Source organism: Carcharodon carcharias, chromosome 12, assembly GCF_017639515.1.
Source record: "Carcharodon carcharias isolate sCarCar2 chromosome 12, sCarCar2.pri, whole genome shotgun sequence".
NCBI classification, from domain to species: domain Eukaryota; kingdom Metazoa; phylum Chordata; class Chondrichthyes; order Lamniformes; family Lamnidae; genus Carcharodon; species Carcharodon carcharias.
This window is the reverse complement of record NC_054478.1, coordinates 136,945,638-137,089,816: the sequence shown is the minus strand read 5'-3', so window position 1 is coordinate 137,089,816 and position 144,179 is coordinate 136,945,638. Positions and strand designations below refer to the sequence as shown.

At 39.4% G+C, this 144,179-nt stretch overlaps 1 protein-coding gene across 4 annotated transcripts; it reads right to left on the bottom strand.

Annotated features, from left to right (window-relative positions):
• Positions 1-64,740: 64,740 nt before the first annotated feature.
• On the bottom strand, positions 64,741-138,383 carry trak2 (trafficking protein, kinesin binding 2). 4 transcript variants are annotated; one of them, XM_041200933.1, is made up of 17 exons: positions 138,253-138,383; positions 110,800-111,140; positions 104,659-104,853; positions 97,622-97,669; positions 94,357-94,433; positions 92,967-93,083; positions 91,891-92,100; positions 88,320-88,398; positions 86,191-86,321; positions 85,971-86,045; positions 83,834-83,968; positions 80,657-80,733; positions 79,914-80,114; positions 76,144-76,448; positions 74,925-75,212; positions 73,666-73,765; positions 64,741-70,024 (listed from the first exon to the last, which is right to left on the bottom strand). In XM_041200933.1, the coding sequence occupies exons 2-17, from the start codon at positions 110,852-110,854 to the stop codon at positions 69,334-69,336; spliced, it is 2,784 nt and encodes a 927-aa protein (XP_041056867.1). In that variant the 5' UTR covers positions 110,855-111,140; positions 138,253-138,383; the 3' UTR covers positions 64,741-69,333. The 4 variants fall into 4 exon arrangements, with proteins under 4 accessions (XP_041056867.1, XP_041056868.1, XP_041056869.1 ...); XM_041200934.1 differs by lacking the exon at positions 97,622-97,669; XM_041200935.1 differs by lacking the exons at positions 97,622-97,669; positions 104,659-104,853.
• Positions 138,384-144,179: the final 5,796 nt, after the last annotated feature.

The window sequence follows — 144,179 nt, the reverse complement described above, 5'->3', positions numbered from 1 at the left end:
GCATTCAAAATTGGCCTAGTGACAGGAGGCAGAGGGTGATGGTCAAAGGTTGCTTTTGCGATTGGAAGCCTGCGACAAGTGGTGCTTGGACCCTTGCTCTTTGTAGTGTTTATTAATGATTTAGATGTGAATATAGGAGGTATGATCAGTAAGTTTGAAGATGACATGAAAATGTTGGTGTCATAAATAGTGAGGAGGAGAGCCTTAGATTACAGGATGATATAGATACGCTGGTAAGAAGGGCAGAGCAGTGGCAAATAGAATTTAATCCTGAGAAGTGTGAGGTGATGCATTTTGGGTGGACTAACACGGCAAGGGAATACACAATGAATGATAGGACGTAGTAAGTACAGAGGATCAGAGGGACCTTGGTGTACATGTCCATTGATCCCTGAAGGCAGCAGCACAAGTAGATAAGGTGGTTAAGAAGGCATATGGGATACTTGCCTTTATTAACCGAGGCATAGAATATAAGAGCAGGGAGGTTATCTTGGAGCTGTATAAAATGCTAGCTAGGCCTCAGCTGGAGTACTGTTTGCAGTTCTGATAGCCACACTATAGGAAGGATATGATTCCACTGGAGAAGGTGCAGAGGAGATTCACCAGGATGTTGCCTGGGCTGGAGAGTTTCAGCTGTGAAGAGAGACTGGATAGGCTAGGGTTGTTTTCCTTTGAGCAGAGAAGGCTGAGGGCAGACCTGATAGAGGTATACAAAATTATGAAGGGCATAGATAGGGTAGATAGGAAGGAACTTTTCCCCTTAGCGGGGGTGTCAAAAACCAGGGGCATAGATTCAAACTAAGGGGCAGAAGGTTTAGAGGGGATTTGAGGATTTTTTTTCACCCAGAGGGTGGTTGGAATCTGGAACACACTGCCTGAGGGGGTGGTAGAGGCAGGAACCTTCTTTGTATTTAGATGAGCACTTAAAAAGCCAGGGCTACAGGTCAAGTGCTGGAAAATGGGATTAGGATAGATAGGTGATTGATGGCTGGCACAGACCCAATGGGCTGAAGGGCCTGTTTCTGTGTTGTATAACTTTAACACTGGAGTGTCAGCCTTGATTTTTGTTCTCAAGCAGGACATGAATCAGGAACCTTGTGACTCAAAGACAAGAACACTTCCAACTGAGCCGCAGTTGACACTGTTAGCCAGATTGAGACTCCGGCAGTCTATAACAAAGGCAGCCAGCCTGATTTCCTGGCAAACGCGGCAGAGACTGCCTTGCCAGAGTGGGGCTCCTGGGGCACACCAGGCCATGTTTAATGCAGAGTTGACCATCACGGCGAAAACCTGAAAAGTTAACTCTGTTTCTCTCTCTCCACAGAGGTTGCCTGGCCTGCTGAGTTATTATTAGCATATTTTGTTTTTTTATTTATAAAGAAGAATCTCTCTTTTGACAGTTCTTAATGCCTGTTTTGTGTGTTAAAGTTAGAGTCATAGCAACACATGCTCAGAGATTCCCCTAATCTGATGTTTGGAGTAAATGAATGCAGTGGCCACTGTCCAGAACTGCTCTGCAATCTGAACAATAAAGACTAATTTCCTGGATTAATCTCCAGGCTGCTTGCCTTTCATTTTTATACTTTTAGCTGAATAATTTAGAATGGTTTCCAATAAGACACAGACCAAACTCCTCCACTTCACAGGAATACAACCATGGTGAAATCTGGCACTCTTCCAAACGTTGTAAAATTTACATTCTGTGCTTCTGATCTTCCAGGTAAAGGAACATCCACCTTCTCCAAGAAATAAGAAATAAGGACAGGAATAGGCTTTATACCTATTATAGCCTGCTCTGTCATTCAGTAAGATCATGGCTGAACTTTTGTATAATCTCCACTTTTCTGTACTATCCTCATGTCGCATGATTCCCTCAGTATCCAAAAATCTATCGATCTCAGTCCTGAATATACTCAATGACTGAGCATTCACAACTCTTTGGGTTAGATAATTCCAAAGAGTCACATACTTCTGAGTGAAGAAATTCCTCCTCATCGCATTCCTTAAATCACTATTCCCTAACCTTGAGATTGCCTTTAACAAGACCCTCCAAAAAATGCAACACGGCCGGGTTAAAATGTCTCCATACAGGTTACGACCAGATCTTCCCATCTTACCCAGTCTGAGGTGATGGAGGAACACTCTGCAAGTTCATAATATCACATCCAGATACTCTGAAAAATTAATGGTTAGAAAGCAATTAGAACCTCATCCTTTAAATAAGAACACCAGTCATTTTCATGTGGTGTGGTGGGGGTGGGAGAAGGGCGGTGAGCAGGATCATCATACCTGTTTCATCACACAACGCATTGGAGGATGGTAGAAATCAACTTTAACGCGCTTTAGAATGTATGGCCGACCATGAAATCTCCTATTAGCTTCTCACTAATCCCCATTCACTACCAGGATTTTTGTGTCCTGATAAATGCTACGCAACCAGTCTACGTAACTTAAGTTTTCCCCCTCTTTATTTATGTTTATTCTTTGGCAGTCACTCCAGATTTGAGCCCATCAATCCCATTTCTACTTTATTATTTTCCTCCTCCTTTTTGCTTCTTGTCTCTCTGCCCCTCCTAGCTTCCACTTGCCTGTTGTTATGCCTCTTTTCATTTTCTCCCCCCCAGGCCGTCCGCCTTCCCAAATCTCTACCCCAATCCTTCAGTACTCCTCGACCTTCCTGCTCTCCAGCCTCCACCCCAGACTTGACTCCCTCTTGGATAAGTCCACAGCTTCCCTCTGTGCCTCTCTTGGCAATCAGCGACCAGTCCATCAAGTCACATGACACTGCCTCCTTACAAGCAGCAAAGCCAAATTCCCCACTCCCCCACTCACCTTCCCGCCAAGCTTAAGGGGAGCGACTTTGGCAATCTCCTCCCTTGCCAGTGCTGATCATGTGGACTCTACCATCATGGCCCCCTCTCCACATCTTCCTCCAGAATGTCCATTCACTTGTGAACAAGATTGAGAGGACCGGGCCTGTACACCATGGAGTTCAGAAGAATGAGAGATGATCTCATTCAAACATACAAAATTCTTACAGGGCTCGACAGGGCAGATGCAGAAAGGATGTTTCCCCTGACTGGTTGGGAGAGTCTAGAACCAGGGGACACAGTCTCAGAATAAGGGGTAGGCCATTTAGGACTGAGATAAGGAATTTCTTCACTCAGAGGGTGGTGCATCTTTGGAATTCTCTGCCTCAGCAGGCTGTGGAGGCTCAGTTAATGGGTATGTTCAAGACAGACATGGGTAGATTTCTAGATATTAAAGTCATCAAGGGATATTGGGATAGTGCAGGAAAATGGTGTTGAGGTAGTCAAACAGCCATGATCTGGTTGAATGGCAGAGGAAGCTTGATGGGTCAGATGGTCTACTCCTGCTCTTGTTTCCTAACAATCTTGCCAACCACAAGCTTATTGTGAATGATTCAATCGACATTATAGCCTTGAAGAAAAACTGACTTGCCTCACATAGACTGTGGAACGGACAGTGAGTCTCTTCTAACCAAATCTCACCTTGACCTGTCCCCCTACACCTCTGGTACTTTCTCCTCCTTTCAGAACTTTTCTCTTCCATTTCTGCTTCCTCATCTCTTATTTAAAATCCTGGCTCCCTACCAATCCTCACCCCTGACCCAACCCCCATCCCACCCCCCCCCAAGTACCATGCCAATTTTCTCAATGAGATACCTCCACTGCTTTCCTCCCTCAGCCTCTGCACTGAACAAGTTCTCATTCTCGGTGATTTCAACACCCAACACAATTCATTATGTTTTCTCTTCTCTGAGTTCATGGCCCTACTATCCTCCCTTAATCTCACCCTCCATGTAAACTCCCCAACCCATATTCACAACCGCCTCTTTGACCTTGCCATCTCACATGGTCTCACTATGCCAACAGTATCAATCACAGTTAAGACCATCTCTCATCATTTCCCTGTAATGCTCTCTACCCACATCCTGTTGCCCTCTCCAAACCCTACCTCCTCCTATATTCACCCTGGAAAATTATCTCTCCCAATTCACTTTCAACTCCACTCTCAAAATCCCAGCTGTTTCACCTTCAGCCCTCTGCTCAAACACAACTCCACCTTCATCTTCACTCCTAGTCCCCAATAAACCATTATTCTCTCTCACCCTAGCTGTTTCCCCTGGTACAGCCCTCATCTCTGCTCTCTTATGTCTAAGGGACACAGATTTGAATGAGTTATGATGGACAACTGGTTTAGTCATTCACTGCCATACCTGGCTGGACCTTACACAACACTAACGGGTTTACACCTCGTTGGCTGAAATTGCTCACTATTCCAGAATCATCCTGGAATGCAAAGGTAACCCCCAACTTCTTTTCTGTACTCAAGACCATCTTCTTAAATCCCTCGCCCCGTCCCTTTCCTCCTTCACCTCCAACAACAAGGAGCTCATGGACTTCTTTGTTACCAAGATTGAGACCATTCAACCAGCTGCTTCTTCCAATTCCCTCCCTTTCCATAGCCCGCTGACTGGAATTTCCTCTAAGGCTCCCCCCTTGGCCTAGCTCTGCACTTTTATCTTTCTCTAGTTTCTCTCCTATCTTTCTTCATATCCTCTCTGATCTCATCTTGTCCATGAGACCTACCTCCAGCACCCTCGATCCTACTCTGGCCAAAAAACTGACTGGCTTCCCAACTCCTTCCTGGTTGCCATGCGGGCTGACATTGTTAACACCTCCGTCTCTTCACGTTCTGTCCCTCTCTCCTTCAAATCTTCCATTGCCATCCCTTCCTTTAATCCTTGACCCCTCTGCCCTTGAAAATGACTACCCCATCTCCAACTTCCTTTTCATCTCCAAACACGAACGTGTTGTCACCTCCCAAATTCATTCCTATCTTTCCTGGAATTCCATGTTTGAATCCCTCCAATTAAGTTTCCGTCCCTATCACAATACTGAAACAGTCAATGTTACAAGTGACATCCTTTGTGACAGTGACAAAAGTAAAACAATCCCTCCTCATCCTTCTCGACCTGTCTGCAGCCATTGACACAGTTGATCACACGTTTCTCCCCAAAGCCGCTCCACCATAAACCACGTGGGTGGGACTGCACTCTCCTGGTTCCATTCTTATCTATCTGATCATAGCCAGAGAATCGCCATCATTGGCTTCTCTTCTCATTACCTCTGCTGTCCCCAAAGGGTCGATCCTTGGCCCATTCTATTTCTCATTTACATGTTTTACCTCAATAGCATCATTTGTAAACACACTCCCCCACTTCTTCTGGTATCTGGATCTTTGGAGATTTAACATAAGTTGAGAGACACGCAGCAGGACCCTGTGGAAGTCCTGATACACAAATGCACATGCACACGTGCACACACACGCACATGCACACATGCACACAAACACATGCATACACATGCACACACACGCATACGCACATACACACTTGCCCGGGAAGTTTAAATCTCTGATGGGCTGATTTGCTCTGCCCAGGATCCTCGGTGAAAGTCTCTGACGTTGAGCTCACTGTCAGAGTCGTGAGCCAGCTACGCGGGACTGACCTGGATACTTACCCAGGAAATGTTGCACTGGTTAATAGCTGGTCTAACTCAGAGATTAGCCAACGTAATTGAACTGAGCACCACAACCAATGTCCCTCAAATCAACCCCTGACCTAAATCGAGCATCCCCTTACCTGACCACACTACCCCCCCACCCCCAATCTAACCTAACTATTCCTCCACCTGACCCACCTCCCAGCGGACGTGCTTACCTCCCTCACCCGGCTAACCCCCGACCCCTCTTGACCACCCCAACTACCCCCTGACCATTTGATAACCCCTCCGACCTGACTACCCACTTCAATCACCCATCCACTAACCAACTTACTCACTGAATGACTTGAGGCCTTTAAAAACTTATCTGAAATGTTAACTATGTTTCTCTCCAGATACTGCCTGGCCTGATGAGTATATTCAGCATTTTTTGTTTATATTTCTGGGACGGGCCACCGCTGGATTAAAAACATAGAAACAGAAAATGTATCATGCAGAAGGCCATTTAGCCCATCGTGTCCATGCTGGTAAGGATCAAAAGATTCCTGAAGCATTTATTGGCCCTGTTTTTTGTTGGATAGACCTGGGGCTCTTCCTTTGTCCGTCATTGTTCATATATAAACTCCAAACATATAGAACCAGTTTGGTTCCACACTATGAGCAATACTCCAGGGTTACATTGTGAATCCTCTTCCTTCTGGATACAAACCAGAATAAAAATCTGAATGGATGACAATACTGACCTTCCCAGATGGAGAAAACTACAGCGATTTGCTTGGGTTTCACATGGGCATGGAATATGTAGGTTCTCTGTTCAGCACCTTAATCCCAACCAGTCGAATGCAGGTTCTCAACTCAAATGTGGCCAGAAGGGAGAAATAGACTGGAATCCACAACCAAAAAGCAAACGGTCACCATGGCGACCACTGAATCTTTCCCATTCTTCGTAACCAGTGACGATGAAACAAACATATACACTTTGACCAAAGTTCATCAAGGTGTTCATTGTTCTCAGCATGAGTCACAATGGAATGTCTCGCTGTTCCAAAAGAGAGAGAGAGAGAGAGATTGTTAAAGTCTTTCCTTCGCTTTGATTGTTGAGCAGAATTGAGGGACATTCAAAGCCGGGAGGTTTGTAGCCTAGGGCCTGGTCACGTTATAGGGGAAAGCTCAAATCCCTGGGCATTGCATGCAGTTCAGCATTTGTGCTTCATTATCTGGTGTCATGAAAAGTTGATTACAGCCATGAATTACTTATGGACATATTGAAATTTTTAAGGAAGGTGTGTGTTTTTAAAGGAATACAAGCAAGGACACTGAACAAAAGATGGCTGATAATGTAAAGTGACTACATTCCGTAAAAATTCTTGTGTGTCTCATGCTGACGGAGCTGTCCTGGGAGAACATGGAATGTTGCACCTGAAAAGGTGGCATCACCTTCCTCAAGCAGAGACACTTGAAAGGGAGATAGGAAAGATGCGAAAGACTGAACTTTAATCTCCTGCAGTTGCAGAAATAAAGACTGGTGACTATATCTCAGCAGTCATCTAAAATCCATCTCCTATTGATTCATATCTTAGACTGTGTAAAATGGTCAAAGATCAAAGAAAATAGACTCTGGGTACATGACATGCTATTTTTTCCCTTATAGGAATACAATTGGAAAAATAGGTTAAAAAGCTAGCTGCAGAGCAGTGCAGTGTGTGCTAGTGTGCTGTGAGAATGACAGCACAAGAAGACCAACTAGTCACCCCTGCAGGTGTGGGAGAAGCTTCACTCTCTCTCTCTTTATCTGGCTCTGTTGATGGAGGCGAGGCTCAAAAAAGCCACCATCAAAAAGGAGAAGCTGTTGTTGTATTTGTTGCTGTTTTTCCTTTTTGAAGTCATTGCTCTGTTTGATGGTGCTTTTCAATGTTGAGATTGTTGTTGAATTTTTGGTGTTTTTCAATGTTTAAGTTGTTGAATTTGTTGTTGGTCTTTAAGGTTGAGGTCGTTGTTGATTTTGTTGGTGTTTTTCATCGACTAAGTTGCTGAATTTTTTGGTGCTATGTAATGTTGAAGTTGTTGTTGAATTTGTTGGTGCTCTTCAATGTTGTGGTTGTTGTTGAATTTGGTGGTGTTTTTCAGTGTTGAAGTTGCTGGTGCTTTTCAATGTTAAAGTTGTTGTTGAAGTTGTTGGTGTGTTCATTGTTTAAGCTGTTGGTGCTGTTCAATGTTAAAGTTGTTGTTTAAGTTGTTGGTGCTGTTCAATGTTGAAGTTGTTGTTGAATTTGTTGGTGCTTTTCAATGTTAAAGCTGTTATTGAATTTTTTGGTGTTTTCACTGTTTAAGTTGTTGTTGATTTTCTTCCCATGCTTCAATGTTGAGGTTTAGTTGAATTTGTTGGTGTTGTTCAATGTTGAAATTCTTGTTGAATTTATTTGTTTTTCACTGTTAAGTCATTGTTCCTTTTGTTGGCATTCTTCAACGTTGAAATTGTTGTTTAATTTCTTGATGTTTCTCAGTGTTAAAGTTGTTAGTTATTTCACTGTTAGAGCTGTTGAATTTGTTTTTTTCATTGTTGAAGTCATTCCTATGTCAGTGCTCTTCAATGTTGAGGTTGCTGTTGAATTTATTGGTGTTCTTCAATGTTAAAGTTGTTAAAGTTGTTGGTGTCATGAAATACTTAACTTGTTGGTAAATATGTTGTTGCCAATCAATGTTAAAGTTGTTGTTGAATTTGTTGGTGTTCTTCAATGTTGAGGTTGTTGTTGAATTTGCTGGTGCTCTTCAATGTTGCTGTTTCATTTGTTAATGTTGAAGCTGTTGGTGCTTTTCAGTGTTAATGTTGTTGAATTTGTTGGTGCTTTTCACCGTTGAAGTCATTGTTTCATTGTTTAAGTTGTTGTTCAATTTGTTGATGTTCTTCAATGTCGAGGTTGGTGCTGAAGTTGTTGGTGTTTTTCATTGTTGAGGTCGTTGTTCCATTGCTGGTGTTCTTCAGTGTTGAGGTTGTTGAGCTTGTTGGTGCTCTTTAATGTTGGGGTTGGTGTTGAAATTGTTGATGTTTTACAGTGTTGAATTTGATGGTGCTTTTCAATGTTAAAGTCATTGTTGAAGTTGTGTATGCTTTAATTTCTGACATCATTGTTTCATTTGTTGGTATTCTTCAAAGTTGATGTTGTTGTTGAATTTGTTGTTCTTCTTCAATGTTAAGGTTGTTCAATTTGTTGGTGTTTGTCACCATTGAAGTCATTGCTCCATTATTGGTGTTCTTCAATGTTGAAATTGTTGTTGAATTTGTTGGTGCTCCTCAATGTTGAGGTTGTTGTTGAACTTGGTGGTGTTTTCAGTGTTGAAGTTGCTCGTGCTTTTCAATGTTAAAGTTGTTGTTGAAGTTGTTGGTGTGTTCATGGATTAAGTTTTTGGTGCTTTTCAATGTTAAAGTTGTTGTTGAATTTGTTGGTGCTGTTCAATGTTGAGGTTGTTGTTGAATTTGTTGGTGCTTTTCAATGTTAAAGCTGTTATTGAATTTTCTGGTGTTTTCACTGTTTAAGTTGTTGTTGATTTTCTTCCCATGCTTCAATGTTGAGGTTTAGTTGAATTTGTTGTTGCTCTTCAATGTTGAGGTTGTTGTTCAATTTGTTGGTGTTTGTCATTGTTGAAGTCATTGCTCCATTATTGGTGTTCTTCAATGTTGAATTTGTTGTTGAATTTGTTGGTGCTCTTCAATGTTTAAGTTGTTGTTGAATTTGTTGGTGTTCTTCAATGCCGAGGTTGGTGTTGAAGTTGTTGGTGTTTGCATTGTTTAAGTTGTTGAATTTGATGATGTTCTTCGATGTTGAGGTTGAAGTTTAAGTTGTTGTTGAATTTGTTGATGGTCTTCAACAACAAATTCAACAACAACCACAATACTGAGGAACACCAGCAAATTCAACAACTTCAACATGAGAAACACCAACAAATTCAACAAGGGTAATGCAGTTGTTGGAGTTTTTCGTTGCCTGAGCTTTGTTGAATTTGTTGGTGTTCCTCATGTTGAAGTTGTTTAATTTGATGGTGTTCTTCAGTATTGTGATTGTTGTTGAATTTGTTGGTGCTTTTCAATGTTGATGTTGTTGTTGAATTTGTTGGCGTTTTCTCAACGTAAGAGTTTTTGGTGCTTTTCAAAATTAAGGTTTTTGTTCAATTTGTTGGTTTTTTTCACTATTAAAGCTGTTAAATTTGTTGTTGCTTTTCCGTGTTGAAGCTGTTGGTTTTATCATTGTTAATGTTGTTTTGAAATTGTTGGTATTTTTCAGAGTTAAAACTGTAGTGAAACTTAGTGGTAATTCTCATGGTTGAGATTGTTGGTGCCTTTCAATGTTGAGGTAGTTGTTGAATTTGTTGGTGTTTTCTCAACGTAAAAGTTTTTGGTGCTTTTCAAAATTAAGGTTTTTGTTCAATTTGTTGGTGTTTTTCAATGTTGAAGTTTATGTTGAATTTATTAGCATTTTTCAATGTTTAAGTTGTTGTTGAATTGTTGTTGTTCTTCGATGTTGTGGTTGCTGTTGAACTTGTTGATGTTTTACAGTGTTGAATTTGATGGTGCTTTTTAATGTTAAAGTCGTTGTTGAAGTTGTGTATGCTTTAATTTCTGACATCATTGTTTCATTTGTTGGTATTCTTCAATGTTGATGTTGTTGTTGAATTTGTTGTTCTTCTTCAATGTTAAGGTTGTTCAATTTGTTGGTGTTTGTCACCATTGAAGTCATTGCTCCATTATTGGTGTTCTTCAATGTTGAAATTGTTGTTGAATTTGTTGGTGCTCCTCAATGTTAAGGTTGTTGTTGAACTTGGTGGTGTTTTCAGTGTTGAGGTTGCTCGTGCTTTTCAATGTTAAAGTTGTTGTTGAAGTTGTTGGTGTGTTCATGGATTAAGTTGTTGGTGTTTTTCAATGTTAAAGTTGTTGTTGAATTTGTTGGTACTGTTCAATGTTGAGGTTGTTGTTGAATTTGTTGGTGCTTTTCAATGTTAAAGCTGTTATTGAATTTTCTGGTGTTTTCACTGTTTAAGTTGTTGTTCATTTTCTTCCCATGCTTCAATGTTGAGCTTTAGTTGAATTTGTTGTTGCTCTTCAATGTTGAGGTTTAGTTGAATTTGTTGTTGCTCTTCAATGTTGAGGTTGTTGTTCAATTTGTTGGTGTTTGTCATTGTTGAAGTCATTGCTCCATTATTGGTGTTCTTCAATGTTGAATTTGTTGTTGAATTTGTTGGTGCTCTTCAATGTTTAAGTTGTTGTTGAATTTGTTGGTGTTCTTCAATGCCGAGGTTGGTGTTGAAGTTGTTGGTGTTTGCATTGTTTAAGTTGTTGAATTTGATGATGTTCTTCGATGTTGAGGTTGAAGTTTAAGTTGTTGTTGAATTTGTTGATGGTCTTCAACAACAAATTCAACAACAACCACAATACTGAGGAACACCAGCAAATTCAACAACTTCAACATGAGAAACACCAACAAATTCAACAAAGGTGTTGCAGTTGCTGGAGTTTTTCGTTGCCTGAGCTTTGATGAATTTGTTGATGTTTCTCATGTTGAAGTTGTTTAATTTGATGGTGTTCTTCAGTATTGTGATTGTTGTTGAATTTGTTGGTGCTTTTCAATGTTGAGGTTGTTGTTGAATTTGTTGGTGTTTTCTCAACATCAAAGTTTTTGGTGCTTTTCAAAATTAAGGTATTTGTTCAATTTGTTGGTGTTTTTCAATGTTGAGGTTTATGTTGAATTTGTTGGCATTTTTCAATGTTTAAGTTGTTGTTGAATTGTTGTTGTTCTTCGATGTTGTGGTTGCTGTTGAACTTGTTGATGTTTTACAGTGTTGAATTTGATGGTGCTTTTCAATGTAAAAGTAGTTGTTGAATTTGTTTGTGCTTTAATTTCTAACGTCATTGTTCCATTTGTTGTTATTCTTCAATGTTGGTGTTGTTGTTGAATTTGTTAGTGTTCTCCAATGTTGATGTTTATGTTGAATTTATTGGCGTTTTTCAATGCTTAAGTTGTAGTTGAATTTGTTGTTGTTCTTCAATGTTGAGGTTGTTGTTCAATTTGTTGGTGTTTGTCACCATAGAAGTCATTGCTCCATTACTGGTGTTCTTCAATGTTGAGGTTGGTGCTTAAGTTGTTGTTGAATTTGTTGATGGTCTTCAACAACAAATTCAACAACAACCACAATACTGAAGAACACCAGCAAATTCAACAACTTCAACATGAGAAACACCAACAAATTCAACATAGGTGTTGCAGTTGTTGGAGTTTTTCATTGCCTAAGCTTTGTTGAATTTGTTGGTGTTTCTCATGTTGAAGTTGTTTAGTTTGATGGTGTTCTTCAGTATTGTGGTTGTTGTTGAATTTGTTGGTGCTTTTCAATGTTGATGTTGTTGTTGAATTTGTTGGCGCTTTCTCAACGTAAGAGTTTTTGATGCTTTTCAAAATTAAGGTTTTTGTTCAATTTGTTGGTTGTTTTCACTGTTAAAGCTGTTAAATTTGTTGTTGCTTTTCAGTGTTGAAGCTGTTGGTTTTATCATTGTTAATGTTGTTTTGAATTTGTTGGTATTTTTCAGTGTTAAAGCTGTAGTGAAATTGATTGGTAATTCTCATGGTTGAGATTGTTGGTGCCTTTCAATGTTGAGGTAGTTGTTGAATTTGTTGGTGTTTTCTCAACGTAAAAGTTTTTGGTGCTTTTCAAAATTAAGGTTTTTGTTCAATTTGTTGGTGTTTTTCAATGTTGAAGTTTATGTTGAATTTATAAGCATTTTTCAATGTTTAAGTTGTTGTTGAATTGTTGTTGTTCTTCGATGTTGTGGTTGCTGTTGAACTTGTTGATGTTTTACAGTGTTGAATTTGATGGTGCTTTTTAATGTTAAAGTCGTTGTTGAAGTTGTGTATGCTTTAATTTCTGACATCATTGTTTCATTTGTTGGTATTCTTCAATGTTGATGTTGTTGTTGAATTTGTTGTTCTTCTTCAATGTTAAGGTTGTTCAATTTGTTGGTGTTTGTCACCATTGAGGTCATTGCTCCATTATTGGTGTTCTTCAATGTTGAAATTGTTGTTGAATTTGTTGGTGCTCCTGAATGTTGAGGTTGTTGTTGAACTTGGCGGTGTTTTCAGTGTTGAAGTTGCTCGTGCTTTTCAATGTTAAAGTTGTTGTTGAAGTTGTTGGTGTGTTCATGGATTAAGTTGTTGGTGCTTTTCAATGTTAAAGTTGTTGTTGAATTTGTTGGTGCTGTTCAATGTTGAGGTTGTTGTTGAATTTGTTGGTGCTTTTCAATGTTAAAGCTGTTATTGAATTTTTTGGTGTTTTCACTGTTTAAGTTGTTGTTGATTTTCTTCCCATGCTTCAATGTTGAAGTTTAGTTGAATTTGTTGTTGCTCTTCAATGTTGAGGTTGTTGTTCAATTTGTTGGTGTTTGTCATTGTTGAAGTCATTGCTCCATTATTGGTGTTCTTCAAAGTTGAATTTGTTGTTGAATTTGTTGGTGATCTTCAATGTTTAAGTTGTTGTTGAATTTGTTGGTGTTCTTCAATGTCGAGGTTGGTGTTGAAGTTGTTGGTGTTTGCATTGTTTAAGTTGTTGAATTTGATGATGTTCTTCGATGTTGAGGTTGAAGTTTAAGTTGTTGTTGAATTTGTTGATGGTCTTCAACAACAAATTCAACAACAACCACAATACTGAGGAACACCAGCAAATTCAACAACATCAACATGAGAAACACCAACAAATTCAACAAGGTGTTGCAGTTGCTGGAGCTTTTCGTTGCCTGAGCTTTGTTGAATTTGTTGGTGTTTCTCATGTTGAAGTTGTTTAATTTGATGGTGTTCTTCAGTATTGTGATTGTTGTTGAATTTGTTGGTGCTTTTCAATGTTGAGGTTGTTGTTGAATTTGTTGGTGTTTTCTCAACGTCAAAGTTTTTGGTGCTTTTCAAAATTAAGGTATTTGTTCAATTTGTTGGTGTTTTTCAATGTTGAGGTTTATGTTGAATTTGTTGGCATTTTTCAATGTTTAAGTTGTTGTTGAATTGTTGTTGTTCTTCGATGTTGTGGTTGCTGTTGAACTTGTTGATGTTTTACAGTGTTGAATTTGATGGTGCTTTTCAATGTAAAAGTAGTTGTTGAATTTGTTTGTGCTTTAATTTCTAACGTCATTGTTCCATTTGTTGTTATTCTTCAATGTTGGTGTTGTTGTTGAATTTGTTAGTGTTCTCCAATGTTGATGTTTATGTTGAATTTATTGGCGTTTTTCAATGCTTAAGTTGTAGTTGAATTTGTTGTTGTTCTTCAATGTTGAGGTTGTTGTTCAATTTGTTGGTGTTTGTCACCATAGAAGTCATTGCTCCATTACTGGTGTTCTTCAATGTTGAGGTTGGTGCTTAAGTTGTTGTTGAATTTGTTGATGGTCTTCAACAACAAATTCAACAACAACCACAATACTGAAGAACACCAGCAAATTCAACAACTTCAACATGAGAAACACCAACAAATTCAACATAGGTGTTGCAGTTGTTGGAGTTTTTCATTGCCTAAGCTTTGTTGAATTTGTTGGTGTTTCTCATGTTGAAGTTGTTTAGTTTGATGGTGTTCTTCAGTATTGTGGTTGTTGTTGAATTTGTTGGTGCTTTTCAATGTTGATGTTGTTGTTGAATTTGTTGGCGCTTTCTCAACGTAAGAGTTTTTGATGCTTTTCAAAATTAAGGTTTTTGTTCAATTTGTTGGTTGTTTTCACTGTTAAAGCTGTTAAATTTGTTGTTGCTTTTCAGTGTTGAAGCTGTTGGTTTTATCATTGTTAATGTTGTTTTGAATTTGTTGGTATTTTTCAGTGTTAAAGCTGTAGTGAAATTGATTGGTAATTCTCATGGTTGAGATTGTTGGTGCCTTTCAATGTTGAGGTAGTTGTTGAATTTGTTGGTGTTTTCTCAACGTAAAAGTTTTTGCTGCTTTTCAAAATTAAGGTTTTTGTTCAATTTGTTGGTGTTTTTCAATGTTGAAGTTTATGTTGAATTTATAAGCATTTTTCAATGTTTAAGTTGTTGTTGAATTGTTGTTGTTCTTCGATGTTGTGGTTGCTGTTGAACTTGTTGATGTTTTACAGTGTTGAATTTGATGGTGCTTTTTAATGTTAAAGTCGTTGTTGAAGTTGTGTATGCTTTAATTTCTGACATCATTGTTTCATTTGTTGGTATTCTTCAATGTTGATGTTGTTGTTGAATTTGTTGTTCTTCTTCAATGTTAAGGTTGTTCAATTTGTTGGTGTTTGTCACCATTGAGGTCATTGCTCCATTATTGGTGTTCTTCAATGTTGAAATTGTTGTTGAATTTGTTGGTGCTCCTGAATGTTGAGGTTGTTGTTGAACTTGGCGGTGTTTTCAGTGTTGAAGTTGCTCGTGCTTTTCAATGTTAAAGTTGTTGTTGAAGTTGTTGGTGTGTTCATGGATTAAGTTGTTGGTGCTTTTCAATGTTAAAGTTGTTGTTGAATTTGTTGGTGCTGTTCAATGTTGAGGTTGTTGTTGAATTTGTTGGTGCTTTTCAATGTTAAAGCTGTTATTGAATTTTTTGGTGTTTTCACTGTTTAAGTTGTTGTTGATTTTCTTCCCATGCTTCAATGTTGAAGTTTAGTTGAATTTGTTGTTGCTCTTCAATGTTGAGGTTGTTGTTCAATTTGTTGGTGTTTGTCATTGTTGAAGTCATTGCTCCATTATTGGTGTTCTTCAAAGTTGAATTTGTTGTTGAATTTGTTGGTGCTCTTCAATGTTTAAGTTGTTGTTGAATTTGTTGGTGTTCTTCAATGTCGAGGTTGGTGTTGAAGTTGTTGGTGTTTGCATTGTTTAAGTTGTTGAATTTGATGATGTTCTTCGATGTTGAGGTTGAAGTTTAAGTTGTTGTTGAATTTGTTGATGGTCTTCAACAACAAATTCAACAACAACCACAATACTGAGGAACACCAGCAAATTCAACAACATCAACATGAGAAACACCAACAAATTCAACAAGGGTGTTGCAGTTGTTGGAGCTTTTCGTTGCCTGAGCTTTGTTGAATTTGTTGGTGTTTCTCATGTTGAAGTTGTTTAATTTGATGGTGTTCTTCAGTATTGTGATTGTTGTTGAATTTGTTGGTGCTTTTCAATGTTGAGGTTGTTGTTGAATTTGTTGGTGTTTTCTCAACGTCAAAGTTTTTGGTGCTTTTCAAAATTAAGGTATTTGTTCAATTTGTTGGTGTTTTTCAATGTTGAGGTTTATGTTGAATTTGTTGGCATTTTTCAATGTTTAAGTTGTTGTTGAATTGTTGTTGTTCTTCGATGTTGTGGTTGCTGTTGAACTTGTTGATGTTTTACAGTGTTGAATTTGATGGTGCTTTTCAATGTAAAAGTAGTTGTTGAATTTGTTTGTGCTTTAATTTCTAACGTCATTGTTCCATTTGTTGTTATTCTTCAATGTTGGTGTTGTTGTTGAATTTGTTAGTGTTCTCCAATGTTGATGTTTATGTTGAATTTATTGGCGTTTTTCAATGCTTAAGTTGTAGTTGAATTTGTTGTTGTTCTTCAATGTTGAGGTTGTTGTTCAATTTGTTGGTGTTTGTCACCATAGAAGTCATTGCTCCATTACTGGTGTTCTTCAATGTTGAGGTTGGTGCTTAAGTTGTTGTTGAATTTGTTGATGGTCTTCAACAACAAATTCAACAACAACCACAATACTGAAGAACACCAGCAAATTCAACAACTTCAACATGAGAAACACCAACAAATTCAACATAGGTGTTGCAGTTGTTGGAGTTTTTCATTGCCTAAGCTTTGTTGAATTTGTTGGTGTTTCTCATGTTGAAGTTGTTTAGTTTGATGGTGTTCTTCAGTATTGTGGTTGTTGTTGAATTTGTTGGTGCTTTTCAATGTTGATGTTGTTGTTGAATTTGTTGGCGCTTTCTCAACGTAAGAGTTTTTGATGCTTTTCAAAATTAAGGTTTTTGTTCAATTTGTTGGTTGTTTTCACTGTTAAAGCTGTTAAATTTGTTGTTGCTTTTCAGTGTTGAAGCTGTTGGTTTTATCATTGTTAATGTTGTTTTGAATTTGTTGGTATTTTTCAGTGTTAAAGCTGTAGTGAAATTGATTGGTAATTCTCATGGTTGAGATTGTTGGTGCCTTTCAATGTTGAGGTAGTTGTTGAATTTGTTGGTGTTTTCTCAACGTAAAAGTTTTTGCTGCTTTTCAAAATTAAGGTTTTTGTTCAATTTGTTGGTGTTTTTCAATGTTGAAGTTTATGTTGAATTTATAAGCATTTTTCAATGTTTAAGTTGTTGTTGAATTGTTGTTGTTCTTCGATGTTGTGGTTGCTGTTGAACTTGTTGATGTTTTACAGTGTTGAATTTGATGGTGCTTTTCAATGTTAAAGTCGTTGTTGAAGTTGTGTATGCTTTAATTTCTGACATCATTGTTTCATTTGTTGGTATTCTTCAATGTTGATGTTGTTGTTGAATTTGTTGTTCTTCTTCAATGTTAAGGTTGTTCAATTTGTTGGTGTTTGTCACCATTGAGGTCATTGCTCCATTATTGGTGTTCTTCAATGTTGAAATTGTTGTTGAATTTGTTGGTGCTCCTGAATGTTGAGGTTGTTGTTGAACTTGGCGGTGTTTTCAGTGTTGAAGTTGCTCGTGCTTTTCAATGTTAAAGTTGTTGTTGAAGTTGTTGGTGTGTTCATGGATTAAGTTGTTGGTGCTTTTCAATGTTAAAGTTGTTGTTGAATTTGTTGGTGCTGTTCAATGTTGAGGTTGTTGTTGAATTTGTTGGTGCTTTTCAATGTTAAAGCTGTTATTGAATTTTTTGGTGTTTTCACTGTTTAAGTTGTTGTTGATTTTCTTCCCATGCTTCAATGTTGAGTTTAGTTGAATTTGTTGTTGCTCTTCAATGTTGAGGTTGTTGTTCAATTTGTTGGTGTTTGTCATTGTTGAAGTCATTGCTCCATTATTGGTGTTCTTCAAAGTTGAATTTGTTGTTGAATTTGTTGGTGCTCTTCAATGTTTAAGTTGTTGTTGAATTTGTTGGTGTTCTTCAATGTCGAGGTTGGTGTTGAAGTTGTTGGTGTTTGCATTGTTTAAGTTGTTGAATTTGATGATGTTCTTCGATGTTGAGGTTGAAGTTTAAGTTGTTGTTGAATTTGTTGATGGTCTTCAACAACAAATTCAACAACAACCACAATACTGAGGAACACCAGCAAATTCAACAACATCAACATGAGAAACACCAACAAATTCAACAAGGGTGTTGCAGTTGTTGGAGCTTTTCGTTGCCTGAGCTTTGTTGAATTTGTTGGTGTTTCTCATGTTGAAGTTGTTTAATTTGATGGTGTTCTTCAGTATTGTGATTGTTGTTGAATTTGTTGGTGCTTTTCAATGTTGAGGTTGTTGTTGAATTTGTTGGTGTTTTCTCAACGTCAAAGTTTTTGGTGCTTTTCAAAATTAAGGTATTTGTTCAATTTGTTGGTGTTTTTCAATGTTGAGGTTTATGTTGAATTTGTTGGCATTTTTCAATGTTTAAGTTGTTGTTGAATTGTTGTTGTTCTTCGATGTTGTGGTTGCTGTTGAACTTGTTGATGTTTTACAGTGTTGAATTTGATGGTGCTTTTCAATGTAAAAGTAGTTGTTGAATTTGTTTGTGCTTTAATTTCTAACGTCATTGTTCCATTTGTTGTTATTCTTCAATGTTGGTGTTGTTGTTGAATTTGTTAGTGTTCTCCAATGTTGATGTTTATGTTGAATTTATTGGCGTTTTTCAATGCTTAAGTTGTAGTTGAATTTGTTGTTGTTCTTCAATGTTGAGGTTGTTGTTCAATTTGTTGGTGTTTGTCACCATAGAAGTCATTGCTCCATTACTGGTGTTCTTCAATGTTGAGGTTGGTGCTTAAGTTGTTGTTGAATTTGTTGATGGTCTTCAACAACAAATTCAACAACAACCACAATACTGAAGAACACCAGCAAATTCAACAACTTCAACATGAGAAACACCAACAAATTCAACATAGGTGTTGCAGTTGTTGGAGTTTTTCATTGCCTAAGCTTTGTTGAATTTGTTGGTGTTTCTCATGTTGAAGTTGTTTAGTTTGATGGTGTTCTTCAGTATTGTGGTTGTTGTTGAATTTGTTGGTGCTTTTCAATGTTGATGTTGTTGTTGAATTTGTTGGCGCTTTCTCAACGTAAGAGTTTTTGATGCTTTTCAAAATTAAGGTTTTTGTTCAATTTGTTGGTTGTTTTCACTGTTAAAGCTGTTAAATTTGTTGTTGCTTTTCAGTGTTGAAGCTGTTGGTTTTATCATTGTTAATGTTGTTTTGAATTTGTTGGTATTTTTCAGTGTTAAAGCTGTAGTGAAATTGATTGGTAATTCTCATGGTTGAGATTGTTGGTGCCTTTCAATGTTGAGGTAGTTGTTGAATTTGTTGGTGTTTTCTCAACGTAAAAGTTTTTGCTGCTTTTCAAAATTAAGGTTTTTGTTCAATTTGTTGGTGTTTTTCAATGTTGAAGTTTATGTTGAATTTATAAGCATTTTTCAATGTTTAAGTTGTTGTTGAATTGTTGTTGTTCTTCGATGTTGTGGTTGCTGTTGAACTTGTTGATGTTTTACAGTGTTGAATTTGATGGTGCTTTTCAATGTTAAAGTCGTTGTTGAAGTTGTGTATGCTTTAATTTCTGACATCATTGTTTCATTTGTTGGTATTCTTCAATGTTGATGTTGTTGTTGAATTTGTTGTTCTTCTTCAATGTTAAGGTTGTTCAATTTGTTGGTGTTTGTCACCATTGAGGTCATTGCTCCATTATTGGTGTTCTTCAATGTTGAAATTGTTGTTGAATTTGTTGGTGCTCCTGAATGTTGAGGTTGTTGTTGAACTTGGCGGTGTTTTCAGTGTTGAAGTTGCTCGTGCTTTTCAATGTTAAAGTTGTTGTTGAAGTTGTTGGTGTGTTCATGGATTAAGTTGTTGGTGCTTTTCAATGTTAAAGTTGTTGTTGAATTTGTTGGTGCTGTTCAATGTTGAGGTTGTTGTTGAATTTGTTGGTGCTTTTCAATGTTAAAGCTGTTATTGAATTTTTTGGTGTTTTCACTGTTTAAGTTGTTGTTGATTTTCTTCCCATGCTTCAATGTTGAAGTTTAGTTGAATTTGTTGTTGCTCTTCAATGTTGAGGTTGTTGTTCAATTTGTTGGTGTTTGTCATTGTTGAAGTCATTGCTCCATTATTGGTGTTCTTCAAAGTTGAATTTGTTGTTGAATTTGTTGGTGCTCTTCAATGTTTAAGTTGTTGTTGAATTTGTTGGTGTTCTTCAATGTCGAGGTTGGTGTTGAAGTTGTTGGTGTTTGCATTGTTTAAGTTGTTGAATTTGATGATGTTCTTCGATGTTGAGGTTGAAGTTTAAGTTGTTGTTGAATTTGTTGATGGTCTTCAACAACAAATTCAACAACAACCACAATACTGAGGAACACCAGCAAATTCAACAACATCAACATGAGAAACACCAACAAATTCAACAAGGGTGTTGCAGTTGTTGGAGCTTTTCGTTGCCTGAGCTTTGTTGAATTTGTTGGTGTTTCTCATGTTGAAGTTGTTTAATTTGATGGTGTTCTTCAGTATTGTGATTGTTGTTGAATTTGTTGGTGCTTTTCAATGTTGAGGTTGTTGTTGAATTTGTTGGTGTTTTCTCAACGTCAAAGTTTTTGGTGCTTTTCAAAATTAAGGTATTTGTTCAATTTGTTGGTGTTTTTCAATGTTGAGGTTTATGTTGAATTTGTTGGCATTTTTCAATGTTTAAGTTGTTGTTGAATTGTTGTTGTTCTTCGATGTTGTGGTTGCTGTTGAACTTGTTGATGTTTTACAGTGTTGAATTTGATGGTGCTTTTCAATGTAAAAGTAGTTGTTGAATTTGTTTGTGCTTTAATTTCTAACGTCATTGTTCCATTTGTTGGTATTCTTCAATGTTGGTGTTGTTGTTGAATTTGTTAGTGTTCTCCAACGTTGATGTTTATGTTGAATTTATTGGCGTTTTTCAATGCTTAAGTTGTAGTTGAATTTGTTGTTGTTCTTCAATGTTGAGGTTGTTGTTCAATTTGTTGGTGTTTGTCACCATAGAAGTCATTGCTCCATTACTGGTGTTCTTCAATGTTGAAGTTGTTGTTGAATTTGTTGGTGCTCTTCAATGTTTAAGTTGTTGTTGAATTTGTTGGTGTTCTTCAATGTTGAGGTTGGTGTTTAAGTTGTTGTTGAATTTGTTGATGGTCTTCAACAACAAATTCAACAACAACCACAATACTGAAGAACACCAGCAAATTCAACAACTTCAACATGAGAAACACCAACAAATTCAACAAAGGTGTGGAAGTTGTTGGAGTTTTTCATTGCCTAAGCTTGAATTTGTTGGTGTTTCTCATGTTGAAGTTGTTTAATTTGATGGTGTTCTTCAGTATTGTGGTTGTTGTTGAATTTGTTGGTGTTTTCTCAACGTAAAAGTTTTTGGTGCTTTTCAAAATTAAGGTTTTTGTTCAATTTGTTGGTTTTTTTCACTGTTAAAGCTGTAGTGAAATTGATTGGTATTTCTCATGGTTGAGATTGTTTGTGCCTTTCAATGTTGAGGTAGTTGTTGAATTTGTTGGTGTTTTCTCAACGTAAAGGTTTTTGGTGCTTTTCAAAATTAAGGTTTTTGTTCAATTTGTTGGTGTTTTTCAATGTTGAAGTTTATGTTGAATTTATTAGCATTTTTCAATGTTTAGGTTGTTGTTGAATTGTTGTTGTTCTTCGATGTTGTGGTTGCTGTTGAACTTGTTGATGTTTTACAGTGTTGAATTTGATGGTGCTTTTCAATGTTAAAGTCGTTGTTGAAGTTGTGTATGCTTTAATTTCTGACATCATTGTTTCATTTGTTGGTATTCTTCAATGTTGATGTTGTTGTTCAATTTGTTGTTCTTCTTCAATGTTAAGGTTGTTCAATTTGTTGGTGTTTGTCACCATTGAGGTCATTGCTCCATTATTGGTGTTCTTCAATGTTGAAACTGTTGTTGAATTTGTTGGTGCTCCTCAATGTTGAGGTTGTTGTTGAACTTGGTGGTGTTTTCAGTGTTGAAGTTGCTCGTGCTTTTCAATGTTAAAGTTGTTGTTGAAGTTGTTGGTGTGTTCATGGATTAAGTTGTTGGTGCTTTTCAATGTTAAAGTTGTGGTTGAATTTGTTGGTGCTGTTCAATGTTGAGGTTGTTGTTGAATTTGTTGGTGCTTTTCAATGTTAAAGCTGTTATTGAATTTTTTGGTGTTTTCACTGTTTAAGTTGTTGTTGATTTTCTTCCCATGCTTCAATGTTGAGGTTTAGTTGAATTTGTTGTTGCTCTTCAATGTTGAGGTTGTTGTTCAATTTGTTGGTGTTTGTCATTGTTGAAGTCATTGCTCCATTATTGGTGTTCTTCAATGTTGAATTTGTTGTTGAATTTGTTGGTGCTCTTCAATGTTTAAGTTGTTGTTGAATTTGTTGGTGTTCTTCAATGTCGAGGTTGGTGTTGAAGTTGTTGGTGTTTGCATTGTTTAAGTTGTTGAATTTGATGATGTTCTTCGATGTTGAGGTTGAAGTTTAAGTTGTTGTTGAATTTGTTGATGGTCTTCAACAACAAATTCAACAACAACCACAATACTGAGGAACACCAGCAAATTCAACAACTTCAACATGAGAAACACCAGCAATTTCAACAAGGGCGTTGCAGTTGTTGGAGTTTTTCATTGCCTGAGCTTTGTTGAATTTGTTGGTGTTTCTCATGTTGAAGTTGTTTAATTTGATGGTGTTCTTCAGTATTGTGATTGTTGTTGAATTTGTTGGTGCTTTTCAATGTTGAGGTTGTTGTTGAATTTGTTGGTGTTTTCTCAACGTCAAAGTTTTTGGTGCTTTTCAAAATTAAGGTATTTGTTCAATTTGTTGGTGTTTTTCAATGTTGAGGTTTATGTTGAATTTGTTGGCATTTTTCAATGTATCAGTTGTTGTTGAATTGTTGTTGTTCTTCGATGTTGTGGTTGCTGTTGAACTTGTTGATGTTTTACAGTGTTGAATTTGATGGTGCTTTTCAATGTAAAAGTAGTTGTTGAATTTGTTTGTGCTTTAATTTCTAACGTCATTGTTCCATTTGTTGGTATTCTTCAATGTTGGTGTTGTTGTTGAATTTGTTAGTGTTCTCCAATGTTGATGTTTATGTTGAATTTATTGGCGTTTTTCAATGCTTAAGTTGTAGTTGAATTTGTTGTTGTTCTTCAATGTTGAGGTTGTTGTTCAATTTGTTGGTGTTTGTCACCATAGAAGTCATTGCTCCATTATTGGTGTTCTTCAATGTTGAAGTTGTTGTTGAATTTGTTGGTGCTCTTCAATGTTTAAGTTGTTGTTGAATTTGTTGGTGTTCTTCAATGTTGAGGTTGGTGTTTAAGTTGTTGTTGAATTTGTTGATGGTCTTCAACAACAAATTCAACAACAACCACAATACTGAAGAACACCAGCAAATTCAACAACTTCAACATGAGAAACACCAACAAATTCAACATAGGTGTTGCAGTTGTTGGAGTTTTTCGTTGCCTAAGCTTTGATGAATTTGTTGGTGTTTCTCATGTTGAAGTTGTTTAATTTGATGATGTTCTTCAGTATTGTGGCTGTTGTTGAATTTGTTGGTGTTTTTCAATGTTGATGTTGTTGTTGAAGTTGTTGGCATTTTCTCAACGTAAGAGTTTTTGGTGCTTTTCAAAATTAAGGTTTTTGTTCAATTTGTTGGTTTTTTTCACTGTTAAAGCTGTTAAATTTGTTGTTGCTTTTCATTGTTGAAGCTGTTGGTTTTATCATTGTTAATGTTGTTTTGAATTTGTTGGTATTTTTCAGTGTTAAAGCTGTAGTGAAATTCATTGGTAATTCTCATGGTTGAGATTGTTGGTGCCTTTCAATGTTGAGGTAGTTGTTGAATTTGTTGGTGTTTTCTCAACGTAAAAGTTTTTGGTGCTTTTCAAAATTAAGGTTTTTGTTCAATTTGTTGGTGGTTTTCAATGTTGAAGTTTATGTTGAATTTATTAGCATTTTTCAATGTTTAAGTTGTTGTTGAATTGTTGTTGTTCTTCGATGTTGTGGTTGCTGTTGAACTTGTTGATGTTTTACAGTGTTGAATTTGATGGTGCTTTTCAATGTTAAAGTCGTTGTTGAAGTTGTGTATGCTTTAATTTCTGACATCATTGTTTCATTTGTTGGTATTCTTCAATGTTGATGTTGTTGTTGAATTTGTTGTTCTTCTTCAATGTTAAGGTTGTTCAATTTGTTGGTGTTTGTCACCATTGAGGTCATTGCTCCATTATTGGTGTTCTTCAATGTTGAAATTGTTGTTGAATTTGTTGGTGCTCCTCAATGTTGAGGTTGTTGTTGAACTTGGTGGTGTTTTCAGTGTTGAAGTTGCTCGTGCTTTTCAATGTTAAAGTTGTTGTTGAAGTTGTTGGTGTGTTCATGGATTAAGTTGTTGGTGCTTTTCAATGTTAAATTTGTTGTTGAATTTGTTGGTGCTGTTCAATGTTGAGGTTGTTGTTGAATTTGTTGGTGCTTTTCAATGTTAAAGCTGTTATTGAATTTTTTGGTGTTTTCACTGTTTAAGTTGTTGTTGATTTTCTTCCCATGCTTCAATGTTGAGGTTTAGTTGAATTTGTTGTTGCTCTTCAATGTTGAGGTTGTTATTCAATTTGTTGGTGTTTGTCATTGTTGAAGTCATTGCTCCATTATTGGTGTTCTTCAATGTTGAATTTGTTGTTGAATTTGTTGGTGCTCTTCAATGTTTAAGTTGTTGTTGAATTTGTTGGTGTTCTTCAATGTCGAGGTTGGTGTTGAAGTTGTTGGTGTTTGCATTGTTTAAGTTGTTGAATTTGATGATGTTCTTCGATGTTGAGGTTGAAGTTTAAGTTGTTGTTGAATTTGTTGATGGTCTTCAACAACAAATTCAACAACAACCACAATACTGAGGAACACCAGCAAATTCAACAACTTCAACATGAGAAACACCAACAAATTCAACAAGGGCGTTGCAGTTGTTGGAGTTTTTCATTGCCTGAGCTTTGTTGAATTTGTTGGTGTTTCTCATGTTGAAGTTGTTTAATTTGATGGTGTTCTTCAGTATTGTGATTGTTGTTGAATTTGTTGGTGCTTTTCAATGTTGAGGTTGTTGTTGAATTTGTTGGTGTTTTCTCAACGTCAAAGTTTTTGGTGCTTTTCAAAATTAAGGTATTTGTTCAATTTGTTGGTGTTTTTCAATGTTGAGGTTTATGTTGAATTTGTTGGCATTTTTCAATGTTTAAGTTGTTGTTGAATTGTTGTTGTTCTTCGATGTTGTGGTTGCTGTTGAATTTGTTGTTGCTTTTCAATGTTAAAGCTGTTGTTGAATTTGTTTGTGTTTTAATTTCTAAAGTCATTGTTTCATTTGTTGGCATTCTTCAATGTTGATGTTGTTGTTGAATTTGTTGGTGTTCTTCACTGCTGAAGTTTATGTTGAATTTATTGGCGTTTTTCAATGTTTAAGTTGTTGTTGAATTTGTTGTTGCTCTTCAATGTTGAGGTTGTTGTTCAATTTGTTGGTGTTTGTCATTGTTGCAATCATGGCTCCATTATTGTTGTTCTTCAATTTTGAAGTTGTTGTTGAATTTGTTGTTGCTCTTCAATGTTGAGGTTGTTGTTCAATTTGTTGGTGTCTGTCATTGTTGACGTCATTGCTCCATTATTGGTGTTCTTCAATGTTGAAGGTGTTGTTGAATTTGTTGGTGTTCTTCAATGTCGAGGTTGGTGTTGAAGTTGTTGGTGTTTTCTCAACGTAAAAGTTTTTGTTGCTTTTCAAAATTAAGGTATTTGTTCAATTTGTTGGTGCTTTTCAATGTTGAGGTTTATGTTGAATTTGTTGGCATTTTTCAATGTTTAAGTTGTTGTTGAATTGTTGTTGTTCTTCGATGTTGTGGTTGCCGTTGAACTTGTTGATGTTTTACAGTGTTAAATTTGATGGTGCTTTTCAATGTAAAAGTAATTGTTGAAATTGTTTGTGCTTTAATTCCTGACGTAATTGTTCCATTTGTTGGTATTCTTCAATGTTGATGTTGTTGTTGAATTTGTTGGTGTTCTCCAATGTTGATGTTTATGTTGAATTTATTGGTGTTTTTCAATGTTTAAGTTGTAGTTGAATTTGTTTATGTTCTTCAATGTTGAGGTTGTTGTTCAATTTGTTGGTGTTTGTCACCATAGAAGTCATTGCTCCGTTACTGGTGTTCTTCAATGTTGAAGTTGTTGTTGAATTTGTTGGTGCTCTTCAATGTTTAAGTTGTTGTTGAATTTGTTGGTGTTCTTCAATGTTGAGGTTGGTGTTTAAGTTGTTGTTGAATTTGTTGATGGTCTTCAACAACAAATTCAACAACAACCACAATACTGAAGAACACCAGCAAATTCAACAACTTCAACATGAGAAACACCAACAAATTCAACATAGGTGTTGCAGTTGTTGGAGTTTTTCGTTGCCTAAGCTTTGATGAATTTGTTGGTGTTTCTCATGTTGAAGTTGTTTAATTTGATGATGTTCTTCAGTATTGTGGCTGTTGTTGAATTTGTTGGTGTTTTTCAATGTTGATGTTGTTGTTGAACTTGTTGGCATTTTCTCAACGTAAGAGTTTTTGGTGCTTTTCAAAATTAAGGTTTTTGTTCAATTTGTTGGTTTTTTTCACTGTTAAAGCTGTTAAATTTGTTGTTGCTTTTCATTGTTGAAGCTGTTGGTTTTATCATTGTTAATGTTGTTTTGAATTTGTTGGTATTTTTCAGTGTTAAAGCTGTAGTGAAATTGATTGGTAATTCTCATGGTTGAGATTGTTGGTGCCTTTCAATGTTGAGGTAGTTGTTGAATTTGTTGGTGTTTTCTCAACGTAAAAGTTTTTGGTGCTTTTCAAAATTAAGGTTTTTGTTCAATTTGTTGGTGGTTTTCAATGTTGAAGTTTATGTTGAATTTATTAGCATTTTTCAATGTTTAAGTTGTTGTTGAATTTTTGTTGTTCTTCGATGTTGTGGTTGCTGTTGAACTTGTTGATGTTTTACAGTGTTGAATTTGATGGTGCTTTTCAATGTTAAAGTCGTTGTTGAAGTTGTGTATGCTTTAATTTCTGACATCATTGTTTCATTTGTTGGTATTCTTCAATGTTGATGTTGTTGTTGAATTTGTTGTTCTTCTTCAATGTTAAGGTTGTTCAATTTGTTGGTGTTTGTCACCATTGAGGTCATTGCTCCATTATTGGTGTTCTTCAATGTTGAAATTGTTGTTGAATTTGTTGGTGCTCCTCAATGTTGAGGTTGTTGTTGAATTTGGTGGTGTTTTCAGTGTTGAAGTTGCTCGTGCTTTTCAATGTTAAAGTTGTTGTTGAAGTTGTTGGTGTGTTCATGGATTAAGTTGTTGGTGCTTTTCAATGTTAAATTTGTTGTTGAATTTGTTGGTGCTGTTCAATGTTGAGGTTGTTGTTGAATTTGTTGGTGCTTTTCAATGTTAAAGCTGTTATTGAATTTTTTGGTGTTTTCACTGTTTAAGTTGTTGTTGATTTTCTTCCCATGCTTCAATGTTGAGGTTTAGTTGAATTTGTTGTTGCTCTTCAATGTTGAGGTTGTTATTCAATTTGTTGGTGTTTGTCATTGTTGAAGTCATTGCTCCATTATTGGTGTTCTTCAATGTTGAATTTGTTGTTGAATTTGTTGGTGCTCTTCAATGTTTAAGTTGTTGTTGAATTTGTTGGTGTTCTTCAATGTCGAGGTTGGTGTTGAAGTTGTTGGTGTTTGCATTGTTTAAGTTGTTGAATTTGATGATGTTCTTCGATGTTGAGGTTGAAGTTTAAGTTGTTGTTGAATTTGTTGATGGTCTTCAACAACAAATTCAACAACAACCACAATACTGAGGAACACCAGCAAATTCAACAACTTCAACATGAGAAACACCAACAAATTCAACAAGGGCGTTGCAGTTGTTGGAGTTTTTCATTGCCTGAGCTTTGTTGAATTTGTTGGTGTTTCTCATGTTGAAGTTGTTTAATTTGATGGTGTTCTTCAGTATTGTGATTGTTGTTGAATTTGTTGGTGCTTTTCAATGTTGAGGTTGTTGTTGAATTTGTTGGTGTTTTCTCAACGTCAAAGTTTTTGGTGCTTTTCAAAATTAAGGTATTTGTTCAATTTGTTGGTGTTTTTCAATGTTGAGGTTTATGTTGAATTTGTTGGCATTTTTCAATGTTTAAGTTGTTGTTGAATTGTTGTTGTTCTTCGATGTTGTGGTTGCTGTTGAATTTGTTGTTGCTTTTCAATGTTAAAGCTGTTGTTGAATTTGTTTGTGTTTTAATTTCTAAAGTCATTGTTTCATTTGTTGGCATTCTTCAATGTTGATGTTGTTGTTGAATTTGTTGGTGTTCTTCACTGCTGAAGTTTATGTTGAATTTATTGGCGTTTTTCAATGTTTAAGTTGTTGTTGAATTTGTTGTTGCTCTTCAATGTTGAGGTTGTTGTTCAATTTGTTGGTGTTTGTCATTGTTGCAATCATGGCTCCATTATTGTTGTTCTTCAATTTTGAAGTTGTTGTTGAATTTGTTGTTGCTCTTCAATGTTGAGGTTGTTGTTCAATTTGTTGGTGTCTGTCATTGTTGACGTCATTGCTCCATTATTGGTGTTCTTCAATGTTGAAGGTGTTGTTGAATTTGTTGGTGTTCTTCAATGTCGAGGTTGGTGTTGAAGTTGTTGGTGTTTTCTCAACGTAAAAGTTTTTGTTGCTTTTCAAAATTAAGGTATTTGTTCAATTTGTTGGTGCTTTTCAATGTTGAGGTTTATGTTGAATTTGTTGGCATTTTTCAATGTTTAAGTTGTTGTTGAATTGTTGTTGTTCTTCGATGTTGTGGTTGCCGTTGAACTTGTTGATGTTTTACAGTGTTAAATTTGATGGTGCTTTTCAATGTAAAAGTAATTGTTGAAATTGTTTGTGCTTTAATTCCTGACGTAATTGTTCCATTTGTTGGTATTCTTCAATGTTGATGTTGTTGTTGAATTTGTTGGTGTTCTCCAATGTTGATGTTTATGTTGAATTTATTGGTGTTTTTCAATGTTTAAGTTGTAGTTGAATTTGTTTATGTTCTTCAATGTTGAGGTTGTTGTTCAATTTGTTGGTGTTTGTCACCATAGAAGTCATTGCTCCGTTACTGGTGTTCTTCAATGTTGAAGTTGTTGTTGAATTTGTTGGTGCTCTTCAATGTTTAAGTTGTTGTTGAATTTGTTGGTGTTCTTCAATGTTGAGGTTGGTGTTTAAGTTGTTGTTGAATTTGTTGATGGTCTTCAACAACAAATTCAACAACAACCACAATACTGAAGAACACCAGCAAATTCAACAACTTCAACATGAGAAACACCAACAAATTCAACAAAGGTGTTGCAGTTGTTGGAGTTTTCATTGCCTAAGCTTTGTTGAATTTGTTGGTGTTTCTCATGTTGAAGTTTTTAAATTTGACGGTGTTCTTCAGTATTGTGGTTGTTGTTGAATTTGTTGGTGCTTTTCAATGTTGATGTTGTTGTTGAACTTGTTGGCATTTTCTCAACGTAAGAGTTTTTGGTGCTTTTCAAAATTAAGGTTTTTGTTCAATTTGTTGGTTTTTTTCACTGTTAAAGCTGTTAAATTTGTTGTTGCTTTTCATTGTTGAAGCTGTTGGTTTTATCATTGTTAATGTTGTTTTGAATTTGTTGGTATTTTTCAGTGTTAAAGCTGTAGTGAAATTGATTGGTAATTCTCATGATTCAGATTGTTGGTGTCTTTCAATGTTGAGGTAGTTGTTGAATTTGTTGGTGTTTTCTCAACGTAAAAGTTTTTGGTGCTTTTCAAAATTAAGGTTTTTGTTCAATTTGTTGGTGTTTTTCAATGTTGAAGTTTATGTTGAATTTATTAGCATTTTTCAATGTTTAAGTTGTTGTTGAATTGTTGTTGTTCTTCGATGTTGTGGTTGCTGTTGAACTTGTTGATGTTTTACAGTGTTGAATTTGATGGTGCTTTTCAATGTTAAAGTCCTTGTTGAAGTTGTTTGTGCTTTAATTTCTGAAGTCATTGTTTCATTTGTTGGTATTCTTCAATGTTGATGTTGTTGTTGAATTTGTTGTTCTTCAATGTTAAGGTTGTTCAATTTGTTGGTGTTTGTCACCATTGAAGTCATTGCTCCATTATTGGTGTTCTTCAATGTTGAAATTGTTGTTGAATTTGTTGGTGCTGTTCAATGTTGAGGTTGTTGTTGAATTTGGTGGTGTTTTCAGTGTTGAAGTTGCTGGTTTTATCATTGTTAATGTTGTTTTGAATTTATTGGTATTTCTCAGTTTTAAAACTGTAGTGAAATTTATTGGTAATTCTCATGGTTGAGATTGTTGGTGTCTTTCAATGTTGAGGTAGTTGTTGAATTTGTTGGTGTTTTCTCAATGTAAAAGTTTTTGGTGCTTTTCAAAATTAAGGTTTTTGTTCAATTTGTTGGTGTTTTTCAATGTTGAAGTTTATGTTGAATTTATTGGCATTTTTCAATGTTTAAGTTGTTGTTGAATTGTTGTTGTTCTTCGATGTTGTGGCTACTGTTGAACTTGTTGATGTTTTACAGTGTCGAATTTGATGGTGCTTTTCAATGTTAAAGTCCTTGTTGAAGTTGTTTGTGCTTTAATTTCTGAAGTCATTGTTTCATTTGTTGGCATTCTTCAATGTTGATGTTGTTGTTGAATCTGTTGGTGTTCTTCAATGCTGAAGTTTATGTTGAATTTATTGGCGTTTTTCAATGTTTAAGTTGTTGTTGAATTTGTTGTTGCTCTTCAATGTTGAGGTTCTTGTTCAATTTGTTGGTGTTTGGCATTGTTGAAGTCATTGCTCCATTATTGGTGTTCTTCAATGTTGAAGTTGTTGTTGAATTTGTTGTTGCTCTTCAATGTTGAAGTTGTTGTTCAATTTGTTGGTGTCTGTCATTGTTGAAGTCATTGCTCCATTATCGGTGTTCTTCAATGTTGAAGTTGTTGTTGAATTTGTTGGTGTTCCTCAATGTCGAGGTTGGTGTTGAAGTTGTTGGTGTTTTCTCAATGTAAAAGTTTTTGGTGCTTTTCAAAATTAAGGTATTTGTTCAATTTGTTGGTGTTTTTCAATGTTGAGGTTTATGTTGAATTTATTGGCATTTTTCAATGTTTAAGTTGTTGTTGAATTGTTGTTGTTCTTCGATGTTGTGGTTGCCGTTGACCACGTTGATGTTTTACAGTGTTACATTTGATGGTGCTTTTCAATGTTAATGTTGTTGTTGAATTTGTTCGTGTGTTCATGGATTACTTGTTGTTGCTTTTCAATGTTAAAGTTGTTGTTGAATTTGTTGGTGCTGTTCAATGTTGAGGTTGTTGTTGAATTTGTTGGTGCTTTTCAATGTTAAAGCTGTTATTGAATTTTTTGGTGGTTTCACTTTTTAAGTTGTTGTTGATTTTCTTCCCATGCTTCAATGTTGAGGTTTAGTTGAATTTGTTGTTGCTCTTCAATGTTGAGGTTGTTGTTCAATTTGTTGGTGTTTGTCATTGTTGAAGTCATTGCTCCATTATTGGTGTTCTTCAATGTTGAATTTGTTGTTGAATTTGTTGGTGCTCTTCAATGTTTAAGTTGTTGTTGAATTTGTTGAATTTGTTGGTGTTCTTCAATGTCGAGGTTGGTGTTGAAGTTGTTGGTGTTTGCGTTGTTTAAGTTGTTGAATTTGATGATGTTCTTCGATGTTGAGGTTGAAGTTTAAGTTGTTGTTGAATTTGTTGATGGTCTTCAACAACAAATTCAACAACAACCACAATACTGAGGAACACCAGCAAATTCAACAACTTCAACATGAGAAACACCAACAAATTCAACAAGGGCGTTGCAGTTGTTGGAGTTTTTCATTGCCTGAGCTTTGTTGAATTTGTTGGTGTTTCTCATGTTGAAGTTGTTTAATTTGATGGTGTTCTTCAGTATTGTGATTGTTGTTGAATTTGTTGGTGCTTTTCAATGTTGAGGTTGTTGTTGAATTTGTTGGTGTTTTCTCAACGTCAAAGTTTTTGGTGCTTTTCAAAATTAAGGTATTTGTTCAATTTGTTGGTGTTTTTCAATGTTGAGGTTTATGTTGAATTTGTTGGCATTTTTCAATGTTTAAGTTGTTGTTGAATTGTTGTTGTTCTTCGATGTTGTGGTTGCTGTTGAATTTGTTGTTGCTTTTCAATGTTAAAGCTGTTGTTGAATTTGTTTGTGTTTTAATTTCTAAAGTCATTGTTTCATTTGTTGGCATTCTTCAATGTTGATGTTGTTGTTGAATTTGTTGGTGTTCTTCACTGCTGAAGTTTATGTTGAATTTATTGGCGTTTTTCAATGTTTAAGTTGTTGTTGAATTTGTTGTTGCTCTTCAATGTTGAGGTTGTTGTTCAATTTGTTGGTGTTTGTCATTGTTGCAATCATGGCTCCATTATTGTTGTTCTTCAATTTTGAAGTTGTTGTTGAATTTGTTGTTGCTCTTCAATGTTGAGGTTGTTGTTCAATTTGTTGGTGTCTGTCATTGTTGACGTCATTGCTCCATTATTGGTGTTCTTCAATGTTGAAGGTGTTGTTGAATTTGTTGGTGTTCTTCAATGTCGAGGTTGGTGTTGAAGTTGTTGGTGTTTTCTCAACGTAAAAGTTTTTGTTGCTTTTCAAAATTAAGGTATTTGTTCAATTTGTTGGTGCTTTTCAATGTTGAGGTTTATGTTGAATTTGTTGGCATTTTTCAATGTTTAAGTTGTTGTTGAATTGTTGTTGTTCTTCGATGTTGTGGTTGCCGTTGAACTTGTTGATGTTTTACAGTGTTAAATTTGATGGTGCTTTTCAATGTAAAAGTAATTGTTGAAATTGTTTGTGCTTTAATTCCTGACGTAATTGTTCCATTTGTTGGTATTCTTCAATGTTGATGTTGTTGTTGAATTTGTTGGTGTTCTCCAATGTTGATGTTTATGTTGAATTTATTGGTGTTTTTCAATGTTTAAGTTGTAGTTGAATTTGTTTATGTTCTTCAATGTTGAGGTTGTTGTTCAATTTGTTGGTGTTTGTCACCATAGAAGTCATTGCTCCGTTACTGGTGTTCTTCAATGTTGAAGTTGTTGTTGAATTTGTTGGTGCTCTTCAATGTTTAAGTTGTTGTTGAATTTGTTGGTGTTCTTCAATGTTGAGGTTGGTGTTTAAGTTGTTGTTGAATTTGTTGATGGTCTTCAACAACAAATTCAACAACAACCACAATACTGAAGAACACCAGCAAATTCAACAACTTCAACATGAGAAACACCAACAAATTCAACAAAGGTGTTGCAGTTGTTGGAGTTTTCATTGCCTAAGCTTTGTTGAATTTGTTGGTGTTTCTCATGTTGAAGTTTTTAAATTTGACGGTGTTCTTCAGTATTGTGGTTGTTGTTGAATTTGTTGGTGCTTTTCAATGTTGATGTTGTTGTTGAACTTGTTGGCATTTTCTCAACGTAAGAGTTTTTGGTGCTTTTCAAAATTAAGGTTTTTGTTCAATTTGTTGGTTTTTTTCACTGTTAAAGCTGTTAAATTTGTTGTTGCTTTTCATTGTTGAAGCTGTTGGTTTTATCATTGTTAATGTTGTTTTGAATTTGTTGGTATTTTTCAGTGTTAAAGCTGTAGTGAAATTGATTGGTAATTCTCATGATTCAGATTGTTGGTGTCTTTCAATGTTGAGGTAGTTGTTGAATTTGTTGGTGTTTTCTCAACGTAAAAGTTTTTGGTGCTTTTCAAAATTAAGGTTTTTGTTCAATTTGTTGGTGTTTTTCAATGTTGAAGTTTATGTTGAATTTATTAGCATTTTTCAATGTTTAAGTTGTTGTTGAATTGTTGTTGTTCTTCGATGTTGTGGTTGCTGTTGAACTTGTTGATGTTTTACAGTGTTGAATTTGATGGTGCTTTTCAATGTTAAAGTCCTTGTTGAAGTTGTTTGTGCTTTAATTTCTGAAGTCATTGTTTCATTTGTTGGTATTCTTCAATGTTGATGTTGTTGTTGAATTTGTTGTTCTTCAATGTTAAGGTTGTTCAATTTGTTGGTGTTTGTCACCATTGAAGTCATTGCTCCATTATTGGTGTTCTTCAATGTTGAAATTGTTGTTGAATTTGTTGGTGCTGTTCAATGTTGAGGTTGTTGTTGAATTTGGTGGTGTTTTCAGTGTTGAAGTTGCTGGTTTTATCATTGTTAATGTTGTTTTGAATTTATTGGTATTTCTCAGTTTTAAAACTGTAGTGAAATTTATTGGTAATTCTCATGGTTGAGATTGTTGGTGTCTTTCAATGTTGAGGTAGTTGTTGAATTTGTTGGTGTTTTCTCAATGTAAAAGTTTTTGGTGCTTTTCAAAATTAAGGCTTTTGTTCAATTTGTTGGTGTTTTTCAATGTTGAAGTTTATGTTGAATTTATTGGCATTTTTCAATGTTTAAGTTGTTGTTGAATTGTTGTTGTTCTTCGATGTTGTGGCTACTGTTGAACTTGTTGATGTTTTACAGTGTTGAATTTGATGGTGCTTTTCAATGTTAAAGTCCTTGTTGAAGTTGTTTGTGCTTTAATTTCTGAAGTCATTGTTTCATTTGTTGGCATTCTTCAATGTTGATGTTGTTGTTGAATCTGTTGGTGTTCTTCAATGCTGAAGTTTATGTTGAATTTATTGGCGTTTTTCAATGTTTAAGTTGTTGTTGAATTTGTTGTTGCTCTTCAATGTTGAGGTTCTTGTTCAATTTGTTGGTGTTTGGCATTGTTGAAGTCATTGCTCCATTATTGGTGTTCTTCAATGTTGAAGTTGTTGTTGAATTTGTTGTTGCTCTTCAATGTTGAAGTTGTTGTTCAATTTGTTGGTGTCTGTCATTGTTGAAGTCATTGCTCCATTATCGGTGTTCTTCAATGTTGAAGTTGTTGTTGAATTTGTTGGTGTTCCTCAATGTCGAGGTTGGTGTTGAAGTTGTTGGTGTTTTCTCAATGTAAAAGTTTTTGGTGCTTTTCAAAATTAAGGTATTTGTTCAATTTGTTGGTGTTTTTCAATGTTGAGGTTTATGTTGAATTTATTGGCATTTTTCAATGTTTAAGTTGTTGTTGAATTGTTGTTGTTCTTCGATGTTGTGGTTGCCGTTGACCACGTTGATGTTTTACAGTGTTACATTTGATGGTGCTTTTCAATGTTAATGTTGTTGTTGAATTTGTTCGTGTGTTCATGGATTACTTGTTGTTGCTTTTCAATGTTAAAGTTGTTGTTGAATTTGTTGGTGCTGTTCAATGTTGAGGTTGTTGTTGAATTTGTTGGTGCTTTTCAATGTTAAAGCTGTTATTGAATTTTTTGGTGGTTTCACTTTTTAAGTTGTTGTTGATTTTCTTCCCATGCTTCAATGTTGAGGTTTAGTTGAATTTGTTGTTGCTCTTCAATGTTGAGGTTGTTGTTCAATTTGTTGGTGTTTGTCATTGTTGAAGTCATTGCTCCATTATTGGTGTTCTTCAATGTTGAATTTGTTGTTGAATTTGTTGGTGCTCTTCAATGTTTAAGTTGTTGTTGAATTTGTTGAATTTGTTGATGTTCTTCAATGTCGAGGTTGTTGTTGAACTTGTTGGTGTTTGCATTGTTTAAGTTGTTGAATTTGATGATGATGTTCTTCGATGTTGAGGTTGAAGTTTAAGTTGTTGTTGAATTTGTTGATGGTCTTCAACAACAAATTCAACAACAACCACAATACTGAGGAACACCAGCAAATTCAATAACTTCAACATGAGAAACACCAACAAATTCAACAAAGGTGTTGCAGTTGTTGGAGTTTTTCGTTGCCTGAGCTTTGTTGAATTTGTTGGCCTTTCTCATGTTGAAGTTTTTTAATTTGATGGTGTTCTTCAGTATTGTGATTGTTGTTGAATTTGTTGGTGTTTTCTCAACGTCAAAGTTTTTGGTGCTTTTCAAAATTAAGGTATTTGTTCAATTTGTTGGTGTTTTTCAATGTTGAGGTTTATGTTGAATTTGTTGGCATTTTTCAATGTTTAAGTTGTTGTTGAATTGTTGTTGTTCTTCGATGTTGTGGTTGCTGTTGAACTTGTTGATGTTTTACAGTGTTGAATTTGATGGTGCTTTTCAATGTAAAAGTAGTTGTTGAATTTGTTTGTGCTTTAATTTCTAACGTCATTGTTCCATTTGTTGTTATTCTTCAATGTTGGTGTTGTTGTTGAATTTGTTAGTGTTCTCCAATGTTGATGTTTATGTTGAATTTATTGGCGTTTTTCAATGCTTAAGTTGTAGTTGAATTTGTTGTTGTTCTTCAATGTTGAGGTTGTTGTTCAATTTGCTGGTGTTTGTCACCATAGAAGTCATTGCTCCATTACTGGTGTTCTTCAATGTTGAGGTTGGTGCTTAAGTTGTTGTTGAATTTGTTGATGGTCTTCAACAACAAATTCAACAACAACCACAATACTGAGGAACACCAGCAAATTCAATAACTTCAACATGAGAAACACCAACAAATTCAACAAAGGTGTTGCAGTTGTTGGAGTTTTTCGTTGCCTGAGCTTTGTTGAATTTGTTGGCCTTTCTCATGTTGAAGTTTTTTAATTTGATGGTGTTCTTCAGTATTGTGATTGTTGTTGAATTTGTTGGTGTTTTCTCAACGTCAAAGTTTTTGGTGCTTTTCAAAATTAAGGTATTTGTTCAATTTGTTGGTGTTTTTCAATGTTGAGGTTTATGTTGAATTTGTTGGCATTTTTCAATGTTTAAGTTGTTGTTGAATTGTTGTTGTTCTTCGATGTTGTGGTTGCTGTTGAACTTGTTGATGTTTTACAGTGTTGAATTTGATGGTGCTTTTCAATGTAAAAGTAGTTGTTGAATTTGTTTGTGCTTTAATTTCTAACGTCATTGTTCCATTTGTTGTTATTCTTCAATGTTGGTGTTGTTGTTGAATTTGTTAGTGTTCTCCAATGTTGATGTTTATGTTGAATTTATTGGCGTTTTTCAATGCTTAAGTTGTAGTTGAATTTGTTGTTGTTCTTCAATGTTGAGGTTGTTGTTCAATTTGCTGGTGTTTGTCACCATAGAAGTCATTGCTCCATTACTGGTGTTCTTCAATGTTGAGGTTGGTGCTTAAGTTGTTGTTGAATTTGTTGATGGTCTTCAACAACAAATTCAACAACAACCACAATACTGAAGAACACCAGCAAATTCAACAACTTCAACATGAGAAACACCAACAAATTCAACATAGGTGTTGCAGTTGTTGGAGTTTTTCATTGCCTAAGCTTTGTTGAATTTGTTGGTGTTTCTCATGTTGAAGTTGTTTAGTTTGATGGTGTTCTTCAGTATTGTGGTTGTTGTTGAATTTGTTGGTGCTTTTCAATGTTGATGTTGTTGTTGAATTTGTTGGCGCTTTCTCAACGTAAGAGTTTTTGATGCTTTTCAAAATTAAGGTTTTTGTTCAATTTGTTGGTTGTTTTCACTGTTAAAGCTGTTAAATTTGTTGTTGCTTTTCAGTGTTGAAGCTGTTGGTTTTATCATTGTTAATGTTGTTTTGAATTTGTTGGTATTTTTCAGTGTTAAAGCTGTAGTGAAATTGATTGGTAATTCTCATGGTTGAGATTGTTGGTGCCTTTCAATGTTGAGGTAGTTGTTGAATTTGTTGGTGTTTTCTCAACGTAAAAGTTTTTGCTGCTTTTCAAAATTAAGGTTTTTGTTCAATTTGTTGGTGTTTTTCAATGTTGAAGTTTATGTTGAATTTATAAGCATTTTTCAATGTTTAAGTTGTTGTTGAATTGTTGTTGTTCTTCGATGTTGTGGTTGCTGTTGAACTTGTTGATGTTTTACAGTGTTGAATTTGATGGTGCTTTTCAATGTTAAAGTCGTTGTTGAAGTTGTGTATGCTTTAATTTCTGACATCATTGTTTCATTTGTTGGTATTCTTCAATGTTGATGTTGTTGTTGAATTTGTTGTTCTTCTTCAATGTTAAGGTTGTTCAATTTGTTGGTGTTTGTCACCATTGAGGTCATTGCTCCATTATTGGTGTTCTTCAATGTTGAAATTGTTGTTGAATTTGTTGGTGCTCCTCAATGTTGAGGTTGTTGTTGAACTTGGTGGTGTTTTCAGTGTTGAAGTTGCTCGTGCTTTTCAATGTTAAAGTTGTTGTTGAAGTTGTTGGTGTGTTCATGGATTAAGTTGTTGGTGCTTTTCAATGTTAAAGTTGTTGTTGAATTTGTTGGTGCTGTTCAATGTTGAGGTTGTTGTTGAATTTGTTGGTGCTTTTCAATGTTAAAGCTGTTATTGAATTTTTTGGTGTTTTCACTGTTTAAGTTGTTGTTGATTTTCTTCCCATGCTTCAATGTTGAGGTTTAGTTGAATTTGTTGTTGCTCTTCAATGTTGAGGTTGTTGTTCAATTTGTTGGTGTTTGTCATTGTTGAAGTCATTGCTCCATTATTGGTGTTCTTCAAAGTTGAATTTGTTGTTGAATTTGTTGGTGCTCTTCAATGTTTAAGTTGTTGTTGAATTTGTTGGTGTTCTTCAATGTCGAGGTTGGTGTTGAAGTTGTTGGTGTTTGCATTGTTTAAGTTGTTGAATTTGATGATGTTCTTCGATGTTGAGGTTGAAGTTTAAATTGTTGTTGAATTTGTTGATGGTCTTCAACAACAAATTCAACAACAACCACAATACTGAGGAACACCAGCAAATTCAACAACTTCAACTTGAGAAACACCAACAAATTCAACAAGGGTGTTGCAGTTGTTGGAGTTTTTCGTTGCCTGAGCTTTGTTGAATTTGTTGGTGTTTCTCATGTTGAAGTTGTTTAATTTGATGGTGTTCTTCAGTATTGTGATTGTTGTTGAATTTGTTGGTGCTTTTCAATGTTGAGGTTGTTGTTGAATTTGTTGGTGTTTTCTCAACGTCAAAGTTTTTGGTGCTTTTCAAAATTAAGGTATTTGTTCAATTTGTTGGTGTTTTTCAATGTTGAGGTTTATGTTGAATTTGTTGGCATTTTTCAATGTATCAGTTGTTGTTGAATTGTTGTTGTTCTTCGATGTTGTGGTTGCTGTTGAACTTGTTGATGTTTTACAGTGTTGAATTTGATGGTGCTTTTCAATGTAAAAGTAGTTGTTGAATTTGTTTGTGCTTTAATTTCTAACGTCATTGTTCCATTTGTTGGTATTCTTCAATGTTGGTGTTGTTGTTGAATTTGTTAGTGTTCTCCAATGTTGATGTTTATGTTGAATTTATTGGCGTTTTTCAATGCTTAAGTTGTAGTTGAATTTGTTGTTGTTCTTCAATGTTGAGGTTGTTGTTCAATTTGTTGGTGTTTGTCACCATAGAAGTCATTGCTCCATTACTGGTGTTCTTCAATGTTGAAGTTGTTGTTGAATTTGTTGGTGCTCTTCAATGTTTAAGTTGTTGTTGAATTTGTTGGTGTTCTTCAATGTTGAGGTTGGTGTTTAAGTTGTTGTTGAATTTGTTGATGGTCTTCAACAACAAATTCAACAACAACCACAATACTGAAGAACACCAGCAAATTCAACAACTTCAACATGAGAAACACCAACAAATTCAACAAAGGTGTGGAAGTTGTTGGAGTTTTTCATTGCCTAAGCTTGAATTTGTTGGTGTTTCTCATGTTGAAGTTGTTTAATTTGATGGTGTTCTTCAGTATTGTGGTTGTTGTTGAATTTGTTGGTGTTTTCTCAACGTAAAAGTTTTTGGTGCTTTTCAAAATTAAGGTTTTTGTTCAATTTGTTGGTTTTTTTCACTGTTAAAGCTGTAGTGAAATTGATTGGTATTTCTCATGGTTGAGATTGTTGGTGCCTTTCAATGTTGAGGTAGTTGTTGAATTTGTTGGTGTTTTCTCAACGTAAAAGTTTTTGGTGCTTTTCAAAATTAAGGTTTTTGTTCAATTTGTTGGTGTTTTTCAATGTTGAAGTTTATGTTGAATTTATTAGCATTTTTCAATGTTTAGGTTGTTGTTGAATTGTTGTTGTTCTTCGATGTTGTGGTTGCTGTTGAACTTGTTGATGTTTTACAGTGTTGAATTTGATGGTGCTTTTCAATGTTAAAGTCGTTGTTGAAGTTGTGTATGCTTTAATTTCTGACATCATTGTTTCATTTGTTGGTATTCTTCAATGTTGATGTTGTTGTTGAATTTGTTGTTCTTCTTCAATGTTAAGGTTGTTCAATTTGTTGGTGTTTGTCACCATTGAGGTCATTGCTCCATTATTGGTGTTCTTCAATGTTGAAATTGTTGTTGAATTTGTTGGTGCTCCTCAATGTTGAGGTTGTTGTTGAACTTGGTGGTGTTTTCAGTGTTGAAGTTGCTCGTGCTTTTCAATGTTAAAGTTGTTGTTGAAGTTGTTGGTGTGTTCATGGATTAAGTTGTTGGTGCTTTTCAATGTTAAAGTTGTTGTTGAATTTGTTGGTGCTGTTCAATGTTGAGGTTGTTGTTGAATTTGTTGGTGCTTTTCAATGTTAAAGCTGTTATTGAATTTTTTGGTGTTTTCACTGTTTAAGTTGTTGTTGATTTTCTTCCCATGCTTCAATGTTGAGGTTTAGTTGAATTTGTTGTTGCTCTTCAATGTTGAGGTTGTTGTTCAATTTGTTGGTGTTTGTCATTGTTGAAGTCATTGCTCCATTATTGGTGTTCTTCAATGTTGAATTTGTTGTTGAATTTGTTGGTGCTCTTCAATGTTTAAGTTGTTGTTGAATTTGTTGGTGTTCTTCAATGCCGAGGTTGGTGTTGAAGTTGTTGGTGTTTGCATTGTTTAAGTTGTTGAATTTGATGATGTTCTTCGATGTTGAGGTTGAAGTTTAAGTTGTTGTTGAATTTGTTGATGGTCTTCAACAACAAATTCAACAACAACCACAATACTGAGGAACACCAGCAAATTCAACAACTTCAACATGAGAAACACCAGCAAATTCAACAAGGGCGTTGCAGTTGTTGGAGTTTTTCATTGCCTGAGCTTTGTTGAATTTGTTGGTGTTTCTCATGTTGAAGTTGTTTAATTTGATGGTGTTCTTCAGTATTGTGATTGTTGTTGAATTTGTTGGTGCTTTTCAATGTTGAGGTTGTTGTTGAATTTGTTGGTGTTTTCTCAACGTCAAAGTTTTTGGTGCTTTTCAAAATTAAGGTATTTGTTCAATTTGTTGGTGTTTTTCAATGTTGAGGTTTATGTTGAATTTGTTGGCATTTTTCAATGTATCAGTTGTTGTTGAATTGTTGTTGTTCTTCGATGTTGTGGTTGCTGTTGAACTTGTTGATGTTTTACAGTGTTGAATTTGATGGTGCTTTTCAATGTAAAAGTAGTTGTTGAATTTGTTTGTGCTTTAATTTCTAACGTCATTGTTCCATTTGTTGGTATTCTTCAATGTTGGTGTTGTTGTTGAATTTGTTAGTGTTCTCCAATGTTGATGTTTATGTTGAATTTATTGGCGTTTTTCAATGCTTAAGTTGTAGTTGAATTTGTTGTTGTTCTTCAATGTTGAGGTTGTTGTTCAATTTGTTGGTGTTTGTCACCATAGAAGTCATTGCTCCATTACTGGTGTTCTTCAATGTTGAAGTTGTTGTTGAATTTGTTGGTGCTCTTCAATGTTTAAGTTGTTGTTGAATTTGTTGGTGTTCTTCAATGTTGAGGTTGGTGTTTAAGTTGTTGTTGAATTTGTTGATGGTCTTCAACAACAAATTCAACAACAACCACAATACTGAAGAACACCAGCAAATTCAACAACTTCAACATGAGAAACACCAACAAATTCAACAAAGGTGTGGAAGTTGTTGGAGTTTTTCATTGCCTAAGCTTGAATTTGTTGGTGTTTCTCATGTTGAAGTTGTTTAATTTGATGGTGTTCTTCAGTATTGTGGTTGTTGTTGAATTTGTTGGTGTTTTCTCAACGTAAAAGTTTTTGGTGCTTTTCAAAATTAAGGTTTTTGTTCAATTTGTTGGTTTTTTTCACTGTTAAAGCTGTAGTGAAATTGATTGGTATTTCTCATGGTTGAGATTGTTGGTGCCTTTCAATGTTGAGGTAGTTGTTGAATTTGTTGGTGTTTTCTCAACGTAAAAGTTTTTGGTGCTTTTCAAAATTAAGGTTTTTGTTCAATTTGTTGGTGTTTTTCAATGTTGAAGTTTATGTTGAATTTATTAGCATTTTTCAATGTTTAGGTTGTTGTTGAATTGTTGTTGTTCTTCGATGTTGTGGTTGCTGTTGAACTTGTTGATGTTTTACAGTGTTGAATTTGATGGTGCTTTTCAATGTTAAAGTCGTTGTTGAAGTTGTGTATGCTTTAATTTCTGACATCATTGTTTCATTTGTTGGTATTCTTCAATGTTGATGTTGTTGTTCAATTTGTTGTTCTTCTTCAATGTTAAGGTTGTTCAATTTGTTGGTGTTTGTCACCATTGAGGTCATTGCTCCATTATTGGTGTTCTTCAATGTTGAAATTGTTGTTGAATTTGTTGGTGCTCCTCAATGTTGAGGTTGTTGTTGAACTTGGTGGTGTTTTCAGTGTTGAAGTTGCTCGTGCTTTTCAATGTTAAAGTTGTTGTTGAAGTTGTTGGTGTGTTCATGGATTAAGTTGTTGGTGCTTTTCAATGTTAAAGTTGTTGTTGAATTTGTTGGTGCTGTTCAATGTTGAGGTTGTTGTTGAATTTGTTGGTGATTTTCAATGTTAAAGCTGTTATTGAATTTTTTGGTGTTTTCACTGTTTAAGTTGTTGTTGATTTTCTTCCCATGCTTCAATGTTGAGGTTTAGTTGAATTTGTTGTTGCTCTTCAATGTTGAGGTTGTTGTTCAATTTGTTGGTGTTTGTCATTGTTGAAGTCATTGCTCCATTATTGGTGTTCTTCAATGTTGAATTTGTTGTTGAATTTGTTGGTGCTCTTCAATGTTTAAGTTGTTGTTGAATTTGTTGGTGCTCTTCAATGTTTAAGTTGTTGTTGAATTTGTTGGTGCTCCTCAATGTTGAGGTTGTTGTTGAACTTGGTGGTGTTTTCAGTGTTGAAGTTGCTCGTGCTTTTCAATGTTAAAGTTGTTGTTGAAGTTGTTGGTGTGTTCATGGATTAAGTTGTTGGTGCTTTTCAATGTTAAAGTTGTTGTTGAATTTGTTGGTGCTGTTCAATGTTGAGGTTGTTGTTGAATTTGTTGGTGCTTTTCAATGTTAAAGCTGTTATTGAATTTTTTGGTGTTTTCACTGTTTAAGTTGTTGTTGATTTTCTTCCCATGCTTCAATGTTGAGGTTTAGTTGAATTTGTTGTTGCTCTTCAATGTTGAGGTTGTTGTTCAATTTGTTGGTGTTTGTCATTGTTGAAGTCATTGCTCCATTATTGGTGTTCTTCAATGTTGAATTTGTTGTTGAATTTGTTGGTGCTCTTCAATGTTTAAGTTGTTGTTGAATTTGTTGGTGTTCTTCAATGTCGAGGTTGGTGTTGAAGTTGTTGGTGTTTGCATTGTTTAAGTTGTTGAATTTGATGATGTTCTTCGATGTTGAGGTTGAAGTTTAAGTTGTTGTTGAATTTGTTGATGGTCTTCAACAACAAATTCAACAACAACCACAATACTGAGGAACACCAGCAAATTCAACAACTTCAACATGAGAAACACCAGCAAATTCAACAAGGGCGTTGCAGTTGTTGGAGTTTTTCATTGCCTGAGCTTTGTTGAATTTGTTGGTGTTCCTCATGTTGAAGTTGTTTAATTTGATGGTGTTCTTCAGTATTGTGATTGTTGTTGAATTTGTTGGTGCTTTTCAATGTTGAGGTTGTTGTTGAATTTGTTGGTGTTTTCTCAACGTCAAAGTTTTTGGTGCTTTTCAAAATTAAGGTATTTGTTCAATTTGTTGGTGTTTTTCAATGTTGAGGTTTATGTTGAATTTGTTGGCATTTTTCAATGTATCAGTTGTTGTTGAATTGTTGTTGTTCTTCGATGTTGTGGTTGCTGTTGAACTTGTTGATGTTTTACAGTGTTGAATTTGATGGTGCTTTTCAATGTAAAAGTAGTTGTTGAATTTGTTTGTGCTTTAATTTCTAACGTCATTGTTCCATTTGTTGGTATTCTTCAATGTTGGTGTTGTTGTTGAATTTGTTAGTGTTCTCCAATGTTGATGTTTATGTTGAATTTATTGGCGTTTTTCAATGCTTAAGTTGTAGTTGAATTTGTTGTTGTTCTTCAATGTTGAGGTTGTTGTTCAATTTGTTGGTGTTTGTCACCATAGAAGTCATTGCTCCATTACTGGTGTTCTTCAATGTTGAAGTTGTTGTTGAATTTGTTGGTGCTCTTCAATGTTTAAGTTGTTGTTGAATTTGTTGGTGTTCTTCAATGTTGAGGTTGGTGTTTAAGTTGTTGTTGAATTTGTTGATGGTCTTCAACAACAAATTCAACAACAACCACAATACTGAAGAACACCAGCAAATTCAACAACTTCAACATGAGAAACACCAACAAATTCAACAAAGGTGTGGAAGTTGTTGGAGTTTTTCATTGCCTAAGCTTGAATTTGTTGGTGTTTCTCATGTTGAAGTTGTTTAATTTGATGGTGTTCTTCAGTATTGTGGTTGTTGTTGAATTTGTTGGTGTTTTCTCAACGTAAAAGTTTTTGGTGCTTTTCAAAATTAAGGTTTTTGTTCAATTTGTTGGTTTTTTTCACTGTTAAAGCTGTAGTGAAATTGATTGGTATTTCTCATGGTTGAGATTGTTGGTGCCTTTCAATGTTGAGGTAGTTGTTGAATTTGTTGGTGTTTTCTCAACGTAAAAGTTTTTGGTGCTTTTCAAAATTAAGGTTTTTGTTCAATTTGTTGGTGGTTTTCAATGTTGAAGTTTATGTTGAATTTATTAGCATTTTTCAATGTTTAAGTTGTTGTTGAATTGTTGTTGTTCTTCGATGTTGTGGTTGCTGTTGAACTTGTTGATGTTTTACAGTGTTGAATTTGATGGTGCTTTTCAATGTTAAAGTCGTTGTTGAAGTTGTGTATGCTTTAATTTCTGACATCATTGTTTCATTTGTTGGTATTCTTCAATGTTGATGTTGTTGTTGAATTTGTTGTTCTTCTTCAATGTTAAGGTTGTTCAATTTGTTGGTGTTTGTCACCATTGAGGTCATTGCTCCATTATTGGTGTTCTTCAATGTTGAAATTGTTGTTGAATTTGTTGGTGCTCCTCAATGTTGAGGTTGTTGTTGAACTTGGTGGTGTTTTCAGTGTTGAATTTGATGGTGCTTTTCAATGTAAAAGTAGTTGTTGAATTTGTTTGTGCTTTAATTTCTAACGTCATTGTTCCATTTGTTGGTATTCTTCAATGTTGGTGTTGTTGTTGAATTTGTTAGTGTTCTCCAATGTTGATGTTTATGTTGAATTTATTGGCGTTTTTCAATGCTTAAGTTGTAGTTGAATTTGTTGTTGTTCTTCAATGTTGAGGTTGTTGTTCAATTTGTTGGTGTTTGTCACCATAGAAGTCATTGCTCCATTACTGGTGTTCTTCAATGTTGAAGTTGTTGTTGAATTTGTTGGTGCTCTTCAATGTTTAAGTTGTTGTTGAATTTGTTGGTGTTCTTCAATGTTGAGGTTGGTGTTTAAGTTGTTGTTGAATTTGTTGATGGTCTTCAACAACAAATTCAACAACAACCACAATACTGAAGAACACCAGCAAATTCAACAACTTCAACATGAGAAACACCAACAAATTCAACATAGGTGTTGCAGTTGTTGGAGTTTTTCGTTGCCTAAGCTTTGATGAATTTGTTGGTGTTTCTCATGTTGAAGTTGTTTAATTTGATGATGTTCTTCAGTATTGTGGCTGTTGTTGAATTTGTTGGTGTTTTTCAATGTTGATGTTGTTGTTGAACTTGTTGGCATTTTCTCAACGTAAGAGTTTTTGGTGCTTTTCAAAATTAAGGTTTTTGTTCAATTTGTTGGTTTTTTTCACTGTTAAAGCTGTTAAATTTGTTGTTGCTTTTCATTGTTGAAGCTGTTGGTTTTATCATTGTTAATGTTGTTTTGAATTTGTTGGTATTTTTCAGTGTTAAAGCTGTAGTGAAATTGATTGGTAATTCTCATGGTTGAGATTGTTGGTGCCTTTCAATGTTGAGGTAGTTGTTGAATTTGTTGGTGTTTTCTCAACGTAAAAGTTTTTGGTGCTTTTCAAAATTAAGGTTTTTGTTCAATTTGTTGGTGGTTTTCAATGTTGAAGTTTATGTTGAATTTATTAGCATTTTTCAATGTTTAAGTTGTTGTTGAATTGTTGTTGTTCTTCGATGTTGTGGTTGCTGTTGAACTTGTTGATGTTTTACAGTGTTGAATTTGATGGTGCTTTTCAATGTTAAAGTCGTTGTTGAAGTTGTGTATGCTTTAATTTCTGACATCATTGTTTCATTTGTTGGTATTCTTCAATGTTGATGTTGTTGTTGAATTTGTTGTTCTTCTTCAATGTTAAGGTTGTTCAATTTGTTGGTGTTTGTCACCATTGAGGTCATTGCTCCATTATTGGTGTTCTTCAATGTTGAAATTGTTGTTGAATTTGTTGGTGCTCCTCAATGTTGAGGTTGTTGTTGAACTTGGTGGTGTTTTCAGTGTTGAAGTTGCTCGTGCTTTTCAATGTTAAAGTTGTTGTTGAAGTTGTTGGTGTGTTCATGGATTAAGTTGTTGGTGCTTTTCAATGTTAAATTTGTTGTTGAATTTGTTGGTGCTGTTCAATGTTGAGGTTGTTGTTGAATTTGTTGGTGCTTTTCAATGTTAAAGCTGTTATTGAATTTTTTGGTGTTTTCACTGTTTAAGTTGTTGTTGATTTTCTTCCCATGCTTCAATGTTGAGGTTTAGTTGAATTTGTTGTTGCTCTTCAATGTTGAGGTTGTTATTCAATTTGTTGGTGTTTGTCATTGTTGAAGTCATTGCTCCATTATTGGTGTTCTTCAATGTTGAATTTGTTGTTGAATTTGTTGGTGCTCTTCAATGTTTAAGTTGTTGTTGAATTTGTTGGTGTTCTTCAATGTCGAGGTTGGTGTTGAAGTTGTTGGTGTTTGCATTGTTTAAGTTGTTGAATTTGATGATGTTCTTCGATGTTGAGGTTGAAGTTTAAGTTGTTGTTGAATTTGTTGATGGTCTTCAACAACAAATTCAACAACAACCACAATACTGAGGAACACCAGCAAATTCAACAACTTCAACATGAGAAACACCAACAAATTCAACAAGGGCATTGCAGTTGTTGGAGTTTTTCATTGCCTGAGCTTTGTTGAATTTGTTGGTGTTTCTCATGTTGAAGTTGTTTAATTTGATGGTGTTCTTCAGTATTGTGATTGTTGTTGAATTTGTTGGTGCTTTTCAATGTTGAGGTTGTTGTTGAATTTGTTGGTGTTTTCTCAACGTCAAAGTTTTTGGTGCTTTTCAAAATTAAGGTATTTGTTCAATTTGATGGTGTTTTTCAATGTTGAGGTTTATGTTGAATTTGTTGGCATTTTTCAATGTTTAAGTTGTTGTTGAATTGTTGTTGTTCTTCGATGTTGTGGTTGCTGTTGAATTTGTTGTTGCTTTTCAATGTTAAAGCTGTTGTTGAATTTGTTTGTGTTTTAATTTCTAAAGTCATTGTTTCATTTGTTGGCATTCTTCAATGTTGATGTTGTTGTTGAATTTGTTGGTGTTCTTCACTGCTGAAGTTTATGTTGAATTTATTGGCGTTTTTCAATGTTTAAGTTGTTGTTGAATTTGTTGTTGCTCTTCAATGTTGAGGTTGTTGTTCAATTTGTTGGTGTTTGTCATTGTTGCAATCATGGCTCCATTATTGTTGTTCTTCAATTTTGAAGTTGTTGTTGAATTTGTTGTTGCTCTTCAATGTTGAGGTTGTTGTTCAATTTGTTGGTGTCTGTCATTGTTGACGTCATTGCTCCATTATTGGTGTTCTTCAATGTTGAAGGTGTTGTTGAATTTGTTGGTGTTCTTCAATGTCGAGGTTGGTGTTGAAGTTGTTGGTGTTTTCTCAACGTAAAAGTTTTTGTTGCTTTTCAAAATTAAGGTATTTGTTCAATTTGTTGGTGCTTTTCAATGTTGAGGTTTATGTTGAATTTGTTGGCATTTTTCAATGTTTAAGTTGTTGTTGAATTGTTGTTGTTCTTCGATGTTGTGGTTGCCGTTGAACTTGTTGATGTTTTACAGTGTTAAATTTGATGGTGCTTTTCAATGTAAAAGTAATTGTTGAAATTGTTTGTGCTTTAATTCCTGACGTAATTGTTCCATTTGTTGGTATTCTTCAATGTTGATGTTGTTGTTGAATTTGTTGGTGTTCTCCAATGTTGATGTTTATGTTGAATTTATTGGTGTTTTTCAATGTTTAAGTTGTAGTTGAATTTGTTTATGTTCTTCAATGTTGAGGTTGTTGTTCAATTTGTTGGTGTTTGTCACCATAGAAGTCATTGCTCCGTTACTGGTGTTCTTCAATGTTGAAGTTGTTGTTGAATTTGTTGGTGCTCTTCAATGTTTAAGTTGTTGTTGAATTTGTTGGTGTTCTTCAATGTTGAGGTTGGTGTTTAAGTTGTTGTTGAATTTGTTGATGGTCTTCAACAACAAATTCAACAACAACCACAATACTGAAGAACACCAGCAAATTCAACAACTTCAACATGAGAAACACCAACAAATTCAACAAAGGTGTTGCAGTTGTTGGAGTTTTCATTGCCTAAGCTTTGTTGAATTTGTTGGTGTTTCTCATGTTGAAGTTTTTAAATTTGACGGTGTTCTTCAGTATTGTGGTTGTTGTTGAATTTGTTGGTGCTTTTCAATGTTGATGTTGTTGTTGAACTTGTTGGCATTTTCTCAACGTAAGAGTTTTTGGTGCTTTTCAAAATTAAGGTTTTTGTTCAATTTGTTGGTTTTTTTCACTGTTAAAGCTGTTAAATTTGTTGTTGCTTTTCATTGTTGAAGCTGTTGGTTTTATCATTGTTAATGTTGTTTTGAATTTGTTGGTATTTTTCAGTGTTAAAGCTGTAGTGAAATTGATTGGTAATTCTCATGATTCAGATTGTTGGTGTCTTTCAATGTTGAGGTAGTTGTTGAATTTGTTGGTGTTTTCTCAACGTAAAAGTTTTTGGTGCTTTTCAAAATTAAGGTTTTTGTTCAATTTGTTGGTGTTTTTCAATGTTGAAGTTTATGTTGAATTTATTAGCATTTTTCAATGTTTAAGTTGTTGTTGAATTGTTGTTGTTCTTCGATGTTGTGGTTGCTGTTGAACTTGTTGATGTTTTACAGTGTTGAATTTGATGGTGCTTTTCAATGTTAAAGTCCTTGTTGAAGTTGTTTGTGCTTTAATTTCTGAAGTCATTGTTTCATTTGTTGGTATTCTTCAATGTTGATGTTGTTGTTGAATTTGTTGTTCTTCAATGTTAAGGTTGTTCAATTTGTTGGTGTTTGTCACCATTGAAGTCATTGCTCCATTATTGGTGTTCTTCAATGTTGAAATTGTTGTTGAATTTGTTGGTGCTGTTCAATGTTGAGGTTGTTGTTGAATTTGGTGGTGTTTTCAGTGTTGAAGTTGCTGGTTTTATCATTGTTAATGTTGTTTTGAATTTGTTGGTATTTCTCAGTTTTAAAACTGTAGTGAAATTTATTGGCAATTCTCATGGTTGAGATTGTTGGTGTCTTTCAATGTTGAGGTAGTTGTTGAATTTGTTGGTGTTTTCTCAATGTAAAAGTTTTTGGTGCTTTTCAAAATTAAGGTTTTTGTTCAATTTGTTGGTTTTTTTCACTGTTAAAGCTGTTAAATTTGTTGTTGCTTTTCATTGTTGAAGCTGTTGGTTTTATCATTGTTAATGTTGTTTTGAATTTGTTGGTATTTTTCAGTGTTAAAGCTGTAGTGAAATTGATTGGTAATTCTCATGATTCAGATTGTTGGTGTCTTTCAATGTTGAGGTAGTTGTTGAATTTGTTGGTGTTTTCTCAACGTAAAAGTTTTTGGTGCTTTTCAAAATTAAGGTTTTTGTTCAATTTGTTGGTGTTTTTCAATGTTGAAGTTTATGTTGAATTTATTAGCATTTTTCAATGCTTAAGTTGTTGTTGAATTGTTGTTGTTCTTCGATGTTGTGGTTGCTGTTGAACTTGTTGATGTTTTACAGTGTTGAATTTGATGGTGCTTTTCAATGTTAAAGTCCTTGTTGAAGTTGTTTGTGCTTTAATTTCTGAAGTCATTGTTTCATTTGTTGGTATTCTACAATGTTGATGTTGTTGTTGAATTTGTTGTTCTTCAATGTTAAGGTTGTTCAATTTGTTGGTGTTTGTCGCCATTGAAGTCATTGCTCCATTATTGGTGTTCTTCAATGTTGAAATTGTTGTTGAATTTGTTGGTGCTGTTCAATGTTGAGGTTGTTGTTGAATTTGGTGGTGTTTTCAGTGTTGAAGTTGCTGGTTTTATCATTGTTAATGTTGTTTTGAATTTATTGGTATTTCTCAGTTTTAAAACTGTAGTGAAATTTATTGGTAATTCTCATGGTTGAGATTGTTGGTGTCTTTCAATGTTGAGGTAGTTGTTGAATTTGTTGGTGTTTTCTCAATGTAAAAGTTTTTGGTGCTTTTCAAAATTAAGGCTTTTGTTCAATTTGTTGGTGTTTTTCAATGTTGAAGTTTATGTTGAATTTATTGGCATTTTTCAATGTTTAAGTTGTTGTTGAATTGTTGTTGTTCTTCGATGTTGTGGCTACTGTTGAACTTGTTGATGTTTTACAGTGTTGAATTTGATGGTGCTTTTCAATGTTAAAGTCCTTGTTGAAGTTGTTTGTGCTTTAATTTCTGAAGTCATTGTTTCATTTGTTGGCATTCTTCAATGTTGATGTTGTTGTTGAATCTGTTGGTGTTCTTCAATGCTGAAGTTTATGTTGAATTTATTGGCGTTTTTCAATGTTTAAGTTGTTGTTGAATTTGTTGTTGCTCTTCAATGTTGAGGTTCTTGTTCAATTTGTTGGTGTTTGGCATTGTTGAAGTCATTGCTCCATTATTGGTGTTCTTCAATGTTGAAGTTGTTGTTGAATTTGTTGTTGCTCTTCAATGTTGAAGTTGTTGTTCAATTTGTTGGTGTCTGTCATTGTTGAAGTCATTGCTCCATTATCGGTGTTCTTCAATGTTGAAGTTGTTGTTGAATTTGTTGGTGTTCCTCAATGTCGAGGTTGGTGTTGAAGTTGTTGGTGTTTTCTCAATGTAAAAGTTTTTGGTGCTTTTCAAAATTAAGGTATTTGTTCAATTTGTTGGTGTTTTTCAATGTTGAGGTTTATGTTGAATTTATTGGCATTTTTCAATGTTTAAGTTGTTGTTGAATTGTTGTTGTTCTTCGATGTTGTGGTTGCCGTTGACCACGTTGATGTTTTACAGTGTTAAATTTGATGGTGCTTTTCAATGTTAATGTTGTTGTTGAATTTGTTCGTGTGTTCATGGATTACTTGTTGTTGCTTTTCAATGTTAAAGTTGTTGTTGAATTTGTTGGTGCTGTTCAATGTTGAGGTTGTTGTTGAATTTGTTGGTGCTTTTCAATGTTAAAGCTGTTATTGAATTTTTTGGTGGTTTCACTTTTTAAGTTGTTGTTGATTTTCTTCCCATGCTTCAATGTTGAGGTTTAGTTGAATTTGTTGTTGCTCTTCAATGTTGAGGTTGTTGTTCAATTTGTTGGTGTTTGTCATTGTTGAAGTCATTGCTCCATTATTGGTGTTCTTCAATGTTGAATTTGTTGTTGAATTTGTTGGTGCTCTTCAATGTTTAAGTTGTTGTTGAATTTGTTGAATTTGTTGATGTTCTTCAATGTCGAGGTTGTTGTTGAACTTGTTGGTGTTTGCATTGTTTAAGTTGTTGAATTTGATGATGTTCTTCGATGTTGAGGTTGAAGTTTAAGTTGTTGTTGAATTTGTTGATGGTCTTCAACAACAAATTCAACAACAACCACAATACTGAGGAACACCAGCAAATTCAATAACTTCAACATGAGAAACACCAACAAATTCAACAAAGGTGTTGCAGTTGTTGGAGTTTTTCGTTGCCTGAGCTTTGTTGAATTTGTTGGCCTTTCTCATGTTGAAGTTTTTTAATTTGATGGTGTTCTTCAGTATTGTGATTGTTGTTGAATTTGTTGGTGTTTTTCAATGTTGAGGTTTTTGTTGAACTTGTCGGTGTTTTCTCAACGTAAAGGTTTTTGTGCTTTTCATAATTAAGGTATTTGTTCAATTTGTCGGTGTTTTTCAATGTTGAGGTTTATGTTGAAATTGTTGGCATTTTTCAATGTTTAAGTTGTTGTTGAATTGTTGTTGTTCTTCGATGTTGTGGTTGCTGTTGAACTTTTTGATGTTTTACAGTGTTGAATTTGATGGTGCTTTTCAATGTAAGAGTACTTGTTGAATTTGTTTGTGCTTTTATTTCTGACATCATTGTTCCATTTGTTGGTATTCTTCAATGTTGGTGTTGTTGAATTTGTTGGTGTTCTCCAATGTTGATGTTTATGTTGAATTTATTGGCGTTTTTCAATGTTTTAGTTGTGGTTGAATTTCTTGTTGTTCTTCAATGTTGAGGTTGTTGTTCAATTTTTTGGTGTTGGTCACCATAGAAGTCATTGCTCCATTACTGGTGTTCTTCAATGTTGAAGTTGTTGTTGAATTTGTTGGTGCTCTTCAATGTTTAAGTTGTTGTTGAATTTGTTGGTGTTCTTCGATGTTGAGTTTGGTGTTTAAGTTGTTGTTGAATTTGTTGATGGTCTTCAACAACAAATTCAGCAACAACCACAATACTGAAGAACACCAGCAAATTCAACAACTTCAACATGAGAAACACCAACAAATTCAACAAAGGTGTTGCAGTTGTTGGAGTTTTTCATTGCCTAAGCTTTGTTGAATTTGTTGGTGTTTCTCATGTTGATGTTGTTTAATTTGATGGTGTTCTTCAGTATTGTGGTTGTTGTTGAATTTGTTGGTGATTTTCAATGTTGAGGTTGTTGTTGAATTTGTTGGTGTTTTAATTTCTGAAGTCATTTTTTCATTTGTTGACATTCTTCAATGTTGATGTTGTTGTTGAATTTGTTGGTGTTCTTCAATGTTGATGTTTATGTTGAATTTATTGGCGTTTTTCAATATTTAATTTGTTGTTGAATTTGTTGTTGCTCTTCAATGTTGAGTTTGTTGTTGAATTTGTTGGTGTTTGTCATTGTTGAAGTCATTGCTCCATTATTGGTGTTCTTCACTGTTGAAGTTGTTGTTGAATTTGTTGGTGCTTTTCAATGTCGAGGTTGGTGTTGAAGTTGTTGGTGTTTTCTCAACGTAAAAGTTTTTGGTGCTTTTCAAAATTAAGGTATTTGTTCAATTTGTTGGTGTTTTTCAATGTTGAGGTTTATGTTGAATTTGTTGACATTTTTCAATGTTTAAGTTGTTGTTGAATTGTTGTTGTTCGTCGATGTTGTGGTTGCCGTTGAACTTGTTGATGTTTTACAGTGCTGAATTTTTTGGTGCTTTTCAATGTAAAAGTACTTGTTGAATTTGTTTGTGCTTTAATTTCTGACGTCATTGTTCCATTTGTTGGTATTCTTCTATGCTGATGTTGTTGTTGAATTTGTTGGTGTTTTCCAATGTTGATGTTTATGTTGAAGTTATTGGCGTTTTTCAATGCTTAAGTTGTAGTTGAATTTGCTGTTGTTCTTCAATGTCGAGGTTGGTTTTGAAGTTGTTGGTGTTTGCGTTGTTTAAGTTGTTGAATTTGATGATGTTCTTCAATGTTGAGGTTGGAGTTTAAGTTGTTGCTGAATTTGTTGATGGTCTTCAACACCAAATTCAACAACAACCACAATACTGAGGAACACCAGCAAATTCAATAACTTCAACAGGAGAAACACCAACAAATTCAACAAAGGTGTTGCAGTTGTTGGAGTTTTTCGTTGCCTGAGCTTTGTTGAATTTGTTGGTGTTTCTCATGTTGAAGTTGTTTAATTTGATGGTGTTCTTCAGTATTGTGATTGTTGTTGAATTTGTTGGTGCTTTTCAATGTTGAGGTTGTTGTTGAATTTGTTGGTGTTTTCTCAACGTAAAAGTTTTTGGTGCTTTTCAAAATTAAGGTATTTGTTCAATTTGTTGGTGTTTTTCAATGTTGAGGTTTATGTTGAATTTGTTGGCATTTTTCAATGTTTAAGTTGTTGTTGAATTGTTGTTATTCTTCGATGTTGTGGTTACTGTTGAACTTGTTGATGTTTTACAATGTTGAATTTGATGGTGCTTTTCAATGTAAGTGTACTTGTTGAATTTGTTGATGTTCTTCAATGTCGAGGTTGGTGTTGAAGTTGTTGGTGTTTTTCATTGGTGAGGTCGCTGTTCCATCGTTGGTGCTCTTCAGTGTTGAGGTTGTTGTTGAGCTTGTTGATGCTCTTTAATGTTGGGGTTGTTGTTCAATTTGTTGGTGTCTTTCAGTGTTGAAGTTGTTGGTGCTTTTCAATGTTAAAGTTATTGTTCAATTTGTTGGTGTTTTTCACTGTTGCAGTGATTGTTGAATTTGTTGTTTTTCTTTGCCGAAGCTGTTGTTAAATTTGTTGGTATTCTTCAATGTTGAAGTTGTTGAATTTGTTGGTGTTCTTCAGTGTTGAGGTTGATGTTGAGCTTGTTGGTGCACTTTAATGTTGGGGTTGTTGTTGAATTTGTTTGTGTCATTCAGTGTTGACGTTGTTGGTGCTTTTCAATGCTGAAGTTTTTGTTGGATTTGTTGGTGCTTTTCACTTAATGCTGTTGAATTTGTTGGTGTTGTTCAGTCTTGAAGTTGTTGATGCTTTTCAATGTTAAAGTTGTTAAATTTGTTGTTGTTTTCAATGTTTAAGTTGTTGTTGAATTTGCTGATGTTCTTCAGTGTTGGGGTTGTTGTTGAGTATGTTCGGTTTTTTTCATTGCCTAAGTTGTTGTTGAATTTGTTGGTGTTTTTCAGTGTTGAAATTGTTACGTTTATTGGTGTTCTTCAATGTTGTGTTTGCTGTTGTACTTGTTAGTGTTTTTCATTGTCTAAGTTATTGTTGAATTTGTTAGTGTTCTTCAATGTTGAGGTTGTTGTTGAATTTGTTGATGTTTTTCTAAAAAATTTTTAAAAACCCGAACCTGAACTCTACTCTACCCCCTCCACTTTAATAATCCCCATTTCCCCCCTACCTGCTCCACTCTGTCTCCAAGGGAGGTTTCACGTGCTGTTGGGGCAAGGTAATGAGTGAGGGGAGATCTCTTTACAAGCGAAGGCACGGTGGGCTTTTTATAAACTGTTCTTTACTTTGCATGTCTTTTCAAAAACTATTCATTTGACTTTCCTCCGCCCTTTAAGCCATATATTTACATGGTTTTGAAAGTGTTCAGGACTATCAAAGTGTTTTCAAGTTGTTCCAAGAGGTCCATGAAACACTGCTCACCTCTCTATTTCCACACTGAACTTGTGACTGTGTTGATGTTCCTGTTAGTTTTGCTCAATGCTGTGTGATGCTGCCCTCCTATCGAGTCCCTGATGATTTCCCCTCCATGTTTGTAGTGAGGTACATGTGCCAGCAGGGGGTGGTGCTGTATCAATTTAATCACCAGATCGAGAAACAGGTTTGAGATGACCTTAAAAACAAAAAACTGCGGATGCTGGAAATCCAAAACAAAAACAGAATTACCTGGAAAAACTCAGCAGGTCTAGCAGCATCGGTGGGGAAGAAAAGAGTTGACGTTTTCGAGTCCTCATGACCCTTCAGCAGAACTGGGTGAATCCAAGGAGAGGGGTGAAATATAAGCTGGTTTAAGGCATGTGTGTGTGTGGGGGGGGGGGGGGGGGGGGGGCGGTGTTTGGTGGGGGGAGAGAAGTTGGGGGGGGGGGTGGTTGTAGGGACAAGCAAGCAGTGATAGGAGCAGATCATCAAAAGATGTCACAGACAAAAGAACAAAAGAACACAGAGGTGTTGAAGTTGGTGATATTATCTAAACGAATGTGCTAATTAAGAATGGATGGTAGGGCACTCAAGGTTTAGCTCTAGTTGGGGTGAGGGGGCATAAAAGATTTAAAAATAATGGAAATAGGTGGGAAAAGAAAAATCTATATAAATTATTGGAAAAAACAAAAGGAATGGGGAAGAAACAGAAAGGGGGTGGGGATGGAGGAGGGAGTTCAAGATCTAAAGTTGTTGAATTCAATATTCAGCCCGGAAGGCTGTAAAGTGCCTAGTCGGAAGATGAGGTGTTGTTCCTCCAGTTTGCATTGGGCTTCACTGGAACAATGCAGCTAGCCAAGGACAGACATGTGGGCAAGAGAGCAAGGTGGAGTGTTAAAATGGCAAGCGACATGGAGGTTTGGATCATTCTTGCGGACAGACCGCAGGTGTTCTGCAAAGTGGTCGCCCAATTTACGTTTGGTCTCTCCAATGTAGAGGAGACCACATTGGGAGCAACGAATGCAGTAGACTAAGTTGGGGGAAATGCAAGTGAAATGCTGCTTCACTTGAAAGGAGTGTTTGGGCCCTTGGATGGTGAGGAGAGAGGAAGTGAAGGGGCAGGTGTTGCATCTTTTGCGTGGGCATGGGGTAGTGCCATAGGAGGAGGTTGAGGAGTAGGGGGTGATGGAGGAGTGGACCAGGGTGTCCCGGAGGGAACGATCCATACGGAATGCTGCCATGGGGGATGAAGGGAAGATGTGTTTGGTGGTGGCATCATGCTGGAGTTGGCGGAAATGGCGGAGGATGATCCTTTGAATGCGGAGGCTGGTGGGGTTATAAGTGAGGACAAGGGGGACCCTATGAAGTTTCTGGGAGGGAAGAAAAGGCATGAGGGCGGATGCACGGGAGATGGGCCAGACACGGTTGAGGGCCCTGTCAATGACCGTGGGTGGAAAACCTCGGTTAAGGAAGAAGGAGGACATGTCAGAGGAACTGTTTTTGAAAGTAGCATCATCAGAACAGATGCGACGGAGGTGAAGGAACTGAGAGAATGGGATGGAGTCCTTACTGGAAGCGGGGTGTGAGGAGCTGTAGTCAAGGTAGCTGTGGGAGTCGGTAGGCTTGTAATGGATATTGGTGGACAGTCTATCATCAGAGATTGAGACAGAGAGGTCAAGGAAGGGAAGGGAAGTGTCAGAGATGGACCACGTGAAAATGATGGAGGGGTGGAGATTGGAAGCAAATTTAATAAATTTTTCCAAGTCCCGACAAGAGCATGAAGCAGCACCGAAGTAATCATCGATGTACCGGAGAAAGAGTTGTGGAAGGGGGCCAGAGTAGGACTGGAACAAGGAATGTTCCACATACCCCATAAAGAGACAGGCATAGCTGGGGTCCATGCGGGTACCCATAGCCACACCTTTTATTTGGAGGAAGTGAGAGGAGTTGAAGGAGGAATTGTTCAGTGTGAGAACAAGTTCAGCCAGACGGAGGAGAGTAGTGGTGGATGGGGATTGTTCGGGCCTCTGTTCGAGGAAGAAGCTATGGGCCCTCAGACCATCCTGGTGGGGGATGGAGGTGTAGAGGGATTGGACGTCCATGGTGAAGAGAAAGCGGTTGGGGCCAGGGAACTGGAAATTGTTGATGTGACGTAAGGTGTCAGAGGAATCACGGATGTAGGTGGGAAGGGACTGGACAAGGGGAGAGAGAAGGGAGTCAAGATAACGAGAAATGAGTTCCGTGGGGCAGGAGCAAGCTGAGACGATCGGTCTACCGGGACAGTTCTGTTTGTGGATTTTGGGTAGGAGATAGAAGCGGGCTGTCCGAGGTTGGGCGACTATCAGGTTGGAAGCTGTGGGAGGAAGATCTCCAGAGGAGATGAGGTCAGTGACAGCCCTGGAAACAATGGCTTGATGTTAAATGGTGGGTCATGATCCAGGGAGAGTTAGGAGGAATTGTCTGTGAGTTGGCACTCAGCGTCCACGAGGTAGAGGTCAGTGTGCCAGACAACAACAGCACCACCCTTGTCAGCGGGTTTGATGACAATGTTGGGGTTGGACCTGAGAGAACGGAGTGCAGTAAGTTCAGAGAGAGACAGATTAGAATGGGTGAGAGGAGCAGAGAAATTGAGACGACTAATGTCGCGCCAACAGTTCTCAATGAAAAGATCAAGAGAAGGTAAGAATCCAGAGGGAGGGGTCCAGGTGGAGGGAGAATATTGGAGGTGGGTAAAAGGATCCGTTGAATGGGGAGAAGACTCCTGCCCAAAGAAGTGAGCCCCGAGACGAAGACAGCAGAAGAGTTCAGAATCATGCCGATGTTCCCGTCACATTCTGAGATCCACACTCAGTGCCATGAGCCGCCACATGAACACACTCAACCTCTCCCTCCAGCAGCACCGCCGTACCCTCTTTCAAAGCTGCGTGTGTCCCCAGTTTCATTTTATTCTTCGTCTCATCTGATGCCTCAACAAGAAACTTTTTCTCTTTCTCTCATGTGCTAATGACCGCAAGCTCCAACAACTCATCGACACCAACACCCATCTAGGACCCTCCACCCCTGCCTGTCCCTCCGTCCCCACCCCATCTTCCAATCCCAGCCCAGCCATGTATTCACTATACCCCCTGACCTTCCCCTTTCCGACGCTGAACGTTAAGTGCTCAGCAAAGGACTTAGTTTCATACCCTTACGCCCTCATCTCAATGAATTTCGGGCTCAGCACGATGCTGAACTCTTCTTCCGTCGTCTTTGTCTCCGGGCTCACTTCTTTGGGCAGGAGTCCTCTCCCCGTTCAACGGATCCTTTTACCACCTCCAATATTCTCCCTCCACCTGGACACCTCCCTCTGGATTCTTACCTTCTCTTGATCTTGAGAACTGTCGGCGCGACATTAGTCGTCTCAATTTCTCTGCTCCTCTCACCCATTCTAATCTGTCTCTCTCTGAATTTACTGCACTCCATTCTCTCAGGTCCAACCCTAACATTGTTATCAAACCCGCTGACAAGGGTGGTGCTGTTGTCTGGGCCACTGACCTCTACCTCGCGGAGGCTGAGTGCCAACTCGCAGACACTTCCTCCTAACTCTCCCTGGACCATGACCCCACCATTTAACATCAAGCCATTGTTTCCAGGATTGTCACTGACCTCATCTCCTCTGGAGATCTTCCTCCCACAGCTTCCAACCTGATAGTCGCCCAACCTCGGACGGCCCGCTTCTACCTCCTACCCAAAATCCACAAACAGAACTGTCCCGGTAGACCGATCGTCTCAGCTTGCTCCTGCCCCATGGAACTCATTCTCGTTATCTTGACTCCCTTCTCTCTCCCCTTGTCCAGTCCCTTCCCACCTACATCCGTGATTCCTCTGACACCTTACGTCACATCAACAATTTCCAGTTCCCTGGCCCCAACCGCTTCCTCTTCACCATGGACGTCCAATCCCTCTACACCTCCATCCCCCACCAGGATGGTCTGAGGGCCAATAGCATCTTCCTCGAACAGAGGCCCGAACAATCCCCATCCACCACTACTCTCCTCCGTCTGGCTGAACTTGTTCTCACACTGAACAATTCCTCCTTCAACTCCTCTCACTTCCTCCAAATAAAAGGTGTGGCTATGGGTACCTGCATGGACCCCGGCTATGCCTGTCTCTTTATGGGGTATGTGGAACATTCCTTGTTCCAGTCCTACTCTGGCCCCCTTCCACAAATCTTTCTCCGGTACATCGATGATTACTTCGGTGCTGCTTCATGCTCTTGTCGGGACTTGGAAAAATTTATTAATTTTGCTTCCAATCTCCACCCCTCCATCATTTTCACGTGGTCAATCTCTGACACTTCCCTTCCCTTCCTTGACCTCTCTGTCTCAATCTCTGGTGATAGACTGTCCACCAATATTCATTACAAGCCTACTGACTCCCACAGCTACCTTGACTACAGCACCTCACACCCCGCTTCCTGTAAGGACTCCATCCCATTCTCTCAGTTCCTTCACCTCCGTCGCATCTGTTCTGATGATGCTACTTTCAAAAACAGTTCCTCTGACATGTCCTCCTTCTTCCTTAACCGAGGTTTTCCACCCACGGTCGTTGTGTCTCAACCGTGTCCGGCCCATCTCCCGTGCATCCGCCCTCATGCCTTTTCCTCCCTCCCAGAAACTTAATAGGGTCCCCCTTGTCCTCACTTATAACCCCACCAGCCTCCGCATTCAAAGGATCATCATCCGCCATTTCCGCCAACTCCAGCATGATGCCACCACCAAACACATCTTCCCTTCATCCCCCGGCGGCATTCCGTAGCGATCTTCCCTCTGGGACCCCCTGGTCCACTCCTCCATCACCCCCTACTCCTCAACCCCCACCTATGGCACCTCCCCATGCCCACGCAAAAGATGCAACACCTGCCCCTTCACTTCCTCTCTCCTCACCATCCAAGGGCCCAAACACTCCTTTCAAGTGAAGCAGCATTTCACTTGCATTTCCCCCAACTTAGTCTACTGCATTCGTTGCTCCCAATGTGGTCTCCTCTACATTGGAGAGACCAAACATAAACTGGGCGACCGCTTTGCAGAACTCCTGTGGTCTGTCCGCAAGAATGACCCAAACCTCTCTGTCGCTTGCCATTTTAACACTCCACCCTGCTCTCTTGCCCACATGTCTGTCCTTGGCTTGCTGCATTTTTCCAGTGAAGCCCAACGCAAACTGGAGGAACAACACCTCATCTTCCGACTAGGGACTTTACAGCCTTCCGGACTGAATATTGAATTCAACAACTTTAGATCTGGACCTCCCACCTCCATCCCCACCCCCTTTCCGTTTCTTCCCCCTCCCTTTTGTTTTTTCTAATAATTTATATAGATTTTTCTTTTCCCACCTATTTCCATTATTTTTAAATCTTTTATGCCCCCCCACCCCCACTAGAGCTATACCTTGAATGCCCTACCATCCATTTTTAATTAGCACATTCGTTTAGATAATATCACCACCATCAACACCTCTGTGTTCTTTTGTTCTTTTGTCTGACATCTTTTGATTATCTGCTCCTATCACTGCTTGCTTGTCCCTACAACCACACCACCCCCCTCCACTTTTCCACCCCCCCTCCACTTCTCTCCCCCCCCCCCCTTAAACCAGCTTATATTTCACCCCTATCCTTGGATTCACCCAGTTCTGCTGAAGGGTCATGAGGACTCGAAATGTCAACTCTTTTCTTCTCTGCCAATGCTGCCAGACCTGCTGAGTTTTTCCAGGTAATTGTTTTTGTTTGAGCTGACCTTATCTTTTTTAATTCATTTGTCCCAAGACAAAGGATCTGCTGTTGAAACAGGTGACGTTTTATTTCAACTGAAACTCCTCCTTGCCAGAACAAGGTGCTTAGTCAGGACTTCTGACACAATCTGTGTTAATTAGTTTCCCTGAGGGGAATGCCCTGAATGAGATCATTGCTTGTTCAGGAAAGCTTCCAAGTTTTCCAGTGAAGTTAAGTGACCTGGCAGCAGTGTAAAGTATTATTGGCATACGCTGACACAGGTAGGTCCCATAGCCAGCATTAGTATACACAATAAAAACAGAATTACCTGGAAAAACTCAGCAGGTCTGGCAGCATCGGCGGAGAAGAAAAGAGTTGACGTTTCGAGTCCTCATGACCAGAAATACAGAAATACACACACACGAAACAAAGGACATGACAAATAAAATCTCTGCAGAGGTTGGTGCAAGGGAACACTTTATGAAAAAGCATGAAGTTCCTAAAGGTCAATTTGGTGTTCCTGCATGCAAAGGTGGAGTGTTGGGCACAGTAGTTGTCTGGAAGTCCTTTCCAAAGTATCTTTGGTGAATGAGGACTCGAAACGTCAACTCTTTTCTTCTCCGCCGATGCTGCCAGACCTGCTGAGTTTTTCCAGGTAATTCTGTTTTTGTTTTGGATTTCCAGCATCCGCAGTTTTTTTGTTTTTATATTAGTATACACAATGTTGTGACCGGATGGGAGGCGTGCACAGTTTCTACTCCACAGGTCACACCATATGTGTAAATGTTTAATTCACTCACCCAAAATGGCCAATTGTTTACCTTCGCTATTGCTAGACCCAGAATGAAAGAGACTTTAAACATATTATATAACTGATTTATTATGAAACAAAACTTTTTTAAGACAAGCTGTAAAACTGATTAACATACAATTTGTAATCCTGAAATATAATGAATTACCCCTTTGAAAATCCCAGCAGAAATACACACACACAAAACAAAGGACATGACAAATAAAATCTCTGCAGAGGTTGGTGCAAGGGAACACTTTATGAAAAAGCATGAAGTTCCTAAAGGTCAATTTGGTGTTCCTGCATGCAAAGGTGGAGTGCTGGGCACAGTAGTTGTCTGGAAGTCCTTTCCAAAGTATCTTTGGTGAAACACTGTCTTTGTTTACTCTCACTTGTTGCAGGCTTTCAAATAGAGACCAGTTATACTGAGATGAAGATTTTCTGGCTGAAGTTGAACACCCACTCTTGACTGTAGGGAAAATGAGAGAGAGGACCAGTCTTCCTTCACAGTTTGCTCCTGAGACACGCACACACAGTTTAAAAATCATGTTCAGACAGAACTTCTCCCAGGTAGGTGTTTTTCAGCAGGAGCCCACAGACCCGCAACAGAAGTTTTTTTTAATTTTAACTCAGATAAACAAATTATCTCCCCAGGTGTCTTGCTGGTCACTAAGCTAAAGTCATCTTAAATCTTGGAAAAAGCAACTTGCTCACAGACCAAAGTGAAAAAATGTAGAAAACATATTTAGATAATTCAATGTACTTCCATTTTTTTAAAAAAAAAGCATATAGTTCTTGGAGATACGGATTCCTAACAACAGTTACAGATAGGTCGCATACCCAGGATTCACTGATGAGCCAAGTTCCTGACCTCGCTCAGGCCATCAGAGGATCTGCCTGCTAGAAATGTCATTTCTCAAGATGGGGAATTGGGAACATCCACCTGGACTACTAGAGCATGTCCTGAACTAGTCAGGAAAAAAGATAAGAACTTGGGAGAAAACACATGCAAAATGGACTGTTTTCCCATTCCAGCAAGCCTATGTAAATTCTGCGCCAGCGTGAATATTAACACCAAGGCTTTCATCCAAACCTAACATAGTGATTGATTGTGGGAACCTGTCCCAGACATCTAGCTCTGCGTGGAACTCTATGCTCCTGTTTCACTATTCACATCAACACAGCTGCTCTCATTCACTTTTCTCTCTCTCTCTCCGCCCCCCCACCCCACCCCACACCACACACACCTTAAACCAGCTTATATTTCAACTCTTTCTTGGACTCAAACTCAAGTTCTGTTGAAGGGTCATGAGGACTCCAAACATTAACTCTTTTCTTCTCCGCCGATGCTGCCAGACCTGCTGAGTTTTTCCAGGTAATTCTGTTTTTGTTTTGCTCTCATCACGTTCCTGCTCTTCCACATTATGGAATATCAATCTGTAAACAAACCCTCCTGTCCTCTCCATCAGAGTGAGAAATAGCACTTTATTCATGGAGAGATTGAGAACTCAAGACCCCTCCCAGGACTGACTTTAACCTTCGATGTCAAGGCTGAGGTCTGATCTTCCTTCCAATTACCAGGGGTTAATGGTCAAATCCATTAAATCTCAAGTGTCGTAAACCTCTTCCCGTCAGGCAGACTTGAAGTCGTTACTGCTTGAAATGTTCTGTAAGAGTTTTGAAAGCGGCTTGGTGTATAGACGGACAGTGAAGGGAAAGGCTAGGTAGGAAAACCCAGTGATAATGTTGCTGAAAGAGCAATGGCATTGATGTAATATTAAGTGGTTACCTGGTTTCTCCAGATTCTACAGCACACAGGCCATTTGGCTCAACTGGTTTCTGCTCTTTATTACCTGTAATCTAACAATCGCAGGGTTAGCTTTCTGAATTTGCACCCAATTCTCACCATCTCACAAGGGGAAAAGTGTGTGTTTCCTCTATTACAATCGATGTAAAAGCTCCCTTCTTTCTGTCTCCATTCAGTGTTCCCAGGATGACGATGATACAAGCAGTCCCAGTGTGACAGGTCATGTGACTTGTGGCAATTTGACTGTGCGTCTTTCACCTTGAGAATGCAGATTGTCATGATGATGTGTCTTGTGTAATGTGGAATATTAATCTTTAATTTCATCAGCTGGTCAGATGTACATTGACCATCTCTAAAAGGGCTTTTGCTAAGTGAAGATACTGGCTTTTTAAAAAAAATGACTACTAATTTACATCACTGTGTAGCCACATTCCATTCCATGGAAATGGAGGATAAAGACCAACACGAACAATGGAAATTTGGAGAGGCGGTGATGAATTCCTCCTTATCTTATCAAAGATCCCATCTTGGGGGAGACACTCATTCAAGGGTTGAGTAACTGAGGCATTAATATTCGATCACTGTGACTGTCCCAATGGCTAAACGGGATGAAGGATACTGATCGCCTGTCCTGTGGGTGACATCGCTTGACATTTAGAACTTAGTCAAAATCTGAGGGTAAACCCTATTATCTTTCTCTTTGGGTCTTGACTTAGCAGAGAAGATCAGTCACATGGCACAGCAGCCAACTTGCCCGTGACAGAGAAATGGAAAAAGCAGGATTCTGCAGAAAGCAACAGCAGCAGCACTGCAGAATGTAACATCTTTCTTTCTCTCCCTCCCTGCTATTTTCTAAGCTCAGGGTCCGATCTCTGTTACATTTGGAATACATCGGAGACAGAGCGCTTTAATCGAAAAGGGACTTCAAGTGTCATTGCATCCGCTTTGGAAAAAGACAGATTACATTTTAAAAGAGGCTGTCTGCAGAAAATAACCATCTTACATCAGCTGCAACCCCGCTGACATTTCAAGACCACCAAAGGAATGTCGGAAAGTATTTTCTTCTTACGGACTTTAACCCATTAATTCCGCCTCCTCCAGCCTGTAACTTGTTCTGTTGCATGCTTGTGTGCGCTCACCATGGGACTCAGGACGTGTTGTTACCTCTTTAATAAGTCTTATATTTTCACCTGAGTTTTTAAACAAGTGAACTCCTTACTTGTTAATTCAAGAAATCTGGCTGGCTTATTTCTTCATATAGCTTTACATATGGTCAAGTGCTTGTGAATTGAAAAATAAAAGTCACAGCTTTTCCAAAATTCAAATTCCGTTTTTGCCAACCTCGGGATTGAGAAAGAATGTATTCACCCCTTTATACTTGGTTGTAACAAGGTCAGCAAAAGGCTGGTGCTCACATTGTGAAATAAAGCCAAGTAAGCAAAACCAAAAAAGGAAGAAGTTACAAAACATTTTTATTTGGGAATTGCGAGTGACTCAGAAATCCCATGTAGCTTTGTAGTTACATCAATTATTACAATAAATATCAAATAATGCATAACAAATAGTTGTATTTGTTCTTTTTAAGAGTAGGTTCCAGGAGATAAACCACGAACTGATACATCAAACTAATTCCAGCCAGCTGTCAACATTGGTGCGAAATGTTTAATTTCTTATCTACTGCCGCTAGTACACAAGGGAGGAACACAGAGTACAACAATTGTGAAGAAGCAAGTAAAGCTATTCACCTACTGGGGTAAAATAAATGGCCCATGCCCAAAACAAAATTTTAGTGCAAGGTTTTCCCCAGAGACTGTCAATGGAAATGCAACGATGCAGGAGGCTGGGGAACAGGTTCAGTAAAGACTAACCGATCACATTGCACACTGCCCAGGACCCGAACAAATCAGGAAAAAATACCCTTCTCTCTACATTCTGTCTGCTTCTGGGCAGTCTGGTCCAGGGACTGAACCCCCAAAGTACAGGCTAGGTGTTAGGACACACTCTTCCCCTCACACACAGTTATAGCATAACTTTAATCTTTGGTCAGTCTACAATCTCAATCCTGCTTTATATACATTTTCAATTACATATAAATGAAGCGAGCAAGGCAAGCAGAACAATAGAGGCGTCAGAATACGGACTTAACTGTGCCCCGTACAAATTAATGTTTGCTTCCCGCTCAGTTCTTCCTAAACCAGTGGGGACTGACTGGCATCAATGGCCAGTGTGTATTTAAGGCAGTATCGTTGAGGTTGAACGAGACGCCACCTCTGTGGAGCACAGATTGAATTCGAGACCAGCTCCTCAAACAGCATCTGAACAAAAGGCCCCTCGTACTTGTACTTGTGTTTCCCCCTAGCAGGAGCAATCTCCTTACAAATATGCGAACGCAAATTGTCACCAATTCCCTTATTGTTGGCGTGTTTTGTTTAAATATATACATATACAAACCTTGAGAGGCTGAAACAGTAGAGTTTTCAATATCTGGTATTTTAGAGTTTAACAGGTATTTATTTTACCTTTCACTTTGGATAAACCTTTCTTTTAACACACTTGGTGTCAGTCAGTTAACTGGGATCTGAGGAGCCCCAGCATGGCCAGTCTGCCTATAAAGAGATAAAAACCAAAACACTGCAGATGCTGGAAATGTGAAATAACAGAAAATGCTGGAACTCAGCAGGTCTGCCAACATCTGTGGAGAGAAAGAAAGAGTTAATGTTTTGAGTCCATATGACTCTTTAGAGCTCTGACTAGAGACGCCAACTCTGTCTCTCTCTCTCCACAGATGCTGCCAGACCTGCTGAGTTTTTCCAGCATTTTCTGTTTTTATTATTTGTGGTCTGGGACAACTGCATGGCACCATCAATCACAAGCTTCATAGTAAATCTAGTAGAAACTAGACAATGTACAATGGAAACTGAGCACAGGGACACTGTTCCAAGTCTGATCTTACACAGCCACAAGGGCCAACAGTTCAGTGTGGAGGTGACCCACTGCATCTGCAGATACAGAGGCAGTTGGCAGACACCACGACAGTGTGAACACAAAGGTTATATCTGAAGGAATTCCCCATTCTGCACTGAGATCAGCTTGGTGCCAAGTCCACTGTCATGCATTATCACGTGCCCTCTCCTTCCATCAAACAACCTTTCCTGTCCAATCCACTTTACTCTCAGAATTCTGTAGCAACAATACTAACTGCACAACTGGCTTCAGGGTTCCCTGGTTGAGGGAGATGCTCATATCCAGCTCATCATCATCTGCAGATGCAGGCAGATGAAAACAAGTCCAGGCTCCTAATCTAACCACTTCATGGACGGAAATGGGTTGCAAGTTGTAAAGAGATATGAATCTCTTGAAGCACAGTAAGACATGGGGCCAATAGCCTGATGCTTTTCCAAACTAGCAATGACCAACAAATTAAAAAGTGTTGGTATCTCCTATCTAACAATTCCCATGTTCTAATGCAGTCTTCTTCTGCATCTTGAGAGCAGGTAGTCTTGGGTTCCCAAAGAGATCTTCTGTTTATTGTAACCACCTGATTTCAAACAGCAATTACAGCGTCCTTCCCTAATACATAATCGCAGGTGATGCACAGAATGCAGTCCAAATTGGAGTTTTGTGGATAATACTAAATATTAAGCTAATAAATCAGTGAACTCTACATTTACAAGCCACCAGCAGAAAGTAAACCTCAAATCTTTGAGAACCGGAGGAATGTCAATGGGCAAAAAAACATTTAAGGTTATTTCGCAAATTTTAAATTGCATATTTCCACAGATTTCTCTATCTTAATATTATTCAAGCTTACAAACCAAAAAATTAATTTTAAAAAGTGCAATTTTTAAAATTTTGTTTTAAAAAGTGCAAAACTATATCTTAAGTCAAAAGGATTAGTGCGATTTACTTATTTCATTGGTATGGTTGACAAAAAACAGAGCCCGTACATACTGAAGCCATTACTGGATACACCATTGATCTGTCTTTAGGAAAACAGTATTGCTTAGCCTCATTATTTTTAAATTGCGGCTTTGCAGATTATAGGTAAACACTGTGAACATACATAAAACATAATTTAATTGAAAACATGAACTCAAAACGGGTGTGGGGTTGCCAAACTGTCCCGGAGTTTCCAAGAATTAAGGATTAATTTCCAGGGCACCGCAGTAAGCAATAAAGCACAGAGACACAGAGGGGAGGGTGAGGGGGGGGTGGGTGGGGTTCCTGATTACAGCAAAGCAACTAAAACCCAATGATATTTTCTTTAAAATAAATCAGAACGTGTGTATGTATAAAATAAAATATAATCAATCTGCACCATTGCAGTAATAATGCCAAGAATTCTGGTAAAGTGTCATCATTCAAAGCCACGACACCAGGCACCATAATTGAGTTGATAAATTAGCTTGGACTAGCTAAAACTTTCCCCACACCCCGTTCACTCTGCCATGTGGGTTTATTTTGTTTTTGGAAACTACATAAAATTGAATGAAAGCACATAACTTTTTGGTTGCGGTGAATTCTCCTCAATTTCATATCGTTTTGTAGATTTCCAAAGTACCTTTTGTTCTTACATTCTACACCTCAAAGGCCCAACAGATGGAATCCATCGCTCCATCATTCAGTCCCGTGTTTTTCCACGCAGACTGTCCCCCAACTGCACTCAAAACCGAGGGGCCAAACACACACACTACGCATGGCAGGGGTGGGGGGGGGGGAAATTCCGGCAAAGCAAAGTATAACCAGCTTGGATTTTACTTGCATTGCTAGCGATTCCTCCTGAGGTTTCGCTGGCTTTGGCAGATTTTGAACTAAATTCAGCTACAATAGGGTAGTATACATTGCAAAAAATGGGCACCTTAGGAATTTATATAAAGCAATGAATTAACTGAAACAGCTCACGTATACTTCGAGAGTAAAGTTCAGCAACCTGCTCCCCTCCCCCACTACCCCGAAACTGCTCCCACTATATAGTCCCGCAAGTTACTCCTAGATAACACATTATTTAATGCACGTGGTTTTAACCTGAATGGCCTTCAGTCCCATGTTGCCAAGGCTGTGCAATGTGCAGTCTGGTGCTCACGCTGCAGCAATGCTTGGAGCCCCTAATTTCCAGCCAACACTACATGATGTATTTGATTAGCACAGCTCCTCAAATCTGACATATTACGATGGCTATAGAATTGATTACAGTACTGTCAAAAGAGATGCATGCAATACCTTGAGGTTGCAAGCGTTCCTATTTCCAAGCCAAAGAAAAGGTCAAGTGTCTTGTTAAACAGGGTTCCAGAAAACCTAACCTCATAGCTCTTATTAAATGCCCTGGGTGGTTTATGTTACAAACAGACAGTATTATATGGAAGAAAAATGCAGAAGAAAAAGGATTATATCGCGTGTGGTGACTGTGATTTAAAAATGCTTGTCAGCTCAAAAGGTAGTGGTGCAGTGCAAGGTTCAGACAACAAAAACATACAGCAGGATTCTTTCTACATTGAGGCTGTCAGGGATTCTCAATTGGCGTACTCATTCATAACCATTTGACAGATTGCAATTGGCTGCTAAAACTGTGCTTCTCTCAAATAAAGTTTTCTGGACTGTGCTTTAATGCTATGGAATGTCTGAAGCAAACAGCAAGGTAATTCCCTGGGGAAAGAGAACGAGTGTTCAGCAATTGTGCTTTGAGTTACTTCCGTCAATTAGTGTTGAGCTGCCGCTTCAAGCACACGTGCCAGTGCCTCATTTTCATCATTCCTTTTGCAAACCCACAAAGCTTCCACTGCCTTTTCATTTTACCTCTCCTCTGCCCTTATCTCATAATTGATCATTTCCCTTCATTTACTCTCTCACCTGGAAACCATCACCATTTCCTTCTCCAACTCAATCTCCCTCTCTGCTCACTCACTTACTCTCACCATCTTCAGACTTTCAGGGGCCTCAACAAAAAAAGACACAACACCCTTTCTTCCAGTTAGTATTCCTTGGGGATAAAGATGGGGCAGGGTTGGGAGGAAACTAACACTCATGCCAGTGATACCACATTGGGTATCACTATGCCGATAAATCCAGCTTGGTTTCAGTCTTCTCTTCATTTAAGCTGCCCATTTTTGGTACTGGCACACCAAGTCCACCAATCACACTGGGGAGGCTCTGGTTCCGCCTCAGACCCCCCAAAAGGCCGCTGCCAGTCCCCATGAACACTGCTGATTCCAGCCTGCGCTGCTTGCTCCTGCACTCGGGGTTTTCGTCATGCTCTGGAACATTCCGGGGGTTGACCACTTGGGCAATTCCCATTCTTTGCAGCTTCTTGACCAAGTTCAGATTGACGGGAGCAGAATCTGCACGGCTTCGCCCCGGCTTCAGACAGTAAACCTCCTGGAGAAGCGTCTCAGCAGGCCGTGAAGCCAGGAAGTTGTCCATGGCTCCCCGCGTGTCAAAGGGCAAGGGTGATGGGCATGGGGAGCTGGAGGGAGAGTTTGGTGGGGTGCAGGGTATGGCTAATGTCTTGGGGCGAACCACAGATGGGCATTTCAACAGCGGACAGCGATAAATACCAGCGGAGATCCCTCGATCGAGCAGGAGTTTTGTCAGACTGCTGGTACTGCTCAGAGTGGTAGTCGACTCCCTCCTGTTCATGAAGGATTCACCAATGCTTGGGCGGCAAGAAGCTATTTGAGTGTTTGAATTGGCGATCATGTTGACGGATGAGCCCCCTGAACTTGGCACTGGAGCATACGTTAAGCTAAAACGAAGAACAGAGAGGTTTAAATTAAACAACCTTTCACTGTCAAATACCCTGCAGAAATATCTCAGAGCAGGATTTCATCTCCTTGAGCATAAATGACCAGGTGAACAAAAATCTGTGGATTTGTCCATTGCACAGCAATACCAGCAACAAAACTATCCAAGTTAAGTTTGGACAATATGTGACATTGCTATCCGTGTATATTTGGAAGGATCCTGGTCATCCAAATTCTAGGATTAATATATTCTATAATCCATAAGCCTATTTGGATATTAGAGTGCATTTAAGTTTACATGTGCTGGCACTTAAATTGGGTGTAGTCACACTGCGCAATAAAAAAAGAATGTTGAGGACATGAGAGAGGGAGAAAGGATAGAGAGAAAGAGATTGAAAAATGGGTGAAAAAGACTTGCATTTTCACACCCTCAAGGCGCCTAAAGTTCTCTGCAGTGTAGTCACTGTTGTTATGTAGGAAACCTCAGCAGCCAATTTGCACACAGCAAGCTCCTACAAACAATAAAATGATAATCTGTATTGTTTTTTTAATAAAAAATGATGTTGGGATAAATTCTGACCAGGGAAAGTCTCCTGCATTTCTTTGAAATAGTGCCATGGAATTTTCTTCTCCCACAGAAGGTCAGGCAGGACCTTGGTTTAACATGTCATCCAAAAGACTGCACCTCTGACAGTGCAGCATCCCCTCAGTACTACAGTGGAGTGTTTTAGCCTGGATTATGTACTCATGTTTCTGGAGTGGGACTTGAACCCATGACCTCTGACTTAGAGAGGAGAGTGCTACCACCAAGTCAGGGCTGACACCTATTAGCGTACAATAAGATATTCCTACAAATTTCCTTTGTCCATTAATTTAACAGGTTAACTGCTGTTAAATTATAAATGTCACACAGAAGATTCACAAGTCTGCTAAGATGTTTGAATGCTATTATTGTTTAGCTTGATTCAATGCATAAAACTGACTGAAAGTTCTCAGACATTTGAAATATTGAGTTAACTGTTATCTTCCAGTAATTACCTCATGTACTTACCTATATTACACAGAATTACACAACACAACAGGCCATTCAGCCCAACAAGTTTACGCTGGTGTAATGCTCCACATAAACCACCTCCCATACTCCTTCACTTCCGCCCTATTAGCATATCCTTCAATTCCTTTCTCTGTCATGTATTTATTTAGCTTCCCTTAAATACTTCAACTCTCAAACAGCCAGTGTGGAACACTGGGAAGGACAAAGAAAATGCTTCAAAGACACTCCGAAGCTTTTTTTGAAGTGCAGCAACATTGACCATTAATGACTGGGAGGAACTTGCTACCAATCATTCACAACAGTGACAACTTGCCCATCAAGCCCCATCGTGCTTTAAGTCACAGCCTCTTAATGATGGGGCAGTGTGGTGGCAGAGAAGGAAGGGAAAGCAAATCCTGCACTCTGGATCCCACTACCTTGTGTGATATGCCCCAAGATCAGTGGGTGGAGAATTGGCCTGTTCGGTTGCCTGAAGACCTATGACAGAAACTCGCAAGTAGACATCACCCTCGAAGCAAGGGACAGCTGCCGCTGATCAAATTCTACGCTATTCACCTCAACTTCTCCTCTAGGACGAGTTCTGTATCGTCGCCATGTTCTGAGTAAAGATGGTTATTAAGGATACAAAAGAATACAGATACAACATTTTTAGGGGACGGGCTGGCAGTGAGTTAGTCTACTGCCCTGTTCACACATGAAGGGTGGGTTAAATTCAGCATGGCTGATGGAATGCAAGTCTACAAGGTGAAGAGTTCATGCAATCACGGCAAAACCCAATAACCTGAGAGTGCAGCATAGATATACTGAACAAAACCAGGACTCTAAAGGTTAAATTACAAAGAGAACGTACACAGGCCACAGCAGTATTCCCTGGAATTAAACAGGTTAAGGGGTGATTTGATCTAAGTTAAGATGATAAGGGAGGAAGACAGGGTAGAGAGAGAGAAACTATTTCCACTGAGGTGTTTAAGACAAGGGCGATGTCTAAAGATTAGAGACAGGCTTTTCAGGAGTGAAATTAGGAAGCACTTCTTCACACAAAGGGTGGTAGAAGCTTGGAACTCTTTTCCACTGACAGCAATTGATACGAGATCAATTGTTAATTTTACATCCAAGATTAATAGAGATGCTTGTAAAGGTATTAAGGGATTTGGGGCAAATATAGGTATATGGAGTTAGGCCATAGGTCAACCATGATCTCAATGGATGGCAAAACAGGTTCAAGAGGCTAAATGGACTACTTCCATTTCTATATTCAAAGCTGTCAGATACTGGAGTTAAAAAGATTTAATCAGACTACACGTGGACGTTCATAGACTCTAGTCCCTTGATTTTAGAAAACCTTAGAAATGTACAGCATGGAAGGATGCCATTTGGTCCATCGTGTCAGTACTGGCCAACAAGTAGTCATTTAGTCTTACCCCACCAACCAACTTGTCAGTAGTCTTGTAGGCTACAGTACTTCAAGTGTATATCCAAGTACTTTTTAATTGTGATGAGAGTTTATACCTCTACCATCATTTCAGGCAGTGAGTTCCAAATCCTCTGGGTGAAAAGATTTCCCCTTGAATCCCCTCTAAGCCTCCCACCTCTTACCTTAAAATCTATGCTCCTGGTTATGGACCTTTCAACCATGGGGAATAGGGCCTTTGTATCCACTCTTATGCAGACCTTTCATAATTTTATACACTTCAATCAAGTCTCCCCTCAGCCTCCTCTGTTCCATAGAAAACATCCCTAGCCTATCCAACCTTTCCTTGTAACAAAGATTCTCCAGTCCAGGTAATAATCCTTGTTCTGTATCCTATCTGGTGCAATCACATCTTTCCTATAGGTCACTGACCTGAAAAATTAACTGTTTCTCTCTCCACAGACGCTGCCAGGTCTGCTGAGTATTTCCAGCATTTTCCGGTTTTATTTCAGGTTTCTAAAATCAGTGGTATTTTGTATAATTTCCTTCTACCTTCCTTTAAAAATGTAGGCCATGCCATAATTAAGCTTCAAAACATATTGGCTTGTCACATTGCATTAGGATACCTCAGAAAAGAAGTTAAAAACAAAATCATTTGACAAGGAAAGTTGGGATTGTTCTCCTTAGAGCAGAGATGATCAAGGATAAACATTCAAAGTTATGAAGAAATTTGATAGAGTAAATGAGGAGGAAATGCTTTCAAAGGCAGGAGGGTTGGTGGCCAGATTGAAAGTAACTGCAAAGAAACAGCAAGAAGGTGAGTTTTTTTTTAAATGTAGAGAGTTACGATGATCTGGAATGCAAGATTCAATAGTAACTTTCAAAAAGCAATTGAATATATACATATGAAGCAAACATTTACAGGGGTATGGGGGAAAAGAGCAGGGAAGTGGTGCTAATTGGATAGCTCTTTCAAAGGACTGGCATGGGCATAATAGGCTGAATGGTCTCTTTTGCTGACAAATGATTCTATGATCCTATTATAGCAATGCCGGCAAATTTTCTCCTTTCATTCAATGTTCACCAAGTGTCAGAAATACAACGTATGAAACAGGACAGCTGATTAATGTAGGTGACAGTTCCATAGGAAAACAAAACGGTGCGGGCTAACATCTCACCTTGCTGTAACTTGAGCAACATCTGTGGGATGCAGGATCCGGCAGGTGGTGAAGGTGAAAGTAGAATTAGTCTGCGACAGACATTTCCCTGGATTCCGCACTAAGAACAGAGATAAAATTTGTATGCGCAATGGTGCTGATTTCAAACACAAATAACTCAGTCTGAATATTTCAAAATGCATTCTTTCTTGATCTCCCATCTGTGCTATGTGCCACTTGTAACGCAGAATCTGCCAATACCATGAATGGACAGACATGAGGAGGGACTAAAATGGCCCAGGCCAAATGACCGCAGATTTGTCTTTTTGTCAGAATCGTCTCACCATGTTTAATAAATCCTTCTGCAATCCCAGAGTGCAATCAGGAACAAAGACAGCAGAATCGTTGGTTCAATCCTGCATTTCATCTCTCCTAGCACAACAGGGTATTATTTTGTTGGAATGCTGGATGGGACACGAGCACATCTGAGTCTCGAGCTATGGTCCTTATACATAACATATCCAGAGCTGGATTCCAAGAGCCACCTCATCCTCTTGTAAGGAAAGGGTTACTCTTCATATTGTAATAATGGCAGTTTTTTTGCCTTTGTTTGTTAAATAGGGAAGTATGATTCTTAAGGCAGAAAAGCTCCCTTTGTTCCTCCATTAGAAGGGAGGATTTGAAGCTAAGCACCTGCACTAGGAAGATCATAGTCTAGATCTGGAAAGTTAGGGGCTGTGCTCAAGTTAAGAGAACATGCTGCAAGGACAGAACATAGTTAAATAAGTGCTGAATGATACATAATATGATGCATGTCATTTATCCCATTAAAGGGTTAAAATAAACCATAAAAGTAGGAACAAAATTTAGAATCAGTTAAGATCTGATCTGCCTGCATACTGAGCTTGGAACTGTAATGCATTTGAATTCTTTGTAAAGGTAGTTGCTGCTAAGTGCACATTTATGAGTTGAATGCTTAATAAATTGTTGACTCTGACATAAATATGCAAGGATAGCTGAACATGCATGCTAAATGGCAGAGTACACACTTACAACATGAATTAATAGCTTTAGTACTAGTTCAATTTTGTAAAGTACTGTAGTGAGGTCCGGAGGCTGGAGAAACGATTTGTATAAATCCCTCCTTTTCAAAAATAAGGAAAATCCTTGAAATGGTCACATCCATTACTGTCAAATTCAACTCTAAAGACAATTTGCTCACTGGCTCTTATTGTACAAGGTTCCAGTTTATTAGCCCACTATTCTGCAGCGTAACTCACCAGCCGTCATGTCATGAGTGGAGAAGCTCGTTATTGGCAGAAAAATATCTGGCGGTGGCTCCTGCCCCTTTGGTGGCTGCTTCTGGTTCTCCTTACCCTCAGGAGTCGAGGTGCGCTGGGCTTTGAAGGTGATGCCCTCCTCGATGTCCTCCTCTAGATCAGACAAGTGATAAGTGCCATCTTCTGGCAGCAATTCAAAGCCTTTAGTAAGGACCCCGGGTCGTGGGTCTAAAATCGTGCCCAGGTTGGGCTGTGCTAATTGTTGCCACTGATGCAAAGTCATGGAACCTACCAAGTGGCAGCAAAAGACACAAACAGAAAAACTATTCAGGAATCTACAGGATTGACTAGTTAAATGCATCATCAACACAAACATCAAGTCTCAGGTGGTGAGAATACAGACATGTTTTTATATCTTTTTATATAAAGATTGAACAGTTAATGTAGCGATTAAGTTGAAGCCACGTGTGTAGGCAGAATTGGTTCAGAGGGTACGCTGACAAATCCTGTGTTTTGATCGCAATAACACTAACATCATTGATAACATTAGAGCAGAAAAAAATCTTTAGACAATAGAAAAGGATATTGACCAGAATATGCACCAAGTCATAAAACATTCAAAGTTAAACTCAGCAATAATTAGACAAAGGATGCTTTTTTAAAAAAAGTACAAAAGGGAGGTACAAAGCAAATTTTAATTAGAACCTCTGGTTACCTTCAAGGAGAAGTACCATGAACTGCATGAAAGGCATCACTGCTGATTCCAAAGGAGTTCTTTATATGGGAATTTCTAGGTGTAGGACCATGCGAACTGCTGTGTGCAGTTTTAAGATGAATGTTTTGAATCAATGAGTTGATTATCAGACCTTTTAATGTCTCTAACTTTAAGAATCAGTTATTAAAAGGATAAGGACTACCTCAACTCATGTCATTTTCCATTTGGCAGATTTCTTGATCAAAGCTGTATAGCCAATACAATAAATCTTATTTATTTTTACAGTGAAGGTTTGATTATGGCATGATTGGGCCATTAATACCACAGAAAATAATGAAATAGTGTTTCTGTAAAGGGTTGGCCAAGGACCAACTTTCACCAAATCCCCCTCCACCTCCTGTGCACCTAGTGGCTGCTAATATGCTAAAAGGTACTAGTGTTGGACTCTGTGTTTAAGCTAATTACAATCATTAGGGACAGACTGCCCTAAGGCCCCCTCCTTACCTTCTAGTGGCTTAACTATCTGTAGCTTCTCAGGCAAGAATGTGCGGAAATAGCTGGATGCCCCAGACAAGCAGGACATCTCTGTTAGATCTGTGAGGTTGGTCCCCGTGGACAGGACACTCTCTGTCGGTGTATTACAGCTGCTCTCCTCCTCTGTTGCCAGGGCCAACAGCTTCCGATCTCGCTCATCTTCGAAGAACATTTTCTCACTCAGGTAGTTCTCCTGCCGTAGGGAGAGCCGGCGCAGGGCAGTGGCCAAGTCTTTTCCCCCAGGAGTACCAGGTTTCCCAATCCTAGAGAGGTTGCTGAGAGTGAAAACAAGAGTGTGAGCAACATCTGAAATATTTTCCAAGTTAAGGTAGCCCAGACTGAACTAACCAGCAATGAGCAGCTAGCGACCAGGTTAATGTGCAATCATAAACCAGTAGTTCCAACTCAATTCTAAGTATATGGAAGCTAGGTTACAGTGAATGCACAACTTTTATTCAACTGAAACATATTTCACAGGCTATCAGCAGATGAAAAACTGCATCTTGGTTAAATAAACCCAGTGTGATGTCCTATGGATATAGACATGGACTGTCAGTTAAGAATTAGAAGACTTGTTAATAGACTGATTCTGTTTTGAAATTCTATCCAAAAAAAACTTACCTACAATAAAAAAGGAAAAGCCTTAGAAGAAATAAAGTTACTAACCATCTGAAAGGCTCTATTTCATCCTGAAAGTTGGCATGTACAAAGCAAACATGTCATTCTACCCACTATGAGGCTCTCTATTCCCACTGACAAATTAATACTGGGCTTTGCACCACTGTCGGCTACTTAGCTACAACGTCAGAATTATGGTCTTCTCAACTCACTGCCAATTATTATGCACCTTTGTGATCTCAAAAGATTATGGAAAGGTTGGATAGGGTAGGCAGAGAGAAAATATTACCACTTGTGGAGAAGGCCAAGACTAAAGGCCATAAATATAAGATAGTTACTCATATCAAAGAGAACTTGGGAGAAACTCTGTTTCCTAGAGACAGGTTAGAATGTAGAACTCCCTACCACATGGAGCAGTTCAGTGAAGACCACAGATATACTTTAGAGGAAGAAAGGAGTAGAAGTGTAGGAAATAGAGATATTTTAAGTTATATTTGTATCTGTGGGTGTTAAGAATGAGTTTTAGCTTTAGTATTTAAGTTTGATTTCTATTTCTGTATCTGTGTGTTAAGAAAGGTCAAATTGAGTTTTAGTTACACTTGAAAAGGTGCCTGCATTTCTAGCAAGTTTTACGACTGTTGCAGCCAAATTAAACAAACAAGGGTAGAGAAACTGGGCTTTTGCCTAGCAACAGGGGTCCAGAGAGGCAGGTCCCTCCCACAGACACACACGCGAGAAACTAGAAATAGCAGTTTGATTTGGAAGCTGTTTCAGTTCAGATAGTTTTGAAAACAGTCAAGTTCCAATAGCTGTTTAGAAGTGAAGACCAAAACCAAGGCAGACTCCTTCAGCAGAGTTCAACTGCTCATCATAAAACTCTCCACAGACAGAACTAGTCTCAGCTGCTATCCCTTTTACACAACCAAATGGGTACTTAGTTAAACAACCTAATAATTAGCAATTGAACTTCTTTAACTATTTCCTTCCCTAACAGCTGCCAGGAGAGACTGGAGCAAAGGGGACAGATAGCCAGTCCCAAGCTAAAGAAAAGACCCCAGAATCTAGGGGAGTGGAACACGAGAAAGTCCCAAGTTGATCTTCTAATCAAAGGGAAGGACAGGAGCTTGGTATAGGTTAAGTAATGTTAAGAGTGAGGGGCAGAGGGAAAGGCTCCAAGTTCCAGATTTAAAGGGACAAAAGCTGCAGAAAGCTTACAAGAGGCCAGAAGGCTCAAAGAGACAACTAAAGTCTGTAACTCTTTGCTATGGGCATGTAAAATAGTGTTGTACTGTTGACAGCTGAGTTGGTGAGAGAGATGCGTGGAAGAAAGCTTGAATGCACGTGATGACCTGAGGAGAGGAACATCGCAAGGAGAGTTCATAATGCTGGAGGTGAACCTGCAGAAGGCGTCTAAGACAAAGCTTCAGCTTGGGAGAAGGTTCAAAGGCAAGTCCTTTGAGAGTGGAGATTGGAAACCTTCATGTGAAAGACGGAATTCAGTGTGACTGGTTGGCTCATGGTGTGACAAGTGTCTGGGGGGGGAGTTGAGGAGAGATCCATAGCATCTGGTTGAGGTGGCATCTGTCACTTGGTTTCAGAGTGTGGTGTGCCTGACTACAGGTTGCCAATTGGTTTACATGAACTTTGTACTTACTGTGAACATTAAAGTATAAAATAGCTTTTGTAATGTGTGTTATCCTTACAAATCTGTACATATCTGTAAATGTATAGTTGTGGGTGAAGTTGTATTGTAATATAGTTCATCTTTTCTTGTTTAACAAATGTTTTATGCTTTTGTTAAAAGTTCATTAGCTGACTCTGGTGACTCTGTTCAATAGCCCCTTTCCACGTATCTAGATAAACAAATAAAAGTTAGGATCTATCAAGCTGGGTTCCACCCTGGGATCAGGCTTGTCTAAGGATAAGCTCAGCTGGGGTTCATAACAGGAGAATGTGCTGATAGGGCGAGATGAAGTAGGATGGATGGAGGCTCGTGTAGAGAATAAACACTGGCTAGATCAATTCGGCCAAATGGCCTGTTTCTGTGCTGTACATTCCACGTAAAAGACTTGCATTCAAATGACATATTTCAAGCCAGAAGCCATTTTGCATATTAATCCACTAACAGACCTCAGGCGGTGCATGTGTATATTGTTTTTTGTTTAAGTGAGCGAGTGATTATTTTATATGCATCCTGTACAGGAGTTCACCCTTCCCTGTTGATTACATCTGTCATATAGATGCCATTACTTTATTAATGTGGATTCATTTCTATCTGCCACACAGAGCCAGTTGGGTCAGATTGGTGCCAGCAGTACAGGGTTCAATTCCTGTTCTGGCTGGGGTAGATTCAGGATCTGCCTCCTTGCCGTACCCATGGTGGAGATTGCGGCGTGGTGGGTTGGACCTGCCTTCAGGCAGGGAACTGAAGAAGGAAAAAAAAGAGTCTGCTTACATTATCTTTGGAAATGGAATGTTGGGGTTTATTGCGAGGGGAATGGAATATAAAAGTAGGGAAGTTTTACTGCAACTGTACAGGGCCTTGGTGAGACCACATCTGGAATACTGTGTACAGCTTTGGTCTCCTTATTTGAAAAAAAGATAATTGTGTTAGCAGTTCAGGGAAGGTTCACTCGACTCATTCCTGGGATGAGGGGCTTATCTTATGAAGAAAGGAAGAACAGGTTGGGCCTATACCCATTGGAGTTTAGAAGAACGAGGGGTGATATTATTGAAACATACAAGTTTCTGAGGGGACTTGATAAAGTAGATACCAGGAGGATGTTTCCCTTTGCTGGGGAGACTAGAACTAGGGGACAGTTTAAGATTAAGAGATCTGCTTTTTAAAATGGAGGGGAAGCTAATTTCTTTCTCCGAGGGTCATTAATATGTGGAATTCTCTTCCCCAGAAAGCAGTGGAGGTTGGGTCATTGAATTTGTGCACAGCAGAGGAGATTTTTGATAGATATGGGATTCAAGGGTTGGGGTGGTGGGGGGAGGTGGCAGCAGACAGGAAGATGCTGAAACACAAAAACATAGAAAAGCCATCCATGTATGTTTCCCCTTTTTCCATCCTGCCCCTTAATTTTGGCCGTTGGCCAAAAGTGCTATCGGCTACTTACCAGTGGGCATCACGTTCACTTGCAGAGTTATTCGACACTTTCGTATCAGTTGGTCCCATAACAGATTGGTGGGGTTTCACTGTCATGACAACCGATGAGTAACCAGATCCCGGGATAGATCCTGGGGGGGATGCCAGCTTGTGGGATTGTATGGTTTCATTGATGCTTCTGACGGTATGGAAAACCCGTTTGTGTTGATTCCTGAGGTAAAAACACAATAAAAGGGAACATATTAGTGCATTGGGACACTTGCCCTTGCTTGGTGCATGATGAGGAGGAAGTGGGTGTAGGAGGGAGAGAAGAGAAGGAAAGTTAATTAGTTAATTTTACTTAATGTTAAAATTAGAGCTTGACATACAGGGGTGATGCCAGGAAGCACTTCTGACAAAAGGAAGTGAAAATTTGGAACTCTTTCCCTCAAAAAGTTATTGAGGAAGTCAACTGAATATTTAAAAACTGAGATTGGTATACTTTTGTTATGTGAGGACATTAAAAAAAATATGGAAACAAGGATGGAGTTAAGATAAGATCAGTATTATCTAACTGAATGGTGGAACAGATTTGAGGGGCCGAATGACCTACTCTTGTTCCTAAGTTTCGGGGACAAGGAGCGGTGGGGAAGAAGAATCATTCTCTTTGATTTCTGAAGCTGACATGTTCCAGTCAGACAGAACTTTTGCTTTTCAAAACACAGCAGGAACAAAAATGAAAGTGTCAAGAGGAGATGAGCCATTTCCGTTTACCTTTGGTCTTGAATGGTAGATTCTTCCAGATTTAGTTCCCTGCGCATGCTTCCCTCAATCTCAGCTGCCAAGGAATCCTGCAAAGATATCACATTTTATTGTCAGTTTCCAAAACTATAAAATTTAAAAAGCTATATTAGCTGCAGGAACAGTAAATATGTAAGTAGATCCATCACTAATATCAAAATCCTATAATTTTGTATGGTCTGACTTTAGACAAGTTACCAAGTCATCACAATGATAGGGGATTGTGGTCAACTTGCTATGAAGTTGATGACTTGATAATTCAATGACAAAAGTATAATAGAACAACTTCAACCAAAGCAATTGGGTTTGCATTTTCCCTTTAGAGTGAAGGAACTGAGAACCGTTCTATCATCACAGCAAGACCCTTTGCCAATACTCTCATATCTAAATCCCCTGTGCCACATTTGTTAAATTATCCTCTTCCATGCATCACTGTACTCAATCCCACAACGCTTCAATTTTAAAATTCTCATTTTAAAATCCCTCTATGACCTGCCCCCTTTCTATCTCTAAGCTTTTCCAACACTACAAGTCTCAGGTCTTTGCACTGCTAAACATCCCCAATTTTCTTTGCTCCACCTTTGGCAGCCATGTCTTCAAGCTGTTTAGATCCCAAACTCTGGAATTTCCTCCCAATACCTCTCTCTCTCCTGCTGTAAGGGGCTTCTTAAAACTGAACTCTCTGACCAGGTTCTTGTCCTAACTGCTCATCAAATTTTATGCTGATATGGTTTTATTTTGTTAAAAATTTTACAACTCAGGTAGCCAGGCAGTGAAGGACAGGACTGGAACCTTGTCTTCATACACTCATAAGCTTTTATTCAGAGACACACATTACATAGTATGTACCTCCAATCTATCAATCACAGTTTCAGCCTCTTCCTATGTTTCTGAGAACAGGTCAACCCGAGGTAAGGCTGATCACCGGAATACAAGTAAACACCCAATTGACATACAATTAACAAAAAATGCTAAAAAAAACAGGTTGTTGCTGTTTCTTCTTCCAATTACCAGAGCAGAGCAGGTAGCCTCTCCCAGGTTGTACACAATGCCAGTGTTATACGAATGGTGCCAATTGACACACATGCTATTTTTGTCTGCTTGATGCTTTCTTCTGTCTGCTTAGCTCACTGAACTTACCATATTGGTGAATCACAAAAGTTATTGCCGTAGCAAGCTCCTGAGTATGCCTGGATCCAAGTTCACCTAATAATGTATTAACATTACTGAGGAACAACATCGTATTGCAGTTAGCACACTTCACCCAGACACTGAGAGGATGTTTCCCTTGGCTGGAGAGTTTAAAACTAGAGGTCTTATTCTTAGAAGGGGTCTGCCATTTAGCATTGAGATGATGGAAAATGTCTTCACTCAGCAGGTTGTGAATTTTTGGAATTTATCTCCCCAGAGGACTGTTGATGTATATTCAAAACTGAAATTGAGAGATTCTCGGATATATAGGAATCGAGGGATGTAGGGAAACGGCTGGAAAATGGAGCTGATTTAGAAGATCAGTCACGATCTTACTGAACAGTAGAGCAGGCTCAATGGGATAGACGACTTATTCGTATTCCTATTTCTTATGCTCCAGTGAATCTGAATCTAGCTTGGATTGATTAGATGACAGCCTCCACTATGTACCGGTTGTAAGGTACCTGGATGAAATTAGTTTGGGAGAGCCTCAGTCCATTTCCCACCAATTTAAAATTCCAGTGAATTGAAGTAACCTAAACAGGAATACACTACAACAACGCCATTAATTCTTTTGAGTAAATGTAGAGCTGGCAGAAGTATCCAAATATTTGTTTTGCATGCAATATTGTAAAAAGAGGTTCAAAAATAATTAGGAAAAAAAAGGTGTTGAAAGTTGAGGTACCACACATTAAGGTAGAGGTTTAATATAGCTGTGTTGGAGCAATAACAGTCAGCACCAAGTTACAAGGGCACAAGTTCAATCAATCCTTGAATCCTGGCTGTAGCCACTTTGCTTTGGAAATATGGCAAGAGGGGAATCATACAGCATAGGAAGTCGTCAATTGGCTTATAGTGCCTATGCTGGCCCTCAGTTATCCATTTGCCTCATCCTTTACCCATAACCAGGCAAATCTTTCCTTTTCAAGTACATTTCCAATTCTCTTTTGAAAGTTGCTATTAAACTTACTTCCACAACCCTTTCAGGCACTGCAATCCATATAACAATCACTACATAAAAATATTGCTTCTTGTTTTCCCCCAGGATTTTTTTTTTGCTAATTATCTTAAATCTCTGTGCTCGCTAACCTGTACTGGCTCCAGGTCCAGCAATGCTTCCATTTTAAAATTCAAAGCCTTCTTTTCAATCCTCCACGGCCTAGTCCCACCCTCAGATGCAGATCTGACTCTAGGTGCAGAGGTCTCCGAATTCTCTGCACTCCTTCAATTCTGACCTCTTTCACATTCCTGATTTTAATCACTCTGCTCTTGGCAGCAGTTCCTTCATATGTCTAGACTCTCAAGCTCTGCAACTTCCTTCCTGAAATGCATATCTCTAACTTTCTATTCTCTTTCAAGATGCTCCTCTTTGTCTAAGCTATTGGTCAGTTGTCTTAATAACGTGAGTTGTGTGTCAATTTTTGTTTGATAATGCTCTTGTGAAGTGCCTTGGAATGTTTCACTGTGATGAAGGTAACATAAGGCAAGTTGTTGTTGTTATCCATGTCCTCTGGTTATTAAACCTCCTGCCAGTGGAAGCAGTGACCTCCTACCTACTCTATCAAAACCACTCATGGATTTGAACGCCTCTTATTAAATTTCCTCTTTACCCTCTCTGTTCTAAGGAGAGCAATTCCAGCTTCTCCAGTCTCTCCAAAACTGAAGTTCCTCATCTTAGATACCATTTTATCAAATCTCCTTTGCATCCACTCCAAGGCAGATGCTTCATTTTTTCTGATGGGAAGGATGAAAGAGAATGGAGATGGAGTAAAAGGGGAAGAGGAGGAGAGAAAACACAAATGGAGAATCAATCTGAGATAATTGCTATACACCTAGGGCTGGTGCGTAAGCCATTAGTGGCAAGCTGGAAAGCTTGCCCAACCCTCTTGCTCTGCTGAACAGTGCAATTTTAATATGGGACAGTAAAAAAAAATTGGATTGGATATCACTTCTTCATACCATTGGGAACATGCTGTAGGACTGGGGCCGTTGAAGTGAGGATGTTGTTGATTTGTTCCGTAATTCTTTTACTTCCTCCTGGGATTCATGCAACATTCCCAAACACTCAGCATTCCGATCTTGTACTTCTAGCAGCTGCAGTGAAGAGGAAAAAGATTAAAAATGGTCAGAAACGCACAGACCATCCCTCCCACCAAACTGGGGAATCAACATATTCTGCCACATCAATCAACACCACCCACCTTCCTTTCCCAGCACATGCATGCATGTACGGTTGCAACTGATAGGGTACAATACTTGTTTTATGACATTATAGATGGGGACCACCCTCCACAGCCCACATTTAGGTAAAATCCTGAAGAATTTATTGATCAGGGACCTGTATCCTGCCAGCTATAGTGTCAGCTGTGACTGAGTGGACAGCACTCTTGCCACTGAGTCAGAAGCTTGTGTGGCTAAAGCCCACTCCAGAGACTGGAACACAAAAATTGAGGCTGAAGCTCAAGTGCAGTGCTGAGGGAGTGCTGCACAGTTGGGAGCTGCCATCTTTCGGGTGAGCTATTATACAAAAGGCCCAGGATGTCCTGTCAGATGGATGGTATAGATCCCATGGCACTATTTTGAAGAAAAACACAGGAGTATGGGCCAATATTTATCTCAAATAACATCATAAAAAAATTAACTGGTCATTATTGTATTGCTGTTTGTGGGAGATTGTTGTGTGCAAATTGGCCAAAAAGTGTTTAATTGGCTGCAAAGAGCTTTGGGAAGCCCTAAGGTTATGAAAGGTGTTACAAGAATGCAAATTTTTCTTACAATGAGGTCCAGAGGTCTCCTTTACGTACTACACTGGAAGGTTCTCAATTAAGGCAGTGCAATCAAAGTCGCCACTACATTAATTTAATGAGACATGATACAGGAGTGTGTATGTGGTTTATATTATTGATTAAGATAGAATAATGTACCCTGAAAGAGCCACAGTACATTAGGCTATTGCAGTGAGATATGTGTTTTCTATTTGATGGTTATGTCCCTCTATTTTAAATATTTATGCTGCACTTGAGGTTAGTTGCTGAGCCCTATGCCAATGCTGCTTTGAATTTGTAGCTCAGTGATGGACAACAGCTAGCTGGAAATGGTATTCCTTCCCTTTGGAGAATCAGGTATCCACTGTGCTCTCTTCCATGAGCAACAGACAGCAAAGGAAACCTGCGTCCCACCACTCTACACAAGCTGAGGCTGTTACACTTCGCGAGGTAATCATTTTGTAGACATATAACTAACTAGCTGATGAGCTACAAGATCAAGAGACAACCCTTTTAGTTACTACACAAAAACAGGCCATTTGGCCCAACTAGTCTGTCCTGATGTTTGTGCTCCACTCAAACCTCTGGTCAACCTACTTCACCTAACCCAAGCAGTAAGTATTTTCTTCTATTCCTTTGCCTCCCCTTAAATGCATCTATGCTATTTACTTCAACTACTCCCTAAGGTAGAAAGTTCCATATTCTAACCACTGACAACTTTCTCCTGAATTCTTTGTTGGATTTATTGGTGACCATCTTATATTGATGCCCCATAGTTCTGGACTCCCCAACAAATTGTAACATCTTTTTTACATCTATCCTATCAACACTTTCATAGTTTTAAGGACTTCTAATACTCCTCAACCTTCTCTTTAGAAAAGAGCCTCAGCCTCTTCAGTCTTTCCTGATGCACCTTCTTAGTTCTGGTCTCATCCATGTGAATCATTTTCACACATCTGGCACTGCTTGTATATCCATTCAGTAATATGAAGTTATAAAATTTATCTTTACCTGGATAGAACTGGAGATATCATTAATTATACCCATTAAATGCCTGATAGAGGATTAGTTGGCTTGGTTGGATAGCAATAGTTATTTTCCTACCTTAACCAAATCCTAGTGTACACAAGAGCGTAAGTAAAATCTGCCCATAATGGTGCACCAAATGGACCCTGCTGCTAAGATAGATGTGGGAAATGGAAAGGTCTCACTGCCGCACAGGAATTGCTCATGAGGTTAGAGCTGAGAGTATGCACAGACCTTAACCAACACAAGAAACACATTATCATAAGAATGAAAGCTAACATATGGTTAAAAAGTAGAATACTCACCTCTGCCGTAAGCTGTCTTTGGGCATCTTTGGAGGCTTGCAGATGTTGTTTAAGTTCTTCTTTTTCAATAGCACACTAGGAAAAGAAATACCAAAGCCCATGACAGGTTTGGAAGAAAAGTAAAACCTAAGGAGCTGACAGGTGAGGCTTCCATGTCAGCCTTGGTTATATATTTTGACAGGAATTCTGTGCCACAGATCACCCCCCTTTCTACACTTACCTCTTTGACTTTAAGCTGAAGCTCCACAATTTGACTGAGCAAGTTAGTAATCTCCTCCTGGTGACGTACAATGTCTTCGTTCTTTCTGGAGAGTTCATCTGCCAGGTTGGAAATCTGTATATTTGTTTCTTCTTCAAAGAAGAGAGAAATGGGAGGGTCAGGTGAGTTAAGAGGAGAAAGAAATAGTGAATGCATGGACATGGTAGGTCATCTGAATCAACAGGAATTCTGCGGGCATACGGCACATATTATCATAGTGGCTTCTTCCGACAGCACTTCCCAAATCTATAACTCCTACCACCTAGAAGGACAAGTGTAGCAGGTGCATAGGAACATCGCCTCCTCCAAATCTCACATAATCCTGACTTGGACATATATCACTGTTGTTGGGTCAAATTAATGAAGCTCGCAACCTAACAGCACTGTCAGAGTGCCTTCACCATGCAGACAGCTGTAGTTCAAGGCAGCCCATCACCACCTTCAAGGGGCAATTAGGGATGAGCAATAAATGATGGCCTTGTTAGCAACGCCACATCAAAAAACTGAATAAGAAAAATTAATATCATACAATTTCAAGTTTTCATGACTGGGGAAAACGAATGGCACAACCTTCGCACCTCTGGCACTATGGTCCAAGTGGATCAGTGTTAATTGATATCATCTCCGACACAGAGCCAATGCAGCTCAGAACAAAACCTTATTTATAATGCCACACTGTGGTCACACATGCTCCACTAGTACCATGTTCTGAATTTGGAATATATTTCACTTTGGGTACACAGGATTCACAACTGAACTTGCCACCTTGCCTTCATGAATTACCATATTCTCAGTGCATAAAATAGCAGGGAACGCACAGCACAAGTAATTGGATAAACTCCATTGCATTGCACTGGATTGCAGCACTGGGGCTTAGCAGAAACAGGCTTGAAATGCTTGCTCCAAAACGTCATTTGGCACAAATAGCTCCTATTTTCAAACTTAATGCAAGTGCAAAATCATATCTCTCACTTTGACACAAATGAAATCTGCCTTTTGTGGGACTGGTGTTTGTATTTTCTTGCGACCTCCACTTTTGAAGACTCTTGCTGAAACATGGTTCAAGAGCAACAGTCCCCTAAAACTTAAGCCATTTGATAAATATTGGCAAGCTTTTTATTTTACTGTTCATCCTTAGGATAGGGGTGTCACTAGCAACGCCAGCACTCATTGACCAACCCAGGTTCCCATCAAGAAGGTTATGGGGCTTTCTTGTTGAGCTTTAGTCCATGTGGTAAAGGTGCTCCTCAATGCTAGGTAGAGGAGCTCCTCAATTTTCAACCAGTGATGAAGGAGCGGGTGATACATGTCCAAGTTGGGATACGTTTGACTTGAAAGTGAACTTGGATGTGATGGTATCCCATGCGCCGGCTGCCCTTGTCCTTCTAGGTGGGAGTATTAGTGGGTTTGGGAGGACGTGAGCACAAAATCCTGGCTGGCACTCCAGTGCAGTACTGAGTGTGCGCTGCCCTGTTAGAGGCACTGTCAAATGAGATGTTAAACCAAAGCCTCATCTGCTTCCTCAGGTGGGCCCAAAAGATCTCATAGTATTATTTCAAAGAACAGCAGGGAGTATAACAGTGACTATCCTGCTAAAGTACTTAACAAAAATAAAAATACCTGGAAAAACTCAGCAGGTCTGGCACCATCTGCGGAGAGGAACACAGTTAATGTTTTGAGTCCATATGACTCTTTAACAGAACTAAGTAAAAATAGAAGAGACGTGAAATATAAACTGGTTTAAGTGGGGGGTGGGGGGGGGTGGGGGAACACATGTAGAGCTGGATAGAGGGCCAGTCCCACCCCCTCTTAAACCAGCTTATATTTCACCTCTCTTCTATTTTTACTTAATTCTGTTGAAGAGTCATACGGACTCGAAACGTTAACTGTGTTCCTCTCTGCAGATGCTGCCAGACCTGCTGAGTTTTTCCAGGTATTTTTATTTTTATTTTTGTTTTGGATTTCCAGCATCCACAGTTTTTTGCTTTTATCTTACTGCTAAAGTACATCATTGACTGACATTGGGTGTACTGAGGTTGCGAAAGACATTATAGAAATGCAAGTATTTCTTCTCCTTTATCTATACTTACTTAACTCCTTCACACAGTCTTGGACCAACTGCTGTTCCTTCTCTTCATAGTTGATAGTTTCTGTCTTCAGGTGACAAGCCTTTGCAATGAAGGAACATAGAGAGGCAATCAGACTAAGTAAGGTCATTTACAGATTCTTTCTACACGTCACCACACTGCATTCATTCCTTCTCAGCATCAGGTGCTTTGCCAGCTCACACTGTATTTAAGTGAGAGGTGGCACATGCAGGACTACAATTCAGTGGCTGGTAACTTGCAATCTGGATGTTGAAAAACCACCACAGAATGGAACAAATACAAATGTCACGCTATAAGCAGAAATTATATTTACTTGTATGAAACTGAGAACAGGGCTAACACCAGGCACACAGCCGCAGGTAAAGCTCCTACTTTATCCCAATGATGCGCCTTTACACCGTCTACCTTGCAAAAGCCTGCTGGTGTGGATTTTCCCATTTCTCTCCCTAACCAGATTAGCAGCCTGGGCGGTAGGTAGCGCCACCTAGATTAGCAGCCTGGGCACCAGGTTGCGCAACCTAGATTGGCAGCGGGGGCACCAGATAGTGCGGCCTAGATTAGCAGCCTGGGCACCAGTACTTCATTGGCTGACATCGGGACACCCAATTTGTAGCAGTTTTTCCCCTTGGACTCACACCTGCTTGAAAAGCAGGCAGGACTTTATGTACATTTCACAGCAGACACATTATGAAAGAGGGGATTTTTACTGCATCGAATTAGACGGAATTTAAACCTGCTGAGTTTTTCCAGGTAATTCTGTTTTTGTTTTGGCTTTCCAGCATCCGCAGTTTTTTGTTTTTATCTCGGAATTTAAACCCAGGTCAATACATTAATCTGTGTGGCCTTTCATCCCAGTCTGATCCTCAACCCTACCATTTAAGAGGTGTACTATTAATTACAAGTGACAAGCTTTGCATTTGGTACAGTCATCTAATAAGTTAAAGAGATAAGCCTAAATGTTTATTAGCAGCATAGCTAATCAAACAATGGGTTTATGATGTGCTTTAAATTTTAGTTCCAGGAAAACAAGTTCAAAATTATTGATGCAATATGGAACAGTCATTAACTTTGACCAGAACTTTAGTCGCTATCAGGACTGTTAAAAATTACATCAAGGGTCCCACAGACTGGCACCAAATAAAATCTCAAAAAGAGCAGTGAGATGAATATCATGAGAAATGATTGATGTGACCAGATGGAAAATTTGTCCTAGTTTCACAAATAAAGTCTTGTGAATCATGAGGTCACATGACCTAGCACCCATGCTGCTAATCTAAATCAGGCTATCTGGCGCCCAGGCTGCTAACCTAGGTCACGCTACCTAGTGCCTACACTGTTATGAAAGGTCACGCTATCTGCCACCCAGGCTTTTAATCTAACTAATTCATCATGGCATGGAATAAGCAATAATTTGACTTCACTATTTAGATAACATTACATCACAACATTGAATGAAACCATAACCTCAATAATAGAAGACAGAAATAAAATACTGCGGATGTTGAAATCTGAAAATAAACACAGATGGGACTGGAAATACTCAGCAGGCATGTGCGGAGAGGGAAGCAGAGTCAACATTGCAGATTAATGGCCCTTCAGCAGAACTCCAATACTAGAAGTGGAATAGGAAGAGAGAAACCAAAATCACTAGCAAGTAAAATTGTTGTTGCATTTTCAAGGCTACCAAGATTTATTGGTTTACAATTGGTTGTGCAACCACTTCAGATTCACTTAATGTTAAAGCTCTCCAAACCTCATAACCATAGCCTTATGACACACCCGTAAAACTGTTTATCCTCTAATAGTATATGTTATTTAGTTCACAGGCAGGAATCCAAGAATTGAATGAGTCATGGGTATTTTCACTGAGGCACTAAACCAGTTGGCACTGCCCAATTGTTAGTGGGATTCAACCAGTCTTACCTTCCTATTCCAACTTTGCAATGGGGATGTTGTACATTTATCCAAACATTATGGGGTGTGGTTGCACCAATCACACTGTGAAAAAAAACAAAACTGTACCTTGTGCAAAAAAAAGTGAACTGGTTACTTTTACCTGACGGTGCAGCTGGGACTGAACAGGTAGGACACAAGGTCAAGTCCCAAAATCTGCTTTGAGTTCCCAGTTTGTGTTGTAATGACAAAGAGGTGCTGAGCGGAAGCCAAGCCCCTCGTCAGAATAAATTAGAGCAGGAATAGGTCATTCAGCCCTTTGCGCCAGTTCTACAGTTCAATACAATTATAACTTATCTTCTATCTCAGCTCCTCCTCCTTGCATTATCCCCATTCCTCAATTCCCCTAGTATCCAAAAAATATCCACCTCTGTCTTGAATACACTCAACAACTCAGCATCTACAGCCCTGTGGGGCAGGAATTTCCAAAGATTCACCACCTTTTGAGTGAAGAAATTTCTCCCATTTGTCCTAAAAGGTGACTCCTTACTCTGAGACTATGACCCCCAAGTTCTATGCTCCTTAGGCAGGGGAAACAGCCTCTCAGCATCTACCATTTTGAGTTCACTTCTCATTTTTCTAAACTGTAGGGAACATAGGCCTAGTCTATGACTATATTTCAAGAAGTACTCCATTGGCTTTGAAGCGCTTTGGAATTTCCTTAGGTCATGAAAGGTGCTATAGAAATGCAAATCTTTCTCCATAAAATTTTCTAAGCAAATGACCAGTGAAACCTGCTTGGAATTGTTGGATTATCGTGTTTTCCATCACTCTACCCAGGAGAAAAAAACATTGCAGCTAAGGTGGGGCTCATCTGATGCTGCAACTCCACCTTGTTGGCAAAACACAATCTTGCACAAGAGGCGTGACTAGAAATGCAACATGAAAGTAGAAGTCTGAACCTTGTGCGTCAACAGAAAGCCTTCCGCCAAAGCCAGGGTACATTTGGTAATTTCACTCACACCAGCTGATTCCTCCTCAGCTGTCCACGTCTCTGGGATTTGAATGCAGCATCTACCTCATGTACACCACTGCAGCTTTTAAGATACTCTACAATGTGGCAATAGAAATGTAAGGCGTCTAGTCTATCCCTGTCACTTCCAATAGAACACTGCTGTGGACAAGTACTTGCATTTCCCCATGGCCCTTCTCTGATGATCAGATTGAAAATGGTTATTAAACTCATCAACAACGCAAGAAAGAGAGAAGGAAGCCATCCATCTCCTTCATCTAAAGCCATCAGAAAATGGCCTTCTCATTACTACACCCATTCTATGATCCTACTCCAGTAGCAAAATCTGAACTTTATTGGTAGCTTGTGATTTAAAAAGAAAAAATTGCCCAAGGTCACCTGTATGACTGCAGAACAGAATTACATTGAATGTAAAGCATAGGAAGAGACTATTCAGGCTAACTGGTCTATGTCACACGAGCTTCCTCCCAACCCTACCAGCAAATCCTTCTAATGTGATCAATAGTATGTCAAAAGTCCTACACAAGCAAGACATCAACACGTACAACTAAGCCAGTGACCTGTTTCATGTACGTGGTGCACCTATATATTCATTATTCTAAGCGGGGTCCTGCCACCATGACCTACCTCAGAACGGAGGGAGAGGTTTTCATCCTCCAGTTCTCGCAATTTAATCTGCAAAGCATCCAACTGCATCAAGCTGTGTGACAGATGAAAGGACTCATTATGACGGAGTGGTGTGGAGCAGCTGGAGTCAGATTCGCTCTCCTCTGAAGCATTGGCTACCACTCGCAGGAGGTCATCCTTTTTGGACAGCTCATGCTGTAGTTGGTTAACCTAATGGAAAGAACATGGTTTGAATAATGGGCAATTGGAAGAGAATACAAGTGAACCCAAAAAGCAATGTGCAGGGGCAAAGCAAAAAGAGCAGAGAGAGTCCTTCCCACTATTCTGATTTATAGTTATCCTCAACCTGTATCACAAACAGATTACCCGGTCATTATCCCAGTACCACTGTGGGACCTTGCTAAGCGAAAACTGGCTGCTAGGTTGCTTTAACAGCTTTAAAAAAAAAACGATGCAAACAGCACATGTAATCAGACTATGCTTTACATGAATCAAACCACTGATTGGTGGATGTGAATGACTTTTTGCTCCGTGAACTGCTACATGCTGTGAATTTAACTATGTCCTCCATGCAGCAAAATCTTCCAGTATTACTAGCGGAACAAGATGGTTAGGCAAGGGGGCAGTGCATTGGAGTATCCATCAGCTGGGAGTTGCGAATTCCCCACAGGTTGTACATTTAATAATGTAGCATCCATCGCAAAGACCTTTGAGCAGATATCCAGATCAACCTATATAGGAGCTACCACCACTTTCTGCCATTCCAATAGGGCATGGATTTCAAAGGTACAGGTTTAGATTAACACCAGGTTATAAACTCTACGCATCCATTTGATTCGGGTTGGTTTGTGACAGAAGATTCTTATTCTTATCTATTCATTCTTGGGATGACTGACATTTATTACATGTTTTGACTGAGGGGCTTTCTATACCACTTCGCAGGACATTGGCATGCGTTTGGAGACACTTAAAGGCTAGACTGGAAAAGGACAACACATTTCCTTCCTAACAGAGATGAATTGGTTCGGTTTGATTTGATAGTTCAGCATCTTTTTACTTTGGAAGTGACTGCTCACTTGATCGTAAGCCTGAGCCAGCTGTTCTTCTAAGAGCTCATTCCTCTCAGTCAGTACCCGGTTCCGTTGCAATAACGACTGTCCTATCCGGGCAGCCAACTCCAAATCGTGATCTCTCTGTCAAACAGGTAAAAAAAAACATAAGTAACCCAAGTTCTGTCGCCACAGTAATCAATACTTTTAGGTATAATGAGTTTATATCTTGAAGCATTGTGATCTTAAAGTTGCACGTGCAATTCATTTCTTCAACTCCACAAATCTACCATCTGCGCAAACGGATATATCAGTTCCAGGTCAGATAATTCTGTGCAAACCATTTTTGTTCCCTTAACCCTCACTGTGGGTAAGGAACAGCAACTGACCATGCCGTTTACAGCGGCATCAAAACTGATGAAATTCACAAAAAAAAATCAGGTAATATTTGTTTCGACAATCCAGGATGGAAATATGCAAATCAGAGCAACGTTCCCCTTAAACTGCACTAGTGTGCAGCTACACAGCAGTCCAATACAGGGGACAAACAGGCCCCACATAAGAAATGGTCCCTTGAAGATGTGCGCATACACGACCGTACAGCAAGCTAAAAGGGACCACACAGAGCAAGGCAAAAGGAAATCAGGGGGAACATTGAGTTGGATTGCTCATCTTTGTGGGCTTTTTATACAACATATTTTCAAGTTTATCATGCACTAGCCCAAGGAGACCAAGGGAGACCACTAGCCCAAGAGGTCAACTACCCATAACTGAGAACACAACGTTTTGAGAGGCACAGGCACCTTGTCGACTTGGAAGAACTCCACGTTCAGGGAATAAATTAAGAGCACATCTGTAAAAAGAAGTTTTTTAAAAAAATAGGGAGGCACTGTTTCTCCTGGCAGGAGGGTCAATAACCAGAGGACACAGTTTTAACATAACTGGCAAAAAAACCAAAGGAGAGAACAGGAAAATTATTTTTTACTCAGCAAATTATGATAGCCAGGAAAGTGCTGCCTGAAAGGCAGTGGAAGCAGATTTAATACTAACTGTTAAAAAGGGAATTAGACAAATACTTGAAGGTGAAAAATTTGCAGGGTGATGGAGAAAGAGCAGAGGAGTGGGACTATTTGGTATGCTCTTTGAAAGAGCCAGCATAGCCACTATGGGCTGAATCACCTCTTTGCTGAGTGATTTGGAGTGTTACTGTGAACATTTCAACTACTGACTGCAGAAAACGTGAAGTGTTAAATGTGCATCAGTCCCCATTTCAGTTTCACAGCTGCGTACCAACACAACATCAAAACTGCAGAACCTACTGGTCTGCCAGATGTTGCTAATCCTTTCTGATTTCTAAACGAAACTGGTTTTGATGGCAGACACAAAGTAAAGCAAATGCAGCTTAATCGAAGCTCACCTCAGCCAGCAGGTGCGTGACCATATCGGTGTCATTGTACGTCCTGGTCATCTGATCCACCCTGTCGGAACTGAGAACTGGGGGAGAGAGTGGGAAAGCAGAAAGAAAGACTTTTTTTAAAAAATTTGCCTGGGTGAAAACATACAAGAAATAAAAGAATCAACATAACACAATTCTATTTCATTTGCGACAGCTTCCAATTAGCAGACAGAGCTGTTATATTATATTATATGTTATATTAGAATCAAAAACATGTGTCAGCTGAAAGTAATAACCAACCAAGTTCTTAAATCTGTGTCATCCTTTGCTAATCGACCCTCCTGCCAGTGGAAATATTTACGTCCTATTTATTCTCTCTAATTGCCCTTGCGACCCTCCTGCTGTGTTTACACAACCATTAGGAACTTGTCACACTAAGAAAATGTTACTATGGCCTTGAGTTCTCTTTTCCTAACCTGCATTTCTGCACCACTACTACATTTACACACTGGGGGAGTGATTACGTAGACATTTCTAGCCTCTAGCTGAGCCCTGATGTGTGTTGGACTGGGTAGTGCTTGAACTGTACAGGACGGGTGTGATGGGAATCAGCAGCACCACTACAAAGTGGAAACAAGTTTATTTCAAAATGTTCATCTCAAAGGCCTTCACTGCCCCGCCCACAAGGCAAATAAGAAATACAAGTAGAGATTGACCTGGTGCACTGGATGCTGCTGTTTGAGGTAAAAATAAAAGTAATAAAGTATACACGGAACAGGTATCCTACAGCTTAACGATAAGGTCAACAGTAATTCACTCATGAAAAAAGCAGCCTCAGCATGAAAATTATTCTGAAGTGAACAAGAAGCTTGTGAATGGAGTCGGGAAGAACCAGAAGAGGACAGAAAGGCAGAGTGAGGTAGAGGTTTAAAATTAAAATGTGCTGCAATTAAGTAAAATCACCTCAACTTTGTACTTTTGACTTTCAACAGTGCTTAGCTTCCAAATGCTGAAAATGAGTGCAGAGATAATCCCACTGATGTTGCTTGTAAGCTGCTTTTGGTTTGATTCGCCATTCAGCAATGCTGGCATCAATCCAACAGAAATTTAACAGCCCTGTTTCAAACACACAGTTACAATCTACTTTGAGAGGCAGAATATTGGCCAAGACACCAGGGAGAATTCCCCTGTTCTTCAAAATAATGCCATGGATTCTTTCACATCCACCTGAGAGTGGTTGCCTCAGCTTAATACTTCATCTGAAAAACGGCACCTCCGATCACACAGCACCCCTTCAGTACTGGACTGAGTGTCATCCTGGACAAGGTACTCTAGTGTCTGGAGTGGGGCTTCAACCCACAGCATTCTGATTCCGAGGTGAGACTGCTACCAGCTATGCTGGGCCAATGCCCTAACTCAGTGTCAAATGACGTGCACATTTCAAACCACACCATTCGACTTTCATGTCTACAGCATTGCCCTTTGTGCTGATTGTTGTTGACTGGCCAGGTTCCAGAGCATTGTTTTTTGATCAGCTTCATTTCAGCGAGCCCTTGAAATAGACTACTATTGTGCGCATTTAAAGTAGGGCTGGCGATCCCCTTTTTGATCCTTAATTGGGCCCGATCTGCTTTTGACTATCCTTTACATTACTCCTAGCTGGTCAATAACACTAAACTTGCCAATACCAGTGTAGGGTGCAAGGTTTTAGCTGGCTGAATTCAGGCAGTGTCTCTGTTTAAAATGTTGCAAGAGGAGGTGGGATTGTGAGCGCACAGCGGAGGGGGTTCATTAATTCATGGCTTTGCTAGTTTGCATGCTTGCTCTGAGTTGACAAGTGGATGCATCCTCAAGGGATGAAAGCATGCAGCCCATAGCAGGTAAACAGACATTTATAGATTTCTCAGTAGCTTTGCTTGGAGGATGTTAAATATGGTAATGGTCAGCCACAGCTCAACCAGTAGCACTTTCCCCTGCGAGTCAGAAGATTGCAGGTTCAAAGCCCACTCCACAGCTTAAGCACAAAATCTAGGCTCACAGTTCCACTGCACTACTGAGAGAGTACTGCACTGTTAGGCAAGCTGCATTTTGAATGAAACATCAGGCGGACCTAAAAGATTCCATGATACCATTTTTCAAAGAGGAACAGGGGTGCTCTCCCCAGTGTCTTAGCCACCACTCAGCAGATAATATCACAAAAAAAAACTATTTTATCTATACTCATTTATCACATTTTTGGGATCTTGCTGCATGCAAAATTGGCCGCAGCATTTTGTAAAGCACTATCAGACATCCTGAGATCATGAAAATCGCTTTATACATGCAATTCTCTGTTTGTTTGCTTGGGTCATTACCAGCTGAATAAAAAGAAGAGGTGATCCTGAACATTTTGTCCGCTTGAATTTACAAGGAATAGGTTTTGAATTTTCTGATGCAAGCCTTGATTTTCTAAACATAGAAAATAGGGCTCAGGACTCAAACGGGATTAGATGGGCCATAGTAAATGCTGGGCCTTAGGCTTTCTGAAGCAATTCAGTCTCCAAATTTAAACCAATCAGTAATAATCTCAATTGCTTCTTTAGAAAGAGACCAACAATAACTCGCATTTTCATACCACCTTCAACACAGAAATATAGTGCAATATTGACTCAGAGCAACTGAAACTTGTACACCAAGCCAAAGGGGTACATATCAGATGGGATGAGCAGAATAAAGCAGTGGGTTTTAAGGAGAGGACAGAAGGGGAGAGATGGAGCTGTGCATGGCTCAAGGAAGGCATGGATTCCAATGGTGCGGATGCACAAGGTCAGAATCAGAGGTAACAGAGAATTCAGATGGGGCTGAAGTTGTGCAGGGGATTACAGAAATAGGGAAGGATGGGATCAAGAAGGGATTTAAACACAAGGATGGGAATTTGAAATTGGAAGAATTAGGTTAGAACTGATGGATCAGCATGACTTGGTGCATAATATGTACAATCTCAAACATTATGGTTGAACCAAGCGAGGGGGAAAGAGGAGATCAGGAGGAAGAACGAAGACACTGTCTATTGAACCATCTGGGATCCAAAACTGAAAGGGCCAGAGTGGCAATTGCCTGATAAAATGGTTTATCTAGTACTTGAAAATTATGGCATTATGAAACAAGGTACTTTACATGGTCTCTGACCTTGCCTGGTAAACAAATTCCACTCTATCACATTTATTCACACACTTGTTCTTGCCAAACCTGTAGGACTCTGAACAGAAAGCTTAAACACTAAACAAACATTAGGTGTACTATGTACCTGTATCAATGCCTACATTGATTGCATGTTGAAAAATGCTTGATGATCCTAAATTAAAATACAATTTTTAAAGTCACTGGATAATTCGAAACACCTCAAAACTATACCAAACACAGATTAACCAAAAAATAAGACATATATACCAATGCATTATTAGGGCATAGCACTGCACTTTTATGGGTACACTGCAATTCTAATTATTCCCAACCATGTTGGTAATTTAATAAAAGACTACACAACTTCACTTTAAATGTATGTATGTCAATTACGTCAAGATGAATACATTTGGGGAGTCTCAGTTACTTGGAATGACCAGAACATCAATTGAAGATGCTTACTGAAAAACTATCAGGTTTTGTGAAATGTCTGGACAGTCATTCTGTGCACAGCAAAGTCCAAAAATTTGTAGGAGTCTATCTAGTACACTATTAGTTCTGTCCAATGTGTTAGTGATTTTGATTATGGAAGAAATATTTGCCAGGACATCAGGGAGAATTCATACATTGCATCATGACCAGAAAGGTATCTTAACATGTGCTGTTGGGGTTGTTTGCTTCAGGTTGAGTGCCAATGTGGTCTGGAGTTTATTATTCAGCTTCTAAACTTTAGATGATTTACAGGACATTGTCAACTTTCTCTGATCTACTTTATACACATTAATAAATGGTTTTTATGGGCTTTGGTCTTCACATCATTAATTTTTAATTCATCAAGTCCCAGGGCAATGTAAAAGTATCTATTAGATGCACAAACAAGACCAGGTTATTTTGTACACAACACAATCATTGAAATGATATGGTCACTTACATTCAGTACTTTCCCCATCTTTAATGCCAGGAAATGCTAATTATCTGCTGCCCATGTCTTAACTCGCACCAAGTCCCATTTCCCCCTGCGCTTGTCAACCTACAGTGCCCACTGATCAAGCAACATATTGATTTCAAAATTCTCATCCTTGCTTACAAATCTCTCCATATCCCCAACCCTCTCTAACTCTAATCTCCTCCAACCTCTCAACTCTCAGAGATATCTGTGGTACTCTAATTCTGGTTTCTTGAGCATCCACAATTTTAATTGCTCCACCATTGGCGCTTTTAGCTGCCTAGGCCTCAAGCTCTGGAATACCCTCCCTACACCTTTCCCAACTCCCTGCCTCACTTACCTCTTTTAAGATACTCCTTTCAACCTACATCTTTGACCAAGATTTTAAAGTTAATACTTGAAATAAAAGCAGGAACTTCAGTCACATGCAGCTTCCTTCAGGGTCAGATGATGCCAGGAGTCTGCATCGGTCAAGGAGACTGAGCTGCGTTGAGCAGTCACCGGCGCAGAGCGTTTCCCCACCCGCTGCACGTTCCTGGGGTTTGACAGTGGCACTGGAGGAACAGCAATATAGTTCCAAGTCGGGTTGGTGTATGACTTGGAGGGGAACTTGCAAGCATTCTTCTAGATGGTAGAGGTCACAGGTTTGGAAGGTGCTGCCGAAGGGGCCTTGGAATGTTTTACCATGCTCATCGCACAAGAAAATGCAGCTTCTAGTTGTTCTTGGGGGTCTGGGAGGGGATGGAAGAGCAATCTTATTGAACAAGAATGGCTCTGATCAGGAGAATACATTCCCAAAATCTGGTTCTAAAACTTGTTGTACGGCAATAAATTCTTTAGCTGATTAACAGTAACCTTCAAAGCAATGCACCATGAAGCTAAGTTTCAAAACAAGATCCAACCAAACACAATATTACCCTGCTGGGCTAGACAGGCTGAAAGCCGCCAAGCAAGGTCACTTGGAACATCAGAGTACAGTGCAGAAGCTGAAGGATTTAAAGCTGGAGAGTTGCAACAACTTTCTCATAAATTGTACATTCAGTTAAGATGGAAGATCGTTCTGAATCTAGCATGCTGCCCAGGTAAAGTATCAAAATGTTAACCACTCATCCCCTTGGCTGCTAGTTACTTAGCCACAATTGGAAAAGGCATACAGGCATAGAAATTGTATTAGTTAGCTACATCTAGGACAGAGCTAAGTGTTTAGCCTTACCTTCCTTTACCAACATTTCCAGATATTCTTCATTGCAATTATCATCTACATCAATTTGATCTTGCTGGCATTCCATGATAACAAAATCCCTTATGTCACAAACCTTTTACAGACCATCGCTAGCTAACTTTGTCCCATGTGTCTCAATTTTTCACAGACCCATCAGTAATAGGCACTGTGCTGCTAAATATTGTAACACTAAAGGACAAGAAGCATCTTAAAATCATAACACGACTTGAAGCCATTTGAACTGTTGTGTATTTTACATATAACACAAGTGTATTTATAGTATGCTTCCAGATGCGGGGGGACAAGAAGCAGCACATAATCTAAGAGATTGAATTGGGAGTTAAAAATTGACTAACTGGTTACTGTTCAACTTTAAAACCTTAAAAATATATATCCCTCTGCATTGGATGTGAGCACAATTGCAGCAGTTGTTACAATTGTTAGACAGGAGATCCCATGTTGCTTTCTCTCTGCCCTATCCCCAACTACGAAAACTTTTTTTTAAAAAAAAGTGCCACACCTGAGAGGAAGATCAAAAATTAGTTACATGGTTCCGTTTAAAGAATTATTAACACAACAGATTAAATAATGTGCTTAACCACTGTTGAGAAATCTTAAAGTACAATTTTCAAGGACCAAGACAATTTTATTGTTATGGCAGCACAATGATAGGGCAGAGCTACAGATAGTATCCTGAATGTGCAACACCCAAATCGTCAAGCAGAATGTCCCCAGCCCAGTGAAGGCTGGTTCCAGAAGGTGCAGGGTGGGAGAGTCCCAGAAAATAACGTTGGGTCGGGATCCCAAAGTGATCTTGCCCGCTCTGATTTCCCTGGGGCAAGATGCAAATCCAGTGGGGAATCATTGTGGGTCTGACAGAAAAGCAATTGAGCTGGTTAAAAATGCAAATGAGCCTTCAAAAATCCCTTCTTTCTCACAGCTCAAGTTCCACACTGTCTGCACCTCGCTAGGGTTACTGAGGTGAGTGCATACCAAAAAGAGCTTCTTCAGTGAGACTGACCAGGTAGGAAAGCTTTGATCAGTTACACTGAACAGTTCCAGCCATGGCCATTGAGAGACTGCTTCTCTCAGAGTGCACTTGCACTGCTTGTCTGGTGATTGCCAATGTCTTCGAAGGGACTTCACTTGCCCTCAGCTGCACTTCCCTTGGTTCAGGCTTCACAATGGCATGGGAGCAGCTTATGCAGTTCCAGCTTTCACCCCTGCCAAAGGGTGAAGAGCAGAGACTATGCCACCATCAACAGCAGCAAGAACAGCACCAGCACGTTGCCTTCTCAGCCACATGCCCCTCTTGGGGGATGGACACCAACATCCAGCTGAGATCCTCAATACAGGTTCTAGGGGGCAGAGGATCAGCTCTCTAGACGTGCTAAACACCAAGACCTCCGAAGAGATCATGGCTGCCGATGTCAGTAGCAACGATCTTCTCGAACAAAACCTCCTTTCCCAGTGGAGCAGGTGGAAATGCATTGCCAGTGGCTGCCAAGGTGCCTGTCACTGGAGGATGACTTGAGGCATGTGCACGAGAGGGCAATAGGCTGAGGATGAGACAGAATGTTGATTGTTCAAATGGGAATGGGGTTACAAGGTGCCAGCAGAGAGAGGAAGGGGTGCCGCTGTAAGGTGTGTTGACCCACAGAGTGTTGTGGAGAATGCTGTGCCAGTCAGTGTAGGCTCAGCACCTGAAAGTGAGATGCCACTCACCTGTCATGCCCTCCGGAGGTCCTGGATCCCCTCGGTGCACAGCCTCCAAGTGGTAGTGACTAATTCCTGCTGTTGACTTCCTCAGCTTCCATCCTGTCCTGTTCCTCCCACCCTTTAGAGAGTTCACCTCACTGCAGCCCCTTAGGTCCCACAGGCAAGAGCAAGGCCCAGTGGTGGAGAGTGGCTAGCTGTCCCAGGTTTCCTCTCCATTCCTATGGTTGCTGCTGCCTCAAAAATCCAATTGCTAGTAAAGCCTTGTAACCTATGCAGTGGTCCCTTTAATGCTAAGTATTTCCTCTGACAGGAAATAGTTTGGTCAGGGCAAGAACAGCTGCCAGGCGTGCAAATCAGTGAATCAGGTTCACAACCAGGAAATGATCCGGCTATTCTGGCATGAAATGAGGTGAAAAGATTCCGCCCATCGCTTCCTCACCACCACCACCCCCCTCAACACCCACAAGGACAGACTGCCTGAAAGCAGATTGTTCTTTTGAGAATAATTCCCAGAGCGTGTTATGGAGAGCATGGGTGAGAAACACCAAAGGTAGGAACAATGTTTCATCACATAACGAAGAGGGGCGTCTGTGAGAAAGCTCTTCCATTCCAAAGTCTTGCACAGGACCACCGGGTATTCGACAGCTTTCATGAATTATCAATTACCCATGTAGTAGCACGAGCACATAAATATGGGAGATTGGATGAGTGAAAGCCAGTCAGTCACAATAAGGCTGCAGCCAGAGGTGGAAAAATCTCCAGAAATCTGCAAAAAGGGCTTGTTGCGCATTTACTTACCACTTGAGGTCACTAGACACAATGTGATTGCAGAATTCTGCTACCAGCAGCTAAATACTTTAAAAATTCAACCAGTCGTCGGTAAATATCAGTAGTTGAAGATGTTTTGCTCCAATGAGAACGCAGCTTGGTACAAAAAATGTCACCAGCATGGCAAAACAAAATTCTAGGTTAAAAGACTATGTAGCAAACAGAGGAGGCGACAAAAGAGAACGTGGTGGAGATGGAGACGGTGGCATAGGAGTAATATCACTGAACTAGTAATCCGGAGGCCCAGGCTAATGTTTTAGCGGACATGGGTTCAAATCCGACAGCAGCTGGTGGAATTTAAATTCAATTAATAAAATCTGGAATTCAAAAAGCTAATGTCAGTAACAATGACCAAGAGATTATCATCATTTGTTGTAAAAACCCAGCTGGTTCACGAATGTCCTTTAGGGAAGGAAATCTGCCATTGTTACCTGGTCTGGCCTACATGCAACTCCAAAGACATGGTTGACTCAAAATTCCCTCTGAAATGGCCTAGCAAGCCACTCAGTTCAAGGGAAATTGGGGATGGGCAACAAATGCTGACCTTGTCAGCGACACCCCACATCCCATGAAAGAATAAAGAAAAAAAATGGAAGCGAGGATCTTGAAAGTGGTGAGAAAGACTTTACCCAAATCTTCTGTCAAAGAATTTATGATTAAAAGTTCAGGCTTACCAGAAATATTGAAAATTCTAAGTGCATGCACAGACAAGTTATGTGCCAATAAATGGCATTTACCCCAAACACATTCCATGACCTTCACAACCCTGAAAACCTACCTTCTGACATTTTAATGCAATCACATTCATGCAGCCAGTCTAGAGGAACTAAGACCATCTTTTAATTTCATGCAACAGCCAAGTGCTCAATGAGCTGTTTAACATGTTAATGTATTTACATTTGAGTCACATGTCAATTCTGCACCAGCTCAGTTGTTTCTTGATGAAACAAATGATGTGGTAAAGTGTTGGGCCCAATGCATGAAGAGCAGGCCCAAGTTGGTCCAAAGAAAGTGTCAAGACACTTGAATTGGTTGCAAAGCAACTTCCCTTCAGCTACCAAGTGTCAATGCTTATCCTGAATACGTGCAAAAAATCTAAGCAAAAAAACTCCAAGAAGGTGCTGCACTGTCGAAAATGCTGTCTTTCAAATGAAACATTAAAATGAGGCACCCTCTGCCCTCTCAGGTGGGCATAAAGATCCATGGCACCACATTTATCCCTCAACATCACTGGAAGAGATTACCTGTTCCTTATCACACTGCTGTTTGCGAGAGCTTGTTGCTGTGCTGCTTACATTACAGTGATTACAACACTTACCTTTTATCGACATATTAGTCGACCTTTGAAGCTTCAAAAAATCCTTCCAAAAACTGGAGCTGACTTATACGCCGAGCATAAAAGTGAACCGCTGGCATGGGTGGTCGCCACCTTTGTAGTTCACTGGGCGTCTGCTTTGTGTGGGTGTCTTAAACATCTTTGCGACGCAACCCATATCGCCAGCTTGAACCCTTGCACCCACCAAGTCATAAGGTACCAACCATTTGTGGAGTGAAAAATTGAGGCTGACTACTAGTGTGAGTATAACATGCCATAGTTGAAAAGGTGCAGGGTGGGGGCAGGGAGGTCAGCTTATAAGCAAAAACATGATATTTGGGGTGGATAATTGGATCGTTTGCCTTTTGAACTGAGACAATAGACCAGATTTTTTAGGGGGTGGGAGAAAGGGGTCAACAATGAACAGTCAGCGGTTACCAACATTATCCTCCTGAAACTGGCACAACTTCAGGATGTTGGGCATGTTTAGATTAGTGTGGGAAGCCTGAAGTGCGGTTTTTCACAGGTTGTGCTGTGGACACACCCAGGGCCAGCAATCACCAAATTCAGAGATAAGCTCAGCTTTCATGTCCCACATCATCATTTAAAACCCCTTAAAAAGTTACATCTTGTTCAATTAGATGTAACTGGCTTTTAACTGAGATGTGATTAATAAAATTTGATGAACAATGGAACCGGCCCTGGAATGCTGTTAATTGATCAACTAGTGGATCTTTTTTAGCTAATTTTATTTTTTTTTAAAGTTTTCCAAATATGTTAGTTTCTACCTTCATCCTATGTGTATGTTCCAATTTTTAATGTGTTCGATGTACAAGTGATTTTATTTCATTGCTTTTTACTTATTGTTTCTGTCTGTTAAAATCCTCTAATGTGATCGGCTGCTTGGACAGCCTGAACATCACTGCTGCTCCACGCTGGGAATCCCCAGTAAAGAACGCTATAATCAGCTGCTGTATCTCTACATGCCGATAAAGGTGAAATTCTCAGCAGAGAGATCTCTCAACAAGCGTCCTTCAAGGTCAGCTGTGAGTGCCCTTGCTTCACGGCGAACCAAAAACTCCAGGACAATAAATTATTCAAATGAAAGGTTTCAATGACTGGATCACTTACTCATGTAGCGGAAGGTCTCCTCGGCCTGGGTGGGAGATAGCTCACTGGATGCATGGCCAGGGTACTCGGGCACCTGCTCCCAGTCCCTGTTCTGATATAAGTAAAGCGAGTCTGCCCGCAGGTGGTACTGGGTCAGCTGGTCTTCTATCAGGCTCACGAGTTCCACTTCAGGCAAATCCTCACTGCTGCACACATCTGGTAACAGGAACAGGGACGCCTTGTCACGTTTATCAGACCAGTTTCATAATTGTGCTGCACACGTTAAAGTACCCCCCCACCCACCCCCGATGTGGTCTCACTAAAGCTCTGAATAACTGCAGTCAGTCCTCCTTACTCTTGTAATCCAAACCCCTTATAATGGAGGCTAACATGCCATTTGCAGGTACAGCAAGCAGCTAAGGAGGGATATGGTATGAGAAATGTAATAGATTTGCCAACACAATTTCCTTTTCATAAAACCGTGCTGACTCTGCCTAATCATATGATTTTCTAAGCAGCCTGTTACCATTTCCTTAGGAATGAATTCCAGTATTTTCCCAATAAATGATGTTTCTGTTTTCTCTCATCCTCTTTTCCTGAATAGCAGTATTGCATTTGCTACTTTCCAATCTACTGGGACTGTTCCAGAATCTAAGAATCTAATTCTGGAAGATCACTATTAATGTATACGTCAACTCTTTAGCTATTCATTTAGAACCCTAGGTGCAGGCCATCAAATTCAGGGGATTTGTCAGCTTTTAGTCCCATCAATTTCTCCAGCACTTCTTCCTTTACTGATATTAATGTTAAGTTCCTCACTCTCATCAAAACCTTGGTTCCCTATTACTTCTGGTCTGTCTTTCTGCTTTCTACTGTGAAGATAGAAAATATCTGCCATTTCCTTATTTGCCATATAATTTATTTTATCTCCACCTCTAAGGGACCCACATTTACTTTTGCTACTCTTCCTTTTTACATACTTACAGAAGCTTTTACTTTTTTTATATTTCTGACTAGATTATTCTCATTCAATTTTCTCCCACTTTATCAATGTACATGGCAAGCAGTACTGACAGCATGTGTGAACATTTGAAGAAAACTATCCAAGGGAAACACTGATAAAATGAATTTACACATTATGTTAAGTAACAGAGAACATTTAAAATAAAACAAGTTTTAAGGGATCTTATACCTCTTAACAACCGGACTTTCTACATTTCAGGTTTTTCTCCTAACACTCCCTAGTGTGAAAGGTGAGCACCAGCAGAGGCCAGTTGGGCCAAATGGCCTACATCTGTGATGTAAACTCTAGCTTAAAAAAAGTGTTTCACAGGCCTTCTCAATCTGATCTTAGACACGAGCAAGTCCATTCCCAGTCAACCCATGGAGTTAGATATCTGGCCGGCACCCATAAGCAAATGGCAGCATTTCGCATTATGGGAACTTATTATGGTTAACAACATATCTTTGAAGTTAGCTTTCTTGAAATCTCATCTGAATAGACAATCAGAAAGATTGCTTTTATCTGTGTGTCAGCTTACAAGAAAGACTGAACAGATAGGGGCTCTTTTCTCTTAAAAAGGCAAGCGATAATCTCAGAGATCTTTAAAAATACAAAGATATTTGATTGAGATGTTTCCATTTTGGGGAGATCAAAACAAGGGGTTGTAAGTAATATATAGTCACTAATAAATCCAAAAGCAAATTCAGGACACCATTCTTTACTCAGTTATGAGAACATGGAACTCACTACCACTTATAGAGTAGTTGAGGAACATAGCATAGATGCATTTAATGGAAAGCTAGGTAAGTACATGAGGAAGAAAGGCGGATATGATGAGATGAAGCAAATAGAGTGGGAAGAGGCTTTTGTGTAGCATAAACACAGCTGTAGGATTGATGGGATGTACAGCATAGAAACGAGCCAAACCTCCTTCAATATTTCACTAAACTTGCTCCAACCACGAAAAACAAGTTTTTGACTTGATTTCTAGACAAAAGAGAGAAAATTTTCCTTCATCAATCATACTAATGATAGAGCCTCAATGCAGCTGCTGATCAGCACTGAGATAGGAACTTCTCTTGATAACACAATTATTCTAACCATTTAAAATTAGATGCCATGATATATAGAAATTTCCCCATTTTGCCACCATGGATTAAAATAGGGCAATATTTGAAGTCATGTTCAATTGAACTTGTCTAAAGAGCAGTAAGGATGTGCTCCTATAACATGGAGTAGATGGAAATTTGAGATTGAAAAATCACAAATTCAGAGACAATGACTGGATGTTAAATTCTGATAATTCCCACAATATTCCATATGTAGGATATATCTGACTAAGTTTTCCTCTTCCCCAAACACAAATTGTCACCACAAATAATTAGCTTTAAAGAGTTAAAGCTTCAAAGCAGTGGATTTCAGTGATTCAAAGTGATTCCTTTCAAATCAGTTAGATGAATCGGTCCTTCAATAACCAGAGACTAAAGGATGACTATCATTTAAGTGCATTGATCAGAACCTATGCACTTACCTAATTACTGAAGACTCTCTATATCCACCACTTCCTTCACACAGAGAATCACTTCTGTGTAAAGTTCAAGGCATCAATGAAGAGTGTGTATCACTTAATGATGTGGATGCAATGGCCACATCTACTCAACACACTAGGATGTAGCTACCAAGAATACCTATTTTTGGCAGGTAGCTAAAGAGAGGTTTATTGAATGATGCAAAGCAACTCCAGGGTATTGACCAGAAGGAAATAAATATGACAGTCGTGTTCAGCAAATGTATTCTGACCTATGTTGATGTTTAGCCAAGCCCGCCTTCTCCTACTCTACTTCATCGCACCCCATCATCATAGTCATTGAACCTTACAGCACAGACGGAGGCCATTTGGCCAGTCATGCCTGTACCAGCTCCTTGAAAGAGCTGTTGAATTTAGTCCCACACAGGTTTCTTTCCCACAACCCTACAAATTGGTCCCCTTCAACTCCGATTGCCTTTTAAATGTTCCTATAGGATTTGACTGCACATTTTCAGGTAGTGCATTCCAGATATTAACACCCAGTGTGAATAAATTTCTGCTCTTTTCGCCTTTAGTTCTTTTGCCAATTATTTTAAATCTGTCCCCTCCAGTCACTGACCCACTTGCTAGGGGAAGTAAGAGGAGATCTTGGATCACATAACTGTTATGGCAAACTTGCCATCTGGTCCACTTCAGAGTACGGCCTTTAAGAAGCAATTGCCTGGACACAAAAGGCATATCCTGCAATATTACATTTACGCTGAATGCATGCAGTATCTATTCTGGAGTAATCTCTTTACATTCACTATTGATCACGTCAAACACCCCCGCAAGATTGTGATCTGGCTTCCCGAGTTATGACTGACTTGAAATCAAGTTGGATCCACTACAGGAGTAATATTAAAAGCTCGGCCTGCTCCCGTTAAGTGACTTTCTTATGTACCACAGGTGTTCCAGCATTCTGGCCTCGTTGGCTACATCGATTTTCACCGTTAAACCTCAAGAGCCACATACAAGGCTGAATTCCACCTTAATTTGTGTCTACTGATTGAAGATTATCCACTATTGGGTCAACAGCACATCGAACAGCCCTTTCCAAATCCATAAAAATTAAAACAGGACATGCCAGAGAAAAATTAAACAAATTTAACTCATCTGTCTGGGTTTTAAGACCTAAATTGCAAAGACTCGGGGGCTACATATAACCACCGTTTGGAGATTCCCAATGTACCTTACATTGCCTCTTTTTCAAATATGTTAAATACTGGAGGCCTTAAGAGTAATTACAAGGCAGTAACCAAATGGTGGGGTGAAAAAGGTTTCAAGCTCTAAAAGTGAGATTGCAGCAATCCAGAAAATTATTTAATTTGTAACCTAAGGTTTCAGCAGTACAAGCTTCTTTTGTTAAAAAAATTCTTCTTTCTGTTCTGGGGAAACATGCTATAATGCGGCATCAATTTCTCTGGCACTCCACTGGTTATATCTCTTCAATGTGAAATCACTTCCCTAACTAGTACTTGCTGCTTCCTCATTTCATCAATTCTTTATCTATCATATTGCACAGGATACTCACTCTAGTCTCCTGTACTGTCTCTCCTCTGTCCATTACACTGGCTCTATTATTAACTATCCCAACAAGCTCAGCACATCTCCTTCAATAGTTTCTTCCATTGTTACCATTGGGGTCAAGCACTCCAAGAATTGGGGAAGAGATGTCAAGTTCAGGAATATATGGAGTGGAGTGCCTCAGAGATCAGAAATTGGGAATGGACTGAGCGCTACACTGGAATAATCAAATCTGGAGGTGACGAACGCAGGTATAGAGCTTTCAGCGTCAGTTACCCCGATCAGTTTCTACTTAAATAATCTGAATTCAGAAATGGAAAACATGTTGGTGTTAGGGGGAAGAAAGTAAGAAAGAATTTATGGTAAGGGAGAATTTATTGAAAGGGAATGAATTACTTAAGATCTCTAGGCAGCCAGTGCTACCAAGCACATTAATAGCTAAAGGTTACCAGATGAAGGTTCATCTGAACCTTGCCCAGCCTTAGGGCCTGCAAGCAACAGGACTTTGGGAACCGGACTGGAGTCAGAGGATGGCAATAACATAGAATAAGTGTGCACTTCAACAGATAGGGGAAGGACAGATGCTCCCAGCTTAGATAGCAGGGAAGGTTTCCGCCTGGGTGAAAACAGGGACATACGATGCATGTACCAGAGATGTCTGTTTAATGTAAACCTATGTGTTGACGAGATCGGAATCTGGAAACTGTTCTTGTACGTGACCAACAATGTATAAATATGCTGAACACTTGTAATTTAGCAGAGTGCTATCTCAAGCTGTGTTGAGATGGTTCTCTCCCTGCAATTGCTTGAATAAACAAATCGTGATCTGTACCTGAGACTCCTGTGGTCCCTTTGTCAAAGTTACCACAACATTGGCTCAGTTCTTTTCTTTGTGTATACCTTCCATTTCTCAACTATCTCGGTGTTCTGTGATCTCTTACCCTGCATCAAGTTCTGGATGAGCAAGAATGTCTTTCAATTCCACAATGGAAAGACCAAAGTCATCCAACCCTGCTTGGTTCTCAATAATATCCTTTTCCATTGCTATCAAGACTTCTTAAATCCATTTTGGCAATGCTGCCCATCTAACCACCCCCTAATGACCTACTGACAAAGCTCTATCCCTGTGTTCGTCACCTCCAGATTTGATTATTCCAGTGTAGTGCTTAGTTCGTTCCCGATTTCTGTTCTTCACAAACTGCAACTTAAAACAATTCCACCATACACACCCATATCCAGCATCAACTCCTACCCCTGCTCCAATCAGACCTACCCTCGTTCCCCGCTAACCCTCCCACCCCCGGATCTCTGCAAATAATCCCCATAATCCAGCACCCATTCCTCACTAAACCCTCTTTCACATCCCTTTTCCACTGCTTAATTTTCCTTTGTCTCAGTCCCAGATTCTGGAATGCTCTCCTTAAGCCCTTCTGCCTTCCTGCCTCTCTACTGTCTTTCAAAAACCTCCATCCTTCCCTCACCAATCCTCCGTGACTAAGTTCTTGGGAACGTTTTATTCAAGGCATTTTAAGGCAATCGAAGCTTACACTTCTAAAAAAAAATACATGGTGCCTAAATTTCATGTGAAGCAGGAAGGCAAGATAAAGCACTGCATCAATGCAATTTTTACCATCCACAACAATGAAGTGTCTATACGTGGAATCAAACTGACTTGAGCAAAATTTTGTACATCCAAAGTGAGAGAAATTATTTATTTGTTTTAAAAAACTTATTGGCCTGTGCTGGATTTAAACTGAACACCTAGAAGTAAGCGCAATTTTCTAACCAATGTATATTTTAATTAAAACAAAGTCACCTCAAAACTTGTGTTACTCTTTAGTGCTACACCTGCAAACCATTAGCATGACATTAAGAACATCCCCTGACATGAAAGTTCATGTCTCATGGATGCCCTGATTTATTCGAAGTCAGGGTCAAGCCAGTTATTAACAGGCCGCCGAGTTTAGCAACATGCAATTATATTCAAGTCCTATATTATAATCTAAAGAAAAATTCAAGCTTAAGTTTTGTCTCTTCAAATGCAGAGTTTTGTTTCTGTTCTTACCAGTGATGCTTCCTGTCTCTTTTTGATTCACATTCATGGGTTTATTTTCTGGCATTACTTGTCCAAAGGCATCCTGAAAAATTCCCTCTTGTAAGGTACTTCCCCTGTCTCAAGCACTTAGCACCAAGGCAGCAGAAGCTTTATCACCTTGGTGAAACATGCATACTGTCAGGTAGAATCTCTGATATTGCTGCGTAGATTCAAGTTGAAGTCTTTGTTGCTGATCTCATCTTATTCAGCTAAGACGGAACCAAGGAAGCTATTGAAAGCTGAGATCAAGATTCGCAAGAAGATCAAGTGGAGGGAGAATGAGCATGATGCCTCTGGTATTCAGATACAACCTGCAGCCAAAACAAAAAGTATTGCACTTAGTATGAATTCCTGGATCTTCCCAGGCAACTTGACATCTCTGGCAGTGAAGTTAATGCAGTTAAACTAATGCCACAATTACAAGTGGGTAATGATAGCTTCTTACATTATACCCTCAATTCGCTGAGTGGTATCAGACTTACATTTTATAAAAGGAGCAAGGTGAGCTTTTAGTAATGGTGTAACTATAATCCTACCACACAATTACATATTGGAGTCTATAAAGGGTGCAATATAACTGAGAATGATGTCATAAACCAGGAATGCAGATTCAAAGAAAAGTTTGGGAATTTAATTTTAGTCGCTATTATACCACAGATCCACAAGTTTCCGCTCCTGCTTTCATCCTGCAGTTTAGAGCATCCATCTTCCGGAAACATGAAGGAGAAACCCTCTGGTGAGTCTAGAGTGCCCAAGAGGTATAATGGAGTGCCTGAGCATATTTAAACTGAACATGAATTCTAACTCCAATTGGGTCTCATGTTGTATCAACACCAAGCATTGTGCAACACTTTGACATCCATGAACACGCACCCTTATAGTTTCAAACAAAACAATAATTTTTTTTTAAAATGTACATTTTTGTACCACAATCAGAAATTTAAGAGTGTCTCTGTAATGATATCTATCGGCACATTCGCCGCAAATTTCCCCATAAAACATATCATCTTTTGGCCAGCATTTTGTTCTGTGTGCTAAGCATTTAGAGTATATTCGATGCATGTTCACTAGTAGTTATTCAAATATTTCACAGACCTTCAGTTCAAGGAATTCATTCCACAGTGGTATTTGAAATATTGATTTCATCCCACACACCCCCGTTTATCCACCTTCCCACTCCCCCTTCTCTTGGCCTGCTTCAACTAACTTCCCCTTGCACCAGGTCTTCAGGCCAGTATAGAGCTGTACTATTACAAGTGACACAAAGCAATCTACTACTGACTTGAGAAGATACACTAACCTAAACTTTAGGTGTCAGCCCTGCTCGGTGGCAGCACTCACGCACTGGAGTCAGAAAGTAACAGGTTCAAGTCACTCTCCAGGGGCTTCAGCACATTATCCAGGCTGACTCTTCTATGCAGTACTGAGAGCGTGCTGCACTGCTGGAGGTGCTGCCATAAGACCATAAGACATAGGAGCAGAAATTAGGCTATTCGGCCCATCGAGTCTGCTCCGCCATTCAATCATGACTGATAAGATTCTCAACCCCATTCTCCCGCGTTCTCCCCATAACCTTTGATCCCCTTACCAATCAAGAACCTATTGTGTACCGCCTCCAAAATGCACTGTGTCTTAAATACACCTGGCCTCTACAGCCTTCTGTGGCAATGAATTCCATGGAGTCATCACTCTCTGGCTAAAGAAGTTTCTCCTCATCTCTGTTCTAGGTCTTCCCTTTACTCTGAGGCTGTGTCCCCAGGTCCTAGTCTCTCCTACTAATGGAAACATCTTCCCCACGTCCACTCTATCCAGGCCTTTCAGTATTCTGTAAATTTCAATCAGATCCCCCCTAGTCCTTCTAAACTCCACTGAGTATAGACCCAGAGTCCTCAAACATTCCTCATATGTTAAGCCTTTCATTCCTGGGATCGTTCTCGTGAACCTCCTCTGGACCCTCTCCTTTCAGATGAGGTGCTCCTCTCAGGTGGAAAGTGCCAGGCAATGGCCATCTCTAGCAAGAGAGAATCTAACCATTGTCCCTTGACATTCAACGGCATTACCACGCTGAATACCCCATTATCAGGGGTTACCATTTACCAGAAACTGAACTGGACTAACCATATAAATACTGTAACTACAAGTGCAGGTCAGAAGCTGGAGATTCTGCAGCGAGTAACTCACCACCTGCCTCCTCAAAGCCTGTGCCATCTTCAAGGCACAAGTCAGAAGCGTGATGGAATACTCTCCACTTGCCTGGATGATTGCAACTCTAACAATACTCAAGAAGCTTGACATCATCCAGGACAAAGCAGCCGACTTGATTGGTACCCCATCCACCACCTTAAATAATTTTCACTCCCTCCATTACCGATGCACAGTGGCAGCACTGTGTACTGCCTCCAAAATGCACTGGAGCAACTCACCAAGGGTCCTTTGACAGTAACTTCCAAACCCACAACCTCTACCATCTAGAAGGACAAAAGCAGCAGATGTATGGGAACATCACTACCTGTAATTTCACCTCCAAGCCACACAGTATTCTGACTTGGAACTATATCACCGTTCCTTCACTGTCACTGGGTCAAAACCCTGGAATTCCTTTCCCAACAGCAATGTGGGTGCACCTATAGCACATGGACTGCAGCGGTTCAAGGCAGCAGCTCACTACCACCTTCTCAAGGGCAACTGGGGATGGGCAATAAATGCTGGCCTTGCCACCGATTCCCACATCCTGTGAAAGAATTTATAAAAAATGCCATAGCACCCTTCTGAAGTCTCCCTGATGACCTGGCCAATATTTGTCCATCAAACAACATCACTAAAAAAATGCTGAATGGACAGTCAAAAAAACAGAAGTACTAAGAGGAATAGGCTAATAGGCTATCCATACCTTGAGCCTATTCACAGCTACCCCACTTTCCTGCCCCATCCACATATTTCTCGATTCCCTGAGTGCCCCAAAAATCTATCGATCTCAGCTTTGAATCTGCTCAGCAGCTGAGCAGCCACAGCTCTCTGAACGTAGAGAATTCCAAAGGTTTACAACCATCTGAGCGAAGAAATTTGGCCTGCTCCTCAGTCCTAAATGGCTGATCCCTTATCCTGAGACTCATGGCCTCTGGTTCTGTACTCTCTAGGCAAGGGAAACATTGTCTCAGCATTAACTCTGTCAATCCCCTTATGAATTTTATACATTTCACCCCTCATTTTTTAAACTCCAGAGAGTATAAACCCACTCTCCTCAGGTAGAAGACAGAACATGGGAACATAATCAAGTAAGCACAAAAATTACACCAGCCAGTGGAACTTACACAATCAAAACACACAAGATAGAGCAGGAAGAATGAAAGGTAGAATTAGAGATAAGGGAAGCCATATCTTACAATTACTTTTACAAAGAATCAAAGGGAAGGGAAAATTTAAGGAAAGAATGAAAATAAAAGTGGCCAAAAATCCAAAGAAAAAAAAAATCAGGGAAGCAGAATAATAAACAGCTTTTAACCAATTTATGCACCATTTTTATAGGGGAAATAGTTACTCTGTCAGTGGATTCACCAGGGCATTTTGCTGGAATTACATGAAATTCCGATAGTTCGCTCAGTACGGACAGCAATTTGGATTTTAGAAAACAAAGGAGACAAGTGGGAATGAGAAAAAACAAAATCAGCAAAACAGGCTCAGACAATGACAGATACATCTCTACAATGGGAGAGAGAGAGGGTGAAGGAAAGGGTTTTAAATCTATAGGGGTAGATAAAAAATAAAGTGAGTCTCTATCTGTCTAACACTTACCCTTCTCCTTCTTCAGTTATTAGTTTCTGCTACAAAGTACACCCTGTGATCTTGAAAATCCCCACTGACCCAATAATTTGTAATAGAACAGAGGCTATGAGCACTGTGACATTCATCAGTGTAATACTTGCTGGGCAGTTGCTTAGCAAGATGTTGACCTGAATAATTCAGCAACATTTTCATTATGAGCGAGTAAAGAGGATGACTGAGATTAACCAGCGCAACGCACAATCTGCCAGCATGTATCAGACAAGGATCCAAGCTCCAAGCAAACAAGTTTCCCCAATTGTAAATTCAATTTAGAAAATAGTTCCAAGTGATTGTCACAGCATTACTCAAGGTTACATCTTGCCAAAATCCAGGAGTAGATTTTTTTTTTTGCCCAGAATGATTAAAACCTTGAAAGATAATGAGTACAGTTTTAGGTACTTCAGCCTGTTCATCTTGAACTAAGACAAGCCCAACTCAACTAAATTAAATGAGTGTCAACCTTTATTCAAAGAGCAGTGATGGGTTTGCCAGGGGTTAAGATGAACTAAGTCAGCAACCCAAAACTGGATGCGCTTCCACTGAAGCTCAACACAAGCTTGCAATCCTCTGGGAACTGAACAGGCCCAGCAACAGTGAAGAAATGACAATGTAGTTCCAAGTCAGGATGGTGAGAGAATTGGAGGGAAACTTGCAACTGCTGCTGTTTCCTCGCACTTGCCCTACTAGGTGGTAGAGGTTATGAGTTGAGAAAATGCTATTGAAGCAGCCTTGGTGAGCTCCTGCAGTGCATCTTGTAGATGGCACACACTACAGCTATGCTGGAGACAAGAAACAGATGAACTTTATTACAGAGTGCTTTTCAGATGCTACATGCTTGAACAGGATCCTCCACAGGTAACCCCACAGCCCCCGGATTACCCATGCATAGGGCTCATTGGTAGGAGCCTCCAAGAACATCACATGATGCCTGATAAACAGTAGGAGAGGCTGTATCTTCAGTTACAACATTTCCTCCCCTTTTAGTTTTTTTTTAGTTTCTATTTACAGAAAATATTTGAATATCCAACAGCATATACATACGTACAACTCAGGTGATTAAAGATCAAGTATCTGAGGTGCTTTCCTTATTCTGTTAGAGTGGCGCAGCTCTACCAATTGAGGTTCTCCCACAGGTTCGGCATGATCATGAACTGCAATACCAGATGCATCATTAAAAAGTGGCAGTTCTGGGCTTGGCAACTTTGCAGAGACATTTGGCATGTCTATTCCAGGTCGGTCTGTCACCTCAGGGATTGGTGCTTGGATGTTAATCAAAGGTGGAGTAGTAGGTTGTTGGAATGACTCTCTATCCCGAAGAATGTCCATGCGTTTTCAAACAACTCTGTGTTCCACTTCTACCTGGAAGGATAAGGGACCAATTACTGAGACAATGGTTCCAGGAACCCAGCAAGGTCCACTTCTAAAATTGCACACAAATACTCTGTCTCCTACAGTGAATCTGTGAGCTTTGCTATGGGTATTATGATTCAATTTTTGAAAATGCTGAATCCTCTCTACCTATCTCTCTAAGTTTGGAAACAGCAGGCTTAACTGTGTACGAAGGTGGCGTTTCATCGATAATTCAGAAGGTGTTGAACCCATGGTCGAATGAAGCATTGTGCGATAACTCAGAAGAAAATGGGGAAGTCGAAGTTCTAGAGTATCTTCGGATCTCTTCATTCCAGATTTGAAAGTTTGCACAGCTCCCTCAGCTAAACCATTTGATGAGGGATGGTAAGGGGGTTTTAATATGTTTGATTCCATTTAAATTCATGAATCTCAAAACTGTACTGGTAAAGACTGTACCGTTATCAGAAATTATGATTTCCAGTAGGCCATATGTAGTAAAACTAGGATGTTGCTTTTCGATAGTTGTGCTCGATGTTGATGATCTGGTGTCGTAGACATCCATCCATTGAGAATGTGTATCTACGATCAATAAAAATATGGTACCTAAGAATGGTCCTACATCTCTAACCCAGGGTCGACTAGGCCACTCCCACGGATGCAGTGAAACTGAAACAGGCAACTTCTGTTGTTGCTGGCACTGGAGACAGTGCTTGACTATGCTTTCAATGTCACTGTCTATGTCTGGCCACCAGACATTGTTCACGCAAGCAATTTCATCCTCGATATGCCTGGATGCACACTGTGAAGCTCTGTCAAGAGTGGTTCTCTTCCTTGAGAAGGGGCGGCAACTCTTGACCCCTACAACAAAATTCCATCTTGACAGTTTAACTTTTTTGGGATGGAGTGGTCTCACCTCTTCAGATACAGGTGAATTGGACCATCCCTGCAATACAAGGTCATGACTTTCGACAAAATTGGATCTCTGTTTATCCAATTTCTAATTTGCTTCGCGCACACAGGTGAAGAATCCCAGAAATTCAGTATAAGCACAACTTCTTGTGGCACCGGAGCATGTGCAATGCTACCTGGTAATGGGAGACGATTGAGTGCGTCTGCATTTGCAATATGTAAGCCAGGATGGTGCATAAAGATGTACTCATATGCAGTTAATATCAAAGCCCAACGTTGTATTCTTGCTGATGCTATTGGCAGAATGGTCTTATCCTCACTGGATAAACCCATTAATGGTTTATGATCCGACACAATGGTGAAATATCGTCCATGCAAATACTGGTGGAATTTCTTCACTCCGAGTACCACTGATGAACCTTCCTTTTCTAGCTGGGAATAATCCTTCTCGGCTGTGGAGAGGGTTCTCGAGACATAGCCAATTGGTTTTTCTCATCTGATTTCTGTCTGCTGCAAAGTTTTGCCTTGTCCTTCATTTCAATTTCACATTCGGCCAAGTTTCTCTCTGGTGAAGTCTTAACTTGGTTCAGTTCAGTAGTTGAGCTATCCATGGCTTCATTATCCACTTGCACCTTGGAAAGTTCTACAACTTTTCCTCCTAATGCCTCTTCTGTTTCATTCAGCTGATTCTTCAGCTCTTCAGTCTTTCTTTTATCTCTTGACTTTTTCCCGGAATATTGAACATTGTTGCGTCTTCTCTGCCAACTGTTTCTTCGGTTTGTTCAAAGTTGCACTAAATTCAATTTTTTTCTCTTCATGATTTTCCAGAGGAACTAACTCTGACCTGAGGGATCCTTGCAGCACGTGAAGGTCCTTCAATTCTCCTAACTCATCCCGAAATACACTGTGGTATTTCCTTAGCAGTTCAGGAACTCCTCCTGTTCTCAGGTGGAATATCTCAGACCTGTCAATCTTGATTTTCTGTAACTAGTCAGAAGACTAGATCCTTCTCCTGTCACTGTTATCACTGGAAGTTGAGCTGTCCATTGCCTATAAAGTACTGATAGTGCTCTTAACCCGTATAGATTCTCCAGTGTATGTCTTCAATTTAGCAGTTGTCTGCTTCAGATTCAGTGGCTGGGTAACCTTCATTTAGGTATTTAAATGGATACGGGGCTCCTGTATCGACCTCCATTATTAGTGGCTTTCCATTAACTTGGATTGTGACAGTGATAGGTTCAGGGAGGTGCTTAAGTCTCTTGCTGGAGGTGGTCACTGCCTGGCACTTGTGGCACAGGTATTATTTATTAGCACAAGCCTGAATGTTGCCCAGGTCTTGTAGCTGGTAGGGACACTATATGAGGAGTTACAAATGGAAGTGAATATTGTGCAATCTGCAAACATCCATCGTTGATGCAGGGAAGGTCATTGATGAGGCAGTTAAAGATGGTTGGGCCTAGGACGCTATCCTGAGGAACTTCTGCATTGGTGTCAATTACAACACCTGGCCTAGCATCATTAATGTAAATAATAGAGAAAATCTACTTGAAGAAATCTGAAACACACTGTGGAATTATGCCCACCACAAATTAGGAATTGTTAACAGTTGCACCATACAGCAACTATCAGCAAATCTGGCATCACTGTCAAATTCAAATGTGTAATTTACTTTGGGCACTGTTATGATAGAATTAGTAACATTTATTGCTAATATATCAGATACAACACAAGAGGAACTTCTTAGGCCAGAGCAAGTGCTGACAGCAGTGTGTCAGCCATCATGTTGAAGGGGGCACAGGACTTACCAACAGCAAATAGCATTTATTCAGTAAACAGAGTTTGGCTTAAAGAGTTTCTGAACTGCAGCAAACTGAGTGCATGACCAAAACCGCCACAGTCTTCTGATAAAAACAGGATTATCTCTCCAGCAAAATGCAGATGTAGAGGATACTTTCATACTATAAAGTGAGTATGCATTAATCAGTCATAAACCAGTCACTTACAGCAGTGATTGACAACCTATCATCTCCAGTCTGGCCAGGATATGTGGCGTCTTTTTTTTTAAAAAATATATATATTTGCCTGCACTGTGGTTAGGCAGATGGACTGCAGCAGAAGCTGCAAATTCCTGTTTGGCAACAACGAGAGCTCATTTCCTGATTTGCCTACACTACAGCAATATAACAGTACAGCAGTATGGCTGTGAGATAATCATTTCAGCTCATCAATTTGAATTAGAAAAGTGGATTGGACTGACAAACTACAGCCCGCCTTCCCCCAAGAAAATTACAATTAATTTTAATAATGGTCTTTGAAAAACTAAGAAGCAATTAAAAAGTGTTTAAGATTTATTCAATTAGACTTTTAGAATTTCTACACATCAAGTCATTTAACTTTTCAGTCCACATGATGTTAGACACTAAAATAGGATTCCTCCCCAGCACCTGGAGAAGAAAGTTTCTAAATTCTAGGTCCTGTCAATTAGCTAAGTGTTACCCACACTATATTATAATTCTATCATTACTGCTTGAGACAGATCCACACCTTTCAATTAAACTACAAAGAGAAATTCACTGACAAGATAGCAATTTACAATTCAAGCAACAATCCGTTTCTAGAATAGAAGACGACCATGAAGTGAAGACTTCTCCCAAGTGTCAGCCTTCATAGAGTGGTAGCATTCTCACCTCTAAGTTAGACAGTCGTATGCTCAAACTTCACTTTGTACTGAACACAGTCTAGGCTGGCACTTCACTGCACATGTACTAACCCACTCAGGTAGATCCAAAAAACAACCCCTCGGTACCATTTGAAGAGAAGTAGCGACACTTTGCTGGTGCCTGATAAACATTTATTCATCTCCTGGTCAACACCACCAACATGTTATTGCATTTCTGTTTATGGGGCCTTGCTGCTCGCTAAATGGTTGTCATGTTTAGCTGCAATTCAGGAGCTACTTGCTCAGAACATTCTGAAGACAAAAAAGGCTATAAAATGCGAGATTTTTTTTGTTCCTTATTCAGGACTTTCTATACTACATATCAACTACCAGTAGGCATCTGCCCAACTAGTCTGCCTGCTGTCGAAACCAAAGACATTCTTCATCCCCCACGTGTTAGACAGCTTGGAAAAGAGACAAGGCACCTACTAAAGTGAATGACAGCCTCTAACCCAGCTAGTCTGACCTCATCTCGTGCAAAAACGTAATTACAATAAAACTAGTTAGATATTTGCATGTTGAAAAACAGCCATGTTAACATTAGATGTTGCTGCAAGAGACCTTCACAAACCATGTAAAAGTGAAGTAAATGTGTTGTGTGTCCCGATGCATTGAAGGGTCATTAGATCCATTGTCCTCAAACACTCAATGACACTGGTCCAGTAGTAAACTCTGCTCCTGATGTTGTGCACTGTTTCTGGGTGTAACAATGTCAGCTGAATCCATAAGAACTTGATTTTTCCCCCAAGTGTTTTTCCCTAGGTCTTCCAGGGGTACCAGCCTTAGTGAACTTGGCAGGTTACTTTGGTGTTGTCATCTTCAGCACAAGCTCCAAATGTCAGGGCCTGGTGGCACAGGGCCACATGAGCACTTTCTAATAAAGGAGAAAGGGCTCAAGCTGTCCCACATGCCATACATCAGTCCTGAGGATGGGTTCAGGCCTCTGCAAATGCTGCACTAGATGGTACAAGTGAAGGCAACCCTCCCCACTCACCCTTGGGTTTGCTTCTACAAGGTAATCTTATCCTGCGACCCAAGGCACAAATTTGCATACAACCCCCAACTAGTCGCCCGTTGTCAAGCTCTGACAGACAGGGCTTTAAAATGTGTGTTTTTGAGCCATTGTAACATTGAAAACCCGCAGCAACACTCTCCATTATTCTATTTGGATAAACACACATTGCTTTTACAATCTAGAGAGATCTCAACAAAATTCTCGCCACAATTAAGAAAGAAAAATACTTGGTCACAATCAGTTTGTGCATCTATCCCAAATGAGGCAATCGCACCAGTTCACTTTCTCATCTAAACAATTAGGAATTTCAAAATAGAAGGATTCCGTTAGCTCCACTGGAAGAGGCAAAAAAAAAAAATCCAACCAGGTTTGTTGGCACACATGGTGGGCACCCTCCATCAGAATACCTTGCTCTCGGGATGGGTTGCACTGGTGCTAACAGCTTCTCAGGCTGTTCAATTCTGTGCCACTTTGTCATCCTCTCCTGTTTCCTCATCAGATCTCCCCTTCACCACCACCTCATCTACTCTCACATCCTGTGTCTTTCAAAGGGTCTTCAATTACTTTTAGCATGCTTCTTTATATCTTCTTGTTAATATCACTTCAGCCACTTACCATTGCCTGCTTTCCTTTTCAGCACTTTATAAATCACTCTCCCTGTTGTGTATGTGTGCATTCCCTCCACCTTCACTCCTGTTCATTTTTAAATGCAGTTTTTTTTTGCAGTTCTGAGAAGTCTTGTACTTAAAATGCCAACTTGTTCCCTCCACAGGTGGTGACTGAATTGCTGGAATTTTTTCAGCATTTTCTGCTTCTAAAGTTTCATTACCCTTTGCTTCAATTGCACTCGTAAGTAACAAATGGCAGAACTTCTGAGGCAGTTTGTGGGGGTGAAAATGGGCGCAAGAATACTTAATTTTTAATGAAGAGGAGGAAATTGTGATATTCCTAGAGTTATACAAAGAGTGCTGGCAGTTGCAGGCTGGAGTGAATTAGTTGGGGGAGGAGGTAGGCATACTTGGGAGCAGTGGGTTTTGTTTTGTAGCTTGAAGCTCACTTATGACAAACCCATTTACATCAGCTTAGAATGATCAGCGCCCTTCTGCGCTCTTTCAGCTCGAGTCTGTGCTGGCTTTTTGAAAGGGTTATCGAATTAATCCCAACCCCCACTTTTTCCCAATGCCCTGAAAATTACCGTTTTATGTATATATTCAATTGAAAGTAATGCACTGGGATCTTTTTTGTCCACCTGAAAAGGCAGATGGGACTTGATTTTTTTTTTATTCATTCACAAGTCTGTGGGCATCGCTGGCTAGGCCAGCATTTATTGCCCGTGAGAAGGGGGTGGTGAACCATCTTCTTGAACTGCTGCAGTCCATGTTGTATGTAAACCCACAGTGCTGTTAGAGAAGGAATTCCAGGAGACATCCTGGATGAGATATTGAGAATATCTCAACTGAACAAATCTACTGCTGGGATGAAGGGGGACAGATGTAGAGTTACAAACACTAAAATCTGGGCACAAGTCTTGCAGTATCTAAATTAGAACATTGCCACTATTAAAGTGATTTACAGAATCACAGAATTTGTTATAAAACATTCATTCAGTTCACAAGAATGACCCCCGAGCTTCTGCTGGCCTGACGTTTTATTTCTTCACCTTGGTCTCACACTGACATCTCTGTCTTTGGCCTGCTGCTGTTCTAGTGAAGTACAATGCAAGCTAGAGGAATAGCACCTCATTTTTAGATTAGGCATTTTCAGCCTTCTGGACTCAGCATTGAGTTAGATAATTTCAGACCGTAATCCCATTTTGTTTCCTTTTCTTTGCATGTTTTGGTTCTTCTCTTTTTTTCACTCTTACTTTTGCTTTCAAACAGCAGCACATATACTCTAGGCAGAAGTGCTGTTTCTCTTCTTGCCCCATCACCATTTCCTTTGACCCTGTAAGACTAACTCTTCTGTCATTCAATCCCTCATCTTCCACCCTATCACTGTCCTTTTTGTCCTTGTCCCACTCACTCTATTCAAAACTTATTACATCTTTAACTTTTCCCAATTCTGATGAAAGGTCCTAGACCTGAAACATTAACTCTTTCTCTCTCTACAGATGCTGCCTAACTGCAGAGTATTTCCAGCATTTTTAGTTTCTATTAGGAGTGTCATAGGCACCATCGCTTGAACGTGACGTTAAATCAAGGCCTTGTCTACCCTCTCCGAGGATGTACAAGATCCCATGGTACTATTTTGAAGCAGCAGCAGAGGGGTCACCGTGGCGTCTTGATCAATATTTATCCCTTAACCAACGTCACTAAAACAGAAGATCTGGTAATCATCACATTGCTGTTTGTGGGAGTTTGCTTTGGGCAAATTGGCAGTGACTACACTTCAAAAAATTACTTCATCTCACATTACTATACAAATGCCAATCTTTATTTCATAGAGCTGTATGACTGATTACGAGGCAAATCCACAGTGAGAGCAAATAAATGCAAAAGTAGTGATTGAGATTCTCATACAGCTTTCCTGCCCCACTGTAGGCATTGCATATGTTAGTCTGTTGAAAATCTAAATGGAAAGATTGTATTACAGCTGTTATTTGAAATAAGCCTGCTGCCCTGCCTAAGGTAAGCCAATTTTCCTTCTGCAAAGCCTAACTATTTTGCCGTTTCCATAATTAATGCTAACATTTTCAATAGGCCTCAATATAGTTCAAACAAATCCTGCACTGTACACTTTCAAACTGGTGATAAAGGGGATGGGTGGCTGGCTCTGGGTTAGTACGCAATCACATTTATATCTGGTTCTCAACAGGTTTTTGTGTATTTTACCTTTCCAGAACACTATTTCATGGAATGATATGGCACAGGAGGAGGTTATTCAGCCCATTGTGTCTGCTCTTTGAAAAAGCAATCCAATTAAGTCCCACTCCCCTGTTTTTCCCCCAGAGCACTGTATATTTTGACTTGTCAAGTTTTTGAAAGTTATTACTCAATCTGTTCCACCACCCTTTCATGCAGTACATTTTAGATCCTAACTTTCCTCCTGGCTCCCCCCACCAACAATTTGCTGAAACTCGCGTGCTATGGTTACTGACCCTCTTGCCAGTGAAAATAGTTTCTATTCTATCTGATTTATGTAAACCTCTCAATTTTGAGCACCTCAATTAAATCTCCCCATAACTTCCTCTGCTCCAAGAAGAACAATCCCAGCATCTACAGTCCCTTCACTTAACAAAAGCCCCTCGTCATGGGAATAAATCTAGTAAATCTCCTCTATTCTCTCCAGGGTCCTGGCAGCTTTCCTGAAGTGTGGTGCTCACAATGGACTCAATTCCCCAGCTGAGGCATAACCAGTAACTTAAGGTTTAGAAAACCTTTTTTTTTAAATTCTATGCCTCTATTAATAAAGCCCAGGAACTTGTATGTTTTTATTCTAAACACTTAAGCACAACTTGTTCTGCCATCTTCAAAGATTTGTGTATATGAACCCCAGGTGTCTGCTCCTGCCTGGCCTTTAAAATTGTGCCACTCAGTTTAATTCCCTCCCCTCCATTCTTCCTTCCAACCTGTTTCATCAGGGAATGAGAATTCCTGCATGCTACAAGAAACTCTTCAAATATTACTGGGAAAGTCCACACCCAATGTTAGTTCTAATTAAAGCAGTTTTAAAAAATATTTAGCATGCCACTAGCTTACATTAGCACCCAATTAGCTATGTGTTTTAGTAAAACACAGAGCTTCTATATTTGAAAACTGGATAGGCAAATATGAACCAGGATGTTTAGAACAAAAAGGTCATTACTGAAATAGTCACATTGCGTGTAGCAGAAGCTGGCTATTGTAAACACTGACAATGGGAAGCTGGCTATTGTAAACACTGACAATGTGACATTGGTCTGTCACCAGCCCACGAGGCAATGGGACAGCCCTTAATATGGTCTGTTGATCTGGGTTCTATTTCTAGTAATAAGGACGGCCAACTGATCTTGTTCAAGTGACAAACACTGACGACTTGCTCCATGTTGAAATGGTTAGTAACTTCCCCAATGTAGCGCTTTTGTTTCATTACCTTATGCAGAGTTTCCGATGTCTCACAGTTTGCGCACCCATCTGAAGTACACAGACCAAGAATAAACATAGTTCTCATGAAAGGTTTATTCAGATACAAAAGCTGGAACTAATTTGTTATTCCACTCAGTCCCCAGAAGTGTTTCAGGTTATACCCGAGGTGATTTAATTTCCTCTCAAACTGCTCTATCTATGCAGTAATTGATGTTCCAACTCCATCTGATTCTTCCTCTCCTGTCCACCAACTGAACAATCTCTGGTCTCTGCTCTGTCTCAATTTCTCCAGATCAATAACCTTCTTCGCTTGCCACCCAACCCTCACCTAGTTTCTTGCTAATGATTCCAATATACATTCATCAGCTTCCTTTGGGTAGCATGTCCTTACTGCATACAGCTTTTATTGTTCAAACTATAATGGCTGATTTTTGATCTCTTCCATGCCCTGCAATGGACAATGAGGATCTTGTTTTCCATACCTTCCCCTCAAGTCCAGCCAACAGTTACCATCTTGTATCTTTGATACGTCCACTAAGTCCTCCATTGACCTTCTTGATCTTGTTATCTGCCCTGATTTGCACATCATTCTCATTTCTAAAACCTGAAAAGGTTTGATTTTCTTTTTCAATCCAAACATTTGTTCTCAACAATACATACCATAAAGTCCAAATTCACTCAAGAATTTTGCTCTTGCATATAATGCTCTCATGTCTGTGATGGTTGTAATTTCGCCTAAATCAAAGGTTCCAAAACTTAACTTATTACATACCCCCTTCAAGTTGCCCACATACATCTATCAGCAACGTTAAGAACAATCGACTTTATGCAGTGGTTATATTTAAAACTGTCTCCTTTAATTCAAGATAAAATGGAGTAGTTTGGAGAAGGGGAATGTGACCTCCTATCTGCCTGGAGATAAACCCATGTGATCTGGTCAAAATTTATTGAAAGTTTTAATACCTGGATACAAAGGAGGTGGCAGCTGGTCTTGCTGTGCCCATACTCTGTCAGTCAGTCAGACAGAGATTTGGGGAATACCAAAAAACAGGTGCCGTAAGCCAAGCAGAAGGACAGTTTATGTGTTATTCACCAAACAGAGTGTTGGTGATGACGGATTCCCTGTTTGAAGAGACAAGGCTTGTGGAGAGTTAAAGGCCAAGAAGTCTGGAAATCTATTTGGTTATGCTCAGAAGATCGAACTGAAGAGACATTTAAAAAAAAAGCAACTGGAAAATTCATCCTGCTGGAGCAGGGAGAAGAGATCCTGTTGATGCTGGTAGGAACTTAAGACTTTACGTACAAGACTACAACTTTGCTGAAAGTGTGGTGTGATGTAGAAACGTGGCCTGGGGTTTTCAATTGTGTTAATAAGGATTACGTTTTCTGTAGTTTAGTGCATTAGTTGACTAAACATTACTTAGTAGGCAACGTTGATTTTAGTTTCTTTGCTATTGTAAAAGTTTTAAAACGTGAAATCTGGTTGTGAGATTCTTTCCATCAGTCTTTGGGAAATTCATATCTTTTAAAAACTATTGGGTTCTACGGGGATTGCAACAACAGATTTACTTTAACATATTTCATGCCCAAGCGTTGTTTAAAATGTACAAACTACAATACATACAACTTAAATGGACGCCTTAATAGTACTACTCACCAATAATGTGATGAATAAGGTTGTTTATTCAAGCATAGGTGCATAATGTTTAGAGTGATGGATGATAGCTTGAGTCTTAATTTGCTCAGTGAATTGGATACTGAAATATAATGGAATTTTTTTTGCACTGCACATTCAGGTGAACAACATTTTATGTTACTCCTCTGCATCTGCTCCTCTCCCACAGCCCCAGATTATCCTTCCATTTAAATTCTTTCAGTCACAGTTTTTAAAATATTGCCAATGATCTGGCTAGGGAAATATTCTATCTGCTGTCACTGTTCACATGCTGCAGGGACAGTCAAGGATGAAACTAGCAACCTTAAACTCCATTCCCTTACAATCATAGAACTGTACAACACAGAACTAAGCCATGCTCAAGTCCAATTCATTTACATATAAGAAACGCCATGATCCCAATGCCAAGTCCTGGGGGAGTCACTCAGCATCCTTCTCCAGGCACTGTTTAATCCCCTCCCCAGCAACTCACTCAGACTGAAATAAACTGTGTGAATCCTTGACATTCTCTTTGATACCGAACCAAGTTTTAAACCCCATGTCCCATCACCAACACTGCCGATTTCTAACTGTGCAACACTGCTGCCCCTGTCACTGAAAACTTTACGCATTCTTTGTCACATCTAGACCTGATTATTCCAACACTTTCCCAGCCAAAACACAGCAACCAGTATCCTGTACACTAAGTCACATTTGCCGCATCAATAACCTATACTGGCCTGTGAGTCCCACAAAATAATAAATCAGGATTACTCATTTTTAATCCAATTTCTTCATGACCTTGCTGCACCCTATCTCCACAAGTCTGTTATCACCTTCCATGGCATCCTTCAGTCCTCTGATTAATTTTTTTCCCCTCCCAAATATAACTCCCTCTCTAACTCACCAGTGATGAATCTGTTGGTGACACTGGCTCCAATCTCTCCCTAACCTTCTCTGCATGACTTCACCATCAGTCCCCACTCCTTTCAAGCCTTCTTAAAAACCATAATTTTTGGCCAGGTTTTTCTCCGCTCCTTCATGGCTTGCATCCCTTTCCCTGCCAACTTCCATTTGTGAAGTACCTTGGGAAGTGTGAAATGGTTCATCCTAGTAGGAAGACAACATAAAATGAAGGGTACAATTCTAAAGGAGGTCAGGAGCAGAGGGACCTGGGGGTATATGTGCACAAATCATTAAAGTTGGCAAGGCAGGCAGAGAAAGCAGCTAATAAACCTGGGCTTCATGGATAGGGGCATGGAATACAAAAAATGAAGTAAGAAAGATAAACCTGTACAAACACTGGCTTGGCCTCAACAGGAGTACTGCGTCTAATTCTGGGTACCACACTTTAAGAAGGATGTGAAGGTATTTGAGAGGGCCCGAAAAAATTCATGAGAACGGTTCCTGGCGTTCCAATTCCTGGAATCTCTCTTTCCCACCACAAACTACTGGGCGATTTACGGATTATCTATAGCCAGTGACATTAAACTCACTGTTATTCTCAGCCAATGTGTTTTAACTCTGGTTGCACTGAGCAATTTGCATGCCTGTACAGGGCAGCATTGGGATCACTGCATTGCTTGGCTTTTTAAAAAATTGTTTTTTTCATGGAATGTGTGTCACTGGCAAGATTTACACTACTCCTTTAGCCTCATGAGGTAGCATAGCTGCAACCTCCAAGGGAGTTTCAAGAAATTGATACATTTGTGCATTAACTTGCCAATTAAACTGACTGCAGAAAGTTACTTCATGTAAGTACCTATTTCAAAGAGAAGATTAATTTTCTACTATGCCACAATGGAACAGTTGAAACTTTTGAGTCTCATTTCTACAGGTACTTTTGTAAGAGATTACTAAGGTTACACATTAATTTTTTTCTTACTTTACCTTTGTCTTTCTCTCTTTTAATACAATTTTTCTTTCCTTCTCTCTGAAACTGACTATTTCACCTCGTTTCCTTCTCTGTTGTTCCTCCGTTTCTCTCACAACCTTTCAATCTCATTTGTTAAAAATAGACTGCTGCTCCCTTCATTCACCAAGGTCCTAGATACCCCGTCTCGTGCATTCAACAAATGGGGGTGGGGAGGCAAAAGGTATTGAGCTGAAGGGTAATGGAAAAAGTCTAAATAATGGGGCATGTTGCAGCAAATTCTGGGCCATCAGCTGCCCAGTCTTCAACAGCAGCACTGGCTGTTTTATGCTGGCCACCAGCAATGCTTTGAGTCTAGCAGTAGAGAGGAATGAGAGAGCTTGAGAAGAGTCTCCACATTGCCCAAGACACTACCAGCACTTTATCACCAGTACAGTGCTGCTGAAGAGTAGGCTTCATGTGGCAGTATTATTACAACAGTGCAGCATCACTCCGCCTGAATGACAGTTCACTCAGCAGCTGAATGGCAGCTTGAAATAAAAACAAGGAGAAATCTCATTCAAACTTTCGCACTGATGCCCAGTTACCAAAGTGGAACTTCTACAAATTGTTGGATGGGATGGGGGGGGGTGCTAGTGATGGATGGAGTTCATTTTAATTAATGATCAGTTGTGGGAAAAAATGTTTTGATAACAAAGTTTACTGAACAAAGGTTTTCTACAGTGGCTTTTAATATCTCACCATTTGGCAGCCCCCCCCATTCACAAATAAGAACCTTGCCATGCTGTTCTTCCGGACAGAGACACAATGAAGTGCCAGTGGGTTTCCAGTCCAATTACAGAGGCTAAGCCAGGGACACAATCAAATGTTTCCTGTTGAAAGCCCTCGAGTAAAATATCCAAACAGTCTGTACTGTGGTTCCAGTTTGTCAGTGGGGGCAGAATCTAACAGAAAGGGGCGTACGCTAAACTAACAAATCCCATTCCACTGGTCTGTACAGAATCCTAATTCTTCAGAACCCAGGATATTTCAATTTAAAAGTAAACTGCTGCTGGCTACACACAACAGAAGTGTTCATTTCCTAAATGTTTAATGTTCTGCATTTTTCCAATGCCAGCTTTTAAAAAGCCAGTGGCTTTGTATAGCATTGCATTGGGTTACTGTTTGATGATGAATCACAACTGGCTTTATTACACCAGTAAGATGACAAGGGTGGAAGCTGGATATTTTAGCAGCAACTCAATTATACTAACAAAAGATTCATATATGGCATGTTCCACACTCATTAGTAACCAAAGTCATTGGAAATGTTATTTTTAAAGCACTACTTCTGACAAAAGTCATGTGCAAAAATCACACTTTTCTTAACTGTAATATGTTAATTACTAGCCTAATACATGCCCCACCACTGTTACTGAAGTGCGAGTACTTTTGTTTACAGAAGTTCCCTCCTTTGGAGCTGAACACAACATATAGGTATGTTTTCAGGAAGTGCTTCCCTGATCTTAATGATGTGGTCATTGTGAGAAACCACATGGAGTCCCAGGAACTAAGTGGGGAAAAATACCTTAAAAAAATATTTGCAGCGTAGAGTTTATAATTGGTTGTGCTGACCACTTGCTGCTGATGACAAGGTTCCTGGTGTCTGCCAAGTAAGAATTCAAACCCAAGCTTTCGACTGTCCAGCAACAACTGATGGCTGTCCTTTTTTCTTAGCAGCGGAATGTTCATTGAAGTGGGAGCCTGGATCCCGGATGTTGTGCCTAATGCTGGTTGATTGGTGCTTGTTTCAGACTCAACAATCTTAGCTTTGAGCCCTGCTAATCTCTGCTCAAATTCTGTGGGCTGAGAGATGGCTTAGTTCCTAGGACTCCACATGGTTTCTCACAATGACCACATCATTAAGATCAGGGAAGCACTTCCTGAAAATATAGCTCTGCAGGAAAGTATATTTTATAATCAATCAAAATGAACTCCTCTGTGGTTTGATTATGCCCCCAACTGACCAAGAAGACAAAGCAGCTATTATTCTGATGAGCAAACTCTGCTCCCTACAGAATTGGCTACAATCTTCCCCAGCAGCATGTTAGTTTAGAACGTACAAATGCTCTTCTGGCTGAGTGTTCCACATCAATCTCTTTTCTGTTTGACTATCTGAGCTTACAACACATAGACAAGGGCATGAACAGTAGGCATATGGAATTACTGCAATAACGGGTGCACGCGACTAACATTCGTTTCAAAGTCATTCAGCAAGGTCAAACCAAGTCGAGGGATTAACAGCAACAATTCTGGGGCTTTGCCTGATACCCTGAAACTGAACTCTGCAGTAATTCCATGCAAATTAACAGTTGCAACACTTTTGGAAATTTTAATAGTGTCTGGTGTGGGAAAAGGAATATTTTCAGATTAGAAATAATTTCACTCAAGTACCACTCAATATATCAAATATTCAAAGAAATTACCTGTTAGGTGAAATTAGCACAGAAGGGAGCTGGTGAGATGCTAATACAAAACAGAATCTTTATTAACTGATCCATAGGAGCCTCTAGTTCAACATCACTAGTGTAGAACACGCTTTCTCTTTCCATTGCATTACACAGAATCACATTGCAAAAATAACCAAGCAGAATGAAAATGATTAAGATAAAAATAGACGGACAGGAAGGAATGATTCACAGGCATGGTGATGAACTATTCACATTATAACTGATTGCTGGAAATGTATCCAATCATCTAAAGCGGTTCTCAGAGCTCCTCAAATAATGAAGCAGAAAATGAAGCAAATCATCTGTCGAAGGGTCATGAGGACTCGAAACGTCAACTCTTTTCTTCTCCGCCGATGCTGCCAGACCTGCTGAGTTTTTCCAGGTAATTCTGTTTTTGTATCAAATCTGATACTCATTTGCAATAAGAACTATCGGCATTCAGGCTTAGGCTGCTAAGGTTCATGCAACACAAGCACAATAAAGAGCCTCACAACCTCCCTTTGGCTTTTAACGACATTATCATTGCCAAATCCCCACCATTAACATTCTGGGAGCCTAAATTGACCAGAAACTGAACTGCACCTCCTGACTTCCTAAAGCCTTTTCACTATCTACAAAGCACAAGTCAAGAGAGTGTGAAGAAATACTCTCCACTTCTCTGGATGAATGCAACTCTTGACAACAAAATGAAACTCAACATCAATCAGGAGAAAGCAGCCCCCTCAACTGGCATCCCATCCACCACCTTAAACATTCACTCTGCCGACGCACAGTGGCAGCAGTGTATACAAGATGCACTGCAGCAGCTCACCAAGCCTCCTTCAACAGCACTTTCCAAACCCAAGACCTTTACCACCTAGAAGGACATGGGCAGAGGCGCATGGGAACGCCGCCATTTGCAAGTTCCCCTCCAAATCACACACCATCCTGACTTGGAAATATGATCACCATTCATTGTTATCATTACTTGAAGAGGAGCTGCAAAAAGGCAAACTGATTTTTGCCAAAGATGATAAAATTGACAATACTGCTCGGTGACTGAGCACATTTAATTGGAAGATGTGCGACTGCTGGAACTGCCTCCCTAATAGCACTGTGGGTGTGCCTACACTACATGGACTGCAGCAGTCATGAAGGCAGCTCACCACCACCTTAAGAGCAATTAGAGGTGGGCAATAAATGCTGGCCTAGCCAATGTTGTCCATAGCCCATGAATGAATCTTGAAAGAAACTTTATATAACATGACCTCAATTTGAATAATTTATTCTCCATTTAATACAAGAACAACTCAAATCCTAAAGGGAAATCATAAACAGCGCAACTGAATTGAGGCATGACATAGAATTAGGGAGATGTGTTTTAGCAGAAGAACTCCGTCCAAATATTAGAATATTTTGTTAAATTGGTCAAGAAGAATTTCCTTAGATAGCACCTTGTGACATGGCTGTTTGAGGTCACAAGTCTGGTGTGTCTCAAATTACCCACCCTCAACTGCTACATTGGTCTCAGTGTCTGTTGCAATGACAACAATCACTTGCATTTATATAGTGCCCTTAATCTAGTAAAACATCTCAAGACATTTTACAGGAGTGTACTCAGGCCAAATAAATCGACACTGAGCCAAAGGAGGAGATAGTAAAACAAGTAACCAAAAGCTTGTTCAAAGGGCAGGTTTTAAAGGAGCTTCTTAAACGACAGTGGTGAAGAGAAGGAGGGGGCTATGAACGGAATTCCAGAGGCCGGGGCCTGGACAGTCGAAGATATGGCTGTCAATGAAAAGGGGAAGGAAATCGGGATGTACGAGCTCCCAGTTTGAGGAATGCAGCCCACTTGGAGGGTCACAGCAGGTTACAGGGATATAGAGGAGTGAGAGGCCATGGAGAAATTTGAAGAAAGAATGAGAATTTTTAATTTGGTGTTAAGTGGGCTAGGTGCTGATATAGGTTGGTGAGTGAGCTTTGAATGAGTTGAGTTCATCCAAAATTTGGAGCCTTAGTTTATAGGGGCTTGTAGGGTTGGGGTAGAGAGAGAAGAGAAACAAGAGAAAAGCAAAATACTGCGGATGCTGGAAATCTGAAACAAAAACACCTGGAAAAACTCAGCAGGTCTGACAGCATCTGCGGAGAGGAATACAGTTAATGTTTCGAGTCCATATGACTCGAAACGTAAACTGTACTCCTCTCTGCAGATGCTATCAGGCCTGCTGAGTTTTTTCCAAGAGACAGCTAGAGTTTGAGATTATTATGGAAAATGCACCCAAGGACAGGATTAAGTTGAGCTGCAAAACCCCTTTCAGATGCTAGCATTGCAAACGCAGGGGCACTAGCACTCCCCCTGTTCTGAAATCAGCAATGTAAAATGCTTCAATACAACATGCCATTCCATGGCCTAACTGCATGGATTGAATTACATATTCCAGCCAGCTGCTCGACAAGTGTGATTCAATTATGCTGCAACTTCCTGCCATTGTCAGTACAGTTCTTCACCAGGAGGAATGTCACAGTCAGGCTCAAAAAAAAAACAAAGCCACAAACCATGAAATAAACTAGATGTCCTCGATACATATGCACATCGCAAAGCAGAGGGCACTGCCTGGATGAGCAGTCAATAATCAGACAAGCTTTACTCACACAGTTCATCAGCGTCACCCCTCAGACAAGCTTTACTCTCACGGTTCATCAGCGTTACCCCATAGACACACTTTACTCATACGGTTCATCAGTGTTCCCCCTCAATAAGCAACTGACTGGCTTGCAACATGCAGCATTATCCCGAATGCATAATATTGAAAATGTTTCCATTTACCTGGTATTAAGATAAAATATGGAACACATTATAGCTATTGCAGATATATTTTGTATCATTTAAGAGCTACTCCCAAGAAAGTAAACAGAGCCCTCATAATCAACAAAGTCGGTGTTCAGTACAACATTTCACACGATGGGGACACAAACATGACTCATCTATACTCGCCACACAGGAATTTACCAACACACCAAGCTAAACACCTCGTTTCCAATAGGCAACATCCTCGTTGAATGCATTCTGGAGGTTTCATCACATAATGTTTCATCACATAACCTTCCACTCCCCCTCCCCAACACTCCCATCCTCATGGCATACTGTCTTCCCTTGCCAGAATGGAAAGCAACAGCCCGGTTCTGGCTCAATTGGATGATTATTGACTGTCAAACAGCCTTTTATTCCCCAACTCTTATAACTAATAAAACAAAGACTCCTATATGCCTGGGTTGTTGGCAGCAGTGTCACGGAGATTAATCTTCAGTTGTCACAGAATGACAGTCCTGGAGGGCTGACAACCCAAAAAACCCTATTATGACCCGAGAGTTTAAAAACCAGAATAATCATTTTCAAATTTACAAGATTTATGGATTTAATTTACACATATAAATTAACGCACATAATACTTAAGAGGCAACTTACTTGAGGCAAGCTTGGACTGAAACATGCACAAGATAGGTAAACTGAAAATCACAACAGTGCAGAACAAGCCATACTTATAATGAAGTGTTTTGTCTATAAGGCTTTCAAGCATCAACACCGCTTAGAAATTACCTTTGGCACACTGTGTACTGCACATACTCTATCAAAGCTATCTTTATTTGAACAAGACTACCCATTAACTGCACAGAAAGAAGAAAAAGACTTGTATTCATACAGAACCTTCCATGACCTCAGGACATCCCAAAGTGCTTTTGTGAAGTGAAGTAATTGCTCTAAGGTAAGGAAACACAGTGAAGTCACACAAACAGCAATCTGTTTTTAGAAATAGGTTGAGGGATAAATGCTGACCAGAACACCAGGGAGATTTCTTTTTAAAAATGTTATGGATCTTTTATGTCCATGTGAAGGGGCAGATGGAGTCTCAATTTAACATTACATTAAAAACACAAATATGCCAAGCCTGCTTTTGGGCTTGTGAAGTGTGGAGTGTCACATGTGTCACAGTGGAAATATAATTCATCTCCTTTCCCTAACTCCCACGGCTAAAACTACATAGCATGATTGCGACTCAAAAAAATGCCACACTGCCTATTACTGCTCGCAGCTGCACAGTGCAATTAAAGCAGAATAAAATCTACACAGTCCAAATCCTCTTCACTAACTGCTGTGTGCCTGGGCATGTTTCAACCAGTGCCGTGGCTTCTGAAAAGGAGTCAAAGGCAATCACAGTCTCCTGAGACAAGCAGCTGAAGCTCAGGTTGAAAAATAACGTGCCTTTATACAGTGCCTTTCAAAACCTCAGAACGGTCCAAAGCACTTTATGGGTGAAGAAATACTTTTGAGGTGTAGTCACCATTGTAATGTAGGAAACCCAATGGTGTCAGTGGGAAATAAATCAAACTAACAAATTTGTTTTAAAAAACCCACAACCAGTAGTCAGAATTTCAGAATCTTGTCCTGTAGCAATGGAAGCATAGAAATCACTGACTATCAAAATCCCACGTTGTTGCTTACAATTGGAGGATATGGTTTTAGAACACAAGGCATGCAAGGTCCAACAGCCTTTACTTCCAATTCCACAGCTCTGTCCCCACCAGAATATGATATCCAGCCCTTTTGTGTCAGCCCATGGCTCAGTAGTTGGTACTCTCACCTGAGTCAGGAAGTTGTGCCTTCAAGCCTCACTTTACAGGCTTAAGTATGCAATCTAGGCTAATGCTCCAGTTCTGAGGGAGTGCTACACTTGCTAGAGGAGCTGCCTTTTGGATTAGACATTAAAACGGGGCCATGTCTGCCCTCTCAGACAGGTGTAAAAGGTTCTCATAGCACTGTCAAAGAACAAAGAACAGGAAAGTTAGCCCATTGTTTTGACTAATTTCTATCCTCAATCAACATCAAACAAAAAAGCTTGCTCATGGTGGGCCCTCATGCCCAAGTTACTGCTGCATTTTCTACATTACAACAATGATTACGCTTCAAAAAAGATTGGCTGTAAAGCACTTTGGGAATACCTGAGGTTATGAAGAGCACTACATGAATGCACATCCTCTTATCTCACTTCTATTTAAAAGATTCTTTAAAGATCAGAGAGAGAAAACAGAATCTATCGATAAAAACAAAAAAACTGCAGATGCTGGAAATCCAAAACAAAAACAGAATTACCTGGAAAAACTCAGCAGGTCTGGCAGCATCGGCGGAGAAGAAAAAAGTTGACGTTTCGAGTCAGTTCTGTCGAAGGGTCATGAGGACTCGAAACGTCAACTCTTTTCTTCTCCGACGATGCTGCCAGACCTGCTGAGTTTTTCCAGTTAATCCTGTTTTTGTTTTAGAATCTTTCGATGCTTTTTTTCCCGCTCTCATCCCACCCATCCCAATGGGATGCAGCTGTCCCTCTATGCCTCCATTCACCCCATTCCCTGTATCCAAATAGGTGCTTTCCCCCTCTCACACACATGCACCCTTTACCTTCCCTCCTCCATTTCCAGTTTCTCTTCCTCAGTATCCGAACAAATTCGATTTAAGAACTTTAAAGTGGAACAGTCAGAATAATTGTATCTGGCAATCCTTTTCTAACGGAACTTGACAGATGAAAAAGGTGCTCCACAATCTGACTGCGATACAATAAAGCCCGAACATAACCAGGTAGAAAGTTGAAAAACGCAGACAAGTAACCAATGAGTAAGAAATGTCAACACAAAATTTCTTGAGTAGCTTCTATGAGTGGTGGCCCACATCAAAGCTTTGAATTTCAGAGATTTAAATCTATTGAGAGGTTGAAGTAATTTGAAGCCCAGTGTACCGCAGATACATTCCCAAGCCTACCTTTATTGCAACAGGACTGTCCAGTAACTACTTAGAAGCTTAAATATATCAATACTGTTTTTATGGCTGGGGCAGGGGGGGGGGGGGGGGGGGGGTGGGGTGGGAGAAGAGAGAGAGAGAAAACAGGGTGTCACAACCACACTGTCAACTCATCATCTCATGTTGCCTTCTCTCCAACAACCCCCAACTCCCCTCTCTTCCCCCTGTGGTGAAAACTGCATAACAGATTTTGACCACTATTTTTGATTTTGATGTGCTTTGCACACAAAAGCCCCGGACTTCAGTGAGTTTCTGATATTGAAAATCCCACATTGTAATAAGTCCGCAAGCTTGTTCGACAGATGTGTACCAAATGGCTGCACATATTCCAAGGGGAGACAAATCTTGAGCTGAGAAACTGACAATACAGCAATGACACTTTGGCAACTTCATTCAGGAGAGAAACAAATAATACTTCTATTTTTTAATATTCTGAACAGTCACAAGTATCTCAGCAACATAGATCGGCTAATAAATTCTGAAGTGCACAAATGTCCAGTCTTTTCGCTTTTAAAAAGTGGATGTTAAAATCCTCCTGAACATCCAAGAAGACACAGTTTATTCAGGAAGCACAGGATAGCACAAGATTTGAACAGACATTAAGGTCCATCTGATCAGGCACCAAGCGTTTCCATCTCATGCCACCCAACAACTCATTGCCAGAAAAAAACTATCCAATTCTCCCTTGGATTTGGCAAAACTGCCTTCCTCTTCAAACGGTAGCAATGACTAGCAGTTTTAGAACAAGCCAAATATCAATGAATGCTAAAATGTCAAGATTGCAGAACTCATAGCTACATGGCATCTTTTAACATAATAAAATGTCCCAAGGCACTTCGCCAGGCTATTATAAAATGAAGTATGACACCGAGCCACGTAAGGAGATATTAGGTCAGATGGCCAAAAGTTTGGACAAAGTGCACCTTAAGGGAACAATGCAAGCTTAGAAAGACTGAGAAGTGTTGGGAGGGAATTCCAGAGGTTAGGACCAAGGCAACCAATGGTAGAGCAATTAAAATGGAGGATGCTCAAGAGGTTAGAATTAGAGTAAATGTCAGGGAAGGTAGTGTGGCTGAAGATTAAAGAAAGGGAGGGGAGAGGCCACAGAGGTATTTACACAGTTGGGATGGTGAGCATGGTCTTCTACAAGTTTTCACAAATATGTCCTATGGTCATTATGAGACCGTGGCTGCTCTCCCACATTCTACTCTGTGTCCTATGACTTAACTCGTACCAAGTCCTGTTTCCCTACGTCCTCCCAGACCTATATTAGTTCCAGATCAAGCAAAGCCTCGATTCTTGAAAATTTTCACCTTTGTTTTCAAATCCCTATGTGGCTCCAGGACACGGGTAGCAGAGTTTTGAATGAGCCCTAGTTGACGGAGGACGAATGTGGGAGAGCAGCCAGGGTCTAAATAGCACACATTAGTAAAAACATGTAGAAGACCTTGCTCACCAGCCCAAATGTATAAATCTACAGCATTAATACCGTGAGCAATAGTGATCATAAATTTAAAGTGGAACAAAATGAAGCAGAGGGAGGTGGTTGAAAGCGATGAAGGGAAGGGTGATCACAAGAACTGAGGATTAATATGCGGGTAACAATAAAAGATTGAGATAGAGGGAAGGGGCAAAGCGGTTAAAAGGACTCTGCCCTTTCCCTCTCAACCCCGGCGGCGGCAGCCGCCACATCGAACTTACCGACCGGCAACTCCCAAACGGAGCAGAGCAAGGCCTGGCCGGTCTGAGCTATCACAACCACTGCTCCGCCCGCAGCTCAGCTCTGCCCCGCTCCCACCCGGGCCCTGACCAGATCTTAGCAACCAGCCACCTTCCCCTTACACATCGTCATCAACCACGGACCGTCCGCCTCATCCACTCTTACTCAATGCCTTTAACGTCATCATTTGGCGACCTGGCAAACCAGCTGGACCATTGGAGGACTGCGCGCGCCCCCTCATGGTCTCGGGATGCAGTGACAGAGGGACTGTGTCTTTTATTTTAATTCATTCCTGGGTATTTGTTGCCAGTCAGGGTGAGGAACCACCTTCTTGAACCCTGTGGGTTTTAGTTACACCCAGAGTGCTGTTGGGTAGGGAGTTTCAGGATTTTTACTTGGCAGCAATGAAGAAACGACCAATTTCTATGTTCACGTCAGAATGGTGTGGGGCACTTGCTGAACGTGGTGTTTCCATGCCATCTTTCTTCTAGGCAGTAGAGGTTGCAGGTTTGGAAGGTGCTGCAGAAGAAGCCTTGGTGAGTTGTTGCATGTCCAGGGGAAATGGTTGGAATTTCTCTTGTTGGAAATTATCATTGCCTGGCGCTTGTGTGGTATGAAAGATATTTGCCACTTATGAGTGCAAGGTTGAACAATGTCCAGGTCCTGCTGCATATGGATACAGACTGCTTCATTTGCTGAGGAGTTGCAAATGAAATTAAACCTTGTGTGTTGTGTTCAGGGAAAAGACTTCAGTCCCTCAGCCACAGGACAAATCAGTTCCTGAACTTGTTTTTGCTCTTCTGCATGAGAACCTTTAACAGGAGTTGGATGTATGGAAGAGGATATGCACTCTGTGTGGGACCCATTGTCTGATTATTTTAATGCATTGGAATAGTTTTTTAATACATATTTAAGTAAATTTAAATCATTGTGATGGGGTAACTCTTTTATTGTTGGTATTCATTTGAATGTAATTTTTAACAAATGAGCAATGCTACCTGAAATGAATTTTGGTGTTATGGACAGGAGGGGGATTAATTTAAAAAAACACTAGTGTCTCCTCTCACCACCCATTCATAAACAGAAAGGTGCTTTGATTTGTTTCCTTCTTTATAAGCGGTGGCGTATTTCCCAACCCCTCGGTTTATGTGTGATGCAATTTTCTATGAATAACCCCACAGCAAACTCAGGATAGGATGAACTCAAAGGGTTAGTTTATTTGCACATGCTCAAAATGCAAAAGGAGGGTTGCAATGTTGCCTCCACACTCAGCCAGTAAAGAGACGGTTTGAGAAAAGAAGATGATTTTATAGTACAGAGACAACAGAAAAAAATAAATGTTGGTTCACATGAGTTCCAGAATCAAAGTCCAATGAGGCATTAAGGTAAAAGCAAAATACTGTGGATGCTGGTAATTTGAAATAAAAAACAGAAAATGCTGGTAAAATTCAGCAGGTCCAGCAGCATCTGTGGAGAGAGAAACAGAGTTAACATTTCAAGTCTATATGAGTCTTCTTTAGAGCTAAAGAGAAGTAGAAATGTGATGTCTGGCAGCATCGGTGGAGAAGAGCACAGTTCAAGGGTTATGAGGATTCTAAACGTCAACTGTGCTCTTCTCCATCGATGCTGCCAGACCTGCTGAGTTTTTCCAGGTATTTCTGTTTCTGTTTTTGTTTTGGATTTCCAGCATTCGCTGTTTTTTGTTTTTATCTTAGAAATGTGATGTCATGGATTTTAAACTGTTTTTGGGGGGCGGTGGTGGAGCAGGTGGAACAAGATAGAAGGTCAGGGATAGATGACAGCTACAAAGAGATTGTCAAAGATGTCATGGACACAAGACAAAGGGAGTGTCAATGGTAGTGGGAAAGAGTAAAGGAGGTTTTGATAGTCTTTGACAAAGGATACGTAACAATCGCCTGGATTCCAATGACAGTTAAATGTCTCAGCTATTAGAAATTGAAAGGAACGTTGTGAGGCCTTTGTCTTTGCGAACAATCCATCTCCTGTTGTCCAGCCTGGATTATTAAATGCAGATGGCCTTTGTATAGTTCTCTTTGAATTTGGGCTATGCAGTCCACAAGTGGTTGTTAGTCGTTCCTCAGTGATAACGAGGTGCGAGTTTTCCTGGAGCTGCCAAGTGGCTTCTTTTATTCGGGGGTCACTGACAGACATCTTTTCAGCCATTTTAAAGGTCTTTGTTCGGTTTTAACATTTTAGAAATAGCATTTTATTAAAAAAATTACAGTGTGAGGTCACATCTATATGAATAATAAAGTGAAATTGAATGGAATTTAAATTCCACCACTGTCGGATTTTAACCCATGTACCCAGATCATTAGCCTGGGCCTCCAGGTTACTAGCCCAATGCCATTATGACTACACCAACAGCACCACAAAGTGGCAGATCTAAAATGTGGGGAAGTGTGAGGTTATTCACTTTGACAGTAAAAATAGAAAAGCAGAATATACATAGTACAGCTGTTTCAACTCAACTTTCCAGATGCTTCCCATCCTTAACTCCCAACATATAACCATAGGATTTTACCCTTGTTACACCGTTTCTAACTGCATCACTCAATTATGCCCATTATTCAATAGGTGTTATAACCTTTTATGCACTTTCAGTATCTGTTCCTCTTAACATGTCCCAAGGCCTGATTATGTTCCCAACATTGCACAAAAGGCATCACTATTTGGATTAGCCAAGCTTAAAAAGAGAACTTAGTCTCTTATAGTCACTTGGCAGCACAGAACCTGAGGAATGAATCAGGGCAATGCCTTGACTAATCAGGGTCAAGCTGCCTAGTTTCAATATCAAAGCAGTCCATGTCCAATTGCAGCAAGACCTGGATAATATCCAGACTTGGGCTGACAAGTGGCAAGGAACATTCGCACCATACAAATGCAAGTCAATGACCATCTCCAACAAGAGAGAATATAACCATCACCCCTTGATGTTTAATGGCATTACCATCACTGAATTCCCCCACTATCAACATCCTGGGGGCTACTATTGACCAGAAACTGAACTGGACTAGCCATATAAATACTGTGGCTACAAGAGCAAGTCAGAGGCTAGGAATCCTGTGACAAGTAGCTCATCTCCTGACTCCCCAAAGCCTGTCCACCATCTACAAGGCACAAGTCAGGAGTGTGATGAAATATTCCCCACTTGCCTGGATGAGTGCAGCTCCCAAACACTCAAGAAGCTTGACACCATCCAGGACAAAGCAGTCCGCTTGATTGGTACCCCATCCACAAACATTCACTCCCTCCACCACCGACGCACAGTAGCAGCAGTGTGTACATCTACAAGGTACACTGCAGGAATTCACCAAGGCTCCTTAGACAGCACCTTTCAAACCCACGACCACTACCATCTAGAAGGACAAGGGCTGCAGATAGATAGGAACACCACCATCTGGAAGTTCCCCTCCAAGTTACTAACTATCTTGACTTGGAAATACATTGCCGTCCCTTCACTGTTGCTGAGTGAAAGTCCTGGAACTCCCTCACTAACAGCACTGTGGGTGTACCCACAACACATTGTCTGTAGCGGTTCAAGAAGGCAGCTCACCACCACCTTCACAAGGGCAACGAGTGATGGGCAATAAATGCTGGCCCTTCCAGTGAAGTCCATATCCCATGAATGAATATATTTAAAAAAAAAATATGGGCAACAGGTACAAAACTGCAGCCTTTGTAATATTGCAAAATTCACATTCCTAAAAAGGCATGCTCTAGTTATCATATTAAGGCCTCAAAATATCAAACAAACAAGGACTACGAGAGTCAGAGTTCTTGCACTGCCTCTCAACATAAGAACTAAAATGAATTCCGTTATTGTTTCTAATTCTTAATCTTGAACACTTTTAACAATCAAACCTCAAACATTTAAGTTAAGAAGGCTATAAGAGATTTATGACTTATAGGTAGGACATGAAGAGGGGGAGCGGGATGGTGTGTGAATTGTTAATTGGAACAGGAACCAAGATACGCCCAATGCCCTTTGTCATTGAGTCATTGCAGCAAAGAAAGAGACCATTCAGCCTATCAAGTACATGCCGGCTTTCTGTAGAACAACAGTCACTCCCATTCCCCCACCCTGTCCCCGTAGTCCTGCAAGTTTATTCCTACTAATTGTCAGTCCAATTTCCTTCTGAAATCATTGATCATCTCTGCTTCTACTAGTCTTACAGGTTGTGAGCTCCAGGTCATTAGACTTACTGCACAAAAAAGTTGTTCTACACAACTCACCTATATTTCTTGACTGAAACCTTAAACCTGTTCTCAACAAGGCAAAATGTAAAGATTTAAAATGGAGGGGTCCACTCCCCACATTTAAAATGGAGAGGGATCACTTCCCCACCTTTAAAATGGAGAGAGGTTCCTTCCCATCTTTAAAATGTAACAAGGTCAACAAGAGGTAGAACAGTTTCAGGGAATGAAGTTGCGTAAGTAGAAAGGGTATCAGTGGGAGATCAGCATTTTAATGATACAGGTAGTGATCATCATTTAGATTTAGAGTAGTTATAAAAAAGATCAAGATTGTAGTATAAAGGGTTAACAGACAGGTTATGCTAATGTATGATTTAGATGATGATGTACTATGTGTTAGATTCGGGAGAAAGAGATTGGAATCATACCTACTTTGTAACTTGTTTAGATGTAGTACTAATAAACAAGCGGTAAGCAGAAATTGGAGTATGTCTCCAGTCTGTCTAAGAATCAAGTCCCATGCCTAGAGCCCAAGGCAGAAGGACCCACCTCAGAACATAGTAGCAGATGTGAAGACATCAATGTAAAAAACACATTGGTGTTAACAAAGGAATCACAGAGCGAAGAAAACTTTGAAAGCAACTTGTAAAAAAAATTCAGTGGATGAAGGAGGCACACTGGAGAGAGGTAACGATAAACGATAAGCAATCCCTGCCCTTGACCCGTCCATTTGACTGTCTAGAGGCCAGCAATGGGAGTTTTACCAGGATGCTGCCTAGGCTGGAGGGTCTGAGCTATGAGGAAAGATTGGATAGGCTGGGGTTGTTTTCCTTGGAGCAGTGAAGTTTCAGAGGGGACCTGATAGAGGTATATAAGATGATGAGGGGCATAAATAGGGTGGATAGGAAGTTACTTTTTCTATTAGTAGAGGCGTCAATAACCAAGGGGGCATAGATTTAAGGTAAAAGGTAGAAGGCTAAGAGGAGAGTTGAGGAGAAATTTTTTCACCCAGATGGTGTTGGGAGTCTGGAACTCACTGCCTGAAAGGATGGTTGAGTCAGAAACTCTTGTAACATTTAAGAAGTATTCAGATATTCACTTGCATTGCCATAGCCTCCAGGGCTATGGGCCAAGTGCTGGAAAATGGGTTTAGTATAGTCAGATCTTTGTTGACCAGCATGGATGAGATGGGCTGAATGGCCTTCTTCTGTGCTGCAAACATCTATGAGTCTAGTTATGGAAACACAGCGTCAGGTCTTCATGAAAAAGAGCCAAAGCTTCAAGTTAGTTCCTTTCTTTATGAAGTAGGTCCAGGTAGTAGACAACATTCTCTTAAGGCAGGTATCCACCGTGGAATTTGAGTCCTTTCTTAAAGCCTTTGATATCTTTCTTAATCCACATGGAGCCCTGTTATTGAACAGGCAGTTCAGTGCGTGATGCGCCCCAACTCCAAATGTCAAATTGGGCTATAATTCAGGATGGCTCTGAGGCTTCACATGACCCCATGGGTTGAATAGCCTTACTGGCTGTGGCCCTGCCAATAAGAAAGCCCATAAAACATGCAAAAGGTCAGGAAACTCTGCATCAGCAGCCATTTTGAGATTCTCGCATTGTAGCATGAAAATCCAACATAAGTGCCAAGACTGCCCAGCAGTGGGCACAGAATGCTTCCAGTGTGGCAAAACTGGAC

Coding starts and splice junctions, on each gene's coding strand:
- trak2 (XM_041200933.1), bottom strand. CDS start 110,854: ATGCCAGAAAATAAACCCATGAATGTGAATCAAAAAGAGACAGGAAGC. Junction 92,101..92,966: donor TGGCTCAGGCTTACGATCAA/GTGAGCAGTCAC, acceptor TCTTTCCATTAG/GTTAACCAACTACAGCATGA. Junction 76,449..79,913: donor AGTGAACGTGATGCCCACTG/GTAAGTAGCCGA, acceptor TTTCACTCTCAG/CAACCTCTCTAGGATTGGGA.